Source organism: Hyperolius riggenbachi, chromosome 8, assembly GCF_040937935.1.
Source record: "Hyperolius riggenbachi isolate aHypRig1 chromosome 8, aHypRig1.pri, whole genome shotgun sequence".
NCBI lineage: Eukaryota > Metazoa > Chordata > Amphibia > Anura > Hyperoliidae > Hyperolius > Hyperolius riggenbachi.
Genome location: NC_090653.1, coordinates 226,634,821 through 226,778,999, shown reverse-complemented (window position 1 = coordinate 226,778,999; position 144,179 = coordinate 226,634,821).

Below are 144,179 nucleotides of genomic sequence, written 5' to 3'. Positions count from 1 at the left end.
TTCCAAGCCATGTTAGCAAACAGTGATGATGAATATCTGAACGGAGGTGAGGGAGATTGCGTGGTTATGGAGAAAGGCAGTACGCCTGAGGAGCCTTCTGGTCAGGCGTCTCTCTTACCTGCCATGCATCAACCTACTGAGCAAATTACAGCTGTGCATGTTAAACCTGAAGTTGATGAAGATACGATCTTGGAGGTGATTGTCGGGAGGGAATCTTCCAAGACAGAGGTGGATAATGTATGTAAAGATGATAAAGCTTCCCTAACAGTCAAAGATGGTGGCAAATACGTTAAAACTTTACCTGTGGGGGTGTTGCCGTTGTCAGGGGCTGTGCAGATACATGATGGTTTGGGAGGCGTTATACAAACCTCCCTGGATCCTGACCCTGAGCAGTCAGCATCTGGAGATGATGGTGTGAGCCAAGAGTCCAAAGGACTCATGCAGGTAGAAGGCATATTGCAAAAATGGTAAAATCCCCCATAGGCTTTCATTAGGCCCCTATTTCACTTTCCAAAATCTCAAATCTTTTCAAAGGGCAATGGCTCAGCAGTGGCAAATTTTCTAGCATTGTAGGAACTGTTAGGGGGATCATAACTGGTGAGTTTCGGGTCCCTAGGCCAAAGAGGTCATAGCCTAGGGCAGGGGTCTGCAACCTTTAAGACATAAAGAGCCACTTGGACCCGTTTCCGAAAAGAGAAAAAAACTGGGAGCCGCAAAGCCATATGCACAAATCGTTAGCAGATGTGACGCCCATATGCACAAATCGTTAGCAGATATGACCCCCATATGCACAAATCGTTAGCAGATATGACCCCCATATTCACAAATCGTTAGCAGATATGACCCCCATATACACAAATCGTTAGCAGATATGACCCCCATATGCACAAATCGTTAGCAGATATGACCCTCATATGCACAATCCTTCAGCAGATATGACCCCCATATGCACAAATCGTTAGCAGATATGACTCCCATATGTACAAATCGTTAGCAGATATGACCCCCATATGCACAAATCATTAGCAGATATGACTCCCATATGCACAAATCGTTAGCAGATATGACCCCCATATGCACAAATCGTTAGCAGATATGACCCCCATATGCACAAATCATTAGCAGATATGACCCCCATATGCACAAATCGTTAGCAGATATGACTCCCATATGCACAAATCGTTAGCAGATATGACCCCCATATGCACAAATCGTTAGCAGATATGACCCCCATATTCACAAATCGTTAGCAGATATGACCCCCATATGCACAAATCGTTAACAGATATGACCCCCATATGCACAATCCTTCAGCAGATATGACCCCCATATGCATAATCCTTCAGCAGATATGACCCCCATATGCACAAATCGTTAGCAGATATGACCCCCCATATGCACAAATCGTTAGCAGATATGACTCCCATATGCACAAATCCTTAGCAGATATGACCCCCATATGCACAAATCGTTAGCAGATATGACCCCCATATGCACAAATCGTTAGCAGATATGACCCCCATATGCACAAATCGTTAGCAGATATGACCCCCATATGCACAATCCTTCAGCAGATCTGACCACCATATGCACAATCCTTCAGCAGATCTGACCCCCATGTGCACAATCCTTCAGCAGATCTGAAAAAAAAACCCATTTACTCACCTAGTCAGAAGACCTCCTGTCACGATCTCCTCCTGTCCCGACCTCCGGTCCCGACCTTGTGGCGCGCAACTCCCACGATCCTCTTCCTACGTCACGTCCTGCCTGCAGGGCTACGGGAAAATGGCCGCCCGAAGCCCTGCACTGCACTGGTCCGGCGGCCTCTCTGATAGGCTGCCGGCCAGCGACAACAGCACACGTCACGCGCGCCGCAGCCACTGACACCGGAGCCGCCTAGGAGCCGCGGCGAAGATGAAAAAGAGCCGCATGCGGCTCCGGAGCCGCGGGTTGCCGACCCCTGGCCTAGGGTCACAAAAACCTGTTTATTTGGGCTATTTCAATGGTAGTGATGCTGATGTACATAAATCGCAGCCATGGCCGTTAGCAACGTCTGAATTTCACGAAATGTCTCATGCAGGTAGAAGACATATTGTTAGACTTGGATTCCAAAGATGGGGTCCCTACATTTCTGCAAACCAGAGTTACAGGGGTCCAAAATTGGTAAAATCCCCCATAGGCTTTCATTGCCTCCCTATTTCACTTTCCAAAATCTCACATCTTTTCAAAGGGCAATTGCTCAGCAGTGGCAAATTTTCTAGCATTGTAGGGACCCTTAGGGGGAACATGACTGGTGAGTTTCGGGCCCCTAGGCCAAAGAGGTCATAGCCTAGGGTCACAAAAACCTGTTTATTTGGGCTATTTCAATGGTAGTGATGCTGACGTACATAAATCGCAGCCATGGCCGTTAGCAACGTCTGAATTTCACGAAATGTCTTATGCAGGTAGAAGACATATTGTTAGACTTGGATTCCAAAGATGGGGTCCCTACATCTCTGCAAACCAGTTACAGGGGTCCAAAATTGGTAAAATCCCCCATAGGCTTTCATTGCCTCCCTATTTCACTTTCCAAAATCTCACATCTTTTCAAAGGGCAATTGCTCAGCAGTGGCAAATTTTCTAGCATTGTAGGGACCCTTAGGGGGAACATGACTGGTGAGTTTCGGGCCCCTAGGCCAAAGAGGTCATAGCCTAGGGTCACAAAAACCTGTTTATTTGGGCTATTTCAATGGTAGTGATGCTGACGTACATAAATCGCAGCCATGGCCGTTAGCAACGTCTGAATTTCACGAAATGTCTCATGCAGGTAGAAGACATATTGTTAGACTTGGATTCCAAAGATGGGGTCCCTACATCTCTGCAAACCAGCGTTACAGGGGTCCGAAATTGGCAAAATCCCCCATAGGCTTTCATTGCCTCCCTATTTCACTTTCCAAAATCTCACATCTTTTCAAAGGGCAATTGCTCAGCAGTGGCAAATTTTCTAGCATTGTAGGGACCCTTAGGGGGAACATGACTGGTGAGTTTCGGGCCCCTAGGCCAAAGAGGTCATAGCCTAGGGTCACAAAAACCTGTTTATTTGGGCTATTTCTGTGGTAGTGATGCTGACGTACATAAATCACAGCCATGGCCGTTAGCAACATCTGAATTTCACGAAATGTCTCATGCAGGTAGAAGACATATTGTTAGACTTGGATTCCAAAGATGGGGTCCCTACATCTCTGCAAACCAGAGTTACAGGGGTCCAAAATTGGCAAAATCCCCCATAGGCTTTTATTGCCTCCCAATTTCACTTTCCAAAATCTCACATCTTTTCAAAGGGCAATTGCTCAGCAGTGGCAAATTTTCTAGCATTGTAGGGACCCTTAGGGGGAACATGACTGGTGAGTTTCGGGCCCCTAGGCCAAAGAGGTCATAGCCTAGGGTCACAAAAACCTGTTTATTTGGGCTATTTCAATGGTAGTGATGCTGACGTACATAAATCACAGCCATGGCCGTTAGCAACATCTGAATTTCACGAAATGTCTCATGCAGGTAGAAGACATATTGTTAGACTTGGATTCCAAAGATGGGGTCCCTACATCTCTGCAAACCAGAGTTACAGGGGTCCAAAATTGGTAAAATGTTTTGGGAACTGTATCCTTAGCCAAAGGGAACTGTGATTTGCTTATGCAGAGTGATGGGAAGGGAAGGGAGGTGGAAGTAAAGCTTACTAGAGTCAAATGTGATACCGTGTTTGGCAATATTGAGATAATGCAAAATGAGAATGGTAGTGTGAATTTGTTAATTGAAGATGAAGTGATTGAAAATGTTTCTTTAAATGAAAATGTGGATGTGGAAAAAAAAGAAAGTTGTGTAGAAAATGACATAAAAAGTAAAGAGAATAAACAGGAGGAGAAAGGGGCAGATGGGCAGGCTGCTGTTGATACATCTGTGGGTGCTTCAGGAGAAGGAGTGGTTGGGACCACAGAAAGTATGGAGGAGGTTGCGTTAGCTCTTGGTGCACTTGCAGATGTAGATGAAGTGCTGGGTGACTTCTATTCTGAAACTAAAAGGTATATTGTAACTGAACTTAAGCTTCTCATTCTTGATGTCCCCCAGCACCACATTTGCGATATTCGAGGTCCATGACATCAATAATGTGAGAATGGCAGCCTTTTTATTTTTCCCATACAAATCAATGAAAGAAATCTGGTTGGTTTTGGCCCCACCCACTTTTCTGAATTTTAATCCCAGTCCCCTGGTGACCAACTGTACCAAGTTTGAGGACCCTGCTATTAACTGTCTAAAAGCGGCAGCAGTTTTACATTTTCCCATTTAAATGAATGGCTGAAATTTGTCTGTGGTAGACTCTGCACACTTTTTCTAAATTTTAAACCCAGTCACCCAGCGACCCAGTGGGCCAAGTTTGGGAACTCTGGCTTTTATACTGTGAGAATTACAGCTGTTTACATATTCTCATAGAAGTCAATAGGGAAAATCTGATTGGTTGTTTGTGGCTCCACCCACTTTTTGGGGTCCCCAAAATGTGACAGAATGTTTTAGCATCACCCCATGACTAAGTGACCCAAGTTTGGTGAGAGTAACTTCAAAGCTGTACGAGTGGCGAAAGTTTCAAGTTTTCCAACGAAAGTCTATGGGAAAAATAAGGTCTTCGGGGGTCCACCACAGGGGCACGGAGGGTGGGATTGCTTAAAAAAGCACAAGCAATCTATTCGGGTATGAGCCAAACAAGTGTGCAAAGTTTCATAATTGTACTCCTGAAACTCTGGGAGGAGTAGCGTATAGAAAATTGCTAAATGTTCATTGGCTGGTGGTAGCTCCGCCCACTTTGGGTGCCCCCCAAAATACTTATTTTAATTTGGGGTGACACCAACAATATGTGGTCCAAGTTTGGGGAGTGTAGCTTCAAAATTGTACGAGTAACAGCGATTTTAAATTTTTCCCTGTCAAAGTCAATACGGAAAAATGGGGGCTTCTGGGGTCTGCCGCAGGGGCGTGGAGGGTGGGATCGCTTAATAAAGCACAAGCAGCGTACTTCACTATAAGACGAATAAGTGTGGAAAGTGTGGCGCTTGAACCCCTAAAACTGTAGGAGGCGTAGCGTACAGAAAATGGGGGGCGCTAATAATAATAACTAGATGGTGTCGTTTCTGAAGAAACCACAGGATGTTGGCTATGTGTCTGATTGGCTGCATGTGGCTCCGCCCACCTTGCCAAATTTTAACCCCAGTCACCCAGTGACCCAGTGTGCCAAGTCTGGGAACTCTGGCTTTAATAATGTGAGAATTACAGCTGTTTACATTTTACCATTGAAGTCAATAGGGAAAATCTGATTGGCTGTTTTTGGCCCCGCCCACTTTCAAAATTTTAATCCCAGTCCCCCTGTGACCGACTGTGCCAAGTTTGAAGTCCCTGCCATTAACAGTAAAAGAATGACAGCAACTTATATATTGACATTGATTAGCAATAGGTAACATTTGATTGGCTGTTTTAAGCTCCGCCCATTTTTCTAAATTTTAACATTAACCACCATGTCATGGTCTGTGCCAAGTTTTGGACCTCTGGCTTTAAAACTGTGAGAGTGGCAGTATTTGAAAGCTTTACATTGAAGTGCATTGGTTAAATTTGATTGGATGCTAGTGGCTCCGCCCACTTTTTTTATTTTTTGACCGCAATCACCCAGTGAGTAACTGAGCCAAGTTTGGGACACCTGGCATTTAAACTGTGATAATAGCAGCAGTTTATTATTTTTCATTAAGGTCAATGGCTGAAATCTGATTGGCTGTTGTTACCCCGCCCCCTTTTTTTTACTAATTGCGAATCACAGTCACTCAGTCACTAACACTCCAAAGTTTATGAATGCTGGCATTTAACGTGTAAAAATGGCAGCAGTTTTATTGTTTTCTATTGAAAATCAATGAATGACATTTGATTGGTTGCTGGTGGCTCCACCCACTTTTTCAAAATTTGAAGTGTAAATCCCCAGGGACCACATTTGCGATATTCGAAGTCCCTGACATCAATATTGTGAGAATGGCAGCCTTTTTAATTTTTCCCATTTAAATCAATTAACGAAATCTGATTGGTCGGTTTTGGCTCTGCCCACTTTTATGAATTTTAATCCCAGTCCCCCAGTGACCAACTGTGCCAAGTGTCAGGACCCTACCATTAACCGTCTAAGAGCAGCAGCAATTTTTATTTTTCCCATTTAAACTAATGGCTGAAATTTGATTGGCTGTGGTAGACTCCATCCACTTTTAATACATTTTAAACCCAGTCACCCAGTGACCCACTATGCCAAGTCTGGGAACTCTGGCTTTAATACTTTGAGAATTACAGCTGTTTACATTTTCTCATTGCAGTCAATAGGGAAAATCTGATTGGTTGTTTGTGGCTCCACCCACTTTTTTGGGTCCCCAAAATGTGACAGAATGTTTCAGCTTCACTCCCTGACCAAGTGACCCAAGTTTGGTGAGTGTAACTTCAAAGCTGTACGAGTGGCAAAAGTTTCAAAATTTCCAATGAAAGTCTATGGGAAAAATGGGGTCTTTGGGGGTCCGCCACAGGGGCCCGGAGGGTGAAATTGCTTAAAAAAGCACAAGCAACCTATTCGGGTATGAGCCGAACAAGTGTGCAAAGTTTCAGAATTCTACTCCTTAAACTCTGGGAGGAGTAGCGTATAGAAATTTGCTAAATTTTCATTGGCCGCTGGTAGCTCCGCCTAATTTGGGGTGAGCCCCCAAAATACATCTTTTTATTTGGGGTGACACCAACCATATGTGGTCCGAGTTTGGGGAGTGTAGCTTCAAAATTGTACGAGTGGCAGTGATTTTAAATTTTTCCCTGTCAAAGTCAATACAAAAAAAGGGGTCTTCCGGGGTCCGCCGCAGGGGCCCGGAGGGTGCGATCGCTTAATAAAGCACAAGCAACGTACTTCGCTTGTTTGGCGCTTCTACCCCTAAAACTGTAGGAGGAGTAGCGTATAGAAAATGGGGGGGGCGCCTATAATAATAAGAAGAACTAGATGGTGTCGTTTCTGAAGAAACCACAGGATGTTGGCTATGTGTCTGATTGGCTGTATGTGGCTCCGCCCACCTTGTCAAATTTTAACCCCAGTGACCCAGTGTGCCAAGTCTGGGAACTCTGGCTTTAATACAGTGAGAATTACAGCTGTTTACATTTTCCCATTGAAGTCAATAGGGAAAATCTGATTGGCTATTTTTGGCCCCACCCACTTTTCAAATTTTAATCCCAGTCCCCCTGTGACTGACTGTGCCAAGTTTGAAGTCCCTGCCAGTAACAGTAAAAGAATGACAGCAACTTATATATTGACATTGAATAGCAATAGGTAACATTTGATTGGCTGTTTTAAGCTCCGCCCATTTTTCTAAATTTTAAAATTAACCACCATGTCATGGTCTGTGCCAAGTTTTGGACCTCTGGCTTTAAAACTGTGAGAGTGGCAGTATTTGAAAGTTTTACATTGAAGTGCATAGGTGAAATTTGATTGGATGTTAGTGGCTCCACCCACTTTTCCTGTTTTTGACCGCAGTCACCCAGTGAATAACTGAGCCAAGTTTGGGACACCTAGCATTTAAACTGTGATTTTAGCAGTGGTTTATCATTTTTCATTAAGGTCAATGGCTGAAATCTGATTGGCTGTTGTTGCCCCGCCCCCTTTTTTCCTACTTGTGAACCACAGTCACCCAGTGACTAACACTCCAAAGTTTGTGAATGCTGGCATTTAACGTGTAAAAATGGCAGCAGTTTTATATTTTTCCATTGAAAATCAATGAATGAAATTTGATTGGTTGCTGGTGGCTACGCCCACTTTTTCAGAACTTGAAGTGGAAACCCCCAGGGACCACATTTGCGATATTCGAGGTCCCTGACATCAATATTGTGAGAATGGCAGCCTTTTTAATTGTTCCCATTTAAATCAAGCAAAGAAATCTGATTGGTCGGTTCTGGCTCTGCCCACTTTTATGTATTTTGAGTGTTGACGTATAACATAAAATCTGATGGAAAGTGCCGGAAAGTCCTATCTGCTTCCACCGAGCCCCTCTTGTGATGTCATAATAGCCCCATGTTTACCTCTGTTGATGTCAGGGAAGTGATGTCATAATAGCCGTGTGTGTATATAAGCAGAGGTTGAGCATTGAGAGGCTCACTTTTGTCTCCACTTGCACAAGTGAAGACGATTGATTTTGCTCTCGAGCAATTTACTCATTAGTGAGATTCTCATTGGTGAACTATGTTGCGCTGCTGTAAAAGGCACCGCAAAATGAACCTCAGGCTTGAGGTTCAGCAGCCCTCTGTACAGCCAGCTGCCAATGCTGACCCAGAGCCACAACCACCAGCTAGGGGAAGAGCCCAGGCAGCTGTGCGTTCTATCAGGGCTTTCTTGGGCAGACTGTTCTACTGCTGTAGACCTGCCCCATCTACCGGGCGTTCTGCATTAGCACTGGAATATGTGGTATCGGATGATTCCGGTCATGTGGTGGAGGGAGTAGCTGGGTACCCAGCACCGGGATATCAGATATCGGTTATTTCACCTTATGTGGAGGAAGCAGAAGAGGCTGATGATTCTGGTCATGTGGTGGAGGAAGTAGCTGGGGAACCAGCGCCAGGATATCAGCTTTCTGATGTTTTGCCTTATGTGGATGTGGAGGAGAAGAAAGAAGCTGATGATTCCGGTCATGTGGTGGAGGAAGTAGCTGGGGAACCAGCGCCAGGGTATCAGCTTTCTGATGTTTCACCTCGTGTGGATGTGAAGGAGAAGGAAGAGGCTGATGATTCCGGTCATGTGGTGGAGGAAGTAGCTGGGAAACCAGCGCCGGGATATCAGTTATCGGATATCTCCCCCTTGGATGTTGACGAAGCAGAAGAAGCTGATGATTCCGGTCATGTGGAGGAGGAAGTAGCTGGGGAACCAGCGCCGGGATATCAGTTGTCGGATGTTTCACCTTTTGTGGATGTGGACTTAGGAGCTGATGATTCTGGTCATGTGGTGGAGGAAGTAGCTGGGGAACCAGCGCCGGGATATCAGCTTTCTGATGTTTCACCTCGTGTGGATGTGAAGGAGAAGGAAGAGGCTGATGATTCCGGTCATGTGGTGGAGGAAGTAGCTGGGAAACCAACGCCGGGATATCAGTTATCGGATATCTCCCCCTTGGATGTTGACGAAGCAGAAGAAGCTGATGATTCCGGTCATGTGGTGGAGGAAGTAGCTGGGGAACCAGCGCCGGGATATCAGTTGTCGGATGCTTCAGCTTTTGTTGATGTGGACTTAGGAGTTGATGATTCTGGTCATGTGGTGGAGGAAGTAGCTGGGGAACCAGCGCCAGGATATCAGCTTTCTGATGTTTCACCTCGTGTGGATGTGGAGGAGAAGGAAGAGGCTGATGATTCCGGTCATGTGGTGGAGGAAGTAGCTGGGGAACCAGCGCCGGGATATCAGTTATCGGATGTCTCCCTCTTGGATGTTGACGAAGCGGAAGAAGCTGATAATTCCGGTTATGTGGTGGAGGAAGTAGCTGGGGAACCAGCGCCGGGATATCAGTTGTCGGATGCTTCAGCTTTTGTTGATGTGGACTTAGGAGCTGATGATTCCGGTCATGTGGTGGAGGAAGTAGCTGGGGAACCAGCGCCGGGATATCAGCTTTCTGATGTTTCACCTCATGTGGATGTGAAGGAGAAGGAAGAGGCTGATGATTCCGGTCATGAGGTGGAGGAAGTAGCTGGGGAACCAGCGCCGGGATATCAGTTGTCGGATGCTTCAGCTTTTGTTGATGTGGACTTAGGAGCTGATGATTCTGGTCATGTGGTGGAGGAAGTAGCTGGGGAACCAGCGCCAGGATATCAGCTTTCTGATGTTTCACCTCGTGTGGATGTGAAGGAGAAGGAAGAAGCTGATGATTCCGGTCATGTGGTGGAGGAAGTAGCTGGGGAACCAGCGTCGGGATATCAGTTGTCGGATATCTCCCTCTTGGATGTTGACGAAGCAGAAGAAGCTGATGATTTCGGTCATGTGGTGGAGGAAGTAGCTGGGGAACCAGCGCCGGGATATCAGTTGTCGGATGTTTCACCTTTTGTGGATGTGGACTTAGGAGCTGATGATTCTGGTCATGTGGTGGAGGAAGTAGCTGGGGAACCAGCGCCAGGATATCAGCTTTCTGATGTTTCACCTCGTGTGGATGTGGAGGAGAAGGAAGAGGCTGATGATTCCGGTCATGTGGTGGAGGAAGTAGCTGGGGAACCAGCGCTGGGATATCAGTTATCGGATGTCTCCCCCTTGGATGTTGGCGAAGTGGAAGAAGCTGATGATTCCGGTCATGTGGTGGAGGAAGCAGCTGGGGAACCAGCGCCGGGATATCAGTTGTCGGATGCTTCAGCTTTTGTCGATGTGGACTTAGGAGCTGATGATTCCGGTCATGTGGAGGAGGAAGTAGCTGGGAAACCAGCGCCGGGATATCAGCTTTCTGATGTTTCACCTCGTGTGGCGAAGGAGGAAGAAGCTGGCCCGAGTGGAATCCAGACCATCAGGAAGCCACTGACTTTGGGCAGCTTCAACTTCCATAAACTTCTTGGAGAGGGGTCATTTGGCAAGGTTTACCTTGCTTCCCACCGAGCCAGAGACCAACAGCTGGCCATTAAAATGGTCAAGAAAAGGCCATTTATAAAGTATAATGACCCTGAGGAAATATTCATGGAGTGTCAGGTATTGAAGACCCTTGGGAAGGGTCCCTTTATCACTCAGCTCTACGGTACATTCCAGTCAAAGAATTACCTCTGCTTTGCCATGGAGTACCTGAGCGGGGGAGATCTGATGACACTTCTAGATGATGCTGACAAGCCATTTGACATTACGACCCTGAGACTGTTTGCTGCGCAGATGGTTATCGGCCTGGAGTACATCCACTCCAAGGGTGTCATCCACAGAGACATCAAGCCGGAAAACATCCTCCTGGACAGAGTCGGGAACATAAAGATTGCTGACTTCGGCCTGGCAGTGCAAGATGTCTTTGGGGATGACATGGTTGAAGGATGTAACGGGAGCTTGCACTATATGGCCCCGGAGGTGTTCCTAGAGATGGACTACGAACACTCAGTAGACTTCTTCTCTACGGGAATCATGCTTTTTTTGATGGCATGCCTCAAACACCCATTCATGGACAAGTGGGAGAAGGATGAGGCTGTCATCAAAAACTCCATTTATTACAATTATCCAGACTACCCGCCGGAGATGGACCCCACACTGAAAGACTTCCTGGAGAAGCTACTGTGTAAAAACCAGGAAGCGCGTAAAGATCAGATGAAAAACCTGAGGGAAGAGCCGTTCTTCATTTCCATAGACTGGAAGGCTGTGGAGTCCGGAGGGGTGCGGCCCGCATTCCGTGTGGAACCACCATAGGAAGAGCCGAGAGAGACCCCTACTCACTTGGACAACAACAACACTAGTACTATAATAGTTACATAGCTATAATAAAATGTGTAAAAATGACAGCAGTTTTATTGTTTTCTATTAAAAATCAATGAATGAAATTTGATTGGTTGCGGGTGGCTCCGCCCACTTTTTCTAAACTTGGAGTGGAAACCCCCAGCGACCACATTTGCGATATTCGAGGGCCCTGACATCAATATTGTGAGAATGGCAGCCTTGTTAATTTTTCCCATTTAAATCAATCAAAGAAATCTGATTGGTCGGTTTTGGCTCCGCCCACTTTTATGAATTTTAATCCCAGTCCCCCAGTGACCAACTGTGCCAAGTGTCAGGACCCTGCCACTAACCGTCTAAGAGCAGCAGCAATTTTTTTTATTTTTCCCTTTTAAACTAATGGCTGAAATTTGATTGGCTGTGGTAGACTCCGCCCACTTTTTATAAATTTTAAACCCAGTCACCCAGTGACCCACTGTGCCAAGTCTGGGAACTCTGGCTTTAATACTGTGAGAATTGCAGCGGTTTACATTTTCCCATTGAAGTCAATAGGGTAAATCTGATTGGTTGTGTGTGGCTCCGCCCACTTTTTTGGGTCCCCAAAATGTGACAGAATGTTTCAGCTTCACCCCATGACCAAGTGACCCAAGTTTGGTGAGGCGGTTGTCAGTCTGAACTGGATCACTGAGGGGAGAGCATTGACTGTTGGAGCTCTGCTCAAAGGACCTATCCGTGGTGTGCCTGTCCGACCATCAGTGCAGGAGGAGCGGAGATAGTCCGAACTTTAAGGCCCTGCTTAGGCCTTTCGTCGGCAGGAGCCTACCTTGCAGGCCGGCTGTCTCAGGATGGAGCAGGCGGCTCCAAAGCACCCTGATCCCACTGGCTTGGGAAGGGGAGGAACATTGACTGTGAAGGACACTGTAGCTTGGGTGCACGCAGTTGATGGATGCTGTTTCTTGATAAAAACTTTGAAGTTCCAGCTAAAGAATGCAATCTTTCGCTACGGAGTGAAATGGCAATCGAGCTTTCTGAATATGGACCCTGAACTGGTAAGCCTGAGACAGAGGATCCGTGAGCAGCAGGCTGTGCTTGAGGGCCTGAAAGCTTACGGGGGACCTATGAGTGAGGCCCTGGTGTGTCGTCAGAGGTTCCAAGCCATGTTAGCAAACAGTGATGATGAATATCTGAACGGAGGTGAGGGAGATTGCGTGGTTATGGAGAAAGGCAGTACGCCTGAGGAGCCTTCTGGTCAGGCGTCTCTCTTACCTGCCATGCATCAACCTACTGAGCAAATTACAGCTGTGCATGTTAAACCTGAAGTTGATGAAGATACGATCTTGGAGGTGATTGTCGGGAGGGAATCTTCCAAGACAGAGGTGGATAATGTATGTAAAGATGATAAAGCTTCCCTAACAGTCAAAGATGGTGGCAAATACGTTAAAACTTTACCTGTGGGGGTGTTGCCGTTGTCAGGGGCTGTGCAGATACATGATGGTTTGGGAGGCGTTATACAAACCTCCCTGGATCCTGACCCTGAGCAGTCAGCATCTGGAGATGATGGTGTGAGCCAAGAGTCCAAAGGACTCATGCAGGTAGAAGGCATATTGCAAAAATGGTAAAATCCCCCATAGGCTTTCATTAGGCCCCTATTTCACTTTCCAAAATCTCAAATCTTTTCAAAGGGCAATGGCTCAGCAGTGGCAAATTTTCTAGCATTGTAGGAACTGTTAGGGGGATCATAACTGGTGAGTTTCGGGTCCCTAGGCCAAAGAGGTCATAGCCTAGGGCAGGGGTCTGCAACCTTTAAGACATAAAGAGCCACTTGGACCCGTTTCCGAAAAGAGAAAAAAACTGGGAGCCGCAAAGCCATATGCACAAATCGTTAGCAGATGTGACGCCCATATGCACAAATCGTTAGCAGATATGACCCCCATATGCACAAATCGTTAGCAGATATGACCCCCATATTCACAAATCGTTAGCAGATATGACCCCCATATACACAAATCGTTAGCAGATATGACCCCCATATGCACAAATCGTTAGCAGATATGACCCTCATATGCACAATCCTTCAGCAGATATGACCCCCATATGCACAAATCGTTAGCAGATATGACTCCCATATGTACAAATCGTTAGCAGATATGACCCCCATATGCACAAATCATTAGCAGATATGACTCCCATATGCACAAATCGTTAGCAGATATGACCCCCATATGCACAAATCGTTAGCAGATATGACCCCCATATGCACAAATCATTAGCAGATATGACCCCCATATGCACAAATCGTTAGCAGATATGACTCCCATATGCACAAATCGTTAGCAGATATGACCCCCATATGCACAAATCGTTAGCAGATATGACCCCCATATTCACAAATCGTTAGCAGATATGACCCCCATATGCACAAATCGTTAACAGATATGACCCCCATATGCACAATCCTTCAGCAGATATGACCCCCATATGCATAATCCTTCAGCAGATATGACCCCCATATGCACAAATCGTTAGCAGATATGACCCCCCATATGCACAAATCGTTAGCAGATATGACTCCCATATGCACAAATCCTTAGCAGATATGACCCCCATATGCACAAATCGTTAGCAGATATGACCCCCATATGCACAAATCGTTAGCAGATATGACCCCCATATGCACAAATCGTTAGCAGATATGACCCCCATATGCACAATCCTTCAGCAGATCTGACCACCATATGCACAATCCTTCAGCAGATCTGACCACCATATGCACAATCCTTCAGCAGATCTGACCCCCATGTGCACAATCCTTCAGCAGATCTGAAAAAAAAACCCATTTACTCACCTAGTCAGAAGACCTCCTGTCACGATCTCCTCCTGTCCCGACCTCCGGTCCCGACCTTGTGGCGCGCAACTCCCACGATCCTCTTCCTACGTCACGTCCTGCCTGCAGGGCTACGGGAAAATGGCCGCCCGAAGCCCTGCACTGCACTGGTCCGGCGGCCTCTCTGATAGGCTGCCGGCCAGCGACAACAGCACACGTCACGCGCGCCGCAGCCACTGACACCGGAGCCGCCTAGGAGCCGCGGCGAAGATGAAAAAGAGCCGCATGCGGCTCCGGAGCCGCGGGTTGCCGACCCCTGGCCTAGGGTCACAAAAACCTGTTTATTTGGGCTATTTCAATGGTAGTGATGCTGATGTACATAAATCGCAGCCATGGCCGTTAGCAACGTCTGAATTTCACGAAATGTCTCATGCAGGTAGAAGACATATTGTTAGACTTGGATTCCAAAGATGGGGTCCCTACATTTCTGCAAACCAGAGTTACAGGGGTCCAAAATTGGTAAAATCCCCCATAGGCTTTCATTGCCTCCCTATTTCACTTTCCAAAATCTCACATCTTTTCAAAGGGCAATTGCTCAGCAGTGGCAAATTTTCTAGCATTGTAGGGACCCTTAGGGGGAACATGACTGGTGAGTTTCGGGCCCCTAGGCCAAAGAGGTCATAGCCTAGGGTCACAAAAACCTGTTTATTTGGGCTATTTCAATGGTAGTGATGCTGACGTACATAAATCGCAGCCATGGCCGTTAGCAACGTCTGAATTTCACGAAATGTCTTATGCAGGTAGAAGACATATTGTTAGACTTGGATTCCAAAGATGGGGTCCCTACATCTCTGCAAACCAGTTACAGGGGTCCAAAATTGGTAAAATCCCCCATAGGCTTTCATTGCCTCCCTATTTCACTTTCCAAAATCTCACATCTTTTCAAAGGGCAATTGCTCAGCAGTGGCAAATTTTCTAGCATTGTAGGGACCCTTAGGGGGAACATGACTGGTGAGTTTCGGGCCCCTAGGCCAAAGAGGTCATAGCCTAGGGTCACAAAAACCTGTTTATTTGGGCTATTTCAATGGTAGTGATGCTGACGTACATAAATCGCAGCCATGGCCGTTAGCAACGTCTGAATTTCACGAAATGTCCTATGCAGGTAGAAGACATATTGTTAGACTTGGATTCCAAAGATGGGGTCCCTACATCTCTGCAAACCAGTTACAGGGGTCCAAAATTGGTAAAATCCCCCATAGGCTTTCATTGCCTCCCTATTTCACTTTCCAAAATCTCACATCTTTTCAAAGGGCAATTGCTCAGCAGTGGCAAATTTTCTAGCATTGTAGGGACCCTTAGGGGGAACATGACTGGTGAGTTTTGGGCCCCTAGGCCAAAGAGGTCATAGCCTAGGGTCACAAAAACCTGTTTATTTGGGCTATTTCAATGGTAGTGATGCTGACGTACATAAATCGCAGCCATGGCCGTTAGCAACGTCTGAATTTCACGAAATGTCTCATGCAGGTAGAAGACATATTGTTAGACTTGGATTCCAAAGATGGGGTCCCTACATCTCTGCAAACCAGCGTTACAGGGGTCCGAAATTGGCAAAATCCCCCATAGGCTTTCATTGCCTCCCTATTTCACTTTCCAAAATCTCACATCTTTTCAAAGGGCAATTGCTCAGCAGTGGCAAATTTTCTAGCATTGTAGGGACCCTTAGGGGGAACATGACTGGTGAGTTTCGGGCCCCTAGGCCAAAGAGGTCATAGCCTAGGGTCACAAAAACCTGTTTATTTGGGCTATTTCTGTGGTAGTGATGCTGACGTACATAAATCACAGCCATGGCCGTTAGCAACATCTGAATTTCACGAAATGTCTCATGCAGGTAGAAGACATATTGTTAGACTTGGATTCCAAAGATGGGGTCCCTACATCTCTGCAAACCAGAGTTACAGGGGTCCAAAATTGGCAAAATCCCCCATAGGCTTTTATTGCCTCCCAATTTCACTTTCCAAAATCTCACATCTTTTCAAAGGGCAATTGCTCAGCAGTGGCAAATTTTCTAGCATTGTAGGGACCCTTAGGGGGAACATGACTGGTGAGTTTCGGGCCCTATCAATAATGTGAGAATGGCAGCCTTTTTATTTTTCCCATACAAATCAATGAAAGAAATCTGGTTGGTTTTGGCCCCACCCACTTTTCTGAATTTTAATCCCAGTCCCCTGGTGACCAACTGTACCAAGTTTGAGGACCCTGCTATTAACTGTCTAAAAGCGGCAGCAGTTTTACATTTTCCCATTTAAATGAATGGCTGAAATTTGTCTGTGGTAGACTCTGCACACTTTTTCTAAATTTTAAACCCAGTCACCCAGCGACCCAGTGGGCCAAGTTTGGGAACTCTGGCTTTTATACTGTGAGAATTACAGCTGTTTACATATTCTCATAGAAGTCAATAGGGAAAATCTGATTGGTTGTTTGTGGCTCCACCCACTTTTTGGGGTCCCCAAAATGTGACAGAATGTTTTAGCATCACCCCATGACTAAGTGACCCAAGTTTGGTGAGAGTAACTTCAAAGCTGTACGAGTGGCGAAAGTTTCAAGTTTTCCAACGAAAGTCTATGGGAAAAATAAGGTCTTCGGGGGTCCACCACAGGGGCACGGAGGGTGGGATTGCTTAAAAAAGCACAAGCAATCTATTCGGGTATGAGCCAAACAAGTGTGCAAAGTTTCATAATTGTACTCCTGAAACTCTGGGAGGAGTAGCGTATAGAAAATTGCTAAATGTTCATTGGCTGGTGGTAGCTCCGCCCACTTTGGGTGCCCCCCAAAATACTTATTTTAATTTGGGGTGACACCAACAATATGTGGTCCGAGTTTGGGGAGTGTAGCTTCAAAATTGTACGAGTAACAGCGATTTTAAATTTTTCCCTGTCAAAGTCAATACGAAAAATGGGGGCTTCTGGGGTCTGCCGCAGGGGCGTGGAGGGTGGGATCGCTTAATAAAGCACAAGCAGCGTACTTCACTATAAGACGAATAAGTGTGGAAAGTGTGGCGCTTGAACCCCTAAAACTGTAGGAGGCGTAGCGTACAGAAAATGGGGGGCGCTAATAATAATAACTAGATGGTGTCGTTTCTGAAGAAACCACAGGATGTTGGCTATGTGTCTGATTGGCTGCATGTGGCTCCGCCCACCTTGCCAAATTTTAACCCCAGTCACCCAGTGACCCAGTGTGCCAAGTCTGGGAACTCTGGCTTTAATAATGTGAGAATTACAGCTGTTTACATTTTACCATTGAAGTCAATAGGGAAAATCTGATTGGCTGTTTTTGGCCCCGCCCACTTTCAAAATTTTAATCCCAGTCCCCCTGTGACCGACTGTGCCAAGTTTGAAGTCCCTGCCATTAACAGTAAAAGAATGACAGCAACTTATATATTGACATTGATTAGCAATAGGTAACATTTGATTGGCTGTTTTAAGCTCCGCCCATTTTTGTAAATTTTAACATTAACCACCATGTCATGGTCTGTGCCAAGTTTTGGACCTCTGGCTTTAAAACTGTGAGAGTGGCAGTATTTGAAAGCTTTACATTGAAGTGCATTGGTTAAATTTGATTGGATGCTAGTGGCTCCGCCCACTTTTTTTATTTTTTGACCGCAATCACCCAGTGAGTAACTGAGCCAAGTTTGGGACACCTGGCATTTAAACTGTGATAATAGCAGCAGTTTATCATTTTTCATTAAGGTCAATGGCTGAAATCTGATTGGCTGTTGTTACCCCGCCCCCTTTTTTTTACTAATTGCGAATCACAGTCACTCAGTCACTAACACTCCAAAGTTTATGAATGCTGGCATTTAACGTGTAAAAATGGCAGCAGTTTTATTGTTTTCTATTGAAAATCAATGAATGACATTTGATTGGTTGCTGGTGGCTCCACCCACTTTTTCAAAATTTGAAGTGTAAATCCCCAGGGACCACATTTGCGATATTCGAAGTCCCTGACATCAATATTGTGAGAATGGCAGCCTTTTTAATTTTTCCCATTTAAATCAATTAACGAAATCTGATTGGTCGGTTTTGGCTCTGCCCACTTTTATGAATTTTAATCCCAGTCCCCCAGTGACCAACTGTGCCAAGTGTCAGGACCCTACCATTAACCGTCTAAGAGCAGCAGCAATTTTTATTTTTCCCATTTAAACTAATGGCTGAAATTTGATTGGCTGTGGTAGACTCCATCCACTTTTAATACATTTTAAACCCAGTCACCCAGTGACCCACTATGCCAAGTCTGGGAACTCTGGCTTTAATACTTTGAGAATTACAGCTGTTTACATTTTCTCATTGCAGTCAATAGGGAAAATCTGATTGGTTGTTTGTGGCTCCACCCACTTTTTTGGGTCCCCAAAATGTGACAGAATGTTTCAGCTTCACTCCCTGACCAAGTGACCCAAGTTTGGTGAGTGTAACTTCAAAGCTGTACGAGTGGCAAAAGTTTCAAAATTTCCAATGAAAGTCTATGGGAAAAATGGGGTCTTTGGGGGTCCGCCACAGGGGCCCGGAGGGTGAAATTGCTTAAAAAAGCACAAGCAACCTATTCGGGTATGAGCCGAACAAGTGTGCAAAGTTTCAGAATTCTACTCCTTAAACTCTGGGAGGAGTAGCGTATAGAAATTTGCTAAATTTTCATTGGCCGCTGGTAGCTCCGCCTAATTTGGGGTGAGCCCCCAAAATACATCTTTTTATTTGGGGTGACACCAACCATATGTGGTCCGAGTTTGGGGAGTGTAGCTTCAAAATTGTACGAGTGGCAGTGATTTTAAATTTTTCCCTGTCAAAGTCAATACGAAAAAAGGGGTCTTCCGGGGTCCGCCGCAGGGGCCCGGAGGGTGCGATCGCTTAATAAAGCACAAGCAACGTACTTCGCTTGTTTGGCGCTTCTACCCCTAAAACTGTAGGAGGAGTAGCGTATAGAAAATGGGGGGGGCGCCTATAATAATAAGAAGAACTAGATGGTGTCGTTTCTGAAGAAACCACAGGATGTTGGCTATGTGTCTGATTGGCTGTATGTGGCTCCGCCCACCTTGTCAAATTTTAACCCCAGTGACCCAGTGTGCCAAGTCTGGGAACTCTGGCTTTAATACAGTGAGAATTACAGCTGTTTACATTTTCCCATTGAAGTCAATAGGGAAAATCTGATTGGCTATTTTTGGCCCCACCCACTTTTCAAATTTTAATCCCAGTCCCCCTGTGACTGACTGTGCCAAGTTTGAAGTCCCTGCCAGTAACAGTAAAAGAATGACAGCAACTTATATATTGACATTGAATAGCAATAGGTAACATTTGATTGGCTGTTTTAAGCTCCGCCCATTTTTCTAAATTTTAAAATTAACCACCATGTCATGGTCTGTGCCAAGTTTTGGACCTCTGGCTTTAAAACTGTGAGAGTGGCAGTATTTGAAAGTTTTACATTGAAGTGCATAGGTGAAATTTGATTGGATGTTAGTGGCTCCACCCACTTTTCCTGTTTTTGACCGCAGTCACCCAGTGAATAACTGAGCCAAGTTTGGGACACCTAGCATTTAAACTGTGATTTTAGCAGTGGTTTATCATTTTTCATTAAGGTCAATGGCTGAAATCTGATTGGCTGTTGTTGCCCCGCCCCCTTTTTTCCTACTTGTGAACCACAGTCACCCAGTGACTAACACTCCAAAGTTTGTGAATGCTGGCATTTAACGTGTAAAAATGGCAGCAGTTTTATATTTTTCCATTGAAAATCAATGAATGAAATTTGATTGGTTGCTGGTGGCTACGCCCACTTTTTCAGAACTTGAAGTGGAAACCCCCAGGGACCACATTTGCGATATTCGAGGTCCCTGACATCAATATTGTGAGAATGGCAGCCTTTTTAATTGTTCCCATTTAAATCAAGCAAAGAAATCTGATTGGTCGGTTCTGGCTCTGCCCACTTTTATGTATTTTGAGTGTTGACGTATAACATAAAATCTGATGGAAAGTGCCGGAAAGTCCTATCTGCTTCCACCGAGCCCCTCTTGTGATGTCATAATAGCCCCATGTTTACCTCTGTTGATGTCAGGGAAGTGATGTCATAATAGCCGTGTGTGTATATAAGCAGAGGTTGAGCATTGAGAGGCTCACTTTTGTCTCCACTTGCACAAGTGAAGACGATTGATTTTGCTCTCGAGCAATTTACTCATTAGTGAGATTCTCATTGGTGAACTATGTTGCGCTGCTGTAAAAGGCACCGCAAAATGAACCTCAGGCTTGAGGTTCAGCAGCCCTCTGTACAGCCAGCTGCCAATGCTGACCCAGAGCCACAACCACCAGCTAGGGGAAGAGCCCAGGCAGCTGTGCGTTCTATCAGGGCTTTCTTGGGCAGACTGTTCTACTGCTGTAGACCTGCCCCATCTACCGGGCGTTCTGCATTAGCACTGGAATATGTGGTATCGGATGATTCCGGTCATGTGGTGGAGGGAGTAGCTGGGTACCCAGCACCGGGATATCAGATATCGGTTATTTCACCTTATGTGGAGGAAGCAGAAGAGGCTGATGATTCTGGTCATGTGGTGGAGGAAGTAGCTGGGGAACCAGCGCCAGGATATCAGCTTTCTGATGTTTTGCCTTATGTGGATGTGGAGGAGAAGAAAGAAGCTGATGATTCCGGTCATGTGGTGGAGGAAGTAGCTGGGGAACCAGCGCCGGGATATCAGTTATCGGATGTCTCCCCCTTGGATGTTGACGAAGCAGAAGAAGCTGATGATTCCGGTCATGTGGTGGAGGAAGTAGCTGGGGAACCAGCGCCGGGATATCAGTTGTCGGATGTTTCACCTTTTGTGGATGTGGACTTAGGAGCTGATGATTCTGGTCATGTGGTGGAGGAAGTAGCTGGGGAACCAGCGCCGGGATATCAGCTTTCTGATGTTTCACCTCGTGTGGATGTGAAGGAGAAGGAAGAGGCTGATGATTCCGGTCATGTGGTGGAGGAAGTAGCTGGGAAACCAACGCCGGGATATCAGTTATCGGATATCTCCCCCTTGGATGTTGACGAAGCAGAAGAAGCTGATGATTCCGGTCATGTGGTGGAGGAAGTAGCTGGGGAACCAGCGCCGGGATATCAGTTGTCGGATGCTTCAGCTTTTGTTGATGTGGACTTAGGAGTTGATGATTCTGGTCATGTGGTGGAGGAAGTAGCTGGGGAACCAGCGCCAGGATATCAGCTTTCTGATGTTTCACCTCGTGTGGATGTGGAGGAGAAGGAAGAGGCTGATGATTCCGGTCATGTGGTGGAGGAAGTAGCTGGGGAACCAGCGCCGGGATATCAGTTATCGGATGTCTCCCTCTTGGATGTTGACGAAGCGGAAGAAGCTGATAATTCCGGTTATGTGGTGGAGGAAGTAGCTGGGGAACCAGCGCCGGGATATCAGTTGTCGGATGCTTCAGCTTTTGTTGATGTGGACTTAGGAGCTGATGATTCCGGTCATGTGGTGGAGGAAGTAGCTGGGGAACCAGCGCCGGGATATCAGCTTTCTGATGTTTCACCTCATGTGGATGTGAAGGAGAAGGAAGAGGCTGATGATTCCGGTCATGAGGTGGAGGAAGTAGCTGGGGAACCAGCGCCGGGATATCAGTTGTCGGATGCTTCAGCTTTTGTTGATGTGGACTTAGGAGCTGATGATTCTGGTCATGTGGTGGAGGAAGTAGCTGGGGAACCAGCGCCAGGATATCAGCTTTCTGATGTTTCACCTCGTGTGGATGTGAAGGAGAAGGAAGAAGCTGATGATTCCGGTCATGTGGTGGAGGAAGTAGCTGGGGAACCAGCGTCGGGATATCAGTTGTCGGATATCTCCCTCTTGGATGTTGACGAAGCAGAAGAAGCTGATGATTTCGGTCATGTGGTGGAGGAAGTAGCTGGGGAACCAGCGCCGGGATATCAGTTGTCGGATGTTTCACCTTTTGTGGATGTGGACTTAGGAGCTGATGATTCTGGTCATGTGGTGGAGGAAGTAGCTGGGGAACCAGCGCCAGGATATCAGCTTTCTGATGTTTCACCTCGTGTGGATGTGGAGGAGAAGGAAGAGGCTGATGATTCCGGTCATGTGGTGGAGGAAGTAGCTGGGGAACCAGCGCTGGGATATCAGTTATCGGATGTCTCCCCCTTGGATGTTGGCGAAGTGGAAGAAGCTGATGATTCCGGTCATGTGGTGGAGGAAGCAGCTGGGGAACCAGCGCCGGGATATCAGTTGTCGGATGCTTCAGCTTTTGTCGATGTGGACTTAGGAGCTGATGATTCCGGTCATGTGGAGGAGGAAGTAGCTGGGAAACCAGCGCCGGGATATCAACTTTCTGATGTTTCACCTCGTGTGGCGAAGGAGGAAGAAGCTGGCCCGAGTGGAATCCAGACCATCAGGAAGCCACTGACTTTGGGCAGCTTCAACTTCCATAAACTTCTTGGAGAGGGGTCATTTGGCAAGGTTTACCTTGCTTCCCACCGAGCCAGAGACCAACAGCTGGCCATTAAAATGGTCAAGAAAAGGCCATTTATAAAGTATAATGACCCTGAGGAAATATTCATGGAGTGTCAGGTATTGAAGACCCTTGGGAAGGGTCCCTTTATCACTCAGCTCTACGGTACATTCCAGTCAAAGAATTACCTCTGCTTTGCCATGGAGTACCTGAGCGGGGGAGATCTGATGACACTTCTAGATGATGCTGACAAGCCATTTGACATTACGACCCTGAGACTGTTTGCTGCGCAGATGGTTATCGGCCTGGAGTACATCCACTCCAAGGGTGTCATCCACAGAGACATCAAGCCGGAAAACATCCTCCTGGACGGAGTCGGGAACATAAAGATTGCTGACTTCGGCCTGGCAGTGCAAGATGTCTTTGGGGATGACATGGTTGAAGGATGTAACGGGAGCTTGCACTATATGGCCCCGGAGGTGTTCCTAGAGATGGACTACGAACACTCAGTAGACTTCTTCTCTACGGGAATCATGCTTTTTTTGATGGCATGCCTCAAACACCCATTCATGGACAAGTGGGAGAAGGATGAGGCTGTCATCAAAAACTCCATTTATTACAATTATCCAGACTACCCGCCGGAGATGGACCCCACACTGAAAGACTTCCTGGAGAAGCTACTGTGTAAAAACCAGGAAGCGCGTAAAGATCAGATGAAAAACCTGAGGGAAGAGCCGTTCTTCATTTCCATAGACTGGAAGGCTGTGGAGTCCGGAGGGGTGCGGCCCGCATTCCGTGTGGAACCACCATAGGAAGAGCCGAGAGAGACCCCTACTCACTTGGACAACAACAACACTAGTACTATAATAGTTACATAGCTATAATAAAATGTGTAAAAATGACAGCAGTTTTATTGTTTTCTATTAAAAATCAATAAATTAAATTTGATTGGTTGCGGGTGGCTCCGCCCACTTTTTCTAAACTTGGAGTGGAAACCCCCAGCGACCACATTTGCGATATTCGAGGGCCCTGACATCAATATTGTGAGAATGGCAGCCTTGTTAATTTTTCCCATTTAAATCAATCAAAGAAACTGATTGGTCGGTTTTGGCTCCGCCCACTTTTATGAATTTTAATCCCAGTCCCCCAGTGACCAACTGTGCCAAGTGTCAGGACCCTGCCACTAACCGTCTAAGAGCAGCAGCAATTTTTTTTATTTTTCCCTTTTAAACTAATGGCTGAAATTTGATTGGCTGTGGTAGACTCCGCCCACTTTTTATAAATTTTAAACCCAGTCACCCAGTGACCCACTGTGCCAAGTCTGGGAACTCTGGCTTTAATACTGTGAGAATTGCAGCGGTTTACATTTTCCCATTGAAGTCAATAGGGTAAATCTGATTGGTTGTGTGTGGCTCCGCCCACTTTTTTGGGTCCCCAAAATGTGACAGAATGTTTCAGCTTCACCCCATGACCAAGTGACCCAAGTTTGGTGAGGCGGTTGTCAGTCTGAACTGGATCACTGAGGGGAGAGCATTGACTGTTGGAGCTCTGCTCAAAGGACCTATCCGTGGTGTGCCTGTCCGACCATCAGTGCAGGAGGAGCGGAGATAGTCCGAACTTTAAGGCCCTGCTTAGGCCTTTCGTCGGCAGGAGCCTACCTTGCAGGCCGGCTGTCTCAGGATGAAGCAGGCGGCTCCAAAGCACCCTGATCCCACTGGCTTGGGAAGGGGAGGAACATTGACTGTGAAGGACACTGTAGCTTGGGTGCACGCAGTTGATGGATGCTGTTTCTTGATAAAAACTTTGAAGTTCCAGCTAAAGAATGCAATCTTTCGCTACGGAGTGAAATGGCAATCGAGCTTTCTGAATATGGACCCTGAACTGGTAAGCCTGAGACAGAGGATCCGTGAGCAGCAGGCTGTGCTTGAGGGCCTGAAAGCTTACGGGGGACCTATGAGTGAGGCCCTGGTGTGTCGTCAGAGGTTCCAAGCCATGTTAGCAAACAGTGATGATGAATATCTGAACGGAGGTGAGGGAGATTGCGTGGTTATGGAGAAAGGCAGTATGCCTGAGGAGCCTTCTGGTCAGGCGTCTCTCTTACCTGCCATGCATCAACCTACTGAGCAAATTACAGCTGTGCATGTTAAACCTGAAGTTGATGAAGATACGATCTTGGAGGTGATTGTCGGGAGGGAATCTTCCAAGACAGAGGTGGATAATGTATGTAAAGATGATAAAGCTTCCCTAACAGTCAAAGATGGTGGCAAATACGTTAAAACTTTACCTGTGGGGGTGTTGCCGTTGTCAGGGGCTGTGCAGATACATGATGGTTTGGGAGGCGTTATACAAACCTCCCTGGATCCTGACCCTGAGCAGTCAGCATCTGGAGATGATGGTGTGAGCCAAGAGTCCAAAGGACTCATGCAGGTAGAAGGCATATTGCAAAAATGGTAAAATCCCCCATAGGCTTTCATTAGGCCCCTATTTCACTTTCCAAAATCTCAAATCTTTTCAAAGGGCAATGGCTCAGCAGTGGCAAATTTTCTAGCATTGTAGGAACTGTTAGGGGGATCATAACTGGTGAGTTTCGGGTCCCTAGGCCAAAGAGGTCATAGCCTAGGGTCACAAAAACCTGTTTATTTGGGCTATTTCAATGGTAGTGATGCTGATGTACATAAATCGCAGCCATGGCCGTTAGCAACGTCTGAATTTCACGAAATGTCTCATGCAGGTAGAAGACATATTGTTAGACTTGGATTCCAAAGATGGGGTCCCTACATTTCTGCAAACCAGAGTTACAGGGGTCCAAAATTGGTAAAATCCCCCATAGGCTTTCATTGCCTCCCTATTTCACTTTCCAAAATCTCACATCTTTTCAAAGGGCAATTGCTCAGCAGTGGCAAATTTTCTAGCATTGTAGGGACCCTTAGGGGGAACATGACTGGTGAGTTTCGGGCCCCTAGGCCAAAGAGGTCATAGCCTAGGGTCACAAAAACCTGTTTATTTGGGCTATTTCAATGGTAGTGATGCTGACGTACATAAATCGCAGCCATGGCCGTTAGCAACGTCTGAATTTCACGTAATGTCTCATGCAGGTAGAAGACATATTGTTAGACTTGGATTCCAAAGATGGGGTCCCTACATCTCTGCAAACCAGAGTTACAGGGGTCCAAAATTGGTAAAATCCCCCATAGGCTTTTATTGCCTCCCTATTTCACTTTCCAAAATCTCACATCTTTTCAAAGGGCAATTGCTCAGCAGTGGCAAATTTTCTAGCATTGTAGGGACCCTTAGGGGGAACATGACTGGTGAGTTTCGGGCCCCTAGGCCAAAGAGGTCATAGCCTAGGGTCACAAAAACCTGTTTATTTGGGCTATTTCAATGGTAGTGATGCTGACGTACATAAATCGCAGCCATGGCCGTTAGCAACGTCTGAATTTCACGAAATGTCTCATGCAGGTAGAAGACATATTGTTAGACTTGGATTCCAAAGATGGGGTCCCTACATCTCTGCAAACCAGCGTTACAGGGGTCCGAAATTGGCAAAATCCCCCATAGGCTTTCATTGCCTCCCTATTTCACTTTCCAAAATCTCACATCTTTTCAAAGGGCAATTGCTCAGCAGTGGCAAATTTTCTAGCATTGTAGGGACCCTTAGGGGGAACATGACTGGTGAGTTTTGGGCCCCTAGGCCAAAGAGGTCATAGCCTAGGGTCACAAAAACCTGTTTATTTGGGCTATTTCTATGGTAGTGATGCTGACGTACATAAATCACAGCCATGGCCGTTAGCAACGTCTGAATTTCACGAAATGTCTCATGCAGGTAGAAGACATATTGTTAGACTTGGATTCCAAAGATGGGGTCCCTACATCTCTGCAAACCAGAGTTACAGGGGTCCAAAATTGGCAAAATCCCCCATAGGCTTTTATTGCCTCCCTATTTCACTTTCCAAAATCTCACATCTTTTCAAAGGGCAATTGCTCAGCAGTGGCAAATTTTCTAGCATTGTAGGGACCCTTAGGGGGAACATGACTGGTGAGTTTCGGGCCCCTAGGCCAAAGAGGTCATAGCCTAGGGTCACAAAAACCTGTTTATTTGGGCTATTTCAATGGTAGTGATGCTGACGTACATAAATCACAGCCATGGCCGTTAGCAACATCTGAATTTCACGAAATGTCTCATGCAGGTAGAAGACATATTGTTAGACTTGGATTCCAAAGATGGGGTCCCTACATCTCTGCAAACCAGAGTTACAGGGGTCCAAAATTGGTAAAATGTTTTGGGAACTGTATCCTTAGCCAAAGGGAACTGTGATTTGCTTATGCAGAGTGATGGGAAGGGAAGGGAGGTGGAAGTAAAGCTTACTAGAGTCAAATGTGATACCGTGTTTGGCAATATTGAGATAATGCAAAATGAGAATGGTAGTGTGAATTTGTTAATTGAAGATGAAGTGATTGAAAATGTTTCTTTAAATGAAAATGTGGATGTGGAAAAAAAAAGGAAGTTGTGTAGAAAATGACATAAAAAGTAAAGAGAATAAACAGGAGGAGAAAGGGGCAGATGGGCAGGCTGCTGTTGATACATCTGTGGGTGCTTCAGGAGAAGGAGTGGTTGGGACCACAGAAAGTATGGAGGAGGTTGCGTTAGCTCTTGGTGCACTTGCAGATGTAGATGAAGTGCTGGGTGACTTCTATTCTGAAACTAAAAGGTATATTGTAACTGAACTTAAGCTTCTCATTCTTGATGTCCCCCAGCACCACATTTGCGATATTCGAGGTCCATGACATCAATAATGTGAGAATGGCAGCCTTTTTATTTTTCCCATACAAATCAATGAAAGAAATCTGGTTGGTTTTGGCCCCACCCACTTTTCTGAATTTTAATCCCAGTCCCCTGGTGACCAACTGTACCAAGTTTGAGGACCCTGCTATTAACTGTCTAAAAGCGGCAGCAGTTTTACATTTTCCCATTTAAATGAATGGCTGAAATTTGTCTGTGGTAGACTCTGCCCACTTTTTCTAAATTTTAAACCCAGTCACCCAGCGACCCAGTCGGCCAAGTTTGGGAACTCTGGCTTTTATACTGTGAGAATTACAGCTGTTTACATATTCTCATTGAAGTCAATAGGGAAAATCTGATTGGTTGTTTGTGGCTCCACCCACTTTTTGGGGTCCCCAAAATGTGACAGAATGTTTTAGCATCACCCCATGACTAAGTGACCCAAGTTTGGTGAGAGTAACTTCAAAGCTGTACGAGTGGCGAAAGTTTCAAGTTTTCCAACGAAAGTCTATGGGAAAAATAAGGTCTTCGGGGGTCCACCACAGGGGCACGGAGGGTGGGATTGCTTAAAAAAGCACAAGCAATCTATTCGGGTATGAGCCAAACAAGTGTGCAAAGTTTCATAATTGTACTCCTGAAACTCTGGGAGGAGTAGCGTATAGAAAATTGCTAAATGTTCATTGGCTGGTGGTAGCTCCGCCCACTTTGGGTGCCCCCCAAAATACTTATTTTAATTTGGGGTGACACCAACAATATGTGGTCCGAGTTTGGGGAGTGTAGCTTCAAAATTGTACGAGTAACAGCGATTTTAAATTTTTCCCTGTCAAAGTCAATACGAAAAATGGGGGCTTCTGGGGTCTGCCGCAGGGGCGCGGAGGGTGGGATCGCTTAATAAAGCACAAGCAGCGTACTTCACTATAAGACGAATAAGTGTGGAAAGTGTGGCGCTTGAACCCCTAAAACTGTAGGAGGCGTAGCGTACAGAAAATGGGGGGCGCTAATAATAATAACTAGATGGTGTCGTTTCTGAAGAAACCACAGGATGTTGGCTATGTGTCTGATTGGCTGCATGTGGCTCCGCCCACCTTGCCAAATTTTAACCCCAGTCACCCAGTGACCCAGTGTGCCAAGTCTGGGAACTCTGGCTTTAATAATGTGAGAATTACAGCTGTTTACATTTTACCATTGAAGTCAATAGGGAAAATCTGATTGGCTGTTTTTGGCCCCGCCCACTTTCAAAATTTTAATCCCAGTCCCCCTGTGACCGACTGTGCCAAGTTTGAAGTCCCTGCCATTAACAGTAAAAGAATGACAGCAACTTATATATTGACATTGATTAGCAATAGGTAACATTTGATTGGCTGTTTTAAGCTCCGCCCATTTTTCTAAATTTTAACATTAACCACCATGTCATGGTCTGTGCCAAGTTTTGGACCTCTGGCTTTAAAACTGTGAGAGTGGCAGTATTTGAAAGCTTTACATTGAAGTGCATTGGTTAAATTTGATTGGATGCTAGTGGCTCCGCCCACTTTTTTTTATTTTTTGACCGCAATCACCCAGTGAGTAACTGAGCCAAGTTTGGGACACCTGGCATTTAAACTGTGATAATAGCAGCAGTTTATCATTTTTCATTAAGGTCAATGGCTGAAATCTGATTGGCTGTTGTTACCCCGCCCCCTTTTTTTACTAATTGCGAATCACAGTCACTCAGTCACTAACACTCCAAAGTTTATGAATGCTGGCATTTAACGTGTAAAAATGGCAGCAGTTTTATTGTTTTCTATTGAAAATCAATGAATGACATTTGATTGGTTGCTGGTGGCTCCACCCACTTTTTCAAAATTTGAAGTGTAAATCCCCAGGGACCACATTTGCGATATTCGAAGTCCCTGACATCAATATTGTGAGAATGGCAGCCTTTTTAATTTTTCCCATTTAAATCAATTAACGAAATCTGATTGGTCGGTTTTGGCTCTGCCCACTTTTATGAATTTTAATCCCAGTCCCCCAGTGACCAACTGTGCCAAGTGTCAGGACCCTACCATTAACCGTCTAAGAGCAGCAGCAATTTTTATTTTTCCCATTTAAACTAATGGCTGAAATGTGATTGGCTGTGGTAGACTCCATCCACTTTTAATACATTTTAAACCCAGTCACCCAGTGACCCACTATGCCAAGTCTGGGAACTCTGGCTTTAATACTTTGAGAATTACAGCTGTTTACATTTTCTCATTGCAGTCAATAGGGAAAATCTGATTGGTTGTTTGTGGCTCCACCCACTTTTTTGGGTCCCCAAAATGTGACAGAATGTTTCAGCTTCACTCCCTGACCAAGTGACCCAAGTTTGGTGAGTGTAACTTCAAAGCTGTACGAGTGGCAAAAGTTTCAAAATTTCCAATGAAAGTCTATGGGAAAAATGGGGTCTTTGGGGGTCCGCCACAGGGGCCCGGAGGGTGAAATTGCTTAAAAAAGCACAAGCAACCTATTCGGGTATGAGCCGAACAAGTGTGCAAAGTTTCAGAATTCTACTCCTTAAACTCTGGGAGGAGTAGCGTATAGAAATTTGCTAAATTTTCATTGGCCGCTGGTAGCTCCGCCTAATTTGGGGTGAGCCCCCAAAATACATCTTTTTATTTGGGGTGACACCAACCATATGTGGTCCGAGTTTGGGGAGTGTAGCTTCAAAATTGTACGAGTGGCAGTGATTTTAAATTTTTCCCTGTCAAAGTCAATACGAAAAAAGGGGTCTTCCGGGGTCCGCCGCAGGGGCCCGGAGGGTGCGATCGCTTAATAAAGCACAAGCAACGTACTTCGCTTGTTTGGCGCTTCTACCCCTAAAACTGTAGGAGGAGTAGCGTATAGAAAATGGGGGGGGGGCGCCTATAATAATAAGAAGAACTAGATGGTGTCGTTTCTGAAGAAACCACAGGATGTTGGCTATGTGTCTGATTGGCTGTATGTGGTTCCGCCCACCTTGTCAAATTTTAACCCCAGTGACCCAGTGTGCCAAGTCTGGGAACTCTGGCTTTAATACAGTGAGAATTACAGCTGTTTACATTTTCCCATTGAAGTCAATAGGGAAAATCTGATTGGCTATTTTTGGCCCCACCCACTTTTCAAATTTTAATCCTAGTCCCCCTGTGACTGACTGTGCCAAGTTTGAAGTCCCTGCCAGTAACAGTAAAAGAATGACAGCAACTTATATATTGACATTGAATAGCAATAGGTAACATTTGATTGGCTGTTTTAAGCTCCGCCCATTTTTCTAAATTTTAAAATTAACCACCATGTCATGGTCTGTGCCAAGTTTTGGACCTCTGGCTTTAAAACTGTGAGAGTGGCAGTATTTGAAAGTTTTACATTGAAGTGCATAGGTGAAATTTGATTGGATGTTAGTGGCTCCACCCACTTTTCCTGTTTTTGACCGCAGTCACCCAGTGAATAACTGAGCCAAGTTTGGGACACCTAGCATTTAAACTGTGATTTTAGCAGTGGTTTATCATTTTTCATTAAGGTCAATGGCTGAAATCTGATTGGCTGTTGTTGCCCCGCCCCCTTTTTTCCTACTTGTGAACCACAGTCACCCAGTGACTAACACTCCAAAGTTTGTGAATGCTGGCATTTAACGTGTAAAAATGGCAGCAGTTTTATATTTTTCCATTGAAAATCAATGAATGAAATTTGATTGGTTGCTGGTGGCTACGCCCACTTTTTCAGAACTTGAAGTGGAAACCCCCAGGGACCACATTTGCGATATTCGAGGTCCCTGACATCAATATTGTGAGAATGGCAGCCTTTTTAATTGTTCCCATTTAAATCAAGCAAAGAAATCTGATTGGTCGGTTCTGGCTCTGCCCACTTTTATGTATTTTGAGTGTTGACGTATAACATAAAATCTGATGGAAAGTGCCGGAAAGTCCTATCTGCTTCCACCGAGCCCCTCTTGTGATGTCATAATAGCCCCATGTTTACCTCTGGTGATGTCAGGGAAGTGATGTCATAATAGCCGTGTGTGTGTATATAAGCAGAGGTTGAGCATTGAGAGGCTCACTTTTGTCTCCACTTGCACAAGTGAAGACGATTGATTTTGCTCTCGAGCAATTTACTCATTAGTGAGATTCTCATTGGTGAACTATGTTGCGCTGCTGTAAAAGGCACCGCAAAATGAACCTCAGGCTTGAGGTTCAGCAGCCCTCTGTACAGCCAGCTGCCAATGCTGACCCAGAGCCACAACCACCAGCTAGGGGAAGAGCCCAGGCAGCTGTGCGTTCTATCAGGGCTTTCTTGGGCAGACTGTTCTACTGCTGTAGACCTGCCCCATCTACCGGGCGTTCTGCATTAGCACTGGAATATGTGGTATCGGATGATTCCGGTCATGTGGTGGAGGGAGTAGCTGGGTACCCAGCACCGGGATATCAGATATCGGTTATTTCACCTTATGTGGAGGAAGCAGAAGAGGCTGATGATTCTGGTCATGTGGTGGAGGAAGTAGCTGGGGAACCAGCGCCAGGATATCAGCTTTCTGATGTTTTGCCTTATGTGGATGTGGAGGAGAAGAAAGAAGCTGATGATTCCGGTCATGTGGTGGAGGAAGTAGCTGGGGACCCAGCGCCGGGATATCAGTTATCGGATGTCTCCCCCTTGGATGTTGACGAAGCAGAAGAAGCTGATGATTCCGGTCATGTGGAGGAGGAAGTAGCTGGGGAACCAGCGCCGGGATATCAGTTGTCGGATGTTTCACCTTTTGTGGATGTGGACTTAGGAGCTGATGATTCTGGTCATGTGGTGGAGGAAGTAGCTGGGGAACCAGCGCCGGGATATCAGCTTTCTGATGTTTCACCTCGTGTGGATGTGAAGGAGAAGGAAGAGGCTGATGATTCCGGTCATGTGGTGGAGGAAGTAGCTGGGAAACCAACGCCGGGATATCAGTTATCGGATATCTCCCCCTTGGATGTTGACGAAGCAGAAGAAGCTGATGATTCCGGTCATGTGGTGGAGGAAGTAGCTGGGGAACCAGCGCCGGGATATCAGTTGTCGGATGCTTCAGCTTTTGTTGATGTGGACTTAGGAGTTGATGATTCTGGTCATGTGGTGGAGGAAGTAGCTGGGGAACCAGCGCCAGGATATCAGCTTTCTGATGTTTCACCTCGTGTGGATGTGGAGGAGAAGGAAGAGGCTGATGATTCCGGTCATGTGGTGGAGGAAGTAGCTGGGGAACCAGCGCCGGGATATCAGTTATCGGATGTCTCCCTCTTGGATGTTGACGAAGCGGAAGAAGCTGATGATTCCGGTTATGTGGTGGAGGAAGTAGCTGGGGAACCAGCGCCGGGATATCAGTTGTCGGATGCTTCAGCTTTTGTTGATGTGGACTTAGGAGCTGATGATTCCGGTCATGTGGTGGAGGAAGTAGCTGGGGAACCAGCGCCGGGATATCAGCTTTCTGATGTTTCACCTCATGTGGATGTGAAGGAGAAGGAAGAGGCTGATGATTCCGGTCATGAGGTGGAGGAAGTAGCTGGGGAACCAGCGCCGGGATATCAGTTGTCGGATGCTTCAGCTTTTGTTGATGTGGACTTAGGAGCTGATGATTCTGGTCATGTGGTGGAGGAAGTAGCTGGGGAACCAGCGCCAGGATATCAGCTTTCTGATGTTTCACCTCGTGTGGATGTGAAGGAGAAGGAAGAAGCTGATGATTCCGGTCATGTGGTGGAGGAAGTAGCTGGGGAACCAGCGTCGGGATATCAGTTGTCGGATATCTCCCTCTTGGATGTTGACGAAGCAGAAGAAGCTGATGATTTCGGTCATGTGGTGGAGGAAGTAGCTGGGGAACCAGCGCCGGGATATCAGTTGTCGGATGTTTCACCTTTTGTGGATGTGGACTTAGGAGCTGATGATTCTGGTCATGTGGTGGAGGAAGTAGCTGGGGAACCAGCGCCAGGATATCAGCTTTCTGATGTTTCACCTCGTGTGGATGTGGAGGAGAAGGAAGAGGCTGATGATTCCGGTCATGTGGTGGAGGAAGTAGCTGGGGAACCAGCGCTGGGATATCAGTTATCGGCTGTCTCCCCCTTGGATGTTGGCGAAGTGGAAGAAGCTGATGATTCCGGTCATGTGGTGGAGGAAGCAGCTGGGCAACCAGCGCCGGGATATCAGTTGTCGGATGCTTCAGCTTTTGTCGATGTGGACTTAGGAGCTGATGATTCCGGTCATGTGGAGGAGGAAGTAGCTGGGAAACCAGCGCCGGGATATCAGCTTTCTGATGTTTCACCTCGTGTGGCGAAGGAGGAAGAAGCTGGCCCGAGTGGAATCCAGACCATCAGGAAGCCACTGACTTTGGGCAGCTTCAACTTCCATAAACTTCTTGGAGAGGGGTCATTTGGCAAGGTTTACCTTGCTTCCCACCGAGCCAGAGACCAACAGCTGGCCATTAAAATGGTCAAGAAAAGGCCATTTATAAAGTATAATGACCCTGAGGAAATATTCATGGAGTGTCAGGTATTGAAGACCCTTGGGAAGGGTCCCTTTATCACTCAGCTCTACGGTACATTCCAGTCAAAGAATTACCTCTGCTTTGCCATGGAGTACCTGAGCGGGGGAGATCTGATGACACTTCTAGATGATGCTGACAAGCCATTTGACATTACGACCCTGAGACTGTTTGCTGCGCAGATGGTTATCGGCCTGGAGTACATCCACTCCAAGGGTGTCATCCACAGAGACATCAAGCCGGAAAACATCCTCCTGGACGGAGTCGGGAACATAAAGATTGCTGACTTCGGCCTGGCAGTGCAAGATGTCTTTGGGGATGACATGGTTGAAGGATGTAACGGGAGCTTGCACTATATGGCCCCGGAGGTGTTCCTAGAGATGGACTACGAACACTCAGTAGACTTCTTCTCTACGGGAATCATGCTTTTTTTGATGGCATGCCTCAAACACCCATTCATGGACAAGTGGGAGAAGGATGAGGCTGTCATCAAAAACTCCATTTATTACAATTATCCAGACTACCCGCCGGAGATGGACCCCACACTGAAAGACTTCCTGGAGAAGCTACTGTGTAAAAACCAGGAAGCGCGTAAAGATCAGATGAAAAACCTGAGGGAAGAGCCGTTCTTCATTTCCATAGACTGGAAGGCTGTGGAGTCCGGAGGGGTGCAGCCCCCATTCCGTGTGGAACCACCATAGGAAGAGCCGAGAGAGACCCCTACTCACTTGGACAACAACAACACTAGTACTATAATAGTTACATAGCTATAATAAAATGTGTAAAAATGACAGCAGTTTTATTGTTTTCTATTAAAAATCAATGAATGAAATTTGAATGGTTGCGGGTGGCTCCGCCCACTTTTTCTAAACTTGGAGTGGAAACCCCCAGCGACCACATTTGCGATATTCGAGGGCCCTGACATCAATATTGTGAGAATGGCAGCCTTGTTAATTTTTCCCATTTAAATCAATCAAAGAAATCTGATTGGTCGGTTTTGGCTCCGCCCACTTTTATGAATTTTAATCCCAGTCCCCCAGTGACCAACTGTGCCAAGTGTCAGGACCCTGCCACTAACCGTCTAAGAGCAGCAGCAATTTTTTTTATTTTTCCCTTTTAAACTAATGGCTGAAATTTGATTGGCTGTGGTAGACTCCGCCCACTTTTTATAAATTTTAAACCCAGTCACCCAGTGACCCACTGTGCCAAGTCTGGGAACTCTGGCTTTAATACTGTGAGAATTGCAGCGGTTTACATTTTCCCATTGAAGTCAATAGGGTAAATCTGATTGGTTGTGTGTGGCTCCGCCCACTTTTTTGGGTCCCCAAAATGTGACAGAATGTTTCAGCTTCACCCCATAACCAAGTGACCCAAGTTTGGTGAGGCGGTTGTCAGTCTGAACTGGATCACTGAGGGGAGAGCATTGACTGTTGGAGCTCTGCTCAAAGGACCTATCCGTGGTGTGCCTGTCCGACCATCAGTGCAGGAGGAGCGGAGATAGTCCGAACTTTAAGGCCCTGCTTAGGCCTTTCGTCGGCAGGAGCCTACCTTGCAGGCCGGCTGTCTCAGGATGGAGCAGGCGGCTCCAAAGCACCCTGATCCCACTGGCTTGGGAAGGGGAGGAACATTGACTGTGAAGGACACTGTAGCTTGGGTGCACGCAGTTGATGAATGCTGTTTCTTGATAAAAACTTTGAAGTTCCAGCTAAAGAATGCAATCTTTCGCTACAGAGTGAAATGGCAATCGAGCTTTCTGAATATGGACCCTGAACTGGTAAGCCTGAGACAGAGGATCCGTGAGCAGCAGGCTGTGCTTGAGGGCCTGAAAGCTTACGGGGGACCTATGAGTGAGGCCCTGGTGTGTCGTCAGAGGTTCCAAGCCATGTTAGCAAACAGTGATGATGAATATCTGAACGGAGGTGAGGGAGATTGCGTGGTTATGGAGAAAGGCAGTACGCCTGAGGAGCCTTCTGGTCAGGCGTCTCTCTTACCTGCCATGCATCAACCTACTGAGCAAATTACAGCTGTGCATGTTAAACCTGAAGTTGATGAAGATACGATCTTGGAGGTGATTGTCGGGAGGGAATCTTCCAAGACAGAGGTGGATAATGTATGTAAAGATGATAAAGCTTCTCTAACAGTCAAAGATGGTGGCAAATACGTTAAAACTTTACCTGTGGGGGTGTTGCCGTTGTCAGGGGCTGTGCAGATACATGATGGTTTGGGAGGCGTTATACAAACCTCCCTGGATCCTGACCCTGAGCAGTCAGCATCTGGAGATGATGGTGTGAGCCAAGAGTCCAAAGGACTCATGCAGGTAGAAGGCATATTGCAAAAATGGTAAAATCCCCCATAGGCTTTCATTAGGCCCCTATTTCACTTTCCAAAATCTCAAATCTTTTCAAAGGGCAATGGCTCAGCAGTGGCAAATTTTCTAGCATTGTAGGAACTGTTAGGGGGATCATAACTGGTGAGTTTCGGGTCCCTAGGCCAAAGAGGTCATAGCCTAGGGTCACAAAAACCTGTTTATTTGGGCTATTTCAATGGTAGTGATGCTGATGTACATAAATCGCAGCCATGGCCGTTAGCAACGTCTGAATTTCACGAAATGTCTCATGCAGGTAGAAGACATATTGTTAGACTTGGATTCCAAAGATGGGGTCCCTACATTTCTGCAAACCAGAGTTACAGGGGTCCAAAATTGGTAAAATCCCCTATAGGCTTTCATTGCCTCCCTATTTCACTTTCCAAAATCTCACATCTTTTCAAAGGGCAATTGCTCAGCAGTGGCAAATTTTCTAGCATTGTAGGGACCCTTAGGGGGAACATGACTGGTGAGTTTCGGGCCCCTAGGCCAAAGAGGTCATAGCCTAGGGTCACAAAAACCTGTTTATTTGGGCTATTTCAATGGTAGTGATGCTGACGTCCATAAATCGCAGCCATGGCCGTTAGCAACGTCTGAATTTCACGAAATGTCTCATGCAGGTAGAAGACATATTGTTAGACTTGGATTCCAAAGATGGGGTCCCTACATCTCTGCAAACCAGCGTTACAGGGGTCCGAAATTGGCAAAATCCCCCATAGGCTTTCATTGCCTCCCTATTTCACTTTCCAAAATCTCACATCTTTTCAAAGGGCAATTGCTCAGCAGTGGCAAATTTTCTAGCATTGTAGGGACCCTTAGGGGGAACATGACTGGTGAGTTTCGGGCCCCTAGGCCAAAGAGGTCATAGCCTAGGGTCACAAAAACCTGTTTATTTGGGCTATTTCTATGGTAGTGATGCTGACGTACATAAATCACAGCCATGGCCGTTAGCAACGTCTGAATTTCACGAAATGTCTCATGCAGGTAGAAGACATATTGTTAGACTTGGATTCCAAAGATGGGGTCCCTACATCTCTGCAAACCAGAGTTACAGGGGTCCAAAATTGGCAAAATCCCCCATAGGCTTTTATTGCCTCCCTATTTCACTTTCCAAAATCTCACATCTTTTCAAAGGGCAATTGCTCAGCAGTGGCAAATTTTCTAGCATTGTAGGGACCCTTAGGGGGAACATGACTGGTGAGTTTCGGGCCCCTAGGCCAAAGAGGTCATAGCCTAGGGTCACAAAAACCTGTTTATTTGGGCTATTTCAATGGTAGTGATGCTGACGTACATAAATCGCAGCCATGGCCGTTAGCAACGTCTGAATTTCACAAAATGTCTCATGCAGGTAGAAGACATATTGTTAGACTTGGATTCCAAAGATGGGGTCCCTACATCTCTGCAAACCAGCGTTACAGGGGTCCGAAATTGGCAAAATCCCCCATAGGCTTTCATTGCCTCCCTATTTCACTTTCCAAAATCTCACATCTTTTCAAAGGGCAATTGCTCAGCAGTGGCAAATTTTCTAGCATTGTAGGGACCCTTAGGGGGAACATGACTGGTGAGTTTCGGGCCCCTAGGCCAAAGAGGTCATAGCCTAGGGTCACAAAAACCTGTTTATTTGGGCTATTTCTATGGTAGTGATGCTGACGTACATAAATCACAGCCATGGCCGTTAGCAACGTCTGAATTTCACGAAATGTCTCATGCAGGTAGAAGACATATTGTTAGACTTGGATTCCAAAGATGGGGTCCCTACATCTCTGCAAACCAGAGTTACAGGGGTCCAAAATTGGCAAAATCCCCCATAGGCTTTTATTGCCTCCCTATTTCACTTTCCAAAATCTCACATCTTTTCAAAGGGCAATTGCTCAGCAGTGGCAAATTTTCTAGCATTGTAGGGACCCTTAGGGGGAACATGACTGGTGAGTTTCGGGCCCCTAGGCCAAAGAGGTCATAGCCTAGGGTCACAAAAACCTGTTTATTTGGGCTATTTCAATGGTAGTGATGCTGACGTACATAAATCACAGCCATGGCCGTTAGCAACATCTGAATTTCACGAAATGTCTCATGCAGGTAGAAGACATATTGTTAGACTTGGATTCCAAAGATGGGGTCCCTACATCTCTGCAAACCAGAGTTACAGGGGTCCAAAATTGGTAAAATGTTTTGGGAACTGTATCCTTAGCCAAAGGGAACTGTGATTTGCTTATGCAGAGTGATGGGAAGGGAAGGGAGGTGGAAGTAAAGCTTACTAGAGTCAAATGTGATACCGTGTTTGGCAATATTGAGATAATGCAAAATGAGAATGGTAGTGTGAATTTGTTAATTGAAGATGAAGTGATTGAAAATGTTTCTTTAAATGAAAATGTGGATGTGGAAAAAAAAGAAAGTTGTGTAGAAAATGACATAAAAAGTAAAGAGAATAAACAGGAGGAGAAAGGGGCAGATGGGCAGGCTGCTGTTGATACATCTGTGGGTGCTTCAGGAGAAGGAGTGGTTGGGACCACAGAAAGTATGGAGGAGGTTGCGTTAGCTCTTGGTGCACTTGCAGATGTAGATGAAGTGCTGGGTGACTTCTATTCTGAAACTAAAAGGTATATTGTAACTGAACTTAAGCTTCTCATTCTTGATGTCCCCCAGCACCACATTTGCGATATTCGAGGTCCATGACATCAATAATGTGAGAATGGCAGCCTTTTTATTTTTCCCATACAAATCAATGAAAGAAATCTGGTTGGTTTTGGCCCCACCCACTTTTCTGAATTTTAATCCCAGTCCCCTGGTGACCAACTGTACCAAGTTTGAGGACCCTGCTATTAACTGTCTAAAAGCGGCAGTAGTTTTACATTTTCCCATTTAAATGAATGGCTGAAATTTGTCTGTGGTAGACTCTGCCCACTTTTTCTAAATTTTAAACCCAGTCACCCAGCGACCCAGTGGGCCAAGTTTGGGAACTCTGGCTTTTATACTGTGAGAATTACAGCTGTTTACATATTCTCATTGAAGTCAATAGGGAAAATCTGATTGGTTGTTTGTGGCTCCACCCACTTTTTGGGGTCCCCAAAATGTGACAGAATGTTTTAGCATCACCCCATGACTAAGTGACCCAAGTTTGGTGAGAGTAACTTCAAAGCTGTACGAGTGGCGAAAGTTTCAAGTTTTCCAACGAAAGTCTATGGGAAAAATAAGGTCTTCGGGGGTCCACCACAGGGGCACGGAGGGTGGGATTGCTTAAAAAAGCACAAGCAATCTATTCGGGTATGAGCCAAACAAGTGTGCAAAGTTTCATAATTGTACTCCTGAAACTCTGGGAGGAGTAGCGTATAGAAAATTGCTAAATGTTCATTGGCTGGTGGTAGCTCCGCCCACTTTGGGTGCCCCCCAAAATACTTATTTTAATTTGGGGTGACACCAACAATATGTGGTCCGAGTTTGGGGAGTGTAGCTTCAAAATTGTACGAGTAACAGCGATTTTAAATTTTTCCCTGTCAAAGTCAATACGAAAAATGGGGGCTTCTGGGGTCTGCCGCAGGGGCGCGGAGGGTGGGATCGCTTAATAAAGCACAAGCAGCGTACTTCACTATAAGACGAATAAGTGTGGAAAGTGTGGCGCTTGAACCCCTAAAACTGTAGGAGGCGTAGCGTACAGAAAATGGGGGGCGCTAATAATAATAACTAGATGGTGTCGTTTCTGAAGAAACCACAGGATGTTGGCTATGTGTCTGATTGGCTGCATGTGGCTCCGCCCACCTTGCCAAATTTTAACCCCAGTCACCCAGTGACCCAGTGTGCCAAGTCTGGGAACTCTGGCTTTAATAATGTGAGAATTACAGCTGTTTACATTTTACCATTGAAGTCAATAGGGAAAATCTGATTGGCTGTTTTTGGCCCCGCCCACTTTCAAAATTTTAATCCCAGTCCCCCTGTGACCGACTGTGCCAAGTTTGAAGTCCCTGCCATTAACAGTAAAAGAATGACAGCAACTTATATATTGACATTGATTAGCAATAGGTAACATTTGATTGGCTGTTTTAAGCTCCGCCCATTTTTCTAAATTTTAACATTAACCACCATGTCATGGTCTGTGCCAAGTTTTGGACCTCTGGCTTTAAAACTGTGAGAGTGGCAGTATTTGAAAGCTTTACATTGAAGTGCATTGGTTAAATTTGATTGGATGCTAGTGGCTCCGCCCACTTTTTTTTATTTTTTGACCGCAATCACCCAGTGAGTAACTGAGCCAAGTTTGGGACACCTGGCATTTAAACTGTGATAATAGCAGCAGTTTATCATTTTTCATTAAGGTCAATGGCTGAAATCTGATTGGCTGTTGTTACCCCGCCCCCTTTTTTTACTAATTGCGAATCACAGTCACTCAGTCACTAACACTCCAAAGTTTATGAATGCTGGCATTTAACGTGTAAAAATGGCAGCAGTTTTATTGTTTTCTATTGAAAATCAATGAATGACATTTGATTGGTTGCTGGTGGCTCCACCCACTTTTTCAAAATTTGAAGTGTAAATCCCCAGGGACCACATTTGCGATATTCGAAGTCCCTGACATCAATATTGTGAGAATGGCAGCCTTTTTAATTTTTCCCATTTAAATCAATTAACGAAATCTGATTGGTCGGTTTTGGCTCTGCCCACTTTTATGAATTTTAATCCCAGTCCCCCAGTGACCAACTGTGCCAAGTGTCAGGACCCTACCATTAACCGTCTAAGAGCAGCAGCAATTTTTATTTTTCCCATTTAAACTAATGGCTGAAATTTGATTGGCTGTGGTAGACTCCATCCACTTTTAATACATTTTAAACCCAGTCACCCAGTGACCCACTATGCCAAGTCTGGGAACTCTGGCTTTAATACTTTGAGAATTACAGCTGTTTACATTTTCTCATTGCAGTCAATAGGGAAAATCTGATTGGTTGTTTGTGGCTCCACCCACTTTTTTGGGTCCCCAAAATGTGACAGAATGTTTCAGCTTCACTCCCTGACCAAGTGACCCAAGTTTGGTGAGTGTAACTTCAAAGCTGTACGAGTGGCAAAAGTTTCAAAATTTCCAATGAAAGTCTATGGGAAAAATGGGGTCTTTGGGGGTCCGCCACAGGGGCCCGGAGGGTGAAATTGCTTAAAAAAGCACAAGCAACCTATTCGGGTATGAGCCGAACAAGTGTGCAAAGTTTCAGAATTCTACTCCTTAAACTCTGGGAGGAGTAGCGTATAGAAATTTGCTAAATTTTCATTGGCCGCTGGTAGCTCCGCCTAATTTGGGGTGAGCCCCCAAAATACATCTTTTTATTTGGGGTGACACCAACCATATGTGGTCCGAGTTTGGGGAGTGTAGCTTCAAAATTGTACGAGTGGCAGTGATTTTAAATTTTTCCCTGTCAAAGTCAATACGAAAAAAGGGGTCTTCCGGGGTCCGCCGCAGGGGCCCGGAGGGTGCGATCGCTTAATAAAGCACAAGCAACGTACTTCGCTTGTTTGGCGCTTCTACCCCTAAAACTGTTACAGGAGTAGCGTATAGAAAATGGGGGGGGGGGCGCCTATAATAATAAGAAGAACTAGATGGTGTCGTTTCTGAAGAAACCACAGGATGTTGGCTATGTGTCTGATTGGCTGTATGTGGCTCCGCCCACCTTGTCAAATTTTAACCCCAGTGACCCAGTGTGCCAAGTCTGGGAACTCTGGCTTTAATACAGTGAGAATTACAGCTGTTTACATTTTCCCATTGAAGTCAATAGGGAAAATCTGATTGGCTATTTTTGGCCCCACCCACTTTTCAAATTTTAATCCCAGTCCCCCTGTGACTGACTGTGCCAAGTTTGAAGTCCCTGCCAGTAACAGTAAAAGAATGACAGCAACTTATATATTGACATTGAATAGCAATAGGTAACATTTGATTGGCTGTTTTAAGCTCTGCCCATTTTTCTAAATTTTAAAATTAACCACCATGTCATGGTCTGTGCCAAGTTTTGGACCTCTGGCTTTAAAACTGTGAGAGTGGCAGTATTTGAAAGTTTTACATTGAAGTGCATAGGTGAAATTTGATTGGATGTTAGTGGCTCCACCCACTTTTCCTGTTTTTGACCGCAGTCACCCAGTGAATAACTGAGCCAAGTTTGGGACACCTAGCATTTAAACTGTGATTTTAGCAGTGGTTTATCATTTTTCATTAAGGTCAATGGCTAAAATCTGATTGGCTGTTGTTGCCCCGCCCCCTTTTTTCCTACTTGTGAACCACAGTCACCCAGTGACTAACACTCCAAAGTTTGTGAATGCTGGCATTTAACGTGTAAAAATGGCAGCAGTTTTATATTTTTCCATTGAAAATCAATGAATGAAATTTGATTGGTTGCTGGTGGCTACGCCCACTTTTTCAGAACTTGAAGTGGAAACCCCCAGGGACCACATTTGCGATATTCGAGGTCCCTGACATCAATATTGTGAGAATGGCAGCCTTTTTAATTGTTCCCATTTAAATCAAGCAAAGAAATCTGATTGGTCGGTTCTGGCTCTGCCCACTTTTATGTATTTTGAGTGTTGACGTATAACATAAAATCTGATGGAAAGTGCCGGAAAGTCCTATCTGCTTCCACCGAGCCCCTCTTGTGATGTCATAATAGCCCCATGTTTACCTCTGTTGATGTCAGGGAAGTGATGTCATAATAGCCGTGTGTGTATATAAGCAGAGGTTGAGCATTGAGAGGCTCACTTTTGTCTCCACTTGCACAAGTGAAGACGATTGATTTTGCTCTCGAGCAATTTACTCATTAGTGAGATTCTCATTGGTGAACTATGTTGCGCTGCTGTAAAAGGCACCGCAAAATGAACCTCAGGCTTGAGGTTCAGCAGCCCTCTGTACAGCCAGCTGCCAATGCTGACCCAGAGCCACAACCACCAGCTAGGGGAAGAGCCCAGGCAGCTGTGCGTTCTATCAGGGCTTTCTTGGGCAGACTGTTCTACTGCTGTAGACCTGCCCCATCTACCGGGCGTTCTGCATTAGCACTGGAATATGTGGTATCGGATGATTCCGGTCATGTGGTGGAGGGAGTAGCTGGGTACCCAGCACCGGGATATCAGATATCGGTTATTTCACCTTATGTGGAGGAAGCAGAAGAGGCTGATGATTCTGGTCATGTGGTGGAGGAAGTAGCTGGGGAACCAGCGCCAGGATATCAGCTTTCTGATGTTTTGCCTTATGTGGATGTGGAGGAGAAGAAAGAAGCTGATGATTCCGGTCATGTGGTGGAGGAAGTAGCTGGGGAACCAGCGCCGGGATATCAGTTATCGGATGTCTCCCCCTTGGATGTTGACGAAGCAGAAGAAGCTGATGATTCCGGTCATGTGGAGGAGGTAGTAGCTGGGGAACCAGCGCCGGGATATCAGTTGTCGGATGTTTCACCTTTTGTGGATGTGGACTTAGGAGCTGATGATTCTGGTCATGTGGTGGAGGAAGTAGCTGGGGAACCAGCGCCAGGGTATCAGCTTTCTGATGTTTCACCTCGTGTGGATGTGAAGGAGAAGGAAGAGGCTGATGATTCCGGTCATGTGGTGGAGGAAGTAGCTGGGAAACCAGCGCCGGGATATCAGTTATCGGATATCTCCCCCTTGGATGTTGACGAAGCAGAAGAAGCTGATGATTCCGGTCATGTGGAGGAGGAAGTAGCTGGGGAACCAGCGCCGGGATATCAGTTGTCGGATGTTTCACCTTTTGTGGATGTGGACTTAGGAGCTGATGATTCTGGTCATGTGGTGGAGGAAGTAGCTGGGGAACCAGCGCCGGGATATCAGCTTTCTGATGTTTCACCTCGTGTGGATGTGAAGGAGAAGGAAGAGGCTGATGATTCCGGTCATGTGGTGGAGGAAGTAGCTGGGAAACCAACGCCGGGATATCAGTTATCGGATATCTCCCCCTTGGATGTTGACGAAGCAGAAGAAGCTGATGATTCCGGTCATGTGGTGGAGGAAGTAGCTGGGGAACCAGCGCCGGGATATCAGTTGTCGGATGCTTCAGCTTTTGTTGATGTGGACTTAGGAGTTGATGATTCTGGTCATGTGGTGGAGGAAGTAGCTGGGGAACCAGCGCCAGGATATCAGCTTTCTGATGTTTCACCTCATGTGGATGTGGAGGAGAAGGAAGAGGCTGATGATTCCGGTCATGTGGTGGAGGAAGTAGCTGGGGAACCAGCGCCGGGATATCAGTTATCGGATGTCTCCCTCTTGGATGTTGACGAAGCGGAAGAAGCTGATGATTCCGGTTATGTGGTGGAGGAAGTAGCTGGGGAACCAGCGCCGGGATATCAGTTGTCGGATGCTTCAGCTTTTGTTGATGTGGACTTAGGAGCTGATGATTCCGGTCATGTGGTGGAGGAAGTAGCTGGGGAACCAGCGCCGGGATATCAGCTTTCTGATGTTTCACCTCATGTGGATGTGAAGGAGAAGGAAGAGGCTGATGATTCCGGTCATGAGGTGGAGGAAGTAGCTGGGGAACCAGCGCCGGGATATCAGTTGTCGGATGCTTCAGCTTTTGTTGATGTGGACTTAGGAGCTGATGATTCTGGTCATGTGGTGGAGGAAGTAGCTGGGGAACCAGCGCCAGGATATCAGCTTTCTGATGTTTCACCTCGTGTGGATGTGAAGGAGAAGGAAGAAGCTGATGATTCCGGTCATGTGGTGGAGGAAGTAGCTGGGGAACCAGCGTCGGGATATCAGTTGTCGGATATCTCCCTCTTGGATGTTGACGAAGCAGAAGAAGCTGATGATTTCGGTCATGTGGTGGAGGAAGTAGCTGGGGAACCAGCGCCGGGATATCAGTTGTCGGATGTTTCACCTTTTGTGGATGTGGACTTAGGAGCTGATGATTCTGGTCATGTGGTGGAGGAAGTAGCTGGGGAACCAGCGCCAGGATATCAGCTTTCTGATGTTTCACCTCGTGTGGATGTGGAGGAGAAGGAAGAGGCTGATGATTCCGGTCATGTGGTGGAGGAAGTAGCTGGGGAACCAGCGCTGGGATATCAGTTATCGGCTGTCTCCCCCTTGGATGTTGGCGAAGTGGAAGAAGCTGATGATTCCGGTCATGTGGTGGAGGAAGCAGCTGGGGAACCAGCGCCGGGATATCAGTTGTCGGATGCTTCAGCTTTTGTCGATGTGGACTTAGGAGCTGATGATTCCGGTCATGTGGAGGAGGAAGTAGCTGGGAAACCAGCGCCGGGATATCAGCTTTCTGATGTTTCACCTCGTGTGGCAAAGGAGGAAGAAGCTGGCCCGAGTGGAATCCAGACCATCAGGAAGCCACTGACTTTGGGCAGCTTCAACTTCCATAAACTTCTTGGAGAGGGGTCATTTGGCAAGGTTTACCTTGCTTCCCACCGAGCCAGAGACCAACAGCTGGCCATTAAAATGGTCAAGAAAAGGCCATTTATAAAGTATAATGACCCTGAGGAAATATTCATGGAGTGTCAGGTATTGAAGACCCTTGGGAAGGGTCCCTTTATCACTCAGCTCTACGGTACATTCCAGTCAAAGAATTACCTCTGCTTTGCCATGGAGTACCTGAGCGGGGGAGATCTGATGACACTTCTAGATGATGCTGACAAGCCATTTGACATTACGACCCTGAGACTGTTTGCTGCGCAGATGGTTATCGGCCTGGAGTACATCCACTCCAAGGGTGTCATCCACAGAGACATCAAGCCGGAAAACATCCTCCTGGACGGAGTCGGGAACATAAAGATTGCTGACTTCGGCCTGGCAGTGCAAGATGTCTTTGGGGATGACATGGTTGAAGGATGTAACGGGAGCTTGCACTATATGGCCCCGGAGGTGTTCCTAGAGATGGACTACGAACACTCAGTAGACTTCTTCTCTACGGGAATCATGCTTTTTTTGATGGCATGCCTCAAACACCCATTCATGGACAAGTGGGAGAAGGATGAGGCTGTCATCAAAAACTCCATTTATTACAATTATCCAGACTACCCGCCGGAGATGGACCCCACACTGAAAGACTTCCTGGAGAAGCTACTGTGTAAAAACCAGGAAGCGCGTAAAGATCAGATGAAAAACCTGAGGGAAGAGCCGTTCTTCATTTCCATAGACTGGAAGGCTGTGGAGTCCGGAGGGGTGCGGCCCCCATTCCGTGTGGAACCACCATAGGAAGAGCCGAGAGAGACCCCTACTCACTTGGACAACAACAACACTAGTACTATAATAGTTACATAGCTATAATAAAATGTGTAAAAATGACAGCAGTTTTATTGTTTTCTATTAAAAATCAATGAATGAAATTTGATTGGTTGCGGGTGGCTCCGCCCACTTTTTCTAAACTTGGAGTGGAAACCCCCAGCGACCACATTTGCGATATTCGAGGGCCCTGACATCAATATTGTGAGAATGGCAGCCTTGTTAATTTTTCCCATTTAAATCAATCAAAGAAATCTGATTGGTCGGTTTTGGCTCCGCCCACTTTTATGAATTTTAATCCCAGTCCCCCAGTGACCAACTGTGCCAAGTGTCAGGACCCTGCCACTAACCGTCTAAGAGCAGCAGCAATTTTTTTTATTTTTCCCTTTTAAACTAATGGCTGAAATTTGATTGGCTGTGGTAGACTCCGCCCACTTTTTATAAATTTTAAACCCAGTCACCCAGTGATCCACTGTGCCAAGTCTGGGAACTCTGGCTTTAATACTGTGAGAATTGCAGCGGTTTACATTTTCCCATTGAAGTCAATAGGGTAAATCTGATTGGTTGTGTGTGGCTCCGCCCACTTTTTTGGGTCCCCAAAATGTGACAGAATGTTTCAGCTTCACCCCATGACCAAGTGACCCAAGTTTGGTGAGGCGGTTGTCAGTCTGAACTGGATCACTGAGGGGAGAGCATTGACTGTTGGAGCTCTGCTCAAAGGACCTATCCGTGGTGTGCCTGTCCGACCATCAGTGCAGGAGGAGCGGAGATAGTCCGAACTTTAAGGCCCTGCTTAGGCCTTTCGTCGGCAGGAGCCTACCTTGCAGGCCGGCTGTCTCAGGATGAAGCAGGCGGCTCCAAAGCACCCTGATCCCACTGGCTTGGGAAGGGGAGGAACATTGACTGTGAAGGACACTGTAGCTTGGGTGCACGCAGTTGATGAATGCTGTTTCTTGATAAAAACTTTGAAGTTCCAGCTAAAGAATGCAATCTTTCGCTACGGAGTGAAATGGCAATCGAGCTTTCTGAATATGGACCCTGAACTGGTAAGCCTGAGACAGAGGATCCGTGAGCAGCAGGCGGTGCTTGAGGGCCTGAAAGCTTACGGGGGACCTATGAGTGAGGCCCTGGTGTGTCGTCAGAGGTTCCAAGCCATGTTAGCAAACAGTGATGATGAATATCTGAACGGAGGTGAGGGAGATTGCGTGGTTATGGAGAAAGGCAGTACGCCTGAGGAGCCTTCTGGTCAGGCGTCTCTCTTACCTGCCATGCATCAACCTACTGAGCAAATTACAGCTGTGCATGTTAAACCTGAAGTTGATGAAGATACGATCTTGGAGGTGATTGTCGGGAGGGAATCTTCCAAGACAGAGGTGGATAATGTATGTAAAGATGATAAAGCTTCCCTAACAGTCAAAGATGGTGGCAAATACGTTAAAACTTTACCTGTGGGGGTGTTGCCGTTGTCAGGGGCTGTGCAGATACATGATGGTTTGGGAGGCGTTATACAAACCTCCCTGGATCCTGACCCTGAGCAGTCAGCATCTGGAGATGATGGTGTGAGCCAAGAGTCCAAAGGACTCATGCAGGTAGAAGGCATATTGCAAAAATGGTAAAATCCACCATAGGCTTTCATTAGGCCCCTATTTCACTTTCCAAAATCTCAAATCTTTTCAAAGGGCAATGGCTCAGCAGTGGCAAATTTTCTAGCATTGTAGGAACTGTTAGGGGGATCATAACTGGTGAGTTTCGGGTCCCTAGGCCAAAGAGGTCATAGCCTAGGGTCACAAAAACCTGTTTATGTGGGCTATTTCAATGGTAGTGATGCTGACGTACATAAATCGCAGCCATGGCCGTTAGCAACGTCTGAATTTCACGAAATGTCTCATGCAGGTAGAAGACATATTGTTAGACTTGGATTCCAAAGATGGGGTCCCTACATCTCTGCAAACCAGAGTTACAGGGGTCCAAAATTGGTAAAATCCCCCATAGGCTTTCATTGCCTCCCTATTTCACTTTCCAAAATCTCACATCTTTTCAAAGGGCAATTGCTCAGCAGTGGCAAATTTTCTAGCATTGTAGGGACCCTTAGGGGGAACATGACTGGTGAGTTTCAGGGCCCCTAGGCCAAAGAGGTCATAGCCTAGGGTCACAAAAACCTGTTTATTTGGGCTATTTCTATGGTAGTGATGCTGACGTACATAAATCACAGCCATGGCCGTTAGCAACATCTGAATTTCACGAAATGTCTCATCAGGTAGAAGACATATTGTTAGACTTGGATTCCAAAGATGGGGTCCCTACATCTCTGCAAACCAGAGTTACAGGGGTCCAAAATTGGCAAAATCCCCCATAGGCTTTTATTGCCTCCCTATTTCACTTTCCAAAATCTCACATCTTTTCAAAGGGCAATTGCTCAGCAGTGGCAAATTTTCTAGCATTGTAGGGACCCTTAGGGGGAACATGACTGTTGAGTTTCAGGCCCCTAGGCCAAAGAGGTCATAGCCTAGGGTCACAAAAACCTGTTTATTTGGGCTATTTCAATGGTAGTGATGCTGACGTACATAAATCGCAGCCATGGCCGTTAGCAACGTCTGAATTTCACGAAATGTCTCATGCAGGTAGAAGACATATTGTTAGACTTGGATTCCAAAGATGGGGTCCCTACATCTCTGCAAACCAGCGTTACAGGGGTCCGAAATTGGCAAATTCCCCCATAGGCTTTCATTGCCTCCCTATTTCACTTTCCAAAATCTCACATCTTTTCAAAGGGCAATTGCTCAGCAGTGGCAAATTTTCTAGCATTGTAGGGACCCTTAGGGGGAACATGACTGGTGAGTTTCGGGCCCCTAGGCCAAAGAGGTCATAGCCTAGGGTCACAAAAACCTGTTTATTTGGGCTATTTCTATGGTAGTGATGCTGACGTACATAAATCACAGCCATGGCCGTTAGCAACGTCTGAATTTCACGAAATGTCTCATGCAGGTAGAAGACATATTGTTAGACTTGGATTCCAAAGATGGGGTCCCTACATCTCTGCAAACCAGAGTTACAGGGGTCCAAAATTGGCAAAATCCCCCATAGGCTTTTATTGCCTCCCTATTTCACTTTCCAAAATCTCACATCTTTTCAAAGGGCAATTGCTCAGCAGTGGCAAATTTTCTAGCATTGTAGGGACCCTTAGGGGGAACATGACTGGTGAGTTTCGGGCCCCTAGGCCAAAGAGGTCATAGCCTAGGGTCACAAAAACCTGTTTATTTGGGCTATTTCAATGGTAGTGATGCTGACGTACATAAATCACAGCCATGGCCGTTAGCAACATCTGAATTTCACGAAATGTCTCATGCAGGTAGAAGACATATTGTTAGACTTGGATTCCAAAGATGGGGTCCCTACATCTCTGCAAACCAGAGTTACAGGGGTCCAAAATTGGTAAAATGTTTTGGGAACTGTATCCTTAGCCAAAGGGAACTGTGATTTGCTTATGCAGAGTGATGGGAAGGGAAGGGAGGTGGAAGTAAAGCTTACTAGAGTCAAATGTGATACCGTGTTTGGCAATATTGAGATAATGCAAAATGAGAATGGTAGTGTGAATTTGTTAATTGAAGATGAAGTGATTGAAAATGTTTCTTTAAATGAAAATGTGGATGTGGGAAAAAAAAGAAAGTTGTGTAGAAAATGACATAAAAAGTAAAGAGAATAAACAGGAGGAGAAAGGGGCAGATGGGCAGGCTGCTGTTGATACATCTGTGGGTGCTTCAGGAGAAGGAGTGGTTGGGACCACAGAAAGTATGGAGGAGGTTGCGTTAGCTCTTGGTGCACTTGCAGATGTAGATGAAGTGCTGGGTGACTTCTATTCTGAAACTAAAAGGTATATTGTAACTGAACTTAAGCTTCTCATTCTTGATGTCCCCCAGCACCACATTTGCGATATTCGAGGTCCATGACATCAATAATGTGAGAATGGCAGCCTTTTTATTTTTCCCATACAAATCAATGAAAGAAATCTGGTTGGTTTTGGCCCCACCCACTTTTCTGAATTTTAATCCCAGTCCCCTGGTGACCAACTGTGCCAAGTTTGAGGACCCTGCTATTAACTGTCTAAAAGCGGCAGCAGTTTTACATTTTCCCATTTAAATGAATGGCTGAAATTTGTCTGTGGTAGACTCTGCCCACTTTTTCTAAATTTTAAACCCAGTCACCCAGCGACCCAGTGGGCCAAGTTTGGGAACTCTGGCTTTTATACTGTGAGAATTACAGCTGTTTACATATTCTCATTGAAGTCAATAGGGAAAATCTGATTGGTTGTTTGTGGCTCCACCCACTTTTTGGGGTCCCCAAAATGTGACAGAATGTTTTAGCATCACCCCATGACTAAGTGACCCAAGTTTGGTGAGAGTAACTTCAAAGCTGTACGAGTGGCGAAAGTTTCAAGTTTTCCAACGAAAGTCTATGGAAAAAATAAGGTCTTCGGGGGTCCACCACAGGGGCACGGAGGGTGGGATTGCTTAAAAAAGCACAAGCAATCTATTCGGGTATGAGCCAAACAAGTGTGCAAAGTTTCATAATTGTACTCCTGAAACTCTGGGAGGAGTAGCGTATAGAAAATTGCTAAATGTTCATTGGCTGGTGGTAGCTCCGCCCACTTTGGGTGCCCCCCAAAATACTTATTTTAATTTGGGGTGACACCAACAATATGTGGTCCGAGTTTGGGGAGTGTAGCTTCAAAATTGTACGAGTAACAGCGATTTTAAATTTTTCCCTGTCAAAGTCAATACGAAAAATGGGGGCTTCTGGGGTCTGCCGCAGGGGCGCGGAGGGTGGGATCGCTTAATAAAGCACAAGCAGCGTACTTCACTATAAGACGAATAAGTGTGGAAAGTGTGGCGCTTGAACCCCTAAAACTGTAGGAGGCGTAGCGTACAGAAAATGGGGGGCGCTAATAATAATAACTAGATGGTGTCGTTTCTGAAGAAACCACAGGATGTTGGCTATGTGTCTGATTGGCTGCATGTGGCTCCGCCCACCTTGCCAAATTTTAACCCCAGTCACCCAGTGACCCAGTGTGCCAAGTCTGGGAACTCTGGCTTTAATAATGTGAGAATTACAGCTGTTTACATTTTACCATTGAAGTCAATAGGGAAAATCTGATTGGCTGTTTTTGGCCCCGCCCACTTTCAAAATTTTAATCCCAGTCCCCCTGTGACCGACTGTGCCAAGTTTGAAGTCCCTGCCATTAACAGTAAAAGAATGACAGCAACTTATATATTGACATTGATTAGCAATAGGTAACATTTGATTGGCTGTTTTAAGCTCCGCCCATTTTTCTAAATTTTAACATTAACCACCATGTCATGGTCTGTGCCAAGTTTTGGACCTCTGGCTTTAAAACTGTAAGAGTGGCAGTATTTGAAAGCTTTACATTGAAGTGCATTGGTTAAATTTGATTGGATGCTAGTGGCTCCGCCCACTTTTTTTTATTTTTTGACCGCAATCACCCAGTGAGTAACTGAGCCAAGTTTGGGACACCTGGCATTTAAACTGTGATAATAGCAGCAGTTTATCATTTTTCATTAAGGTCAATGGCTGAAATCTGATTGGCTGTTGTTACCCCGCCCCCTTTTTTTACTAATTGCGAATCACAGTCACTCAGTCACTAACACTCCAAAGTTTATGAATGCTGGCATTTAACGTGTAAAAATGGCAGCAGTTTTATTGTTTTCTATTGAAAATCAATGAATGACATTTGATTGGTTGCTGGTGGCTCCACCCACTTTTTCAAAATTTGAAGTGTAAATCCCCAGGGACCACATTTGCGATATTCGAAGTCCCTGACATCAATATTGTGAGAATGGCAGCCTTTTTAATTTTTCCCATTTAAATCAATTAACGAAATCTGATTGGTCGGTTTTGGCTCTGCCCACTTTTATGAATTTTAATCCCAGTCCCCCAGTGACCAACTGTGCCAAGTGTCAGGACCCTACCATTAACCGTCTAAGAGCAGCAGCAATTTTTATTTTTCCCATTTAAACTAATGGCTGAAATTTGATTGGCTGTGGTAGACTCCATCCACTTTTAATACATTTTAAACCCAGTCACCCAGTGACCCACTATGCCAAGTCTGGGAACTCTGGCTTTAATACTTTGAGAATTACAGCTGTTTACATTTTCTCATTGCAGTCAATAGGGAAAATCTGATTGGTTGTTTGTGGCTCCACCCACTTTTTTGGGTCCCCAAAATGTGACAGAATGTTTCAGCTTCACTCCCTGACCAAGTGACCCAAGTTTGGGGAGTGTAACTTCAAAGCTGTACGAGTGGCAAAAGTTTCAAAATTTCCAATGAAAGTCTATGGGAAAAATGGGGTCTTTGGGGGTCCGCCACAGGGGCCCGGAGGGTGAAATTGCTTAAAAAAGCACAAGCAACCTATTCGGGTATGAGCCGAACAAATGTGCAAAGTTTCAGAATTCTACTCCTGAAACTCTGGGAGGAGTAGCGTATAGAAATTTGCTAAATTTTCATTGGCCGCTGGTAGCTCCGCCTAATTTGGGGTGAGCCCCCAAAATACATCTTTTTATTTGGGGTGACACCAACCATATGTGGTCCGAGTTTGGGGAGTGTAGCTTCAAAATTGTACGAGTGGCAGTGATTTTAAATTTTTCCCTGTCAAAGTCAATACGAAAAAAGGGGTCTTCCGGGGTCCGCCGCAGGGGCCCGGAGGGTGCGATCGCTTAATAAAGCACAAGCAACGTACTTCGCTTGTTTGGCGCTTCTACCCCTAAAACTGTAGGAGGAGTAGCGTATAGAAAATGGGGGGGGGCGCCTATAATAATAAGAAGAACTAGATGGTGTCGTTTCTGAAGAAACCACAGGATGTTGGCTATGTGTCTGATTGGCTGTATGTGGCTCCGCCCACCTTGTCAAATTTTAACCCCAGTGACCCAGTGTGCCAAGTCTGGGAACTCTGGCTTTAATACAGTGAGAATTACAGCTGTTTACATTTTCCCATTGAAGTCAATAGGGAAAATCTGATTGGCTATTTTTGGCCCCACCCACTTTTCAAATTTTAATCCCAGTCCCCCTGTGACTGACTGTGCCAAGTTTGAAGTCCCTGCCAGTAACAGTAAAAGAATGACAGCAACTTATATATTGACATTGAATAGCAATAGGTAACATTTGATTGGCTGTTTTAAGCTCCGCCCATTTTTCTAAATTTTAAAATTAACCACCATGTCATGGTCTGTGCCAAGTTTTGGACCTCTGGCTTTAAAACTGTGAGAGTGGCAGTATTTGAAAGTTTTACATTGAAGTGCATAGGTGAAATTTGATTGGATGTTAGTGGCTCCACCCACTTTTCCTGTTTTTGACCGCAGTCACCCAGTGAATAACTGAGCCAAGTTTGGGACACCTAGCATTTAAACTGTGATTTTAGCAGTGGTTTATCATTTTTCATTAAGGTCAATGGCTGAAATCTGATTGGCTGTTGTTGCCCCGCCCCCTTTTTTCCTACTTGTGAACCACAGTCACCCAGTGACTAACACTCCAAAGTTTGTGAATGCTGGCATTTAACGTGTAAAAATGGCAGCAGTTTTATATTTTTCCATTGAAAATCAATGAATGAAATTTGATTGGTTGCTGGTGGCTACGCCCACTTTTTCAGAACTTGAAGTGGAAACCCCCAGGGACCACATTTGCGATATTCGAGGTCCCTGACATCAATATTGTGAGAATGGCAGCCTTTTTAATTGTTCCCATTTAAATCAAGCAAAGAAATCTGATTGGTCGGTTCTGGCTCTGCCCACTTTTATGTATTTTGAGTGTTGACGTATAACATAAAATCTGATGGAAAGTGCCGGAAAGTCCTATCTGCTTCCACCGAGCCCCTCTTGTGATGTCATAATAGCCCCATGTTTACCTCTGTTGATGTCAGGGAAGTGATGTCATAATAGCCGTGTGTGTATATAAGCAGAGGTTGAGCATTGAGAGGCTCACTTTTGTCTCCACTTGCACAAGTGAAGACGATTGATTTTGCTCTCGAGCAATTTACTCATTAGTGAGATTCTCATTGGTGAACTATGTTGCGCTGCTGTAAAAGGCACCGCAAAATGAACCTCAGGCTTGAGGTTCAGCAGCCCTCTGTACAGCCAGCTGCCAATGCTGACCCAGAGCCACAACCACCAGCTAGGGGAAGAGCCCAGGCAGCTGTGCGTTCTATCAGGGCTTTCTTGGGCAGACTGTTCTACTGCTGTAGACCTGCCCCATCTACCGGGCGTTCTGCATTAGCACTGGAATATGTGGTATCGGATGATTCCGGTCATGTGGTGGAGGGAGTAGCTGGGTACCCAGCACCGGGATATCAGATATCGGTTATTTCACCTTATGTGGAGGAAGCAGAAGAGGCTGATGATTCTGGTCATGTGGTGGAGGAAGTAGCTGGGGAACCAGCGCCAGGATATCAGCTTTCTGATGTTTTGCCTTATGTGGATGTGGAGGAGAAGAAAGAAGCTGATGATTCCGGTCATGTGGTGGAGGAAGTAGCTGGGGAACCAGCGCCAGGGTATCAGCTTTCTGATGTTTCACCTCGTGTGGATGTGAAGGAGAAGGAAGAGGCTGATGATTCCGGTCATGTGGTGGAGGAAGTAGCTGGGAAACCAGCGCCGGGATATCAGTTATCGGATATCTCCCCCTTGGATGTTGACGAAGCAGAAGAAGCTGATGATTCCGGTCATGTGGAGGAGGAAGTAGCTGGGGAACCAGCGCCGGGATATCAGTTGTCGGATGTTTCACCTTTTGTGGATGTGGACTTAGGAGCTGATGATTCTGGTCATGTGGTGGAGGAAGTAGCTGGGGAACCAGCCCCGGGATATCAGCTTTCTGATGTTTCACCTCGTGTGGATGTGAAGGAGAAGGAAGAGGCTGATGATTCCGGTCATGTGGTGGAGGAAGTAGCTGGGAAACCAACGCCGGGATATCAGTTATCGGATATCTCCCCCTTGGATGTTGACGAAGCAGAAGAAGCTGATGATTCCGGTCATGTGGTGGAGGAAGTAGCTGGGGAACCAGCGCCGGGATATCAGTTGTCGGATGCTTCAGCTTTTGTTGATGTGGACTTAGGAGTTGATGATTCTGGTCATGTGGTGGAGGAAGTAGCTGGGGAACCAGCGCCAGGATATCAGCTTTCTGATGTTTCACCTCGTGTGGATGTGGAGGAGAAGGAAGAGGCTGATGATTCCGGTCATGTGGTGGAGGAAGTAGCTGGGGAACCAGCGCCGGGATATCAGTTATCGGATGTCTCCCTCTTGGATGTTGACGAAGCGGAAGAAGCTGATAATTCCGGTTATGTGGTGGAGGAAGTAGCTGGGGAACCAGCGCCGGGATATCAGTTGTCGGATGCTTCAGCTTTTGTTGATGTGGACTTAGGAGCTGATGATTCCGGTCATGTGGTGGAGGAAGTAGCTGGGGAACCAGCGCCGGGATATCAGCTTTCTGATGTTTCACCTCATGTGGATGTGAAGGAGAAGGAAGAGGCTGATGATTCCGGTCATGAGGTGGAGGAAGTAGCTGGGGAACCAGCGCCGGGATATCAGTTGTCGGATGCTTCAGCTTTTGTTGATGTGGACTTAGGAGCTGATGATTCTGGTCATGTGGTGGAGGAAGTAGCTGGGGAACCAGCGCCAGGATATCAGCTTTCTGATGTTTCACCTCGTGTGGATGTGAAGGAGAAGGAAGAAGCTGATGATTCCGGTCATGTGGTGGAGGAAGTAGCTGGGGAACCAGCGTCGGGATATCAGTTGTCGGATATCTCCCTCTTGGATGTTGACGAAGCAGAAGAAGCTGATGATTTCGGTCATGTGGTGGAGGAAGTAGCTGGGGAACCAGCGCCGGGATATCAGTTGTCGGATGTTTCACCTTTTGTGGATGTGGACTTAGGAGCTGATGATTCTGGTCATGTGGTGGAGGAAGTAGCTGGGGAACCAGCGCCAGGATATCAGCTTTCTGATGTTTCACCTCGTGTGGATGTGGAGGAGAAGGAAGAGGCTGATGATTCCGGTCATGTGGTGGAGGAAGCAGCTGGGGAACCAGCGCCGGGATATCAGTTGTCGGATGCTTCAGCTTTTGTCGATGTGGACTTAGGAGCTGATGATTCCGGTCATGTGGAGGAGGAAGTAGCTGGGAAACCAGCGCCGGGATATCAGCTTTCTGATGTTTCACCTCGTGTGGCGAAGGAGGAAGAAGCTGGCCCGAGTGGAATCCAGACCATCAGGAAGCCACTGACTTTGGGCAGCTTCAACTTCCATAAACTTCTTGGAGAGGGGTCATTTGGCAAGGTTTACCTTGCTTCCCACCGAGCCAGAGACCAACAGCTGGCCATTAAAATGGTCAAGAAAAGGCCATTTATAAAGTATAATGACCCTGAGGAAATATTCATGGAGTGTCAGGTATTGAAGACCCTTGGGAAGGGTCCCTTTATCACTCAGCTCTACGGTACATTCCAGTCAAAGAATTACCTCTGCTTTGCCATGGAGTACCTGAGCGGGGGAGATCTGATGACACTTCTAGATGATGCTGACAAGCCATTTGACATTACGACCCTGAGACTGTTTGCTGCGCAGATGGTTATCGGCCTGGAGTACATCCACTCCAAGGGTGTCATCCACAGAGACATCAAGCCGGAAAACATCCTCCTGGACGGAGTCGGGAACATAAAGATTGCTGACTTCGGCCTGGCAGTGCAAGATGTCTTTGGGGATGACATGGTTGAAGGATGTAACGGGAGCTTGCACTATATGGCCCCGGAGGTGTTCCTAGAGATGGACTACGAACACTCAGTAGACTTCTTCTCTACGGGAATCATGCTTTTTTTGATGGCATGCCTCAAACACCCATTCATGGACAAGTGGGAGAAGGATGAGGCTGTCATCAAAAACTCCATTTATTACAATTATCCAGACTACCCGCCGGAGATGGACCCCACACTGAAAGACTTCCTGGAGAAGCTACTGTGTAAAAACCAGGAAGCGCGTAAAGATCAGATGAAAAACCTGAGGGAAGAGCCGTTCTTCATTTCCATAGACTGGAAGGCTGTGGAGTCCGGAGGGGTGCGGCCCCCATTCCGTGTGGAACCACCATAGGAAGAGCCGAGAGAGACCCCTACTCACTTGGACAACAACAACACTAGTACTATAATAGTTACATAGCTATAATAAAATGTGTAAAAATGACAGCAGTTTTATTGTTTTCTATTAAAAATCAATGAATGAAATTTGATTGGTTGCGGGTGGCTCCGCCCACTTTTTCTAAACTTGGAGTGGAAACCCCCAGCGACCACATTTGCGATATTCGAGGGCCCTGACATCAATATTGTGAGAATGGCAGCCTTGTTAATTTTTCCCATTTAAATCAATCAAAGAAATCTGATTGGTCGGTTTTGGCTCCGCCCACTTTTATGAATTTTAATCCCAGTCCCCCAGTGACCAACTGTGCCAAGTGTCAGGACCCTGCCACTAACCGTCTAAGAGCAGCAGCAATTTTTTTTATTTTTCCCTTTTAAACTAATGGCTGAAATTTGATTGGCTGTGGTAGACTCCGCCCACTTTTTATAAATTTTAAACCCAGTCACCCAGTGACCCACTGTGCCAAGTCTGGGAACTCTGGCTTTAATACTGTGAGAATTGCAGCGGTTTACATTTTCCAATTGAAGTCAATAGGGTAAATCTGATTGGTTGTGTGTGGCTCCGCCCACTTTTTTGGGTCCCCAAAATGTGACAGAATGTTTCAGCTTCACCCCATGACCAAGTGACCCAAGTTTGGTGAGGCGGTTGTCAGTCTGAACTGGATCACTGAGGGGAGAGCATTGACTGTTGGAGCTCTGCTCAAAGGACCTATCCGTGGTGTGCCTGTCCGACCATCAGTGCAGGAGGAGCGGAGATAGTCCGAACTTTAAGGCCCTGCTTAGGCCTTTCGTCGGCAGGAGCCTACCTTGCAGGCCGGCTGTCTCAGGATGGAGCAGGCGGCTCCAAAGCACCCTGATCCCACTGGCTTGGGAAGGGGAGGAACATTGACTGTGAAGGACACTGTAGCTTGGGTGCACGCAGTTGATGGATGCTGTTTCTTGATAAAAACTTTGAAGTTCCAGCTAAAGAATGCAATCTTTCGCTACGGAGTGAAATGGCAATCGAGCTTTCTGAATATGGACCCTGAACTGGTAAGCCTGAGACAGAGGATCCGTGAGCAGCAGGCTGTGCTTGAGGGCCTGAAAGCTTACGGGGGACCTATGAGTGAGGCCCTGGTGTGTCGTCAGAGGTTCCAAGCCATGTTAGCAAACAGTGATGATGAATATCTGAACGGAGGTGAGGGAGATTGCGTGGTTATGGAGAAAGGCAGTACGCCTGAGGAGCCTTCTGGTCAGGCGTCTCTCTTACCTGCCATGCATCAACCTACTGAGCAAATTACAGCTGTGCATGTTAAACCTGAAGTTGATGAAGATACGATCTTGGAGGTGATTGTCGGGAGGGAATCTTCCAAGACAGAGGTGGATAATGTATGTAAAGATGATAAAGCTTCCCTAACAGTCAAAGATGGTGGCAAATACGTTAAAACTTTACCTGTGGGGGTGTTGCCGTTGTCAGGGGCTGTGCAGATACATGATGGTTTGGGAGGCGTTATACAAACCTCCCTGGATCCTGACCCTGAGCAGTCAGCATCTGGAGATGATGGTGTGAGCCAAGAGTCCAAAGGACTCATGCAGGTAGAAGGCATATTGCAAAAATGGTAAAATCCCCCATAGGCTTTCATTAGGCCCCTATTTCACTTTCCAAAATCTCAAATCTTTTCAAAGGGCAATGGCTCAGCAGTGGCAAATTTTCTAGCATTGTAGGAGCTGTTAGGGGGATCATAACTGGTGAGTTTCGGGTCCCTAGGCCAAAGAGGTCATAGCCTAGGGCAGGGGTCTGCAACCTTTAAGACATAAAGAGCCACTTGGACCCGTTTCCGAAAAGAGAAAAAAACTGGGAGCCGCAAAGCCATATGCACAAATCGTTAGCAGATGTGACGCCCATATGCACAAATCGTTAGCAGATATGACCCCCATATGCACAAATCGTTAGCAGATATGACCCCCATATTCACAAATCGTTAGCAGATATGACCCCCATATACACAAATCGTTAGCAGATATGACCCCCATATGCACAAATCGTTAGCAGATATGACCCTCATATGCACAATCCTTCAGCAGATATGACCCCCATATGCACAAATCGTTAGCAGATATGACTCCCATATGTACAAATCGTTAGCAGATATGACCCCCATATGCACAAATCATTAGCAGATATGACTCCCATATGCACAAATCGTTAGCAGATATGACCCCCATATGCACAAATCGTTAGCAGATATGACCCCCATATGCACAAATCATTAGCAGATATGACCCCCATATGCACAAATCGTTAGCAGATATGACTCCCATATGCACAAATCGTTAGCAGATATGACCCCCATATGCACAAATCGTTAGCAGATATGACCCCCATATTCACAAATCGTTAGCAGATATGACCCCCCATATGCACAAATCGTTAGCAGATATGACTCCCATATGCACAAATCCTTAGCAGATATGACCCCCATATGCACAAATCGTTAACAGATATGACCCCCATATGCACAATCCTTCAGCAGATATGACCCCCATATGCATAATCCTTCAGCAGATATGACCCCCATATGCACAAATCGTTAGCAGATATGACCCCCCATATGCACAAATCGTTAGCAGATATGACTCCCATATGCACAAATCCTTAGCAGATATGACCCCCATATGCACAAATCGTTAGCAGATATGACCCCCATATGCACAAATCGTTAGCAGATATGACCCCCATATGCACAAATCGTTAGCAGATATGACCCCCATATGCACAATCCTTCAGCAGATCTGACCACCATATGCACAATCCTTCAGCAGATCTGACCCCCATGTGCACAATCCTTCAGCAGATCTGAAAAAAAAACCCATTTACTCACCTAGTCAGAAGACCTCCTGTCACGATCTCCTCCTGTCCCGACCTCCGGTCCCGACCTTGTGGCGCGCAACTCCCACGATCCTCTTCCTACGTCACGTCCTGCCTGCAGGGCTACGGGAAAATGGCCGCCCGAAGCCCTGCACTGCACTGGTCCGGCGGCCTCTCTGATAGGCTGCCGGCCAGCGACAACAGCACACGTCACGCGCGCCGCAGCCACTGACACCGGAGCCGCCTAGGAGCCGCGGCGAAGATGAAAAAGAGCCGCATGCGGCTCCGGAGCCGCGGGTTGCCGACCCCTGGCCTAGGGTCACAAAAACCTGTTTATTTGGGCTATTTCAATGGTAGTGATGCTGATGTACATAAATCGCAGCCATGGCCGTTAGCAACGTCTGAATTTCACGAAATGTCTCATGCAGGTAGAAGACATATTGTTAGACTTGGATTCCAAAGATGGGGTCCCTACATTTCTGCAAACCAGAGTTACAGGGGTCCAAAATTGGTAAAATCCCCCATAGGCTTTCATTGCCTCCCTATTTCACTTTCCAAAATCTCACATCTTTTCAAAGGGCAATTGCTCAGCAGTGGCAAATTTTCTAGCATTGTAGGGACCCTTAGGGGGAACATGACTGGTGAGTTTCGGGCCCCTAGGCCAAAGAGGTCATAGCCTAGGGTCACAAAAACCTGTTTATTTGGGCTATTTCAATGGTAGTGATGCTGACGTACATAAATCGCAGCCATGGCCGTTAGCAACGTCTGAATTTCACGAAATGTCTTATGCAGGTAGAAGACATATTGTTAGACTTGGATTCCAAAGATGGGGTCCCTACATCTCTGCAAACCAGTTACAGGGGTCCAAAATTGGTAAAATCCCCCATAGGCTTTCATTGCCTCCCTATTTCACTTTCCAAAATCTCACATCTTTTCAAAGGGCAATTGCTCAGCAGTGGCAAATTTTCTAGCATTGTAGGGACCCTTAGGGGGAACATGACTGGTGAGTTTCGGGCCCCTAGGCCAAAGAGGTCATAGCCTAGGGTCACAAAAACCTGTTTATTTGGGCTATTTCAATGGTAGTGATGCTGACGTACATAAATCGCAGCCATGGCCGTTAGCAACGTCTGAATTTCACGAAATGTCTCATGCAGGTAGAAGACATATTGTTAGACTTGGATTCCAAAGATGGGGTCCCTACATCTCTGCAAACCAGCGTTACAGGGGTCCGAAATTGGCAAAATCCCCCATAGGCTTTCATTGCCTCCCTATTTCACTTTCCAAAATCTCACATCTTTTCAAAGGGCAATTGCTCAGCAGTGGCAAATTTTCTAGCATTGTAGGGACCCTTAGGGGGAACATGACTGGTGAGTTTCGGGCCCCTAGGCCAAAGAGGTCATAGCCTAGGGTCACAAAAACCTGTTTATTTGGGCTATTTCTGTGGTAGTGATGCTGACGTACATAAATCACAGCCATGGCCGTTAGCAACATCTGAATTTCACGAAATGTCTCATGCAGGTAGAAGACATATTGTTAGACTTGGATTCCAAAGATGGGGTCCCTACATCTCTGCAAACCAGAGTTACAGGGGTCCAAAATTGGCAAAATCCCCCATAGGCTTTTATTGCCTCCCAATTTCACTTTCCAAAATCTCACATCTTTTCAAAGGGCAATTGCTCAGCAGTGGCAAATTTTCTAGCATTGTAGGGACCCTTAGGGGGAACATGACTGGTGAGTTTCGGGCCCCTAGGCCAAAGAGGTCATAGCCTAGGGTCACAAAAACCTGTTTATTTGGGCTATTTCAATGGTAGTGATGCTGACGTACATAAATCACAGCCATGGCCGTTAGCAACATCTGAATTTCACGAAATGTCTCATGCAGGTAGAAGACATATTGTTAGACTTGGATTCCAAAGATGGGGTCCCTACATCTCTGCAAACCAGAGTTACAGGGGTCCAAAATTGGTAAAATGTTTTGGGAACTGTATCCTTAGCCAAAGGGAACTGTGATTTGCTTATGCAGAGTGATGGGAAGGGAAGGGAGGTGGAAGTAAAGCTTACTAGAGTCAAATGTGATACCGTGTTTGGCAATATTGAGATAATGCAAAATGAGAATGGTAGTGTGAATTTGTTAATTGAAGATGAAGTGATTGAAAATGTTTCTTTAAATGAAAATGTGGATGTGGAAAAAAAAGAAAGTTGTGTAGAAAATGACATAAAAAGTAAAGAGAATAAACAGGAGGAGAAAGGGGCAGATGGGCAGGCTGCTGTTGATACATCTGTGGGTGCTTCAGGAGAAGGAGTGGTTGGGACCACAGAAAGTATGGAGGAGGTTGCGTTAGCTCTTGGTGCACTTGCAGATGTAGATGAAGTGCTGGGTGACTTCTATTCTGAAACTAAAAGGTATATTGTAACTGAACTTAAGCTTCTCATTCTTGATGTCCCCCAGCACCACATTTGCGATATTCGAGGTCCATGACATCAATAATGTGAGAATGGCAGCCTTTTTATTTTTCCCATACAAATCAATGAAAGAAATCTGGTTGGTTTTGGCCCCACCCACTTTTCTGAATTTTAATCCCAGTCCCCTGGTGACCAACTGTACCAAGTTTGAGGACCCTGCTATTAACTGTCTAAAAGCGGCAGCAGTTTTACATTTTCCCATTTAAATGAATGGCTGAAATTTGTCTGTGGTAGACTCTGCACACTTTTTCTAAATTTTAAACCCAGTCACCCAGCGACCCAGTGGGCCAAGTTTGGGAACTCTGGCTTTTATACTGTGAGAATTACAGCTGTTTACATATTCTCATAGAAGTCAATAGGGAAAATCTGATTGGTTGTTTGTGGCTCCACCCACTTTTTGGGGTCCCCAAAATGTGACAGAATGTTTTAGCATCACCCCATGACTAAGTGACCCAAGTTTGGTGAGAGTAACTTCAAAGCTGTACGAGTGGCGAAAGTTTCAAGTTTTCCAACGAAAGTCTATGGGAAAAATAAGGTCTTCGGGGGTCCACCACAGGGGCACGGAGGGTGGGATTGCTTAAAAAAGCACAAGCAATCTATTCGGGTATGAGCCAAACAAGTGTGCAAAGTTTCATAATTGTACTCCTGAAACTCTGGGAGGAGTAGCGTATAGAAAATTGCTAAATGTTCATTGGCTGGTGGTAGCTCCGCCCACTTTGGGTGCCCCCCAAAATACTTATTTTAATTTGGGGTGACACCAACAATATGTGGTCCGAGTTTGGGGAGTGTAGCTTCAAAATTGTACGAGTAACAGCGATTTTAAATTTTTCCCTGTCAAAGTCAATACGAAAAATGGGGGCTTCTGGGGTCTGCCGCAGGGGCGTGGAGGGTGGGATCGCTTAATAAAGCACAAGCAGCGTACTTCACTATAAGACGAATAAGTGTGGAAAGTGTGGCGCTTGAACCCCTAAAACTGTAGGAGGCGTAGCGTACAGAAAATGGGGGGGCGCTAATAATAATAACTAGATGGTGTCGTTTCTGAAGAAACCACAGGATGTTGGCTATGTGTCTGATTGGCTGCATGTGGCTCCGCCCACCTTGCCAAATTTTTGGCTTTAATAATGTGAGAATTACAGCTGTTTACATTTTACCATTGAAGTCAATAGGGAAAATCTGATTGGCTGTTTTTGGCCCCGCCCACTTTCAAAATTTTAATCCCAGTCCCCCTGTGACCGACTGTGCCAAGTTTGAAGTCCCTGCCATTAACAGTAAAAGAATGACAGCAACTTATATATTGACATTGATTAGCAATAGGTAACATTTGATTGGCTGTTTTAAGCTCCGCCCATTTTTCTAAATTTTAACATTAACCACCATGTCATGGTCTGTGCCAAGTTTTGGACCTCTGGCTTTAAAACTGTGAGAGTGGCAGTATTTGAAAGCTTTACATTGAAGTGCATTGGTTAAATTTGATTGGATGCTAGTGGCTCCGCCCACTTTTTTTATTTTTTGACCGCAATCACCCAGTGAGTAACTGAGCCAAGTTTGGGACACCTGGCATTTAAACTGTGATAATAGCAGCAGTTTATCATTTTTCATTAAGGTCAATGGCTGAAATCTGATTGGCTGTTGTTACCCCGCCCCCTTTTTTTTACTAATTGCGAATCACAGTCACTCAGTCACTAACACTCCAAAGTTTATGAATGCTGGCATTTAACGTGTAAAAATGGCAGCAGTTTTATTGTTTTCTATTGAAAATCAATGAATGACATTTGATTGGTTGCTGGTGGCTCCACCCACTTTTTCAAAATTTGAAGTGTAAATCCCCAGGGACCACATTTGCGATATTCGAAGTCCCTGACATCAATATTGTGAGAATGGCAGCCTTTTTAATTTTTCCCATTTAAATCAATTAACGAAATCTGATTGGTCGGTTTTGGCTCTGCCCACTTTTATGAATTTTAATCCCAGTCCCCCAGTGACCAACTGTGCCAAGTGTCAGGACCCTACCATTAACCGTCTAAGAGCAGCAGCAATTTTTATTTTTCCCATTTAAACTAATGGCTGAAATTTGATTGGCTGTGGTAGACTCCATCCACTTTTAATACATTTTAAACCCAGTCACCCAGTGACCCACTATGCCAAGTCTGGGAACTCTGGCTTTAATACTTTGAGAATTACAGCTGTTTACATTTTCTCATTGCAGTCAATAGGGAAAATCTGATTGGTTGTTTGTGGCTCCACCCACTTTTTTGGGTCCCCAAAATGTGACAGAATGTTTCAGCTTCACTCCCTGACCAAGTGACCCAAGTTTGGTGAGTGTAACTTCAAAGCTGTACGAGTGGCAAAAGTTTCAAAATTTCCAATGAAAGTCTATGGGAAAAATGGGGTCTTTGGGGGTCCGCCACAGGGGCCCGGAGGGTGAAATTGCTTAAAAAAGCACAAGCAACCTATTCGGGTATGAGCCGAACAAGTGTGCAAAGTTTCAGAATTCTACTCCTTAAACTCTGGGAGGAGTAGCGTATAGAAATTTGCTAAATTTTCATTGGCCGCTGGTAGCTCCGCCTAATTTGGGGTGAGCCCCCAAAATACATCTTTTTATTTGGGGTGACACCAACCATATGTGGTCCGAGTTTGGGGAGTGTAGCTTCAAAATTGTACGAGTGGCAGTGATTTTAAATTTTTCCCTGTCAAAGTCAATACGAAAAAAGGGGTCTTCCGGGGTCCGCCGCAGGGGCCCGGAGGGTGCGATCGCTTAATAAAGCACAAGCAACGTACTTCGCTTGTTTGGCGCTTCTACCCCTAAAACTGTAGGAGGAGTAGCGTATAGAAAATGGGGGGGGGGCGCCTATAATAATAAGAAGAACTAGATGGTGTCGTTTCTGAAGAAACCACAGGATGTTGGCTATGTGTCTGATTGGCTGTATGTGGCTCCGCCCACCTTGTCAAATTTTAACCCCAGTGACCCAGTGTGCCAAGTCTGGGAACTCTGGCTTTAATACAGTGAGAATTACAGCTGTTTACATTTTCCCATTGAAGTCAATAGGGAAAATCTGATTGGCTATTTTTGGCCCCACCCACTTTTCAAATTTTAATCCCAGTCCCCCTGTGACTGACTGTGCCAAGTTTGAAGTCCCTGCCAGTAACAGTAAAAGAATGACAGCAACTTATATATTGACATTGAATAGCAATAGGTAACATTTGATTGGCTGTTTTAAGCTCCGCCCATTTTTCTAAATTTTAAAATTAACCACCATGTCATGGTCTGTGCCAAGTTTTGGACCTCTGGCTTTAAAACTGTGAGAGTGGCAGTATTTGAAAGTTTTACATTGAAGTGCATAGGTGAAATTTGATTGGATGTTAGTGGCTCCACCCACTTTTCCTGTTTTTGACCGCAGTCACCCAGTGAATAACTGAGCCAAGTTTGGGACACCTAGCATTTAAACTGTGATTTTAGCAGTGGTTTATCATTTTTCATTAAGGTCAATGGCTGAAATCTGATTGGCTGTTGTTGCCCCGCCCCCTTTTTTCCTACTTGTGAACCACAGTCACCCAGTGACTAACACTCCAAAGTTTGTGAATGCTGGCATTTAACGTGTAAAAATGGCAGCAGTTTTATATTTTTCCATTGAAAATCAATGAATGAAATTTGATTGGTTGCTGGTGGCTACGCCCACTTTTTCAGAACTTGAAGTGGAAACCCCCAGGGACCACATTTGCGATATTCGAGGTCCCTGACATCAATATTGTGAGAATGGCAGCCTTTTTAATTGTTCCCATTTAAATCAAGCAAAGAAATCTGATTGGTCGGTTCTGGCTCTGCCCACTTTTATGTATTTTGAGTGTTGACGTATAACATAAAATCTGATGGAAAGTGCCGGAAAGTCCTATCTGCTTCCACCGAGCCCCTCTTGTGATGTCATAATAGCCCCATGTTTACCTCTGTTGATGTCAGGGAAGTGATGTCATAATAGCCGTGTGTGTATATAAGCAGAGGTTGAGCATTGAGAGGCTCACTTTTGTCTCCACTTGCACAAGTGAAGACGATTGATTTTGCTCTCGAGCAATTTACTCATTAGTGAGATTCTCATTGGTGAACTATGTTGCGCTGCTGTAAAAGGCACCGCAAAATGAACCTCAGGCTTGAGGTTCAGCAGCCCTCTGTACAGCCAGCTGCCAATGCTGACCCAGAGCCACAACCACCAGCTAGGGGAAGAGCCCAGGCAGCTGTGCGTTCTATCAGGGCTTTCTTGGGCAGACTGTTCTACTGCTGTAGACCTGCCCCATCTACCGGGCGTTCTGCATTAGCACTGGAATATGTGGTATCGGATGATTCCGGTCATGTGGTGGAGGGAGTAGCTGGGTACCCAGCACCGGGATATCAGATATCGGTTATTTCACCTTATGTGGAGGAAGCAGAAGAGGCTGATGATTCTGGTCATGTGGTGGAGGAAGTAGCTGGGGAACCAGCGCCAGGATATCAGCTTTCTGATGTTTTGCCTTATGTGGATGTGGAGGAGAAGAAAGAAGCTGATGATTCCGGTCATGTGGTGGAGGAAGTAGCTGGGGAACCAGCGCCAGGGTATCAGCTTTCTGATGTTTCACCTCGTGTGGATGTGAAGGAGAAGGAAGAGGCTGATGATTCCGGTCATGTGGTGGAGGAAGTAGCTGGGAAACCAGCGCCGGGATATCAGTTATCGGATATCTCCCCCTTGGATGTTGACGAAGCAGAAGAAGCTGATGATTCCGGTCATGTGGAGGAGGAAGTAGCTGGGGAACCAGCGCCGGGATATCAGTTGTCGGATGTTTCACCTTTTGTGGATGTGGACTTAGGAGCTGATGATTCTGGTCATGTGGTGGAGGAAGTAGCTGGGGAACCAGCCCCGGGATATCAGCTTTCTGATGTTTCACCTCGTGTGGATGTGAAGGAGAAGGAAGAGGCTGATGATTCCGGTCATGTGGTGGAGGAAGTAGCTGGGAAACAAACGCCGGGATATCAGTTATCGGATATCTCCCCCTTGGATGTTGACGAAGCAGAAGAAGCTGATGATTCCGGTCATGTGGTGGAGGAAGTAGCTGGGGAACCAGCGCCGGGATATCAGTTGTCGGATGCTTCAGCTTTTGTTGATGTGGACTTAGGAGTTGATGATTCTGGTCATGTGGTGGAGGAAGTAGCTGGGGAACCAGCGCCAGGATATCAGCTTTCTGATGTTTCACCTCGTGTGGATGTGGAGGAGAAGGAAGAGGCTGATGATTCCGGTCATGTGGTGGAGGAAGTAGCTGGGGAACCAGCGCCGGGATATCAGTTATCGGATGTCTCCCTCTTGGATGTTGACGAAGCGGAAGAAGCTGATAATTCCGGTTATGTGGTGGAGGAAGTAGCTGGGGAACCAGCGCCGGGATATCAGTTGTCGGATGCTTCAGCTTTTGTTGATGTGGACTTAGGAGCTGATGATTCCGGTCATGTGGTGGAGGAAGTAGCTGGGGAACCAGCGCCGGGATATCAGCTTTCTGATGTTTCACCTCATGTGGATGTGAAGGAGAAGGAAGAGGCTGATGATTCCGGTCATGAGGTGGAGGAAGTAGCTGGGGAACCAGCGCCGGGATATCAGTTGTCGGATGCTTCAGCTTTTGTTGATGTGGACTTAGGAGCTGATGATTCTGGTCATGTGGTGGAGGAAGTAGCTGGGGAACCAGCGCCAGGATATCAGCTTTCTGATGTTTCACCTCGTGTGGATGTGAAGGAGAAGGAAGAAGCTGATGATTCCGGTCATGTGGTGGAGGAAGTAGCTGGGGAACCAGCGTCGGGATATCAGTTGTCGGATATCTCCCTCTTGGATGTTGACGAAGCAGAAGAAGCTGATGATTTCGGTCATGTGGTGGAGGAAGTAGCTGGGGAACCAGCGCCGGGATATCAGTTGTCGGATGTTTCACCTTTTGTGGATGTGGACTTAGGAGCTGATGATTCTGGTCATGTGGTGGAGGAAGTAGCTGGGGAACCAGCGCCAGGATATCAGCTTTCTGATGTTTCACCTCGTGTGGATGTGGAGGAGAAGGAAGAGGCTGATGATTCCGGTCATGTGGTGGAGGAAGTAGCTGGGGAACCAGCGCTGGGATATCAGTTATCGGATGTCTCCCCCTTGGATGTTGGCGAAGTGGAAGAAGCTGATGATTCCGGTCATGTGGTGGAGGAAGCAGCTGGGGAACCAGCGCCGGGATATCAGTTGTCGGATGCTTCAGCTTTTGTCGATGTGGACTTAGGAGCTGATGATTCCGGTCATGTGGAGGAGGAAGTAGCTGGGAAACCAGCGCCGGGATATCAGCTTTCTGATGTTTCACCTCGTGTGGCGAAGGAGGAAGAAGCTGGCCCGAGTGGAATCCAGACCATCAGGAAGCCACTGACTTTGGGCAGCTTCAACTTCCATAAACTTCTTGGAGAGGGGTCATTTGGCAAGGTTTACCTTGCTTCCCACCAAGCCAGAGACCAACAGCTGGCCATTAAAATGGTCAAGAAAAGGCCATTTATAAAGTATAATGACCCTGAGGAAATATTCATGGAGTGTCAGGTATTGAAGACCCTTGGGAAGGGTCCCTTTATCACTCAGCTCTACGGTACATTCCAGTCAAAGAATTACCTCTGCTTTGCCATGGAGTACCTGAGCGGGGGAGATCTGATGACACTTCTAGATGATGCTGACAAGCCATTTGACATTACGACCCTGAGACTGTTTGCTGCGCAGATGGTTATCGGCCTGGAGTACATCCACTCCAAGGGTGTCATCCACAGAGACATCAAGCCGGAAAACATCCTCCTGGACGGAGTCGGGAACATAAAGATTGCTGACTTCGGCCTGGCAGTGCAAGATGTCTTTGGGGATGACATGGTTGAAGGATGTAACGGGAGCTTGCACTATATGGCCCCGGAGGTGTTCCTAGAGATGGACTACGAACACTCAGTAGACTTCTTCTCTACGGGAATCATGCTTTTTTTGATGGCATGCCTCAAACACCCATTCATGGACAAGTGGGAGAAGGATGAGGCTGTCATCAAAAACTCCATTTATTACAATTATCCAGACTACCCGCCGGAGATGGACCCCACACTGAAAGACTTCCTGGAGAAGCTACTGTGTAAAAACCAGGAAGCGCGTAAAGATCAGATGAAAAACCTGAGGGAAGAGCCGTTCTTCATTTCCATAGACTGGAAGGCTGTGGAGTCCGGAGGGGTGCGGCCCGCATTCCGTGTGGAACCACCATAGGAAGAGCCGAGAGAGACCCCTACTCACTTGGACAACAACAACACTAGTACTATAATAGTTACATAGCTATAATAAAATGTGTAAAAATGACAGCAGTTTTATTGTTTTCTATTAAAAATCAATGAATGAAATTTGATTGGTTGCGGGTGGCTCCGCCCACTTTTTCTAAACTTGGAGTGGAAACCCCCAGCGACCACATTTGCGATATTCGAGGGCCCTGACATCAATATTGTGAGAATGGCAGCCTTGTTAATTTTTCCCATTTAAATCAATCAAAGAAATCTGATTGGTCGGTTTTGGCTCCGCCCACTTTTATGAATTTTAATCCCAGTCCCCCAGTGACCAACTGTGCCAAGTGTCAGGACCCTGCCACTAACCGTCTAAGAGCAGCAGCAATTTTTTTTATTTTTCCCTTTTAAACTAATGGCTGAAATTTGATTGGCTGTGGTAGACTCCGCCCACTTTTTATAAATTTTAAACCCAGTCACCCAGTGACCCACTGTGCCAAGTCTGGGAACTCTGGCTTTAATACTGTGAGAATTGCAGCGGTTTACATTTTCCCATTGAAGTCAATAGGGTAAATCTGATTGGTTGTGTGTGGCTCCGCCCACTTTTTTGGGTCCCCAAAATGTGACAGAATGTTTCAGCTTCACCCCATGACCAAGTGACCCAAGTTTGGTGAGGCGGTTGTCAGTCTGAACTGGATCACTGAGGGGAGAGCATTGACTGTTGGAGCTCTGCTCAAAGGACCTATCCGTGGTGTGCCTGTCCGACCATCAGTGCAGGAGGAGCGGAGATAGTCCGAACTTTAAGGCCCTGCTTAGGCCTTTCGTCGGCAGGAGCCTACCTTGCAGGCCGGCTGTCTCAGGATGGAGCAGGCGGCTCCAAAGCACCCTGATCCCACTGGCTTGGGAAGGGGAGGAACATTGACTGTGAAGGACACTGTAGCTTGGGTGCACGCAGTTGATGGATGCTGTTTCTTGATAAAAACTTTGAAGTTCCAGCTAAAGAATGCAATCTTTCGCTACGGAGTGAAATGGCAATCGAGCTTTCTGAATATGGACCCTGAACTGGTAAGCCTGAGACAGAGGATCCGTGAGCAGCAGGCTGTGCTTGAGGGCCTGAAAGCTTACGGGGGACCTATGAGTGAGGCCCTGGTGTGTCGTCAGAGGTTCCAAGCCATGTTAGCAAACAGTGATGATGAATATCTGAACGGAGGTGAGGGAGATTGCGTGGTTATGGAGAAAGGCAGTACGCCTGAGGAGCCTTCTGGTCAGGCGTCTCTCTTACCTGCCATGCATCAACCTACTGAGCAAATTACAGCTGTGCATGTTAAACCTGAAGTTGATGAAGATACGATCTTGGAGGTGATTGTCGGGAGGGAATCTTCCAAGACAGAGGTGGATAATGTATGTAAAGATGATAAAGCTTCCCTAACAGTCAAAGATGGTGGCAAATACGTTAAAACTTTACCTGTGGGGGTGTTGCCGTTGTCAGGGGCTGTGCAGATACATGATGGTTTGGGAGGCGTTATACAAACCTCCCTGGATCCTGACCCTGAGCAGTCAGCATCTGGAGATGATGGTGTGAGCCAAGAGTCCAAAGGACTCATGCAGGTAGAAGGCATATTGCAAAAATGGTAAAATCCCCCATAGGCTTTCATTAGGCCCCTATTTCACTTTCCAAAATCTCAAATCTTTTCAAAGGGCAATGGCTCAGCAGTGGCAAATTTTCTAGCATTGTAGGAACTGTTAGGGGGATCATAACTGGTGAGTTTCGGGTCCCTAGGCCAAAGAGGTCATAGCCTAGGGCAGGGGTCTGCAACCTTTAAGACATAAAGAGCCACTTGGACCCGTTTCCGAAAAGAGAAAAAAACTGGGAGCCGCAAAGCCATATGCACAAATCGTTAGCAGATGTGACGCCCATATGCACAAATCGTTAGCAGATATGACCCCCATATGCACAAATCGTTAGCAGATATGACCCCCATATTCACAAATCGTTAGCAGATATGACCCCCATATACACAAATCGTTAGCAGATATGACCCCCATATGCACAAATCGTTAGCAGATATGACCCTCATATGCACAATCCTTCAGCAGATATGACCCCCATATGCACAAATCGTTAGCAGATATGACTCCCATATGTACAAATCGTTAGCAGATATGACCCCCATATGCACAAATCATTAGCAGATATGACTCCCATATGCACAAATCGTTAGCAGATATGACCCCCATATGCACAAATCGTTAGCAGATATGACCCCCATATGCACAAATCATTAGCAGATATGACCCCCATATGCACAAATCGTTAGCAGATATGACTCCCATATGCACAAATCGTTAGCAGATATGACCCCCATATGCACAAATCGTTAGCAGATATGACCCCCATATTCACAAATCGTTAGCAGATATGACCCCCATATGCACAAATCGTTAACAGATATGACCCCCATATGCACAATCCTTCAGCAGATATGACCCCCATATGCATAATCCTTCAGCAGATATGACCCCCATATGCACAAATCGTTAGCAGATATGACCCCCCATATGCACAAATCGTTAGCAGATATGACTCCCATATGCACAAATCCTTAGCAGATATGACCCCCATATGCACAAATCGTTAGCAGATATGACCCCCATATGCACAAATCGTTAGCAGATATGACCCCCATATGCACAAATCGTTAGCAGATATGACCCCCATATGCACAATCCTTCAGCAGATCTGACCACCATATGCACAATCCTTCAGCAGATCTGACCCCCATGTGCACAATCCTTCAGCAGATCTGAAAAAAAAACCCATTTACTCACCTAGTCAGAAGACCTCCTGTCACGATCTCCTCCTGTCCCGACCTCCGGTCCCGACCTTGTGGCGCGCAACTCCCACGATCCTCTTCCTACGTCACGTCCTGCCTGCAGGGCTACGGGAAAATGGCCGCCCGAAGCCCTGCACTGCACTGGTCCGGCGGCCTCTCTGATAGGCTGCCGGCCAGCGACAACAGCACACGTCACGCGCGCCGCAGCCACTGACACCGGAGCCGCCTAGGAGCCGCGGCGAAGATGAAAAAGAGCCGCATGCGGCTCCGGAGCCGCGGGTTGCCGACCCCTGGCCTAGGGTCACAAAAACCTGTTTATTTGGGCTATTTCAATGGTAGTGATGCTGATGTACATAAATCGCAGCCATGGCCGTTAGCAACGTCTGAATTTCACGAAATGTCTCATGCAGGTAGAAGACATATTGTTAGACTTGGATTCCAAAGATGGGGTCCCTACATTTCTGCAAACCAGAGTTACAGGGGTCCAAAATTGGTAAAATCCCCCATAGGCTTTCATTGCCTCCCTATTTCACTTTCCAAAATCTCACATCTTTTCAAAGGGCAATTGCTCAGCAGTGGCAAATTTTCTAGCATTGTAGGGACCCTTAGGGGGAACATGACTGGTGAGTTTCGGGCCCCTAGGCCAAAGAGGTCATAGCCTAGGGTCACAAAAACCTGTTTATTTGGGCTATTTCAATGGTAGTGATGCTGACGTACATAAATCGCAGCCATGGCCGTTAGCAACGTCTGAATTTCACGAAATGTCTTATGCAGGTAGAAGACATATTGTTAGACTTGGATTCCAAAGATGGGGTCCCTACATCTCTGCAAACCAGTTACAGGGGTCCAAAATTGGTAAAATCCCCCATAGGCTTTCATTGCCTCCCTATTTCACTTTCCAAAATCTCACATCTTTTCAAAGGGCAATTGCTCAGCAGTGGCAAATTTTCTAGCATTGTAGGGACCCTTAGGGGGAACATGACTGGTGAGTTTCGGGCCCCTAGGCCAAAGAGGTCATAGCCTAGGGTCACAAAAACCTGTTTATTTGGGCTATTTCAATGGTAGTGATGCTGACGTACATAAATCGCAGCCATGGCCGTTAGCAACGTCTGAATTTCACGAAATGTCTCATGCAGGTAGAAGACATATTGTTAGACTTGGATTCCAAAGATGGGGTCCCTACATCTCTGCAAACCAGCGTTACAGGGGTCCGAAATTGGCAAAATCCCCCATAGGCTTTCATTGCCTCCCTATTTCACTTTCCAAAATCTCACATCTTTTCAAAGGGCAATTGCTCAGCAGTGGCAAATTTTCTAGCATTGTAGGGACCCTTAGGGGGAACATGACTGGTGAGTTTCGGGCCCCTAGGCCAAAGAGGTCATAGCCTAGGGTCACAAAAACCTGTTTATTTGGGCTATTTCTGTGGTAGTGATGCTGACGTACATAAATCACAGCCATGGCCGTTAGCAACATCTGAATTTCACGAAATGTCTCATGCAGGTAGAAGACATATTGTTAGACTTGGATTCCAAAGATGGGGTCCCTACATCTCTGCAAACCAGAGTTACAGGGGTCCAAAATTGGCAAAATCCCCCATAGGCTTTTATTGCCTCCCAATTTCACTTTCCAAAATCTCACATCTTTTCAAAGGGCAATTGCTCAGCAGTGGCAAATTTTCTAGCATTGTAGGGACCCTTAGGGGGAACATGACTGGTGAGTTTCGGGCCCCTAGGCCAAAGAGGTCATAGCCTAGGGTCACAAAAACCTGTTTATTTGGGCTATTTCAATGGTAGTGATGCTGACGTACATAAATCACAGCCATGGCCGTTAGCAACATCTGAATTTCACGAAATGTCTCATGCAGGTAGAAGACATATTGTTAGACTTGGATTCCAAAGATGGGGTCCCTACATCTCTGCAAACCAGAGTTACAGGGGTCCAAAATTGGTAAAATGTTTTGGGAACTGTATCCTTAGCCAAAGGGAACTGTGATTTGCTTATGCAGAGTGATGGGAAGGGAAGGGAGGTGGAAGTAAAGCTTACTAGAGTCAAATGTGATACCGTGTTTGGCAATATTGAGATAATGCAAAATGAGAATGGTAGTGTGAATTTGTTAATTGAAGATGAAGTGATTGAAAATGTTTCTTTAAATGAAAATGTGGATGTGGAAAAAAAAGAAAGTTGTGTAGAAAATGACATAAAAAGTAAAGAGAATAAACAGGAGGAGAAAGGGGCAGATGGGCAGGCTGCTGTTGATACATCTGTGGGTGCTTCAGGAGAAGGAGTGGTTGGGACCACAGAAAGTATGGAGGAGGTTGCGTTAGCTCTTGGTGCACTTGCAGATGTAGATGAAGTGCTGGGTGACTTCTATTCTGAAACTAAAAGGTATATTGTAACTGAACTTAAGCTTCTCATTCTTGATGTCCCCCAGCACCACATTTGCGATATTCGAGGTCCATGACATCAATAATGTGAGAATGGCAGCCTTTTTATTTTTCCCATACAAATCAATGAAAGAAATCTGGTTGGTTTTGGCCCCACCCACTTTTCTGAATTTTAATCCCAGTCCCCTGGTGACCAACTGTACCAAGTTTGAGGACCCTGCTATTAACTGTCTAAAAGCGGCAGCAGTTTTACATTTTCCCATTTAAATGAATGGCTGAAATTTGTCTGTGGTAGACTCTGCACACTTTTTCTAAATTTTAAACCCAGTCACCCAGCGACCCAGTGGGCCAAGTTTGGGAACTCTGGCTTTTATACTGTGAGAATTACAGCTGTTTACATATTCTCATAGAAGTCAATAGGGAAAATCTGATTGGTTGTTTGTGGCTCCACCCACTTTTTGGGGTCCCCAAAATGTGACAGAATGTTTTAGCATCACCCCATGACTAAGTGACCCAAGTTTGGTGAGAGTAACTTCAAAGCTGTACGAGTGGCGAAAGTTTCAAGTTTTCCAACGAAAGTCTATGGGAAAAATAAGGTCTTCGGGGGTCCACCACAGGGGCACGGAGGGTGGGATTGCTTAAAAAAGCACAAGCAATCTATTCGGGTATGAGCCAAACAAGTGTGCAAAGTTTCATAATTGTACTCCTGAAACTCTGGGAGGAGTAGCGTATAGAAAATTGCTAAATGTTCATTGGCTGGTGGTAGCTCCGCCCACTTTGGGTGCCCCCCAAAATACTTATTTTAATTTGGGGTGACACCAACAATATGTGGTCCGAGTTTGGGGAGTGTAGCTTCAAAATTGTACGAGTAACAGCGATTTTAAATTTTTCCCTGTCAAAGTCAATACGAAAAATGGGGGCTTCTGGGGTCTGCCGCAGGGGCGTGGAGGGTGGGATCGCTTAATAAAGCACAAGCAGCGTACTTCACTATAAGACGAATAAGTGTGGAAAGTGTGGCGCTTGAACCCCTAAAACTGTAGGAGGCGTAGCGTACAGAAAATGGGGGGCGCTAATAATAATAACTAGATGGTGTCGTTTCTGAAGAAACCACAGGATGTTGGCTATGTGTCTGATTGGCTGCATGTGGCTCCGCCCACCTTGCCAAATTTTAACCCCAGTCACCCAGTGACCCAGTGTGCCAAGTCTGGGAACTCTGGCTTTAATAATGTGAGAATTACAGCTGTTTACATTTTACCATTGAAGTCAATAGGGAAAATCTGATTGGCTGTTTTTGGCCCCGCCCACTTTCAAAATTTTAATCCCAGTCCCCCTGTGACCGACTGTGCCAAGTTTGAAGTCCCTGCCATTAACAGTAAAAGAATGACAGCAACTTATATATTGACATTGATTAGCAATAGGTAACATTTGATTGGCTGTTTTAAGCTCCGCCCATTTTTCTAAATTTTAACATTAACCACCATGTCATGGTCTGTGCCAAGTTTTGGACCTCTGGCTTTAAAACTGTGAGAGTGGCAGTATTTGAAAGCTTTACATTGAAGTGCATTGGTTAAATTTGATTGGATGCTAGTGGCTCCGCCCACTTTTTTTATTTTTTGACCGCAATCACCCAGTGAGTAACTGAGCCAAGTTTGGGACACCTGGCATTTAAACTGTGATAATAGCAGCAGTTTATCATTTTTCATTAAGGTCAATGGCTGAAATCTGATTGGCTGTTGTTACCCCGCCCCCTTTTTTTTACTAATTGCGAATCACAGTCACTCAGTCACTAACACTCCAAAGTTTATGAATGCTGGCATTTAACGTGTAAAAATGGCAGCAGTTTTATTGTTTTCTATTGAAAATCAATGAATGACATTTGATTGGTTGCTGGTGGCTCCACCCACTTTTTCAAAATTTGAAGTGTAAATCCCCAGGGACCACATTTGCGATATTCGAAGTCCCTGACATCAATATTGTGAGAATGGCAGCCTTTTTAATTTTTCCCATTTAAATCAATTAACGAAATCTGATTGGTCGGTTTTGGCTCTGCCCACTTTTATGAATTTTAATCCCAGTCCCCCAGTGACCAACTGTGCCAAGTGTCAGGACCCTACCATTAACCGTCTAAGAGCAGCAGCAATTTTTATTTTTCCCATTTAAACTAATGGCTGAAATTTGATTGGCTGTGGTAGACTCCATCCACTTTTAATACATTTTAAACCCAGTCACCCAGTGACCCACTATGCCAAGTCTGGGAACTCTGGCTTTAATACTTTGAGAATTACAGCTGTTTACATTTTCTCATTGCAGTCAATAGGGAAAATCTGATTGGTTGTTTGTGGCTCCACCCACTTTTTTGGGTCCCCAAAATGTGACAGAATGTTTCAGCTTCACTCCCTGACCAAGTGACCCAAGTTTGGTGAGTGTAACTTCAAAGCTGTACGAGTGGCAAAAGTTTCAAAATTTCCAATGAAAGTCTATGGGAAAAATGGGGTCTTTGGGGGTCCGCCACAGGGGCCCGGAGGGTGAAATTGCTTAAAAAAGCACAAGCAACCTATTCGGGTATGAGCCGAACAAGTGTGCAAAGTTTCAGAATTCTACTCCTTAAACTCTGGGAGGAGTAGCGTATAGAAATTTGCTAAATTTTCATTGGCCGCTGGTAGCTCCGCCTAATTTGGGGTGAGCCCCCAAAATACATCTTTTTATTTGGGGTGACACCAACCATATGTGGTCCGAGTTTGGGGAGTGTAGCTTCAAAATTGTACGAGTGGCAGTGATTTTAAATTTTTCCCTGTCAAAGTCAATACGAAAAAAGGGGTCTTCCGGGGTCCGCCGCAGGGGCCCGGAGGGTGCGATCGCTTAATAAAGCACAAGCAACGTACTTCGCTTGTTTGGCGCTTCTACCCCTAAAACTGTAGGAGGAGTAGCGTATAGAAAATGGGGGGGGCGCCTATAATAATAAGAAGAACTAGATGGTGTCGTTTCTGAAGAAACCACAGGATGTTGGCTATGTGTCTGATTGGCTGTATGTGGCTCCGCCCACCTTGTCAAATTTTAACCCCAGTGACCCAGTGTGCCAAGTCTGGGAACTCTGGCTTTAATACAGTGAGAATTACAGCTGTTTACATTTTCCCATTGAAGTCAATAGGGAAAATCTGATTGGCTATTTTTGGCCCCACCCACTTTTCAAATTTTAATCCCAGTCCCCCTGTGACTGACTGTGCCAAGTTTGAAGTCCCTGCCAGTAACAGTAAAAGAATGACAGCAACTTATATATTGACATTGAATAGCAATAGGTAACATTTGATTGGCTGTTTTAAGCTCCGCCCATTTTTCTAAATTTTAAAATTAACCACCATGTCATGGTCTGTGCCAAGTTTTGGACCTCTGGCTTTAAAACTGTGAGAGTGGCAGTATTTGAAAGTTTTACATTGAAGTGCATAGGTGAAATTTGATTGGATGTTAGTGGCTCCACCCACTTTTCCTGTTTTTGACCGCAGTCACCCAGTGAATAACTGAGCCAAGTTTGGGACACCTAGCATTTAAACTGTGATTTTAGCAGTGGTTTATCATTTTTCATTAAGGTCAATGGCTGAAATCTGATTGGCTGTTGTTGCCCCGCCCCCTTTTTTCCTACTTGTGAACCACAGTCACCCAGTGACTAACACTCCAAAGTTTGTGAATGCTGGCATTTAACGTGTAAAAATGGCAGCAGTTTTATATTTTTCCATTGAAAATCAATGAATGAAATTTGATTGGTTGCTGGTGGCTACGCCCACTTTTTCAGAACTTGAAGTGGAAACCCCCAGGGACCACATTTGCGATATTCGAGGTCCCTGACATCAATATTGTGAGAATGGCAGCCTTTTTAATTGTTCCCATTTAAATCAAGCAAAGAAATCTGATTGGTCGGTTCTGGCTCTGCCCACTTTTATGTATTTTGAGTGTTGACGTATAACATAAAATCTGATGGAAAGTGCCGGAAAGTCCTATCTGCTTCCACTGAGCCCCTCTTGTGATGTCATAATAGCCCCATGTTTACCTCTGGTGATGTCAGGGAAGTGATGTCATAATAGCCGTGTGTGTATATAAGCAGAGGTTGAGCATTGAGAGGCTCACTTTTGTCTCCACTTGCACAAGTGAAGACGATTGATTTTGCTCTCGAGCAATTTACTCATTAGTGAGATTCTCATTGGTGAACTATGTTGCGCTGCTGTAAAAGGCACCGCAAAATGAACCTCAGGCTTGAGGTTCAGCAGCCCTCTGTACAGCCAGCTGCCAATGCTGACCCAGAGCCACAACCACCAGCTAGGGGAAGAGCCCAGGCAGCTGTGCGTTCTATCAGGGCTTTCTTGGGCAGACTGTTCTACTGCTGTAGACCTGCCCCATCTACCGGGCGTTCTGCATTAGCACTGGAATATGTGGTATCGGATGATTCCGGTCATGTGGTGGAGGGAGTAGCTGGGTACCCAGCACCGGGATATCAGATATCGGTTATTTCACCTTATGTGGAGGAAGCAGAAGAGGCTGATGATTCTGGTCATGTGGTGGAGGAAGTAGCTGGGGAACCAGCGCCAGGATATCAGCTTTCTGATGTTTTGCCTTATGTGGATGTGGAGGAGAAGAAAGAAGCTGATGATTCCGGTCATGTGGTGGAGGAAGTAGCTGGGGAACCAGCGCCGGGATATCAGTTATCGGATGTCTCCCCCTTGGATGTTGACGAAGCAGAAGAAGCTGATGATTCCGGTCATGTGGAGGAGGTAGTAGCTGGGGAACCAGCGCCGGGATATCAGTTGTCGGATGTTTCACCTTTTGTGGATGTGGACTTAGGAGCTGATGATTCTGGTCATGTGGTGGAGGAAGTAGCTGGGGAACCAGCGCCAGGGTATCAGCTTTCTGATGTTTCACCTCGTGTGGATGTGAAGGAGAAGGAAGAGGCTGATGATTCCGGTTATGTGGTGGAGGAAGTAGCTGGGAAACCAGCGCCGGGATATCAGTTATCGGATATCTCCCCCTTGGATGTTGACGAAGCAGAAGAAGCTGATGATTCCGGTCATGTGGAGGAGGAAGTAGCTGGGGAACCAGCGCCGGGATATCAGTTGTCGGATGTTTCACCTTTTGTGGATGTGGACTTAGGAGCTGATGATTCTGGTCATGTGGTGGAGGAAGTAGCTGGGGAACCAGCGCCTGGATATCAGCTTTCTGATGTTTCACCTCGTGTGGATGTGAAGGAGAAGGAAGAGGCTGATGATTCCGGTCATGTGGTGGAGGAAGTAGCTGGGAAACCAACGCCGGGATATCAGTTATCGGATATCTCCCCCTTGGATGTTGACGAAGCAGAAGAAGCTGATGATTCCGGTCATGTGGTGGAGGAAGTAGCTGGGGAACCAGCGCCGGGATATCAGTTGTCGGATGCTTCAGCTTTTGTTGATGTGGACTTAGGAGTTGATGATTCTGGTCATGTGGTGGAGGAAGTAGCTGGGGAACCAGCGCCAGGATATCAGCTTTCTGATGTTTCACCTCGTGTGGATGTGGAGGAGAAGGAAGAGGCTGATGATTCCGGTCATGTGGTGGAGGAAGTAGCTGGGGAACCAGCGCCGGGATATCAGTTATCGGATGTCTCCCTCTTGGATGTTGACGAAGCGGAAGAAGCTGATGATTCCGGTTATGTGGTGGAGGAAGTAGCTGGGGAACCAGCGCCGGGATATCAGTTGTCGGATGCTTCAGCTTTTGTTGATGTGGACTTAGGAGCTGATGATTCCGGTCATGTGGTGGAGGAAGTAGCTGGGGAACCAGCGCCGGGATATCAGCTTTCTGATGTTTCACCTCATGTGGATGTGAAGGAGAAGGAAGAGGCTGATGATTCCGGTCATGAGGTGGAGGAAGTAGCTGGGGAACCAGCGCCGGGATATCAGTTGTCGGATGCTTCAGCTTTTGTTGATGTGGACTTAGGAGCTGATGATTCTGGTCATGTGGTGGAGGAAGTAGCTGGGGAACCAGCGCCAGGATATCAGCTTTCTGATGTTTCACCTCGTGTGGATGTGAAGGAGAAGGAAGAAGCTGATGATTCCGGTCATGTGGTGGAGGAAGTAGCTGGGGAACCAGCGTCGGGATATCAGTTGTCGGATATCTCCCTCTTGGATGTTGACGAAGCAGAAGAAGCTGATGATTTCGGTCATGTGGTGGAGGAAGTAGCTGGGGAACCAGCGCCGGGATATCAGTTGTCGGATGTTTCACCTTTTGTGGATGTGGACTTAGGAGCTGATGATTCTGGTCATGTGGTGGAGGAAGTAGCTGGGGAACCAGCGCCAGGATATCAGCTTTCTGATGTTTCACCTCGTGTGGATGTGGAGGAGAAGGAAGAGGCTGATGATTCCGGTCATGTGGTGGAGGAAGTAGCTGGGAAACCAGCGCTGGGATATCAGTTATCGGATGTCTCCCCCTTGGATGATGGCGAAGTGGAAGAAGCTGATGATTCCGGTCATGTGGTGGAGGAAGCAGCTGGGGAACCAGCGCCGGGATATCAGTTGTCGGATGCTTCAGCTTTTGTCGATGTGGACTTAGGAGCTGATGATTCCGGTCATGTGGAGGAGGAAGTAGCTGGGAAACCAGCGCCGGGATATCAGCTTTCTGATGTTTCACCTCGTGTGGCGAAGGAGGAAGAAGCTGGCCCGAGTGGAATCCAGACCATCAGGAAGCCACTGACTTTGGGCAGCTTCAACTTCCATAAACTTCTTGGAGAGGGGTCATTTGGCAAGGTTTACCTTGCTTCCCACCGAGCCAGAGACCAACAGCTGGCCATTAAAATGGTCAAGAAAAGGCCATTTATAAAGTATAATGACCCTGAGGAAATATTCATGGAGTGTCAGGTATTGAAGACCCTTGGGAAGGGTCCCTTTATCACTCAGCTCTACGGTACATTCCAGTCAAAGAATTACCTCTGCTTTGCCATGGAGTACCTGAGCGGGGGAGATCTGATGACACTTCTAGATGATGCTGACAAGCCATTTGACATTACGACCCTGAGACTGTTTGCTGCGCAGATGGTTATCGGCCTGGAGTACATCCACTCCAAGGGTGTCATCCACAGAGACATCAAGCCGGAAAACATCCTCCTGGACGGAGTCGGGAACATAAAGATTGCTGACTTCGGCCTGGCAGTGCAAGATGTCTTTGGGGATGACATGGTTGAAGGATGTAACGGGAGCTTGCACTATATGGCCCCGGAGGTGTTCCTAGAGATGGACTACGAACACTCAGTAGACTTCTTCTCTACGGGAATCATGCTTTTTTTGATGGCATGCCTCAAACACCCATTCATGGACAAGTGGGAGAAGGATGAGGCTGTCATTAAAAACTCCATTTATTACAATTATCCAGACTACCCGCCGGAGATGGACCCCACACTGAAAGACTTCCTGGAGAAGCTACTGTGTAAAAACCAGGAAGCGCGTAAAGATCAGATGAAAAACCTGAGGGAAGAGCCGTTCTTCATTTCCATAGACTGGAAGGCTGTGGAGTCCGGAGGGGTGCGGCCCCCATTCCGTGTGGAACCACCATAGGAAGAGCCGAGAGAGACCCCTACTCACTTGGACAACAACAACACTAGTACTATAATAGTTACATAGCTATAATAAAATGTGTAAAAATGACAGCAGTTTTATTGTTTTCTATTAAAAATCAATGAATGAAATTTGATTGGTTGCGGGTGGCTCCGCCCACTTTTTCTAAACTTGGAGTGGAAACCCCCAGCGACCACATTTGCGATATTCGAGGGCCCTGACATCAATATTGTGAGAATGGCAGCCTTGTTAATTTTTCCCATTTAAATCAATCAAAGAAATCTGATTGGTCGGTTTTGGCTCCGCCCACTTTTATTAATTTTAATCCCAGTCCCCCAGTGACCAACTGTGCCAAGTGTCAGGACCCTGCCACTAACCGTCTAAGAGCAGCAGCAATTTTTTTATTTTTCCCTTTTAAACTAATGGCTGAAATTTGATTGGCTGTGGTAGACTCCGCCCACTTTTTATAAATTTTAAACCCAGTCACCCAGTGACCCACTGTGCCAAGTCTGGGAACTCTGGCTTTAATACTGTGAGAATTGCAGCGGTTTACATTTTCCCATTGAAGTCAATAGGGTAAATCTGATTGGTTGTGTGTGGCTCCGCCCACTTTTTTGGGTCCCCAAAATGTGACAGAATGTTTCAGCTTCACCCCATAACCAATTGACCCAAGTTTGGTGAGGCGGTTGTCAGTCTGAACTGGATCACTGCGGGGGGAGCATTGACTGTTGGAGCTCTGCTCAAAGGACCTATCCGTGGTGTGCCTGTCCGACCATCAGTGCAGGAGGAGCGGAGATAGTCCGAACTTTAAGGCCCTGCTTAGGCCTTTCGTCGGCAGGAGCCTACCTTGCAGGCCGGCTGTCTCAGGATGGAGCAGGCGGCTCCAAAGCACCCTGATCCCACTGGCTTGGGAAGGGGAGGAACATTGACTGTGAAGGACACTGTAGCTTGGGTGCACGCAGTTGATGAATGCTGTTTCTTGATAAAAACTTTGAAGTTCCAGCTAAAGAATGCAATCTTTCGCTACGGAGTGAAATGGCAATCGAGCTTTCTGAATATGGACCCTGAACTGGTAAGCCTGAGACAGAGGATCCGTGAGCAGCAGGCTGTGCTTGAGGGCCTGAAAGCTTACGGGGGACCTATGAGTGAGGCCCTGGTGTGTCGTCAGAGGTTCCAAGCCATGTTAGCAAACAGTGATGATGAATATCTGAACGGAGGTGAGGGAGATTGCGTGGTTATGGAGAAAGGCAGTACGCCTGAGGAGCCTTCTGGTCAGGCGTCTCTCTTACCTGCCATGCATCAACCTACTGAGCAAATTACAGCTGTGCATGTTAAACCTGAAGTTGATGAAGATACGATCTTGGAGGTGATTGTCGGGAGGGAATCTTCCAAGACAGAGGTGGATAATGTATGTAAAGATGATAAAGCTTCCCTAACAGTCAAAGATGGTGGCAAATACGTTAAAACTTTACCTGTGGGGGTGTTGCCGTTGTCAGGGGCTGTGCAGATACATGATGGTTTGGGAGGCGTTATACAAACCTCCCTGGATCCTGACCCTGAGCAGTCAGCATCTGGAGATGATGGTGTGAGCCAAGAGTCCAAAGGACTCATGCAGGTAGAAGGCATATTGCAAAAATGGTAAAATCCCCCATAGGCTTTCATTAGGCCCCTATTTCACTTTCCAAAATCTCAAATCTTTTCAAAGGGCAATGGCTCAGCAGTGGCAAATTTTCTAGCATTGTAGGAACTGTTAGGGGGATCATAACTGGTGAGTTTCGGGTCCCTAGGCCAAAGAGGTCATAGCCTAGGGTCACAAAAACCTGTTTATTTGGGCTATTTCAATGGTAGTGATGCTGATGTACATAAATCGCAGCCATGGCCGTTAGCAACGTCTGAATTTCACGAAATGTCTCATGCAGGTAGAAGACATATTGTTAGACTTGGATTCCAAAGATGGGGTCCCTACATTTCTGCAAACCAGAGTTACAGGGGTCCAAAATTGGTAAAATCCCCCATAGGCTTTCATTGCCTCCCTATTTCACTTTCCAAAATCTCACATCTTTTCAAAGGGCAATTGCTCAGCAGTGGCAAATTTTCTAGCATTGTAGGGACCCTTAGGGGGAACATGACTGGTGAGTTTCGGGCCCCTAGGCCAAAGAGGTCATAGCCTAGGGTCACAAAAACCTGTTTATTTGGGCTATTTCAATGGTAGTGATGCTGACGTACATAAATCGCAGCCATGGCCGTTAGCAACGTCTGAATTTCACGAAATGTCTCATGCAGGTAGAAGACATATTGTTAGACTTGGATTCCAAAGATGGGGTCCCTACATCTCTGCAAACCAGAGTTACAGGGGTCCAAAATTGGTAAAATCCCCCATAGGCTTTCATTGCCTCCCTATTTCACTTTCCAAAATCTCACATCTTTTCAAAGGGCAATTGCTCAGCAGTGGCAAATTTTCTAGCATTGTAGGGACCCTTAGGGGGAACATGACTGGTGAGTTTCGGGCCCCTAGGCCAAAGAGGTCATAGCCTAGGGTCACAAAAACCTGTTTATTTGGGCTATTTCAATGGTAGTGATGCTGACGTACATAAATCGCAGCCATGGCCGTTAGCAACGTCTGAATTTCACGAAATGTCTCATGCAGGTAGAAGACATATTGTTAGACTTGGATTCCAAAGATGGGGTCCCTACATCTCTGCAAACCAGCGTTACAGGGGTCCGAAATTGGCAAAATCCCCCATAGGCTTTCATTGCCTCCCTATTTCACTTTCCAAAATCTCACATCTTTTCAAAGGGCAATTGCTCAGCAGTGGCAAATTTTCTAGCATTGTAGGGACCCTTAGGGGGAACATGACTGGTGAGTTTCGGGCCCCTAGGCCAAAGAGGTCATAGCCTAGGGTCACAAAAACCTGTTTATTTGGGCTATTTCTATGGTAGTGATGCTGACGTACATAAATCACAGCCATGGCCGTTAGCAACGTCTGAATTTCACGAAATGTCTCATGCAGGTAGAAGACATATTGTTAGACTTGGATTCCAAAGATGGGGTCCCTACATCTCTGCAAACCAGAGTTACAGGGGTCCAAAATTGGCAAAATCCCCCATAGGCTTTTATTGCCTCCCTATTTCACTTTCCAAAATCTCACATCTTTTCAAAGGGCAATTGCTCAGCAGTGGCAAATTTTCTAGCATTGTAGGGACCCTTAGGGGGAACATGACTGGTGAGTTTCGGGCCCCTAGGCCAAAGAGGTCATAGCCTAGGGTCACAAAAACCTGTTTATTTGGGCTATTTCAATGGTAGTGATGCTGACGTACATAAATCACAGCCATGGCCGTTAGCAACATCTGAATTTCACGAAATGTCTCATGCAGGTAGAAGACATATTGTTAGACTTGGATTCCAAAGATGGGGTCCCTACATCTCTGCAAACCAGAGTTACAGGGGTCCAAAATTGGTAAAATGTTTTGGGAACTGTATCCTTAGCCAAAGGGAACTGTGATTTGCTTATGCAGAGTGATGGGAAGGGAAGGGAGGTGGAAGTAAAGCTTACTAGAGTCAAATGTGATACCGTGTTTGGCAATATTGAGATAATGCAAAATGAGAATGGTAGTGTGAATTTGTTAATTAAGGATGAAGTGACTGAAAATGTTTCTTTAAATGAAAATGTGGATGTGGAAAAAAAAGAAAGTTGTGTAGAAAATGACATAAAAAGTAAAGAGAATAAACAGGAGGAGAAAGGGGCAGATGGGCAGGCTGCTGTTGATACATCTGTGGGTGCTTCAGGAGAAGGAGTGGTTGGGACCACAGAAAGTATGGAGGAGGTTGCGTTAGCTCTTGGTGCACTTGCAGATGTAGATGAAGTGCTGGGTGACTTCTATTCTGAAACTAAAAGGTATATTGTAACTGAACTTAAGCTTCTCATTCTTGATGTCCCCCAGCACCACATTTGCAATATTCGAGGTCCATGACATCAATAATGTGAGAATGGCAGCCTTTTTATTTTTCCCATACAAATCAATGAAAGAAATCTGGTTGGTTTTGGCCCCACCCACTTTTCTGAGTTTTAATCCCAGTCCCCTGGTGACCAACTGTACCAAGTTTGAGGACCCTGCTATTAACTGTCTAAAAGCGGCAGCAGTTTTACAATTTCCCATTTAAATGAATGGCTGAAATTTGTCTGTGGTAGACTCTGCCCACTTTTTCTAAATTTTAAACCCAGTCACCCAGCGACCCAGTGGGCCAAGTTTGGGAACTCTGGCTTTTATACTGTGAGAATTACTGCTGTTTACATATTCTCATTGAAGTCAATAGGGAAAATCTGATTGGTTGTTTGTGGCACCACCCACTTTTTGGGGTCCCCAAAATGTGACAGAATGTTTTAGCATCACCCCATGACTAAGTGACCCAAGTTTGGTGAGAGTAACTTCAAAGCTGTACGAGTGGCGAAAGTTTCAAGTTTTCCAACGAAAGTCTATGGAAAAAATAAGGTCTTCGGGGGTCCACCACAGGGGCACGGAGGGTGGGATTGCTTAAAAAAGCACAAGCAATCTATTCGGGTATGAGCCAAACAAGTGTGCAAAGTTTCATAATTGTACTCCTGAAACTCTGGGAGGAGTAGCGTATAGAAAATTGCTAAATGTTCATTGGCTGGTGGTAGCTCCGCCCACTTTGGGTGCCCCCAAAATACTTATTTTAATTTGGGGTGACACCAACAATATGTGGTCCGAGTTTGGGGAGTGTAGCTTCAAAATTGTACGAGTAACAGCGATTTTAAATTTTTCCCTGTCAAAGTCAATACGAAAAATGGGGGCTTCTGGGGTCTGCCGCAGGGGCGCGGAGGGTGGGATCGCTTAATAAAGCACAAGCAGCGTACTTCACTATAAGACGAATAAGTGTGGAAAGTGTGGCGCTTGAACCCCTAAAACTGTAGGAGGCGTAGCGTACAGAAAATGGGGGGCGCTAATAATAATAACTAGATGGTGTCGTTTCTGAAGAAACCACAGGATGTTGGCTATGTGTCTGATTGGCTGCATGTGGCTCCGCCCACCTTGCCAAATTTTAACCCCAGTCACCCAGTGACCCAGTGTGCCAAGTCTGGGAACTCTGGCTTTAATAATGTGAGAATTACAGCTGTTTACATTTTACCATTGAAGTCAATAGGGAAAATCTGATTGGCTGTTTTTGGCCCCGCCCACTTTCAAAATTTTAATCCCAGTCCCCCTGTGACCGACTGTGCCAAGTTTGAAGTCCCTGCCATTAACAGTAAAAGAATGACAGCAACTTATATATTGACATTGATTAGCAATAGGTAACATTTGATTGGCTGTTTTAAGCTCCGCCCATTTTTCTAAATTTTAACATTAACCACCATGTCATGGTCTGTGCCAAGTTTTGGACCTCTGGCTTTAAAACTGTGAGAGTGGCAGTATTTGAAAGCTTTACATTGAAGTGCATTGGTTAAATTTGATTGGATGCTAGTGGCTCCGCCCACTTTTTTTATTTTTTGACCGCAATCACCCAGTGAGTAACTGAGCCAAGTTTGGGACACCTGGCATTTAAACTGTGATAATAGCAGCAGTTTATCATTTTTCATTAAGGTCAATGGCTGAAATCTGATTGGCTGTTGTTACCCCGCCCCCTTTTTTTACTAATTGCGAATCACAGTCACTCAGTCACTAACATTCCAAAGTGTATGAATGCTGGCATTTAACGTGTAAAAATGGCAGCAGTTTTATTGTTTTCTATTGAAAATCAATGAATGACATTTGATTGGTTGCTGGTGGCTCCACCCACTTTTTCAAAATTTGAAGTGTAAATCCCCAGGGACCACATTTGCGATATTCGAAGTCCCTGACATCAATATTGTGAGAATGGCAGCCTTTTTAATTTTTCCCATTTAAATCAATTAACGAAATCTGATTGGTCGGTTTTGGCTCTGCCCACTTTTATGAATTTTAATCCCAGTCCCCCAGTGACCAACTGTGCCAAGTGTCAGGACCCTACCATTAACCGTCTAAGAGCAGCAGCAATTTTTATTTTTCCCATTTAAACTAATGGCTGAAATTTGATTGGCTGTGGTAGACTCCATCCACTTTTAATACATTTTAAACCCAGTCACCCAGTGACCCACTATGCCAAGTCTGGGAACTCTGGCTTTAATACTTTGAGAATTACAGCTGTTTACATTTTCTCATTGCACTCAATAGGGAAAATCTGATTGGTTGTTTGTGGCTCCACCCACTTTTTTGGGTCCCCAAAATGTGACAGAATGTTTCAGCTTCACTCCCTGACCAAGTGACCCAAGTTTGGTGAGTGTAACTTCAAAGCTGTACGAGTGGCAAAAGTTTCAAAATTTCCAATGAAAGTCTATGGGAAAAATGGGGTCTTTGGGGGTCCGCCACAGGGGCCCGGAGGGTGAAATTGCTTAAAAAAGCACAAGCAACCTATTCGGGTATGAGCCGAACAAGTGTGCAAAGTTTCAGAATTCTACTCCTTAAACTCTGGGAGGAGTAGCGTATAGAAATTTGCTAAATTTTCATTGGCCGCTGGTAGCTCCGCCTAATTTGGGGTGAGCCCCCAAAATACATCTTTTTATTTGGGGTGACACCAACCATATGTGGTCCGAGTTTGGGGAGTGTAGCTTCAAAATTGTACGAGTGGCAGTGATTTTAAATTTTTCCCTGTCAAAGTCAATACGAAAAAAGGGGTCTTCCAGGGTCCGCCGCAGGGGCCCGGAGGGTGCGATCGCTTAATAAAGCACAAGCAACGTACTTCGCTTGTTTGGCGCTTCTACCCCTAAAACTGTAGGAGGAGTAGCGTATAGAAAATGGGGGGGGGGGGGGGCGCCTATAATAATAAGAAGAACTAGATGGTGTTGTTTCTGAAGAAACCACAGGATGTTGGCTATGTGTCTGATTGGCTGTATGTGGCTCCGCCCACCTTGTCAAATTTTAACCCCAGTGACCCAGTGTGCCAAGTCTGGGAACTCTGGCTTTAATACAGTGAGAATTACAGCTGTTTACATTTTCCCATTGAAGTCAATAGGGAAAATCTGATTGGCTATTTTTGGCCCCACCCACTTTTCAAATTTTAATCCCAGTCCCCCTGTGACTGACTGTGCCAAGTTTGAAGTCCCTGCCAGTAACAGTAAAAGAATGACAGCAACTTATATATTGACATTGAATAGCAATAGGTAACATTTGATTGGCTGTTTTAAGCTCCGCCCATTTTTCTAAATTTTAAAATTAACCACCATGTCATGGTCTGTGCCAAGTTTTGGACCTCTGGCTTTAAAACTGTGAGAGTGGCAGTATTTGAAAGTTTTACATTGAAGTGCATAGGTGAAATTTGATTGGATGTTAGTGGCTCCACCCACTTTTCCTGTTTTTGACCGCAGTCACCCAGTGAATAACTGAGCCAAGTTTGGGACACCTAGCATTTAAACTGTGATTTTAGCAGTGGTTTATCATTTTTCATTAAGGTCAATGGCTGAAATCTGATTGGCTGTTGTTGCCCCGCCCCCTTTTTTCCTACTTGTGAACCACAGTCACCCAGTGACTAACACTCCAAAGTTTGTGAATGCTGGCATTTAACGTGTAAAAATGGCAGCAGTTTTATATTTTTCCATTGAAAATCAATGAATGAAATTTGATTGGTTGCTGGTGGCTACGCCCACTTTTTCAGAACTTGAAGTGGAAACCCCCAGGGACCACATTTGCGATATTCGAGGTCCCTGACATCAATATTGTGAGAATGGCAGCCTTTTTAATTGTTCCCATTTAAATCAAGCAAAGAAATCTGATTGGTCGGTTCTGGCTCTGCCCACTTTTATGTATTTTGAGTGTTGACGTATAACATAAAATCTGATGGAAAGTGCCGGAAAGTCCTATCTGCTTCCACCGAGCCCCTCTTGTGATGTCATAATAGCCCCATGTTTACCTCTGGTGATGTCAGGGAAGTGATGTCATAATAGCCGTGTGTGTGTATATAAGCAGAGGTTGAGCATTGAGAGGCTCACTTTTGTCTCCACTTGCACAAGTGAAGACGATTGATTTTGCTCTCGAGCAATTTACTCATTAGTGAGATTCTCATTGGTGAACTATGTTGCGCTGCTGTAAAAGGCACCGCAAAATGAACCTCAGGCTTGAGGTTCAGCAGCCCTCTGTACAGCCAGCTGCCAATGCTGACCCAGAGCCACAACCACCAGCTAGGGGAAGAGCCCAGGCAGCTGTGCGTTCTATCAGGGCTTTCTTGGGCAGACTGTTCTACTGCTGTAGACCTGCCCCATCTACCGGGCGTTCTGCATTAGCACTGGAATATGTGGTATCGGATGATTCCGGTCATGTGGTGGAGGGAGTAGCTGGGTACCCAGCACCGGGATATCAGATATCGGTTATTTCACCTTATGTGGAGGAAGCAGAAGAGGCTGATGATTCTGGTCATGTGGTGGAGGAAGTAGCTGGGGAACCAGCGCCAGGATATCAGCTTTCTGATGTTTTGCCTTATGTGGATGTGGAGGAGAAGAAAGAAGCTGATGATTCCGGTCATGTGGTGGAGGAAGTAGCTGGGGAACCAGCGCCGGGATATCAGTTATCGGATGTCTCCCCCTTGGATGTTGACGAAGCAGAAGAAGCTGATGATTCCGGTCATGTGGAGGAGGTAGTAGCTGGGGAACCAGCGCCGGGATATCAGTTGTCGGATGTTTCACCTTTTGTGGATGTGGACTTAGGAGCTGATGATTCTGGTCATGTGGTGGAGGAAGTAGCTGGGGAACCAGCGCCAGGGTATCAGCTTTCTGATGTTTCACCTCGTGTGGATGTGAAGGAGAAGGAAGAGGCTGATGATTCCGGTCATGTGGTGGAGGAAGTAGCTGGGAAACCAGTGCCGGGATATCAGTTATCGGATATCTCCCCCTTGGATGTTGACGAAGCAGAAGAAGCTGATGATTCCGGTCATGTGGAGGAGGAAGTAGCTGGGGAACCAGCGCCGGGATATCAGTTGTCGGATGTTTCACCTTTTGTGGATGTGGACTTAGGAGCTGATGATTCTGGTCATGTGGTGGAGGAAGTAGCTGGGGAACCAGCGCCGGGATATCAGCTTTCTGATGTTTCACCTCGTGTGGATGTGAAGGAGAAGGAAGAGGCTGATGATTCCGGTCATGTGGTGGAGGAAGTAGCTGGGAAACCAACGCCGGGATATCAGTTATCGGATATCTCCCCCTTGGATGTTGACGAAGCAGAAGAAGCTGATGATTCCGGTCATGTGGTGGAGGAAGTAGCTGGGGAACCAGCGCCGGGATATCAGTTGTCGGATGCTTCAGCTTTTGTTGATGTGGACTTAGGAGTTGATGATTCTGGTCATGTGGTGGAGGAAGTAGCTGGGGAACCAGCGCCAGGATATCAGCTTTCTGATGTTTCACCTCGTGTGGATGTGGAGGAGAAGGAAGAGGCTGATGATTCCGGTCATGTGGTGGAGGAAGTAGCTGGGGAACCAGCGCCGGGATATCAGTTATCGGATGTCTCCCTCTTGGATGTTGACGAAGCGGAAGAAGCTGATGATTCCGGTTATGTGGTGGAGGAAGTAGCTGGGGAACCAGCGCCGGGATATCAGTTGTCGGATGCTTCAGCTTTTGTTGATGTGGACTTAGGAGCTGATGATTCCGGTCATGTGGTGGAGGAAGTAGCTGGGGAACCAGCGCCGGGATATCAGCTTTCTGATGTTTCACCTCATGTGAATGTGAAGGAGAAGGAAGAGGCTGATGATTCCGGTCATGAGGTGGAGGAAGTAGCTGGGGAACCAGCGCCGGGATATCAGTTGTCGGATGCTTCAGCTTTTGTTGATGTGGACTTAGGAGCTGATGATTCTGGTCATGTGGTGGAGGAAGTAGCTGGGGAACCAGCGCCAGGATATCAGCTTTCTGATGTTTCACCTCGTGTGGATGTGAAGGAGAAGGAAGAAGCTGATGATTCCGGTCATGTGGTGGAGGAAGTAGCTGGGGAACCAGCGTCGGGATATCAGTTGTCGGATATCTCCCTCTTGGATGTTGACGAAGCAGAAGAAGCTGATGATTTCGGTCATGTGGTGGAGGAAGTAGCTGGGGAACCAGCGCCGGGATATCAGTTGTCGGATGTTTCACCTTTTGTGGATGTGGACTTAGGAGCTGATGATTCTGGTCATGTGGTGGAGGAAGTAGCTGGGGAACCAGCGCCAGGATATCAGCTTTCTGATGTTTCACCTCGTGTGGATGTGGAGGAGAAGGAAGAGGCTGATGATTCCGGTCATGTGGTGGAGGAAGTAGCTGGGAAACCAGCGCTGGGATATCAGTTATCGGATGTCTCCCCCTTGGATGTTGGCGAAGTGGAAGAAGCTGATGATTCCGGTCATGTGGTGGAGGAAGCAGCTGGGGAACCAGCGCCGGGATATCAGTTGTCGGATGCTTCAGCTTTTGTCGATGTGGACTTAGGAGCTGATGATTCCGGTCATGTGGAGGAGGAAGTAGCTGGGAAACCAGCGCCGGGATATCAGCTTTCTGATGTTTCACCTCGTGTGGCGAAGGAGGAAGAAGCTGGCCCGAGTGGAATCCAGACCATCAGGAAGCCACTGACTTTGGGCAGCTTCAACTTCCATAAACTTCTTGGAGAGGGGTCATTTGGCAAGGTTTACCTTGCTTCCCACCGAGCCAGAGACCAACAGCTGGCCATTAAAATGGTCAAGAAAAGGCCATTTATAAAGTATAATGACCCTGAGGAAATATTCATGGAGTGTCAGGTATTGAAGACCCTTGGGAAGGGTCCCTTTATCACTCAGCTCTACGGTACATTCCAGTCAAAGAATTACCTCTGCTTTGCCATGGAGTACCTGAGCGGGGGAGATCTGATGACACTTCTAGATGATGCTGACAAGCCATTTGACATTACGACCCTGAGACTGTTTGCTGCGCAGATGGTTATCGGCCTGGAGTACATCCACTCCAAGGGTGTCATCCACAGAGACATCAAGCCGGAAAACATCCTCCTGGACGGAGTCGGGAACATAAAGATTGCTGACTTCGGCCTGGCAGTGCAAGATGTCTTTGGGGATGACATGGTTGAAGGATGTAACGGGAGCTTGCACTATATGGCCCCGGAGGTGTTCCTAGAGATGGACTACGAACACTCAGTAGACTTCTTCTCTACGGGAATCATGCTTTTTTTGATGGCATGCCTCAAACACCCATTCATGGACAAGTGGGAGAAGGATGAGGCTGTCATCAAAAACTCCATTTATTACAATTATCCAGACTACCCGCCGGAGATGGACCCCACACTGAAAGACTTCCTGGAGAAGCTACTGTGTAAAAACCAGGAAGCGCGTAAAGATCAGATGAAAAACCTGAGGGAAGAGCCGTTCTTCATTTCCATAGACTGGAAGGCTGTGGAGTCCGGAGGGGTGCGGCCCCCATTCCGTGTGGAACCACCATAGGAAGAGCCGAGAGAGACCCCTACTCACTTGGACATCAACAACACTAGTACTATAATAGTTACATAGCTATAATAAAATGTGTAAAAATGACAGCAGTTTTATTGTTTTCTATTAAAAATCAATGAATGAAATTTGATTGGTTGCGGGTGGCTCCGCCCACTTTTTCTAAACTTGGAGTGGAAACCCCCAGCGACCACATTTGCGATATTCGAGGGCCCTGACATCAATATTGTGAGAATGGCAGCCTTGTTAATTTTTCCCATTTAAATCAATCAAAGAAATCTGATTGGTCGGTTTTGGCTCCGCCCACTTTTATGAATTTTAATCCCAGTCCCCCAGTGACCAACTGTGCCAAGTGTCAGGACCCTGCCACTAACCGTCTAAGAGCAGCAGCAATTTTTTTTATTTTTCCCTTTTAAACTAATGGCTGAAATTTGATTGGCTGTGGTAGACTCCGCCCACTTTTTATAAATTTTAAACCCAGTCACCCAGTGACCCACTGTGCCAAGTCTGGGAACTCTGGCTTTAATACTGTGAGAATTGCAGCGGTTTACATTTTCCCATTGAAGTCAATAGGGTAAATCTGATTGGTTGTGTGTGGCTCCGCCCACTTTTTTGGGTCCCCAAAATGTGACAGAATGTTTCAGCTTCACCCCATAACCAAGTGACCCAAGTTTGGTGAGGCGGTTGTCAGTCTGAACTGGATCACTGAGGGGAGAGCATTGACTGTTGGAGCTCTGCTCAAAGGACCTATCCGTGGTGTGCCTGTCCGACCATCAGTGCAGGAGGAGCGGAGATAGTCCGAACTTTAAGGCCCTGCTTAGGCCTTTCGTCGGCAGGAGCCTACCTTGCAGGCCGGCTGTCTCAGGATGGAGCAGGCGGCTCCAAAGCACCCTGATCCCACTGGCTTGGGAAGGGGAGGAACATTGACTGTGAAGGACACTGTAGCTTGGGTGCACGCAGTTGATGAATGCTGTTTCTTGATAAAAACTTTGAAGTTCCAGCTAAAGAATGCAATCTTTCGCTACGGAGTGAAATGGCAATCGAGCTTTCTGAATATGGACCCTGAACTGGTAAGCCTGAGACAGAGGATCCGTGAGCAGCAGGCTGTGCTTGAGGGCCTGAAAGCTTACGGGGGACCTATGAGTGAGGCCCTGGTGTGTCGTCAGAGGTTCCAAGCCATGTTAGCAAACAGTGATGATGAATATGTGAACGGAGGTGAGGGAGATTGCGTGGTTATGGAGAAAGGCAGTACGCCTGAGGAGCCTTCTGGTCAGGCGTCTCTCTTACCTGCCATGCATCAACCTACTGAGCAAATTACAGCTGTGCATGTTAAACCTGAAGTTGATGAAGATACGATCTTGGAGGTGATTGTCGGGAGGGAATCTTCCAAGACAGAGGTGGATAATGTATGTAAAGATGATAAAGCTTCCCTAACAGTCAAAGATGGTGGCAAATACGTTAAAACTTTACCTGTGGGGGTGTTGCCGTTGTCAGGGGCTGTGCAGATACATGATGGTTTGGGAGGCGTTATACAAACCTCCCTGGATCCTGACCCTGAGCAGTCAGCATCTGGAGATGATGGTGTGAGCCAAGAGTCCAAAGGACTCATGCAGGTAGAAGGCATATTGCAAAAATGGTAAAATCCCCCATAGGCTTTCATTAGGCCCCTATTTCACTTTCCAAAATCTCAAATCTTTTCAAAGGGCAATGGCTCAGCAGTGGCAAATTTTCTAGCATTGTAGGAACTGTTAGGGGGATCATAACTGGTGAGTTTCGGGTCCCTAGGCCAAAGAGGTCATAGCCTAGGGTCACAAAAACCTGTTTATTTGGGCTATTTCAATGGTAGTGATGCTGATGTACATAAATCGCAGCCATGGCCGTTAGCAACGTCTGAATTTCACGAAATGTCTCATGCAGGTAGAAGACATATTGTTAGACTTGGATTCCAAAGATGGGGTCCCTACATTTCTGCAAACCAGAGTTACAGGGGTCCAAAATTGGTAAAATCCCCCATAGGCTTTCATTGCCTCCCTATTTCACTTTCCAAAATCTCACATCTTTTCAAAGGGCAATTGCTCAGCAGTGGCAAATTTTCTAGCATTGTAGGGACCCTTAGGGGGAACATGACTGGTGAGTTTCGGGCCCCTAGGCCAAAGAGGTCATAGCCTAGGGTCACAAAAACCTGTTTATTTGGGCTATTTCAATGGTAGTGATGCTGACGTACATAAATCGCAGCCATGGCCGTTAGCAACGTCTGAATTTCACGAAATGTCTCATGCAGGTAGAAGACATATTGTTAGACTTGGATTCCAAAGATGGGGTCCCTACATCTCTGCAAACCAGAGTTACAGGGGTCCAAAATTGGTAAAATCCCCCATAGGCTTTCATTGCCTCCCTATTTCACTTTCCAAAATCTCACATCTTTTCAAAGGGCAATTGCTCAGCAGTGGCAAATTTTCTAGCATTGTAGGGACCCTTAGGGGGAACATGACTGGTGAGTTTCGGGCCCCTAGGCCAAAGAGGTCATAGCCTAGGGTCACAAAAACCTGTTTATTTGGGCTATTTCAATGGTAGTGATGCTGACGTACATAAATCGCAGCCATGGCCGTTAGCAACGTCTGAATTTCACGAAATGTCTCATGCAGGTAGAAGACATATTGTTAGACTTGGATTCCAAAGATGGGGTCCCTACATCTCTGCAAACCAGCGTTACAGGGGTCCGAAATTGGCAAAATCCCCCATAGGCTTTCATTGCCTCCCTATTTCACTTTCCAAAATCTCACATCTTTTCAAAGGGCAATTGCTCAGCAGTGGCAAATTTTCTAGCATTGTAGGGACCCTTAGGGGGAACATGGCTGGTGAGTTTCGGGCCCCTAGGCCAAAGAGGTCATAGCCTAGGGTCACAAAAACCTGTTTATTTGGGCTATTTCTATGGTAGTGATGCTGACGTACATAAATCACAGCCATGGCCGTTAGCAACGTCTGAATTTCACGAAATGTCTCATGCAGGTAGAAGACATATTGTTAGACTTGGATTCCAAAGATGGGGTCCCTACATCTCTGCAAACCAGAGTTACAGGGGTCCAAAATTGGCAAAATCCCCCATAGGCTTTTATTGCCTCCCTATTTCACTTTCCAAAATCTCACATCTTTTCAAAGGGCAATTGCTCAGCAGTGGCAAATTTTCTAGCATTGTAGGGACCCTTAGGGGGAACATGACTGGTGAGTTTCGGGCCCCTAGGCCAAAGAGGTCATAGCCTAGGGTCACAAAAACCTGTTTATTTGGGCTATTTCAATGGTAGTGATGCTGACGTACATAAATCACAGCCATGGCCGTTAGCAACATCTGAATTTCACGAAATGTCTCATGCAGGTAGAAGACATATTGTTAGACTTGGATTCCAAAGATGGGGTCCCTACATCTCTGCAAACCAGAGTTACAGGGGTCCAAAATTGGTAAAATGTTTTGGGAACTGTATCCTTAGCCAAAGGGAACTGTGATTTGCTTATGCAGAGTGATGGGAAGGGAAGGGAGGTGGAAGTAAAGCTTACTAGAGTCAAATGTGATACCGTGTTTGGCAATATTGAGATAATGCAAAATGAGAATGGTAGTGTGAATTTGTTAATTGAAGATGAAGTGATTGAAAATGTTTCTTTAAATGAAAATGTGGATGTGGAAAAAAAAGAAAGTTGTGTAGAAAATGACATAAAAAGTAAAGAGAATAAACAGGAGGAGAAAGGGGCAGATGGGCAGGCTGCTGTTGATACATCTGTGGGTGCTTCAGGAGAAGGAGTGGTTGGGACCACAGAAAGTATGGAGGAGGTTGCGTTAGCTCTTGGTGCACTTGCAGATGTAGATGAAGTGCTGGGTGACTTCTATTCTAAAACTAAAAGGTATATTGTAACTGAACTTAAGCTTCTCATTCTTGATGTCCCCCAGCACCACATTTGCGATATTCGAGGTCCATGACATCAATAATGTGAGAATGGCAGCCTTTTTATTTTTCCCATACAAATCAATGAAAGAAATCTGGTTGGTTTTGGCCCCACCCACTTTTCTGAATTTTAATCCCAGTCCCCTGGTGACCAACTGTACCAAGTTTGAGGACCCTGCTATTAACTGTCTAAAAGCGGCAGCAGTTTTACAATTTCCCATTTAAATGAATGGCTGAAATTTGTCTGTGGTAGACTCTGCCCACTTTTTCTAAATTTTAAACCCAGTCACCCAGCGACCCAGTGGGCCAAGTTTGGGAACTCTGGCTTTTATACTGTGAGAATTACAGCTGTTTACATATTCTCATTGAAGTCAATAGGGAAAATCTGATTGGTTGTTTGTGGCTCCACCCACTTTTTGGGGTCCCCAAATGTGACAGAATGTTTTAGCATCACCCCATGACTAAGTGACCCAAGTTTGGTGAGAGTAACTTCAAAGCTGTACGAGTGGCGAAAGTTTCAAGTTTTCCAACGAAAGTCTATGGGAAAAATAAGGTCTTCGGGGGTCCACCACAGGGGCACGGAGGGTGGGATTGCTTAAAAAAGCACAAGCAATCTATTCGGGTATGAGCCAAACAAGTGTGCAAAGTTTCATAATTGTACTCCTGAAACTCTGGGAGGAGTAGCGTATAGAAAATTGCTAAATGTTCATTGGCTGGTGGTAGCTCCGCCCACTTTGGGTGCCCCCCAAAATACTTATTTTAATTTGGGGTGACACCAACAATATGTGGTCCGAGTTTGGGGAGTGTAGCTTCAAAATTGTACGAGTAACAGCGATTTTAAATTTTTCCCTGTCAAAGTCAATACGAAAAATGGGGGCTTCTGGGGTCTGCCGCAGGGGCGCGGAGGGTGGGATCGCTTAATAAAGCACAAGCAGCGTACTTCACTATAAGACGAATAAGTGTGGAAAGTGTGGCGCTTGAACCCCTAAAACTGTAGGAGGCGTAGCGTACAGAAAATGGGGGGCGCTAATAATAATAACTAGATGGTGTCGTTTCTGAAGAAACCACAGGATGTTGGCTATGTGTCTGATTGGCTGCATGTGGCTCCGCCCACCTTGCCAAATTTTAACCCCAGTCACCCAGTGACCCAGTGTGCCAAGTCTGGGAACTCTGGCTTTAATAATGTGAGAATTACAGCTGTTTACATTTTACCATTGAAGTCAATAGGGAAAATCTGATTGGCTGTTTTTGGCCCCGCCCACTTTCAAAATTTTAATCCCAGTCCCCCTGTGACCGACTGTGCCAAGTTTGAAGTCCCTGCCATTAACAGTAAAAGAATGACAGCAACTTATATATTGACATTGATTAGCAATAGGTAACATTTGATTGGCTGTTTTAAGCTCCGCCCATTTTTCTAAATTTTAACATTAACCACCATGTCATGGTCTGTGCCAAGTTCTGGACCTCTGGCTTTAAAACTGTGAGAGTGGCAGTATTTGAAAGCTTTACATTGAAGTGCATTGGTTAAATTTGATTGGATGCTAGTGGCTCCGCCCACTTTTTTTTATTTTTTTACCGCAATCACCCAGTGAGTAACTGAGCCAAGTTTGGGACACCTGGCATTTAAACTGTGATAATAGCAGCAGTTTATCATTTTTCATTAAGGTCAATGGCTGAAATCTGATTGGCTGTTGTTACCCCGCCCCCTTTTTTTACTAATTGTGAATCACAGTCACTCAGTCACTAACACTCCAAAGTTTATGAATGCTGGCATTTAACGTGTAAAAATGGCAGCAGTTTTATTGTTTTCTATTGAAAATCAATGAATGACATTTGATTGGTTGCTGGTGGCTCCACCCACTTTTTCAAAATTTGAAGTGTAAATCCCCAGGGACCACATTTGCGATATTCGAAGTCCCTGACATCAATATTGTGAGAATGGCAGCCTTTTTAATTTTTCCCATTTAAATCAATTAACGAAATCTGATTGGTCGGTTTTGGCTCTGCCCACTTTTATGAATTTTAATCCCAGTCCCCCAGTGACCAACTGTGCCAAGTGTCAGGACCCTACCATTAACCGTCTAAGAGCAGCAGCAATTTTTATTTTTCCCATTTAAACTAATGGCTGAAATTTGATTGGCTGTGGTAGACTCCATCCACTTTTAATACATTTTAAACCCAGTCACCCAGTGACCCACTATGCCAAGTCTGGGAACTCTGGCTTTAATACTTTGAGAATTACAGCTGTTTACATTTTCTCATTGCAGTCAATAGGGAAAATCTGATTGGTTGTTTGTGGCTCCACCCACTTTTTTGGGTCCCCAAAATGTGACAGAATGTTTCAGCTTCACTCCCTGACCAAGTGACCCAAGTTTGGTGAGTGTAACTTCAAAGCTGTACGAGTGGCAAAAGTTTCAAAATTTCCAATGAAAGTCTATGGGAAAAATGGGGTCTTTGGGGGTCCGCCACAGGGGCCCGGAGGGTGAAATTGCTTAAAAAAGCACAAGCAACCTATTCGGGTATGAGCCGAACAAGTGTGCAAAGTTTCAGAATTCTACTCCTTAAACTCTGGGAGGAGTAGCGTATAGAAATTTGCTAAATTTTTATTGGCCGCTGGTAGCTCCGCCTAATTTGGGGTGAGCCCCCAAAATACATCTTTTTATTTGGGGTGACACCAACCATATGTGGTCCGAGTTTGGGGAGTGTAGCTTCAAAATTGTACGAGTGGCAGTGATTTTAAATTTTTCCCTGTCAAAGTCAATACGAAAAAAGGGGTCTTCCGGGGTCCGCCGCAGGGGCCCGGAGGGTGCGATCGCTTAATAAAGCACAAGCAACGTACTTCGCTTGTTTGGCGCTTCTACCCCTAAAACTGTAGGAGGAGTAGCGTATAGAAAATGGGGGGCGCCTATAATAATAAGAAGAACTAGATGGTGTCGTTTCTGAAGAAACCACAGGATGTTGGCTATGTGTCTGATTGGCTGTATGTGGCTCCGCCCACCTTGTCAAATTTTAACCCCAGTGACCCAGTGTGCCAAGTCTGGGAACTCTGGCTTTAATACAGTGAGAATTACAGCTGTTTACATTTTCCCATTGAAGTCAATAGGGAAAATCTGATTGGCTATTTTTGGCCCCACCCACTTTTCAAATTTTAATCCCAGTCCCCCTGTGACTGACTGTGCCAAGTTTGAAGTCCCTGCCAGTAACAGTAAAAGAATGACAGCAACTTATATATTGACATTGAATAGCAATAGGTAACATTTGATTGGCTGTTTTAAGCTCCGCCCATTTTTCTAAATTTTAAAATTAACCACCATGTCATGGTCTGTGCCAAGTTTTGGACCTCTGGCTTTAAAACTGTGAGAGTGGCAGTATTTGAAAGTTTTACATTCAAGTGCATAGGTGAAATTTGATTGGATGTTAGTGGCTCCACCCACTTTTCCTGTTTTTGACCGCAGTCACCCAGTGAATAACTGAGCCAAGTTTGGGACACCTAGCATTTAAACTGTGATTTTAGCAGTGGTTTATCATTTTTCATTAAGGTCAATGGCTGAAATCTGATTGGCTGTTGTTGCCCCGCCCCCTTTTTTCCTACTTGTGAACCACAGTCACCCAGTGACTAACACTCCAAAGTTTGTGAATGCTGGCATTTAACGTGTAAAAATGGCAGCAGTTTTATATTTTTCCATTGAAAATCAATGAATGAAATTTGATTGGTTGCTGGTGGCTACGCCCACTTTTTCAGAACTTGAAGTGGAAACCCCCAGGGACCACATTTGCGATATTCGAGGTCCCTGACATCAATATTGTGAGAATGGCAGCCTTTTTAATTGTTCCCATTTAAATCAAGCAAAGAAATCTGATTGGTCGGTTCTGGCTCTGCCCACTTTTATGTATTTTGAGTGTTGACGTATAACATAAAATCTGATGGAAAGTGCCGGAAAGTCCTATCTGCTTCCACCGAGCCCCTCTTGTGATGTCAGAATAGCCCCATGTTTACCTCTGGTGATGTCAGGGAAGTGATGTCATAATAGCCGTGTGTGTATATAAGCAGAGGTTGAGCATTGAGAGGCTCACTTTTGTCTCCACTTGCACAAGTGAAGACGATTGATTTTGCTCTCGAGCAATTTACTCATTAGTGAGATTCTCATTGGTGAACTATGTTGCGCTGCTGTAAAAGGCACCGCAAAATGAACCTCAGGCTTGAGGTTCAGCAGCCCTCTGTACAGCCAGCTGCCAATGCTGACCCAGAGCCACAACCACCAGATAGGGGAAGAGCCCAGGCAGCTGTGCGTTCTATCAGGGCTTTCTTGGGCAGACTGTTCTACTGCTGTAGACCTGCCCCATCTACCGGGCGTTCTGCATTAGCACTGGAATATGTGGTATCTGATGATTCCGGTCATGTGGTGGAGGGAGTAGCTGGGTACCCAGCACCGGGATATCAGATATCGGTTATTTCACCTTATGTGGAGGAAGCAGAAGAGGCTGATGATTCTGGTCATGTTGTGGAGGAAGTAGCTGGGGAACCAGCGCCAGGATATCAGCTTTCTGAATTTTTGCCTTATGTGGATGTGGAGGAGAAGAAAGAAGCTGATGATTCCGGTCATGTGGTGGAGGAAGTAGCTGGGGAACCAGCGCCGGGATATCAGTTATCGGATGTCTCCCCCTTGGATGTTGACGAAGCAGAAGAAGCTGATGATTCCGGTCATGTGGAGGAGGTAGTAGCTGGGGAACCAGCGCCGGGATATCAGTTGTCGGATGTTTCACCTTTTGTGGATGTGGACTTAGGAGCTGATGATTCTGGTCATGTGGTGGAGGAAGTAGCTGGGGAACCAGCGCCAGGGTATCAGCTTTCTGATGTTTCACCTCGTGTGGATGTGAAGGAGAAGGAAGAGGCTGATGATTCCGGTCATGTGGTGGAGGAAGTAGCTGGGAAACCAGCGCCGGGATATCAGTTATCGGATATCTCCCCCTTGGATGTTGACGAAGCAGAAGAAGCTGATGATTCCGGTCATGTGGAGGAGGAAGTAGCTGGGGAACCAGCGCCGGGATATCAGTTGTCGGATGTTTCACCTTTTGTGGATGTGGACTTAGGAGCTGATGATTCTGGTCATGTGGTGGAGGAAGTAGCTGGGGAACCAGCGCCGGGATATCAGCTTTCTGATGTTTCACCTCGTGTGGATGTGAAGGAGAAGGAAGAGGCTGATGATTCCGGTCATGTGGTGGAGGAAGTAGCTGGGAAACCAACGCCGGGATATCAGTTATCGGATATCTCCCCCTTGGATGTTGACGAAGCAGAAGAAGCTGATGATTCCGGTCATGTGGTGGAGGAAGTAGCTGGGGAACCAGCGCCGGGATATCAGTTGTCGGATGCTTCAGCTTTTGTTGATGTGGACTTAGGAGTTGATGATTCTGGTCATGTGGTGGAGGAAGTAGCTGGGGAACCAGCGCCAGGATATCAGCTTTCTGATGTTTCACCTCGTGTGGATGTGGAGGAGAAGGAAGAGGCTGATGATTCCGGTCATGTGGTGGAGGAAGTAGCTGGGGAACCAGCGCCGGGATATCAGTTATCGGATGTCTCCCTCTTGGATGTTGACGAAGCGGAAGAAGCTGATGATTCCGGTTATGTGGTGGAGGAAGTAGCTGGGGAACCAGCGCCGGGATATCAGTTGTCGGATGCTTCAGCTTTTGTTGATGTGGACTTAGGAGCTGATGATTCCGGTCATGTGGTGGAGGAAGTAGCTGGGGAACCAGCGCCGGGATATCAGCTTTCTGATGTTTCACCTCATGTGGATGTGAAGGAGAAGGAAGAGGCTGATGATTCCGGTCATGAGGTGGAGGAAGTAGCTGGGGAACCAGCGCCGGGATATCAGTTGTCGGATGCTTCAGCTTTTGTTGATGTGGACTTAGGAGCTGATGATTCTGGTCATGTGGTGGAGGAAGTAGCTGGGGAACCAGCGCCAGGATATCAGCTTTCTGATGTTTCACCTCGTGTGGATGTGAAGGAGAAGGAAGAAGCTGATGATTCCGGTCATGTGGTGGAGGAAGTAGCTGGGGAACCAGCGTCGGGATATCAGTTGTCGGATATCTCCCTCTTGGATGTTGACGAAGCAGAAGAAGCTGATGATTTCGGTCATGTGGTGGAGGAAGTAGCTGGGGAACCAGCGCCGGGATATCAGTTGTCGGATGTTTCACCTTTTGTGGATGTGGACTTAGGAGCTGATGATTCTGGTCATGTGGTGGAGGAAGTAGCTGGGGAACCAGCGCCAGGATATCAGCTTTCTGATGTTTCACCTCGTGTGGATGTGGAGGAGAAGGAAGAGGCTGATGATTCCGGTCATGTGGTGGAGGAAGTAGCTGGGGAACCAGCGCTGGGATATCAGTTATCGGATGTCTCCCCCTTGGATGTTGGCGAAGTGGAAGAAGCTGATGATTCCGGTCATGTGGTGGAGGAAGCAGCTGGGGAACCAGCGCCGGGATATCAGTTGTCGGATGCTTCAGCTTTTGTCGATGTGGACTTAGGAGCTTATGATTCCGGTCATGTGGAGGAGGAAGTAGCTGGGAAACCAGCGCCGGGATATCAGCTTTCTGATGTTTCACCTCGTGTGGCGAAGGAGGAAGAAGCTGGCCCGAGTGGAATCCAGACCATCAGGAAGCCACTGACTTTGGGCAGCTTCAACTTCCATAAACTTCTTGGAGAGGGGTCATTTGGCAAGGTTTACCTTGCTTCCCACCGAGCCAGAGACCAACAGCTGGCCATTAAAATGGTCAAGAAAAGGCCATTTATAAAGTATAATGACCCTGAGGAAATATTCATGGAGTGTCAGGTATTGAAGACCCTTGGGAAGGGTCCCTTTATCACTCAGCTCTACGGTACATTCCAGTCAAAGAATTACCTCTGCTTTGCCATGGAGTACCTGAGCGGGGGAGATCTGATGACACTTCTAGATGATGCTGACAAGCCATTTGACATTACGACCCTGAGACTGTTTGCTGCGCAGATGGTTATCGGCCTGGAGTACATCCACTCCAAGGGTGTCATCCACAGAGACATCAAGCCGGAAAACATCCTCCTGGACGGAGTCGGGAACATAAAGATTGCTGACTTCGGCCTGGCAGTGCAAGATGTCTTTGGGGATGACATGGTTGAAGGATGTAACGGGAGCTTGCACTATATGGCCCCGGAGGTGTTCCTAGAGATGGACTACAAACACTCAGTAGACTTCTTCTCTACGGGAATCATGCTTTTTTTGATGGCATGCCTCAAACACCCATTCATGGACAAGTGGGAGAAGGATGAGGCTGTCATCAAAAACTCCATTTATTACAATTATCCAGACTACCCGCCGGAGATGGACCCCACACTGAAAGACTTCCTGGAGAAGCTACTGTGTAAAAACCAGGAAGCGCGTAAAGATCAGATGAAAAACCTGAGGGAAGAGCCGTTCTTCATTTCCATAGACTGGAAGGCTGTGGAGTCCGGAGGGGTGCGGCCCCCATTCCGTGTGGAACCACCATAGGAAGAGCCGAGAGAGACCCCTACTCACTTGGACATCAACAACACTAGTACTATAATAGTTACATAGCTATAATAAAATGTGTAAAAATGACAGCAGTTTTATTGTTTTCTATTAAAAATCAATGAATGAAATTTGATTGGTTGCGGGTGGCTCCGCCCACTTTTTCTAAACTTGGAGTGGAAACCCCCAGCGACCACATTTGCGATATTCGAGGGCCCTGACATCAATATTGTGAGAATGGCAGCCTTGTTAATTTTTCCCATTTAAATCAATCAAAGAAATCTGATTGGTCGGTTTTGGCTCCGCCCACTTTTATGAATTTTAATCCCAGTCCCCCAGTGACCAACTGTGCCAAGTGTCAGGACCCTGCCACTAACCGTCTAAGAGCAGCAGCAATTTTTTTTATTTTTCCCTTTTAAACTAATGGCTGAAATTTGATTGGCTGTGGTAGACTCCGCCCACTTTTTATAAATTTTAAACCCAGTCACCCAGTGACCCACTGTGCCAAGTCTGGGAACTCTGGCTTTAATACTGTGAGAATTGCAGCGGTTTACATTTTCCCATTGAAGTCAATAGGGTAAATCTGATTGGTTGTGTGTGGCTCCGCCCACTTTTTTGGGTCCCCAAAATGTGACAGAATGTTTCAGCTTCACCCCATAACCAAGTGACCCAAGTTTGGTGAGGCGGTTGTCAGTCTGAACTGGATCACTGAGGGGAGAGCATTGACTGTTGGAGCTCTGCTCAAAGGACCTATCCGTGGTGTGCCTGTCCGACCATCAGTGCAGGAGGAGCGGAGATAGTCCGAACTTTAAGGCCCTGCTTAGGCCTTTCGTCGGCAGGAGCCTACCTTGCAGGCCGGCTGTCTCAGGATGGAGCAGGCGGCTCCAAAGCACCCTGATCCCACTGGCTTGGGAAGGGGAGGAACATTGACTGTGAAGGACACTGTAGCTTGGGTGCACGCAGTTGATGAATGCTGTTTCTTGATAAAAACTTTGAAGTTCCAGCTAAAGAATGCAATCTTTCGCTACGGAGTGAAATGGCAATCGAGCTTTCTGAATATGGACCCTGAACTGGTAAGCCTGAGACAGAGGATCCGTGAGCAGCAGGCTGTGCTTGAGGGCCTGAAAGCTTACGGGGGACCTATGAGTGAGGCCCTGGTGTGTCGTCAGAGGTTCCAAGCCATGTTAGCAAACAGTGATGATGAATATGTGAACGGAGGTGAGGGAGATTGCGTGGTTATGGAGAAAGGCAGTACGCCTGAGGAGCCTTCTGGTCAGGCGTCTCTCTTACCTGCCATGCATCAACCTACTGAGCAAATTACAGCTGTGCATGTTAAACCTGAAGTTGATGAAGATACGATCTTGGAGGTGATTGTCGGGAGGGAATCTTCCAAGACAGAGGTGGATAATGTATGTAAAGATGATAAAGCTTCCCTAACAGTCAAAGATGGTGGCAAATACGTTAAAACTTTACCTGTGGGGGTGTTGCCGTTGTCAGGGGCTGTGCAGATACATGATGGTTTGGGAGGCGTTATACAAACCTCCCTGGATCCTGACCCTGAGCAGTCAGCATCTGGAGATGATGGTGTGAGCCAAGAGTCCAAAGGACTCATGCAGGTAGAAGGCATATTGCAAAAATGGTAAAATCCCCCATAGGCTTTCATTAGGCCCCTATTTCACTTTCCAAAATCTCAAATCTTTTCAAAGGGCAATGGCTCAGCAGTGGCAAATTTTCTAGCATTGTAGGAACTGTTAGGGGGATCATAACTGGTGAGTTTCGGGTCCCTAGGCCAAAGAGGTCATAGCCTAGGGTCACAAAAACCTGTTTATTTGGGCTATTTCAATGGTAGTGATGCTGATGTACATAAATCGCAGCCATGGCCGTTAGCAACGTCTGAATTTCACGAAATGTCTCATGCAGGTAGAAGACATATTGTTAGACTTGGATTCCAAAGATGGGGTCCCTACATTTCTGCAAACCAGAGTTACAGGGGTCCAAAATTGGTAAAATCCCCCATAGGCTTTCATTGCCTCCCTATTTCACTTTCCAAAATCTCACATCTTTTCAAAGGGCAATTGCTCAGCAGTGGCAAATTTTCTAGCATTGTAGGGACCCTTAGGGGGAACATGACTGGTGAGTTTCGGGCCCCTAGGCCAAAGAGGTCATAGCCTAGGGTCACAAAAACCTGTTTATTTGGGCTATTTCAATGGTAGTGATGCTGACGTACATAAATCGCAGCCATGGCCGTTAGCAACGTCTGAATTTCACGAAATGTCTCATGCAGGTAGAAGACATATTGTTAGACTTGGATTCCAAAGATAGGGTCCCTACATCTCTGCAAACCAGAGTTACAGGGGTCCAAAATTGGTAAAATCCCCCATAGGCTTTCATTGCCTCCCTATTTCACTTTCCAAAATCTCACATCTTTTCAAAGGGCAATTGCTCAGCAGTGGCAAATTTTCTAGCATTGTAGGGACCCTTAGGGGGAACATGACTGGTGAGTTTCGGGCCCCTAGGCCAAAGAGGTCATAGCCTAGGGTCACAAAAACCTGTTTATTTGGGCTATTTCAATGGTAGTGATGCTGACGTACATAAATCGCAGCCATGGCCGTTAGCAACGTCTGAATTTCACGAAATGTCTCATGCAGGTAGAAGACATATTGTTAGACTTGGATTCCAAAGATGGGGTCCCTACATCTCTGCAAACCAGCGTTACAGGGGTCCGAAATTGGCAAAATCCCCCATAGGCTTTCATTGCCTCCCTATTTCACTTTCCAAAATCTCACATCTTTTCAAAGGGCAATTGCTCAGCAGTGGCAAATTTTCTAGCATTGTAGGGACCCTTAGGGGGAACATGACTGGTGAGTTTCGGGCCCCTAGGCCAAAGAGGTCATAGCCTAGGGTCACAAAAACCTGTTTATTTGGGCTATTTCTATGGTAGTGATGCTGACGTACATAAATCACAGCCATGGCCGTTAGCAACGTCTGAATTTCACGAAATGTCTCATGCAGGTAGAAGACATATTGTTAGACTTGGATTCCAAAGATGGGGTCCCTACATCTCTGCAAACCAGAGTTACAGGGGTCCAAAATTGGCAAAATCCCCCATAGGCTTTTATTGCCTCCCTATTTCACTTTCCAAAATCTCACATCTTTTCAAAGGGCAATTGCTCAGCAGTGGCAAATTTTCTAGCATTGTAGGGACCCTTAGGGGGAACATGACTGGTGAGTTTCGGGCCCCTAGGCCAAAGAGGTCATAGCCTAGGGTCACAAAAACCTGTTTATTTGGGCTATTTCAATGGTAGTGATGCTGACGTACATAAATCACAGCCATGGCCGTTAGCAACATCTGAATTTCACGAAATGTCTCATGCAGGTAGAAGACATATTGTTAGACTTGGATTCCAAAGATGGGGTCCCTACATCTCTGCAAACCAGAGTTACAGGGGTCCAAAATTGGTAAAATGTTTTGGGAACTGTATCCTTAGCCAAAGGGAATTGTGATTTGCTTATGCAGAGTGATGGGAAGGGAAGGGAGGTGGAAGTAAAGCTTACTAGAGTCAAATGTGATACCGTGTTTGGCAATATTGAGATAATGCAAAATGAGAATGGTAGTGTGAATTTGTTAATTGAAGATGAAGTGATTGAAAATGTTTCTTTAAATGAAAATGTGGATGTGGAAAAAAAAGAAAGTTGTGTAGAAAATGACATAAAAAGTAAAGAGAATAAACAGGAGGAGAAAGGGGCAGATGGGCAGGCTGCTGTTGATACATCTGTGGGTGCTTCAGGAGAAGGAGTGGTTGGGACCACAGAAAGTATGGAGGAGGTTGCGTTAGCTCTTGGTGCACTTGCAGATGTAGATGAAGTGCTGGGTGACTTCTATTCTGAAACTAAAAGGTATATTGTAACTGAACTTAAGCTTCTCATTCTTGATGTCCCCCAGCACCACATTTGCGATATTCGAGGTCCATGACATCAATAATGTGAGAATGGCAGCCTTTTTATTTTTCCCATACAAATCAATGAAAGAAATCTGGTTGGTTTTGGCCCCACCCACTTTTCTGAATTTTAATCCCAGTCCCCTGGTGACCAACTGTACCAAGTTTGAGGACCCTGCTATTAACTGTCTAAAAGCGGCAGCAGTTTTACAATTTCCCATTTAAATGAATGGCTGAAATTTGTCTGTGGTAGACTCTGCCCACTTTTTCTAAATTTTAAACCCAGTCACCCAGCGACCCAGTGGGCCAAGTTTGGGAACTCTGGCTTTTATACTGTGAGAATTACAGCTGTTTACATATTCTCATTGAAGTCAATAGGGAAAATCTGATTGGTTGTTTGTGGCTCCACCCACTTTTTGGGGTCCCCAAAATGTGACAGAATGTTTTAGCATCACCCCATGACTAAGTGACCCAAGTTTGGTGAGAGTAACTTCAAAGCTGTACGAGTGGCGAAAGTTTCAAGTTTTCCAACGAAAGTCTATGGGAAAAATAAGGTCTTCGGGGGTCCACCACAGGGGCACGGAGGGTGGGATTGCTTAAAAAAGCACAAGCAATCTATTCGGGTATGAGCCAAACAAGTGTGCAAAGTTTCATAATTGTACTCCTGAAACTCTGGGAGGAGTAGCGTATAGAAAATTGCTAAATGTTCATTGGCTGGTGGTAGCTCCGCCCACTTTGGGTGCCCCCCAAAATACTTATTTTAATTTGGGGTGACACCAACAATATGTGGTCCGAGTTTGGGGAGTGTAGCTTCAAAATTGTACGAGTAACAGCGATTTTAAATTTTTCCCTGTCAAAGTCAATACGAAAAATGGGGGCTTCTGGGGTCTGCCGCAGGGGCGCGGAGGGTGGGATCGCTTAATAAAGCACAAGCAGCGTACTTCACTATAAGACGAATAAGTGTGGAAAGTGTGGCGCTTGAACCCCTAAAACTGTAGGAGGCGTAGCGTACAGAAAATGGGGGGCGCTAATAATAATAACTAGATGGTGTCGTTTCTGAAGAAACCACAGGATGTTGGCTATGTGTCTGATTGGCTGCATGTGGCTCCGCCCACCTTGCCAAATTTTAACCCCAGTCACCCAGTGACCCAGTGTGCCAAGTCTGGGAACTCTGGCTTTAATAATGTGAGAATTACAGCTGTTTACATTTTACCATTGAAGTCAATAGGGAAAATCTGATTGGCTGTTTTTGGCCCCGCCCACTTTCAAAATTTTAATCCCAGTCCCCCTGTGACCGACTGTGCCAAGTTTGAAGTCCCTGCCATTAACAGTAAAAGAATGACAGCAACTTATATATTGACATTGATTAGCAATAGGTAACATTTGATTGGCTGTTTTAAGCTCCGCCCATTTTTCTAAATTTTAACATTAACCACCATGTCATGGTCTGTGCCAAGTTTTGGACCTCTGGCTTTAAAACTGTGAGAGTGGCAGTATTTGAAAGCTTTACATTGAAGTGCATTGGTTAAATTTGATTGGATGCTAGTGGCTCCGCCCACTTTTTTTTATTTTTTTACCGCAATCACCCAGTGAGTAACTGAGCCAAGTTTGGGACACCTGGCATTTAAACTGTGATAATAGCAGCAGTTTATCATTTTTCATTAAGGTCAATGGCTGAAATCTGATTGGCTGTTGTTACCCCGCCCCCTTTTTTTACTAATTGCGAATCACAGTCACTCAGTCACTAACACTCCAAAGTTTATGAATGCTGGCATTTAACGTGTAAAAATGGCAGCAGTTTTATTGTTTTCTATTGAAAATCAATGAATGACATTTGATTGGTTGCTGGTGGCTCCACCCACTTTTTCAAAATTTGAAGTGTAAATCCCCAGGGACCACATTTGCGATATTCGAAGTCCCTGACATCAATATTGTGAGAATGGCAGCCTTTTTAATTTTTCCCATTTAAATCAATTAACGAAATCTGATTGGTCGGTTTTGGCTCTGCCCACTTTTATGAATTTTAATCCCAGTCCCCCAGTGACCAACTGTGCCAAGTGTCAGGACCCTACCATTAACCGTCTAAGAGCAGCAGCAATTTTTATTTTTCCCATTTAAACTAATGGCTGAAATTTGATTGGCTGTGGTAGACTCCATCCACTTTTAATACATTTTAAACCCAGTCACCCAGTGACCCACTATGCCAAGTCTGGGAACTCTGGCTTTAATACTTTGAGAATTACAGCTGTTTACATTTTCTCATTGCAGTCAATAGGGAAAATCTGATTGGTTGTTTGTGGCTCCACCCACTTTTTTGGGTCCCCAAAATGTGACAGAATGTTTCAGCTTCACTCCCTGACCAAGTGACCCAAGTTTGGTGAGTGTAACTTCAAAGCTGTACGAGTGGCAAAAGTTTCAAAATTTCCAATGAAAGTCTATGGGAAAAATGGGGTCTTTGGGGGTCCGCCACAGGGGCCCGGAGGGTGAAATTGCTTAAAAAAGCACAAGCAACCTATTCGGGTATGAGCCGAACAAGTGTGCAAAGTTTCAGAATTCTACTCCTTAAACTCTGGGAGGAGTAGCGTATAGAAATTTGCTAAATTTTTATTGGCCGCTGGTAGCTCCGCCTAATTTGGGGTGAGCCCCCAAAATACATCTTTTTATTTGGGGTGACACCAACCATATGTGGTCCGAGTTTGGGGAGTGTAGCTTCAAAATTGTACGAGTGGCAGTGATTTTAAATTTTTCCCTGTCAAAGTCAATACGAAAAAAGGGGTCTTCCGGGGTCCGCCGCAGGGGCCCGGAGGGTGCGATCGCTTAATAAAGCACAAGCAACGTACTTCGCTTGTTTGGCGCTTCTACCCCTAAAACTGTAGGAGGAGTAGCGTATAGAAAATGGGGGGCGCCTATAATAATAAGAAGAACTAGATGGTGTCGTTTCTGAAGAAACCACAGGATGTTGGCTATGTGTCTGATTGGCTGTATGTGGCTCCGCCCACCTTGTCAAATTTTAACCCCAGTGACCCAGTGTGCCAAGTCTGGGAACTCTGGCTTTAATACAGTGAGAATTACAGCTGTTTACATTTTCCCATTGAAGTCAATAGGGAAAATCTGATTGGCTATTTTTGGCCCCACCCACTTTTCAAATTTTAATCCCAGTCCCCCTGTGACTGACTGTGCCAAGTTTGAAGTCCCTGCCAGTAACAGTAAAAGAATGACAGCAACTTATATATTGACATTGAATAGCAATAGGTAACATTTGATTGGCTGTTTTAAGCTCCGCCCATTTTTCTAAATTTTAAAATTAACCACCATGTCATGGTCTGTGCCAAGTTTTGGACCTCTGGCTTTAAAACTGTGAGAGTGGCAGTATTTGAAAGTTTTACATTGAAGTGCATAGGTGAAATTTGATTGGATGTTAGTGGCTCCACCCACTTTTCCTGTTTTTGACCGCAGTCACCCAGTGAATAACTGAGCCAAGTTTGGGACACCTAGCATTTAAACTGTGATTTTAGCAGTGGTTTATCATTTTTCATTAAGGTCAATGGCTGAAATCTGATTGGCTGTTGTTGCCCCGCCCCCTTTTTTCCTACTTGTGAACCACAGTCACCCAGTGACTAACACTCCAAAGTTTGTGAATGCTGGCATTTAACGTGTAAAAATGGCAGCAGTTTTATATTTTTCCATTGAAAATCAATGAATGAAATTTGATTGGTTGCTGGTGGCTACGCCCACTTTTTCAGAACTTGAAGTGGAAACCCCCAGGGACCACATTTGCGATATTCGAGGTCCCTGACATCAATATTGTGAGAATGGCAGCCTTTTTAATTGTTCCCATTTAAATCAAGCAAAGAAATCTGATTGGTCGGTTCTGGCTCTGCCCACTTTTATGTATTTTGAGTGTTGACGTATAACATAAAATCTGATGGAAAGTGCCGGAAAGTCCTATCTGCTTCCACCGAGCCCCTCTTGTGATGTCAGAATAGCCCCATGTTTACCTCTGGTGATGTCAGGGAAGTGATGTCATAATAGCCGTGTGTGTATATAAGCAGAGGTTGAGCATTGAGAGGCTCACTTTTGTCTCCACTTGCACAAGTGAAGACGATTGATTTTGCTCTCGAGCAATTTACTCATTAGTGAGATTCTCATTGGTGAACTATGTTGCGCTGCTGTAAAAGGCACCGCAAAATGAACCTCAGGCTTGAGGTTCAGCAGCCCTCTGTACAGCCAGCTGCCAATGCTGACCCAGAGCCACAACCACCAGCTAGGGGAAGAGCCCAGGCAGCTGTGCGTTCTATCAGGGCTTTCTTGGGCAGACTGTTCTACTGCTGTAGACCTGCCCCATCTACCGGGCGTTCTGCATTAGCACTGGAATATGTGGTATCTGATGATTCCGGTCATGTGGTGGAGGGAGTAGCTGGGTACCCAGCACCGGGATATCAGATATCGGTTATTTCACCTTATGTGGAGGAAGCAGAAGAGGCTGATGATTCTGGTCATGTTGTGGAGGAAGTAGCTGGGGAACCAGCGCCAGGATATCAGCTTTCTGATGTTTTGCCTTATGTGGATGTGGAGGAGAAGAAAGAAGCTGATGATTCCGGTCATGTGGTGGAGGAAGTAGCTGGGGAACCAGCGCCGGGATATCAGTTATCGGATGTCTCCCCCTTGGATGTTGACGAAGCAGAAGAAGCTGATGATTCCGGTCATGTGGAGGAGGTAGTAGCTGGGGAACCAGCGCCGGGATATCAGTTGTCGGATGTTTCACCTTTTGTGGATGTGGACTTAGGAGCTGATGATTCTGGTCATGTGGTGGAGGAAGTAGCTGGGGAACCAGCGCCAGGGTATCAGCTTTCTGATGTTTCACCTCGTGTGGATGTGAAGGAGAAGGAAGAGGCTGATGATTCCGGTCATGTGGTGGAGGAAGTAGCTGGGAAACCAGCGCCGGGATATCAGTTATCGGATATCTCCCCCTTGGATGTTGACGAAGCAGAAGAAGCTGATGATTCCGGTCATGTGGAGGAGGAAGTAGCTGGGGAACCAGCGCCGGGATATCAGTTGTCGGATGTTTCACCTTTTGTGGATGTGGACTTAGGAGCTGATGATTCTGGTCATGTGGTGGAGGAAGTAGCTGGGGAACCAGCGCCGGGATATCAGCTTTCTGATGTTTCACCTCGTGTGGATGTGAAGGAGAAGGAAGAGGCTGATGATTCCGGTCATGTGGTGGAGGAAGTAGCTGGGAAACCAACGCCGGGATATCAGTTATCGGATATCTCCCCCTTGGATGTTGACGAAGCAGAAGAAGCTGATGATTCCGGTCATGTGGTGGAGGAAGTAGCTGGGGAACCAGCGCCGGGATATCAGTTGTCGGATGCTTCAGCTTTTGTTGATGTGGACTTAGGAGTTGATGATTCTGGTCATGTGGTGGAGGAAGTAGCTGGGGAACCAGCGCCAGGATATCAGCTTTCTGATGTTTCACCTCGTGTGGATGTGGAGGAGAAGGAAGAGGCTGATGATTCCGGTCATGTGGTGGAGGAAGTAGCTGGGGAACCAGCGCCGGGATATCAGTTATCGGATGTCTCCCTCTTGGATGTTGACGAAGCAGAAGAAGCTGATGATTCCGGTTATGTGGTGGAGGAAGTAGCTGGGGAACCAGCGCCGGGATATCAGTTGTCGGATGCTTCAGCTTTTGTTGATGTGGACTTAGGAGCTGATGATTCCGGTCATGTGGTGGAGGAAGTAGCTGGGGAACCAGCGCCGGGATATCAGCTTTCTGATGTTTCACCTCATGTGGATGTGAAGGAGAAGGAAGAGGCTGATGATTCCGGTCATGAGGTGGAGGAAGTAGCTGGGGAACCAGCGCCGGGATATCAGTTGTCGGATGCTTCAGCTTTTGTTGATGTGGACTTAGGAGCTGATGATTCTGGTCATGTGGTGGAGGAAGTAGCTGGGGAACCAGCGCCAGGATATCAGCTTTCTGATGTTTCACCTCGTGTGGATGTGAAGGAGAAGGAAGAAGCTGATGATTCCGGTCATGTGGTGGAGGAAGTAGCTGGGGAACCAGCGTCGGGATATCAGTTGTCGGATATCTCCCTCTTGGATGTTGACGAAGCAGAAGAAGCTGATGATTTCGGTCATGTGGTGGAGGAAGTAGCTGGGGAACCAGCGCCGGGATATCAGTTGTCGGATGTTTCACCTTTTGTGGATGTGGACTTAGGAGCTGATGATTCCGGTCATGTGGAGGAGGAAGTAGCTGGGAAACCAGCGCCGGGATATCAGCTTTCTGATGTTTCACCTCGTGTGGCGAAGGAGGAAGAAGCTGGCCCGAGTGGAATCCAGACCATCAGGAAGCCACTGACTTTGGGCAGCTTCAACTTCCATAAACTTCTTGGAGAGGGGTCATTTGGCAAGGTTTACCTTGCTTCCCACCGAGCCAGAGACCAACAGCTGGCCATTAAAATGGTCAAGAAAAGGCCATTTATAAAGTATAATGACCCTGAGGAAATATTCATGGAGTGTCAGGTATTGAAGACCCTTGGGAAGGGTCCCTTTATCACTCAGCTCTACGGTACATTCCAGTCAAAGAATTACCTCTGCTTTGCCATGGAGTACCTGAGCGGGGGAGATCTGATGACACTTCTAGATGATGCTGACAAGCCATTTGACATTACGACCCTGAGACTGTTTGCTGCGCAGATGGTTATCGGCCTGGAGTACATCCACTCCAAGGGTGTCATCCACAGAGACATCAAGCCGGAAAACATCCTCCTGGACGGAGTCGGGAACATAAAGATTGCTGACTTCGGCCTGGCAGTGCGAGATGTCTTTGGGGATGACATGGTTGAAGGATGTAACGGGAGCTTGCACTATATGGCCCCGGAGGTGTTCCTAGAGATGGACTACGAACACTCAGTAGACTTCTTCTCTACGGGAATCATGCTTTTTTTGATGGCATGCCTCAAACACCCATTCATGGACAAGTGGGAGAAGGATGAGGCTGTCATCAAAAACTCCATTTATTACAATTATCCAGACTACCCGCCGGAGATGGACCCCACACTGAAAGACTTCCTGGAGAAGCTACTGTGTAAAAACCAGGAAGCGCGTAAAGATCAGATGAAAAACCTGAGGGAAGAGCCGTTCTTCATTTCCATAGACTGGAAGGCTGTGGAGTCCGGAGGGGTGCGGCCCCCATTCCGTGTGGAACCACCATAGGAAGAGCTGAGAGAGACCCCTACTCACTTGGACAACAACAACACTAGTACTATAATAGTTACATAGCTATAATAAAATGTGTAAAAATGACAGCAGTTTTATTGTTTTCTATTAAAAATCAATGAATGAAATTTGATTGGTTGCGGGTGGCTCCGCCCACTTTTTCTAAACTTGGAGTGGAAACCCCCAGCGACCACATTTGCGATATTCGAGGGCCCTGACATCAATATTGTGAGAATGGCAGCCTTGTTAATTTTTCCCATTTAAATCAATCAAAGAAATCTGATTGGTCGGTTTTGGCTCCGCCCACTTTTATGAATTTTAATCCCAGTCCCCCAGTGACCAACTGTGCCAAGTGTCAGGACCCTGCCACTAACCGTCTAAGAGCAGCAGCAATTTTTTTTATTTTTCCCTTTTAAACTAATGGCTGAAATTTGATTGGCTGTGGTAGACTCCGCCCACTTTTTATAAATTTTAAACCCAGTCACCCAGTGACCCACTGTGCCAAGTCTGGGAACTCTGGCTTTAATACTGTGAGAATTGCAGCGGTTTACATTTTCCTATTGAAGTCAATAGGGTAAATCTGATTGGTTGTGTGTGGCTCCGCCCACTTTTTTGGGTCCCCAAAATGTGACAGAATGTTTCAGCTTCACCCCATAACCAAGTGACCCAAGTTTGGTGAGGCGGTTGTCAGTCTGAACTGGATCACTGAGGGGAGAGCATTGACTGTTGGAGCTCTGCTCAAAGGACCTATCCGTGGTGTGCCTGTCCGACCATCAGTGCAGGAGGAGCGGAGATAGTCCGAACTTTAAGGCCCTGCTTAGGCCTTTCGTCGGCAGGAGCCTACCTTGCAGGCCGGCTGTCTCAGGATGGAGCAGGCGGCTCCAAAGCACCCTGATCCCACTGGCTTGGGAAGGGGAGGAACATTGACTGTGAAGGACACTGTAGCTTGGGTGCACGCAGTTGATGAATGCTGTTTCTTGATAAAAACTTTGAAGTTCCAGCTAAAGAATGCAATCTTTCGCTACGGAGTGAAATGGCAATCGAGCTTTCTGAATATGGACCCTGAACTGGTAAGCCTGAGACAGAGGATCCGTGAGCAGCAGGCTGTGCTTGAGGGCCTGAAAGCTTACGGGGGACCTATGAGTGAGGCCCTGGTGTGTCGTCAGAGGTTCCAAGCCATGTTAGCAAACAGTGATGATGAATATGTGAACGGAGGTGAGGGAGATTGCGTGGTTATGGAGAAAGGCAGTACGCCTGAGGAGCCTTCTGGTCAGGCGTCTCTCTTACCTGCCATGCATCAACCTACTGAGCAAATTACAGCTGTGCATGTTAAACCTGAAGTTGATGAAGATACGATCTTGGAGGTGATTGTCGGGAGGGAATCTTCCAAGACAGAGGTGGATAATGTATGTAAAGATGATAAAGCTTCCCTAACAGTCAAAGATGGTGGCAAATACGTTAAAACTTTACCTGTGGGGGTGTTGCCGTTGTCAGGGGCTGTGCAGATACATGATGGTTTGGGAGGCGTTATACAAACCTCCCTGGATCCTGACCCTGAGCAGTCAGCATCTGGAGATGATGGTGTGAGCCAAGAGTCCAAAGGACTCATGCAGGTAGAAGGCATATTGCAAAAATGGTAAAATCTCCCATAGGCTTTCATTAGGCCCCTATTTCACTTTCCAAAATCTCAAATCTTTTCAAAGGGCAATGGCTCAGCGGTGGCAAATTTTCTAGCATTGTAGGAACTGTTAGGGGGATCATAACTGGTGAGTTTCGGGTCCCTAGGCCAAAGAGGTCATAGCCTAGGGTCACAAAAACCTGTTTATGTGGGCTATTTCAATGGTAGTGATGCTGACGTACATAAATCGCAGCCATGGCCGTTAGCAACGTCTGAATTTCACGAAATGTCTCATGCAGGTAGAAGACATATTGTTAGCTCAATCACAAGAAAATGTATGCGTGCTCTACGCCAAGCTTAACCCTTTCAAGTCTAGCTGTGCAAATCTGGCTAAAATGGCTTATCATGAGACATGCTCATGCAGAAATGCATCTGCTTTCGCATGCCAAACTTTGCAGGGTCAAAAACCAATACCGCGAAGCGGTTGCCCTGCGGGAATTAGTTCATGCTATACAGCACTATCCAGGAGCGCCTCGGGGAGGCTTCCCATTGCCCCCATACAACCGGGGGGGGCTGTGGGGCCCCAGGCTCTCTCACTGCCTAGGGACCACAGCAACACCCCGGAGGTGGAGGCTGGGTAGCGCAGACGACCCCCCCAAGCGTGGCCGGCGCCGGGGGGGGGCCATCCGCACCCATCTCCCAAAAATTTAAAAACAGGCACTTACCTGAACGTCCATTGCGTTCTGCTGCTGCGCATCGACTCGGGGCACTGCATGGGAAAGGAGTGACGCATGGGTCACCCCGAGCTGTGGGGCTCAGGGCTGGCTCACACACATCACTCCAGAAGGGGGGGGGAGGACAGGCACAGACAGCCCACTTATAGAGCAAGCCATCCACCACCTGCCTCCAAAGGACAGAATGCAAATATGCTCAATCACAAGAAAATGTATGCGTGCTCTACGCCAAGCTTAACCCTTTCAAGTCTAGCTGTGCAAATCTGGCTAAAATGGCTTATCATGAGACATGCTCATGCAGAAATGCATCTGCTTTCGCATGCCAAACTTTGCAGGGTCAAAAACCAATACCGCGAAGCGGTTGCCCTGCGGGAATTAGTTCATGCTATACAGCACTATCCAGGAGCGCCTCGGGGAGGCTTCCCATTGCCCCCATACAACCGGGGGGGGCTGTGGGGCCCCAGGCTCTCTCACTGCCTAGGGACCACAGCAACACCCCGGAGGTGGAGGCTGGGTAGCGCAGACGACCCCCCCAAGCGTGGCCGGCGCCGGGGGGGGGCCATCCGCACCCATCTCCCAAAAATTTAAAAACAGGCACTTACCTGAACGTCCATTGCGTTCTGCTGCTGCGCATCGACTCGGGGCACTGCATGGGAAAGGAGTGACGCATGGGTCACCCCGAGCTGTGGGGCTCAGGGCTGGCTCACACACATCACTCCAGAAGGGGGGGGGAGGACAGGCACAGACAGCCCACTTATAGAGCAAGCCATCCACCACCTGCCTCCAAAGGACAGAATGCAAATATGCTCAATCACAAGAAAATGTATGCGTGCTCTACGCCAAGCTTAACCCTTTCAAGTCTAGCTGTGCAAATCTGGCTAAAATGGCTTATCATGAGACATGCTCATGCAGAAATGCATCTGCTTTCGCATGCCAAACTTTGCAGGGTCAAAAACCAATACCGCGAAGCGGTTGCCCTGCGGGAATTAGTTCATGCTATACAGCACTATCCAGGAGCGCCTCGGGGAGGCTTCCCATTGCCCCCATACAACCGGGGGGGGCTGTGGGGCCCCAGGCTCTCTCACTGCCTAGGGACCACAGCAACACCCCGGAGGTGGAGGCTGGGTAGCGCAGACGACCCCCCCAAGCGTGGCCGGCGCCGGGGGGGGGCCATCCGCACCCATCTCCCAAAAATTTAAAAACAGGCACTTACCTGAACGTCCATTGCGTTCTGCTGCTGCGCATCGACTCGGGGCACTGCATGGGAAAGGAGTGACGCATGGGTCACCCCGAGCTGTGGGGCTCAGGGCTGGCTCACACACATCACTCCAGAAGGGGGGGGGAGGACAGGCACAGACAGCCCACTTATAGAGCAAGCCATCCACCACCTGCCTCCAAAGGACAGAATGCAAATATGCTCAATCACAAGAAAATGTATGCGTGCTCTACGCCAAGCTTAACCCTTTCAAGTCTAGCTGTGCAAATCTGGCTAAAATGGCTTATCATGAGACATGCTCATGCAGAAATGCATCTGCTTTCGCATGCCAAACTTTGCAGGGTCAAAAACCAATACCGCGAAGCGGTTGCCCTGCGGGAATTAGTTCATGCTATACAGCACTATCCAGGAGCGCCTCGGGGAGGCTTCCCATTGCCCCCATACAACCGGGGGGGGCTGTGGGGCCCCAGGCTCTCTCACTGCCTAGGGACCACAGCAACACCCCGGAGGTGGAGGCTGGGTAGCGCAGACGACCCCCCCAAGCGTGGCCGGCGCCGGGGGGGGGCCATCCGCACCCATCTCCCAAAAATTTAAAAACAGGCACTTACCTGAACGTCCATTGCGTTCTGCTGCTGCGCATCGACTCGGGGCACTGCATGGGAAAGGAGTGACGCATGGGTCACCCCGAGCTGTGGGGCTCAGGGCTGGCTCACACACATCACTCCAGAAGGGGGGGGGAGGACAGGCACAGACAGCCCACTTATAGAGCAAGCCATCCACCACCTGCCTCCAAAGGACAGAATGCAAATATGCTCAATCACAAGAAAATGTATGCGTGCTCTACGCCAAGCTTAACCCTTTCAAGTCTAGCTGTGCAAATCTGGCTAAAATGGCTTATCATGAGACATGCTCATGCAGAAATGCATCTGCTTTCGCATGCCAAACTTTGCAGGGTCAAAAACCAATACCGCGAAGCGGTTGCCCTGCGGGAATTAGTTCATGCTATACAGCACTATCCAGGAGCGCCTCGGGGAGGCTTCCCATTGCCCCCATACAACCGGGGGGGGCTGTGGGGCCCCAGGCTCTCTCACTGCCTAGGGACCACAGCAACACCCCGGAGGTGGAGGCTGGGTAGCGCAGACGACCCCCCCAAGCGTGGCCGGCGCCGGGGGGGGGCCATCCGCACCCATCTCCCAAAAATTTAAAAACAGGCACTTACCTGAACGTCCATTGCGTTCTGCTGCTGCGCATCGACTCGGGGCACTGCATGGGAAAGGAGTGACGCATGGGTCACCCCGAGCTGTGGGGCTCAGGGCTGGCTCACACACATCACTCCAGAAGGGGGGGGGAGGACAGGCACAGACAGCCCACTTATAGAGCAAGCCATCCACCACCTGCCTCCAAAGGACAGAATGCAAATATGCTCAATCACAAGAAAATGTATGCGTGCTCTACGCCAAGCTTAACCCTTTCAAGTCTAGCTGTGCAAATCTGGCTAAAATGGCTTATCATGAGACATGCTCATGCAGAAATGCATCTGCTTTCGCATGCCAAACTTTGCAGGGTCAAAAACCAATACCGCGAAGCGGTTGCCCTGCGGGAATTAGTTCATGCTATACAGCACTATCCAGGAGCGCCTCGGGGAGGCTTCCCATTGCCCCCATACAACCGGGGGGGGCTGTGGGGCCCCAGGCTCTCTCACTGCCTAGGGACCACAGCAACACCCCGGAGGTGGAGGCTGGGTAGCGCAGACGACCCCCCCAAGCGTGGCCGGCGCCGGGGGGGGGCCATCCGCACCCATCTCCCAAAAATTTAAAAACAGGCACTTACCTGAACGTCCATTGCGTTCTGCTGCTGCGCATCGACTCGGGGCACTGCATGGGAAAGGAGTGACGCATGGGTCACCCCGAGCTGTGGGGCTCAGGGCTGGCTCACACACATCACTCCAGAAGGGGGGGGGAGGACAGGCACAGACAGCCCACTTATAGAGCAAGCCATCCACCACCTGCCTCCAAAGGACAGAATGCAAATATGCTCAATCACAAGAAAATGTATGCGTGCTCTACGCCAAGCTTAACCCTTTCAAGTCTAGCTGTGCAAATCTGGCTAAAATGGCTTATCATGAGACATGCTCATGCAGAAATGCATCTGCTTTCGCATGCCAAACTTTGCAGGGTCAAAAACCAATACCGCGAAGCGGTTGCCCTGCGGGAATTAGTTCATGCTATACAGCACTATCCAGGAGCGCCTCGGGGAGGCTTCCCATTGCCCCCATACAACCGGGGGGGGGCTGTGGGGCCCCAGGCTCTCTCACTGCCTAGGGACCACAGCAACACCCCGGAGGTGGAGGCTGGGTAGCGCAGACGACCCCCCCAAGCGTGGCCGGCGCCGGGGGGGGGGCCATCCGCACCCATCTCCCAAAAATTTAAAAACAGGCACTTACCTGAACGTCCATTGCGTTCTGCTGCTGCGCATCGACTCGGGGCACTGCATGGGAAAGGAGTGACGCATGGGTCACCCCGAGCTGTGGGGCTCAGGGCTGGCTCACACACATCACTCCAGAAGGGGGGGGGAGGACAGGCACAGACAGCCCACTTATAGAGCAAGCCATCCACCACCTGCCTCCAAAGGACAGAATGCAAATATGCTCAATCACAAGAAAATGTATGCGTGCTCTACGCCAAGCTTAACCCTTTCAAGTCTAGCTGTGCAAATCTGGCTAAAATGGCTTATCATGAGACATGCTCATGCAGAAATGCATCTGCTTTCGCATGCCAAACTTTGCAGGGTCAAAAACCAATACCGCGAAGCGGTTGCCCTGCGGGAATTAGTTCATGCTATACAGCACTATCCAGGAGCGCCTCGGGGAGGCTTCCCATTGCCCCCATACAACCGGGGGGGGCTGTGGGGCCCCAGGCTCTCTCACTGCCTAGGGACCACAGCAACACCCCGGAGGTGGAGGCTGGGTAGCGCAGACGACCCCCCCAAGCGTGGCCGGCGCCGGGGGGGGGCCATCCGCACCCATCTCCCAAAAATTTAAAAACAGGCACTTACCTGAACGTCCATTGCGTTCTGCTGCTGCGCATCGACTCGGGGCACTGCATGGGAAAGGAGTGACGCATGGGTCACCCCGAGCTGTGGGGCTCAGGGCTGGCTCACAGGTTATGCGCATACAGCAGAACGCAATGGACGTTGAGGTAAGTGCCTGTTTTTAATCTTGGGAGGTGTGTGCGGGCGGCTCTTCCCGGCGCTGGCCACGCTGGGGAGATCGCCTGCACCCCCCAGCCTCCGCCTCCGGGGTGCCGCTGTGTGGGTTCCAGGCGGTGAGAGTGCCTGGGACCCCCGCGGCCCCCCGGTTGTATGGGGGCAATGGGAAGCCTCCTCGTGGCGCCCCTGGATAGTGCTGTATAGCATGAACTAATTCCCGCAGGGCGATTGTTTTGCGGTTTTTGGTTTTGACCCTGCATATTTAGGCATGCGAAAGCAAATGCTTATTTGCATGAGCAATGTCTCGTGATTAGCCAATAGGCCAAATTTGCAAAGCCAGATTTGTCAGGTTCACTTGGTTGATGCACACATGTTCTTTCTCTGATTGTAGTTAGCATTGCATTTCTTTTTTCTGAGGGCAGGTAGTGAGTGGCTTGTTTTAGGAGGTGAGAGCCCTGGAGCAGGCTATTTGCACCTGTCCGCCCCTTATGTGTCGCGCCCAGGTTATGCGCATACAGCAGAACGCAATGGACGTTGAGGTAAGTGCCTGTTTTTAATCTTGGGAGGTGTGTGCGGGCGGCTCTTCCCGGCGCTGGCCACGCTGGGGAGATCGCCTGCACCCCCCAGCCTCCGCCTCCGGGGTGCCGCTGTGTGGGTTCCAGGCGGTGAGAGTGCCTGGGACCCCCGCGGCCCCCCGGTTGTATGGGGGCAATGGGAAGCCTCCTCGTGGCGCCCCTGGATAGTGCTGTATAGCATGAACTAATTCCCGCAGGGCGATTGTTTTGCGGTTTTTGGTTTTGACCCTGCATATTTAGGCATGCGAAAGCAAATGCTTATTTGCATGAGCAATGTCTCGTGATTAGCCAATAGGCCAAATTTGCAAAGCCAGATTTGTCAGGTTCACTTGGTTGATGCACACATGTTCTTTCTCTGATTGTAGTTAGCATTGCATTTCTTTTTTCTGAGGGCAGGTAGTGAGTGGCTTGTTTTAGGAGGTGAGAGCCCTGGAGCAGGCTATTTGCACCTGTCCGCCCCTTATGTGTCGCGCCCAGGTTATGCGCATACAGCAGAACGCAATGGACGTTGAGGTAAGTGCCTGTTTTTAATCTTGGGAGGTGTGTGCGGGCGGCTCTTCCCGGCGCTGGCCACGCTGGGGAGATCGCCTGCACCCCCCAGCCTCCGCCTCCGGGGTGCCGCTGTGTGGGTTCCAGGCGGTGAGAGTGCCTGGGACCCCCGCGGCCCCCCGGTTGTATGGGGGCAATGGGAAGCCTCCTCGTGGCGCCCCTGGATAGTGCTGTATAGCATGAACTAATTCCCGCAGGGCGATTGTTTTGCGGTTTTTGGTTTTGACCCTGCATATTTAGGCATGCGAAAGCAAATGCTTATTTGCATGAGCAATGTCTCGTGATTAGCCAATAGGCCAAATTTGCAAAGCCAGATTTGTCAGGTTCACTTGGTTGATGCACACATGTTCTTTCTCTGATTGTAGTTAGACATATTGTTAGACTTGGATTCTAAAGATGGGGTCCCTACATTTCTGCAAACCAGAGTTACAGGGGTCCAAAATTGGTAAAATCCCCCATAGGCTTTCATTGCCTCCCTATTTCACTTTCCAAAATCTCACATCTTTTCAAAGGGCAATTGCTCATCAGTGGCAAATTTTCTAGCATTGTAGGGACCCTTAGGGGGAACATGACTGGTGAGTTTCGGGCCCCTAGGCCAAAGAGGTCATAGCCTAGGGTCACAAAAACCTGTTTATTTGGGCTATTTCAATGGTAGTGATGCTGACGTACATAAATCGCAGCCATGGCCGTTAGCAACGTCTGAATTTCACGAAATGTCTCATGCAGGTAGAAGACATATTGTTAGACTTGGATTCCAAAGATGGGGTCCCTACATCTCTGCAAACCAGAGTTACAGGGGTCCAAAATTGGTAAAATCCCCCATAGGCTTTCATTGCCTCCCTATTTCACTTTCCAAAATCTCACATCTTTTCAAAGGGCAATTGCTCAGCAGTGGCAAATTTTCTAGCATTGTAGGGACCCTTAGGGGGAACATGACTGGTGAGTTTCGGGCCCCTAGGCCAAAGAGGTCATAGCCTAGGGTCACAAAAACCTGTTTATTTGGGCTATTTCAATGGTAGTGATGCTGACGTACATAAATCGCAGCCATGGCCGTTAGCAACGTCTGAATTTCACGAAATGTCTCATGCAGGTAGAAGACATATTGTTAGACTTGGATTCCAAAGATGGGGTCCCTACATCTCTGCAAACCAGCGTTACAGGGGTCCGAAATTGGCAAAATCCCCCATAGGCTTTCATTGCCTCCCTATTTCACTTTCCAAAATCTCACATCTTTTCAAAGGGCAATTGCTCAGCAGTGGCAAATTTTATAGCATTGTAGGGACCCTTAGGGGGAACATGACTGGTGAGTTTCGAGCCCCTAGGCCAAAGAGGTCATAGCCTAGGGTCACAAAAACCTGTTTATTTGGGCTATTTCTATGGTAGTGATGCTGACGTACATAAATCACAGCCATGGCCGTTAGCAACGTCTGAATTTCACGAAATGTCTCATGCAGGTAGAAGACATATTGTTAGACTTGGATTCCAAAGATGGGGTCCCTACATCTCTGCAAACCAGAGTTACAGGGGTCCAAAATTGGCAAAATCCCCCATAGGCTTTTATTGCCTCCCTATTTCACTTTCCAAAATCTCACATCTTTTCAAAGGGCAATTGCTCAGCAGTGGCAAATTTTCTAGCATTGTAGGGACCCTTAGGGGGAACATGACTGGTGAGTTTCGGGCCCCTAGGCCAAAGAGGTCATAGCCTAGGGTCACAAAAACCTGTTTATTTGGGCTATTTCAATGGTAGTGATGCTGACGTACATAAATCACAGCCATGGCCGTTAGCAACATCTGAATTTCACGAAATGTCTCATGCAGGTAGAAGACATATTGTTAGACTTGGATTCCAAAGATGGGGTCCCTACATCTCTGCAAACCAGAGTTACAGGGGTCCAAAATTGGTAAAATGTTTTGGGAACTGTATCCTTAGCCAAAGGGAACTGTGATTTGCTTATGCAGAGTGATGGGAAGGGAAGGGAGGTGGAAGTAAAGCTTACTAGAGTCAAATGTGATACCGTGTTTGGCAATATTGAGATAATGCAAAATGAGAATGGTAGTGTGAATTTGTTAATTGAAGATGAAGTGATTGAAAATGTTTCTTTAAATGAAAATGTGGATGTGGAAAAAAAAGAAAGTTGTGTAGAAAATGACATAAAAAGTAAAGAGAATAAACAGGAGGAGAAAGGGGCAGATGGGCAGGCTGCTGTTGATACATCTGTGGGTGCTTCAGGAGAAGGAGTGGTTGGGACCACAGAAAGTATGGAGGAAGTTGCGTTAGCTCTTGGTGCACTTGCAGATGTAGATGAAGTGCTGGGTGACTTCTATTCTGAAACTAAAAGGTATATTGTAACTGAACTTAAGCTTCTCATTCTTGATGTCCCCCAGCACCACATTTGCGATATTCGAGGTCCATGACATCAATAATGTGAGAATGGCAGCCTTTTTATTTTTCCCATACAAATCAATGAAAGAAATCTGGTTGGTTTTGGCCCCACCCACTTTTCTGAATTTTAATCCCAGTCCCCTGGTGACCAACTGTACCAAGTTTGAGGACCCTGCTATTAACTGTCTAAAAGCGGCAGCAGTTTTACATTTTCCCATTTAAATGAATGGCTGAAATTTGTCTGTGGTAGACTCTGCCCACTTTTTCTAAATTTTAAACCCAGTCACCCAGCGACCCAGTGGGCCAAGTTTGGGAACTCTGGCTTTTATACTGTGAGAATTACAGCTGTTTACATATTCTCATTGAAGTCAATAGGGAAAATCTGATTGGTTGTTTGTGGCTCCACCCACTTTTTGGGGTCCCCAAAATGTGACAGAATGTTTTAGCATCACCCCATGACTAAGTGACCCAAGTTTGGTGAGAGTAACTTCAAAGCTGTACGAGTGGCGAAAGTTTCAAGTTTTCCAACGAAAGTCTATGGGAAAAATAAGGTCTTCGGGGGTCCACCACAGGGGCACGGAGGGTGGGATTGCTTAAAAAAGCACAAGCAATCTATTCGGGTATGAGCCAAACAAGTGTGCAAAGTTTCATAATTGTACTCCTGAAACTCTGGGAGGAGTAGCGTATAGAAAATTGCTAAATGTTCATTGGCTGGTGGTAGCTCCGCCCACTTTGGGTGCCCCCCAAAATACTTATTTTAATTTGGGGTGACACCAACAATATGTGGTCCGAGTTTGGGGAGTGTAGCTTCAAAATTGTACGAGTAACAGCGATTTTAAATTTTTCCCTGTCAAAGTCAATACGAAAAATGGGGGCTTCTGGGGTCTGCCGCAGGGGCGCGGAGGGTGGGATCGCTTAATAAAGCACAAGCAGCGTACTTCACTATAAGACGAATAAGTGTGGAAAGTGTGGCGCTTGAACCCCTAAAACTGTAGGAGGCGTAGCGTACAGAAAATGGGGGGCGCTAATAATAATAACTAGATGGTGTCGTTTCTGAAGAAACCACAGGATGTTGGCTATGTGTCTGATTGGCTGCATGTGGCTCCGCCCACCTTGCCAAATTTTAACCCCAGTCACCCAGTGACCCAGTGTGCCAAGTCTGGGAACTCTGGCTTTAATAATGTGAGAATTACAGCTGTTTACATTTTACCATTGAAGTCAATAGGGAAAATCTGATTGGCTGTTTTTGGCCCCGCCCACTTTCAAAATTTTAATCCCAGTCCCCCTGTGACCGACTGTGCCAAGTTTGAAGTCCCTGCCATTAACAGTAAAAGAATGACAGCAACTTATATATTGACATTGATTAGCAATAGGTAACATTTGATTGGCTGTTTTAAGCTCCGCCCATTTTTCTAAATTTTAACATTAACCACCATGTCATGGTCTGTGCCAAGTTTTGGACCTCTGGCTTTAAAACTGTGAGAGTGGCAGTATTTGAAAGCTTTACATTGAAGTGCATTGGTTAAATTTGATTGGATGCTAGTGGCTCCGCCCACTTTTTTTTATTTTTTGACCGCAATCACCCAGTGAGTAACTGAGCCAAGTTTGGGACACCTGGCATTTAAACTGTGATAATAGCAGCAGTTTATCATTTTTCATTAAGGTCAATGGCTGAAATCTGATTGGCTGTTGTTACCCCGCCCCCTTTTTTTACTAATTGCGAATCACAGTCACTCAGTCACTAACACTCCAAAGTTTATGAATGCTGGCATTTAACGTGTAAAAATGGCAGCAGTTTTATTGTTTTCTATTGAAAATCAATGAATGACATTTGATTGGTTGCTGGTGGCTCCACCCACTTTTTCAAAATTTGAAGTGTAAATCCCCAGGGACCACATTTGCGATATTCGAAGTCCCTGACATCAATATTGTGAGAATGGCAGCCTTTTTAATTTTTCCCATTTAAATCAATTAACGAAATCTGATTGGTCGGTTTTGGCTCTGCCCACTTTTATGAATTTTAATCCCAGTCCCCCAGTGACCAACTGTGCCAAGTGTCAGGACCCTACCATTAACCGTCTAAGAGCAGCAGCAATTTTTATTTTTCCCATTTAAACTAATGGCTGAAATTTGATTGGCTGTGGTAGACTCCATCCACTTTTAATACATTTTAAACCCAGTCACCCAGTGACCCACTATGCCAAGTCTGGGAACTCTGGCTTTAATACTTTGAGAATTACAGCTGTTTACATTTTCTCATTGCAGTCAATAGGGAAAATCTGATTGGTTGTTTGTGGCTCCACCCACTTTTTTGGGTCCCCAAAATGTGACAGAATGTTTCAGCTTCACTCCCTGACCAAGTGACCCAAGTTTGGTGAGTGTAACTTCAAAGCTGTACGAGTGGCAAAAGTTTCAAAATTTCCAATGAAAGTCTATGGGAAAAATGGGGTCTTTGGGGGTCCGCCACAGGGGCCCGGAGGGTGAAATTGCTTAAAAAAGCACAAGCAACCTATTCGGGTATGAACCGAACAAGTGTGCAAAGTTTCAGAATTCTACTCCTTAAACTCTGGGAGGAGTAGCGTATAGAAATTTGCTAAATTTTCATTGGCCGCTGGTAGCTCCGCCTAATTTGGGGTGAGCCCCCAAAATACATCTTTTTATTTGGGGTGACACCAACCATATGTGGTCCGAGTTTGGGGAGTGTAGCTTCAAAATTGTACGAGTGGCAGTGATTTTAAATTTTTCCCTGTCAAAGTCAATACGAAAAAAGGGGTCTTCCGGGGTCCGCCGCAGGGGCCCGGAGGGTGCGATCGCTTAATAAAGCACAAGCAACGTACTTCGCTTGTTTGGCGCTTCTACCCCTAAAACTGTAGGAGGAGTAGCGTATAGACAATGGGGGGGGGGCGCCTATAATAATAAGAAGAACTAGATGGTGTCGTTTCTGAAGAAACCACAGGATGTTGGCTATGTGTCTGATTGGCTGTATGTGGCTCCGCCCACCTTGTCAAATTTTAACCCCAGTGACCCAGTGTGCCAAGTCTGGGAACTCTGGCTTTAATACAGTGAGAATTACAGCTGTTTACATTTTCCCATTGAAGTCAATAGGGAAAATCTGATTGGCTATTTTTGGCCCCACCCACTTTTCAAATTTTAATCCCAGTCCCCCTGTGACTGACTGTGCCAAGTTTGAAGTCCCTGCCAGTAACAGTAAAAGAATGACAGCAACTTATATATTGACATTGAATAGCAATAGGTAACATTTGATTGGCTGTTTTAAGCTCCGCCCATTTTTCTAAATTTTAAAATTAACCACCATGTCATGGTCTGTGCCAAGTTTTGGACCTCTGGCTTTAAAACTGTGAGAGTGGCAGTATTTGAAAGTTTTACATTAAAGTGCATAGGTGAAATTTGATTGGATGTTAGTGGCTCCACCCACTTTTCCTGTTTTTGACCGCAGTCACCCAGTGAATAACTGAGCCAAGTTTGGGACACCTAGCATTTAAACTGTGATTTTAGCAGTGGTTTATCATTTTTCATTAAGGTCAATGGCTGAAATCTGATTGGCTGTTGTTGCCCCGCCCCCTTTTTTCCTACTTGTGAACCACAGTCACCCAGTGACTAACACTCCAAAGTTTGTGAATGCTGGCATTTAACGTGTAAAAATGGCAGCAGTTTTATATTTTTCCATTGAAAATCAATGAATGAAATTTGATTGGTTGCTGGTGGCTACGCCCACTTTTTCAGAACTTGAAGTGGAAACCCCCAGGGACCACATTTGCGATATTCGAGGTCCCTGACATCAATATTGTGAGAATGGCAGCCTTTTTAACTGTTCCCATTTAAATCAAGCAAAGAAATCTGATTGGTCGGTTCTGGCTCTGCCCACTTTTATGTATTTTGAGTGTTGACGTATAACATAAAATCTGATGGAAAGTGCCGGAAAGTCCTATCTGCTTCCACCGAGCCCCTCTTGTGATGTCATAATAGCCCCATGTTTACCTCTGGTGATGTCAGGGAAGTGATGTCATAATAGCCGTGTGTGTATATAAGCAGAGGTTGAGCATTGAGAGGCTCACTTTTGTCTCCACTTGCAGCATTGAGAGGCTCACTTTTGTCTCCACTTGCACAAGTGAAGACGATTGATTTTGCTCTCGAGCAATTTACTCATTAGTGAGATTCTCATTGGTGAACTATGTTGCGCTGCTGTAAAAGGCACCGCAAAATGAACCTCAGGCTTGAGGTTCAGCAGCCCTCTGTACAGCCAGCTGCCAATGCTGACCCAGAGCCACAACCACCAGCTAGGGGAAGAGCCCAGGCAGCTGTGCGTTCTATCAGGGCTTTCTTGGGCAGACTGTTCTACTGCTGTAGACCTGCCCCATCTACCGGGCGTTCTGCATTAGCACTGGAATATGTGGTATCGGATGATTCCGGTCATGTGGTGGAGGGAGTAGCTGGGTACCCAGCACCGGGATATCAGATATCGGTTATTTCACCTTATGTGGAGGAAGCAGAAGAGGCTGATGATTCTGGTCATGTGGTGGAGGAAGTAGCTGGGGAACCAGCGCCAGGATATCAGCTTTCTGATGTTTTGCCTTATGTGGATGTGGAGGAGAAGAAAGAAGCTGATGATTCCGGTCATGTGGTGGAGGAAGTAGCTGGGGAACCAGCGCCGGGATATCAGTTATCGGATGTCTCCCCCTTGGATGTTGACGAAGCAGAAGAAGCTGATGATTCCGGTCATGTGGAGGAGGTAGTAGCTGGGGAACCAGCGCCGGGATATCAGTTGTCGGATGTTTCACCTTTTGTGGATGTGGACTTAGGAGCTGATGATTCTGGTCATGTGGTGGAGGAAGTAGCTGGGGAACCAGCGCCAGGGTATCAGCTTTCTGATGTTTCACCTCGTGTGGATGTGAAGGAGAAGGAAGAGGCTGATGGTTCCGGTCATGTGGTGGAGGAAGTAGCTGGGAAACCAGCGCCGGGATATCAGTTATCGGATATCTCCCCCTTGGATGTTGACGAAGCAGAAGAAGCTGATGATTCCGGTCATGTGGAGGAGGAAGTAGCTGGGGAACCAGCGCCGGGATATCAGTTGTCGGATGTTTCACCTTTTGTGGATGTGGACTTAGGAGCTGATGATTCTGGTCATGTGGTGGAGGAAGTAGCTGGGGAACCAGCGCCGGGATATCAGCTTTCTGATGTTTCACCTCGTGTGGATGTGAAGGAGAAGGAAGAGGCTGATGATTCCGGTCATGTGGTGGAGGAAGTAGCTGGGAAACCAACGCCGGGATATCAGTTATCGGATATCTCCCCCTTGGATGTTGACGAAGCAGAAGAAGCTGATGATTCCGGTCATGTGGTGGAGGAAGTAGCTGGGGAACCAGCGCCGGGATATCAGTTGTCGGATGCTTCAGCTTTTGTTGATGTGGACTTAGGAGTTGATGATTCTGGTCATGTGGTGGAGGAAGTAGCTGGGGAACCAGCGCCAGGATATCAGCTTTCTGATGTTTCACCTCGTGTGGATGTGGAGGAGAAGGAAGAGGCTGATGATTCCGGTCATGTGGTGGAGGAAGTAGCTGGGGAACCAGCGCCGGGATATCAGTTATCGGATGTCTCCCTCTTGGATGTTGACGAAGCGGAAGAAGCTGATGATTCCGGTTATGTGGTGGAGGAAGTAGCTGGGGAACCAGCGCCGGGATATCAGTTGTCGGATGCTTCAGCTTTTGTTGATGTGGACTTAGGAGCTGATGATTCCGGTCATGTGGTGGAGGAAGTAGCTGGGGAACCAGCGCCGGGATATCAGCTTTCTGATGTTTCACCTCATGTGGATGTGAAGGAGAAGGAAGAGGCTGATGATTCCGGTCATGAGGTGGAGGAAGTAGCTGGGGAACCAGCGCCGGGATATCAGTTGTCGGATGCTTCAGCTTTTGTTGATGTGGACTTAGGAGCTGATGATTCTGGTCATGTGGTGGAGGAAGTAGCTGGGGAACCAGCGCCAGGATATCAGCTTTCTGATGTTTCACCTCGTGTGGATGTGAAGGAGAAGGAAGAAGCTGATGATTCCGGTCATGTGGTGGAGGAAGTAGCTGGGGAACCAGCGTCGGGATATCAGTTGTCGGATATCTCCCTCTTGGATGTTGACGAAGCAGAAGAAGCTGATGATTTCGGTCATGTGGTGGAGGAAGTAGCTGGGGAACCAGCGCCGGGATATCAGTTGTCGGATGTTTCACCTTTTGTGGATGTGGACTTAGGAGCTGATGATTCTGGTCATGTGGTGGAGGAAGTAGCTGGGGAACCAGCGCCAGGATATCAGCTTTCTGATGTTTCACCTCATGTGGATGTGGAGGAGAAGGAAGAGGCTGATGATTCCGGTCATGTGGTGGAGGAAGTAGCTGGGGAACCAGCGCTGGGATATCAGTTATCGGATGTCTCCCCCTTGGATGTTGGCGAAGTGGAAGAAGCTGATGATTCCGGTCATGTGGTGGAGGAAGCAGCTGGGGAACCAGCGCCGGGATATCAGTTGTCGGATGCTTCAGCTTTTGTCGATGTGGACTTAGGAGCTGATGATTCCGGTCATGTGGAGGAGGAAGTAGCTGGGAAACCAGCGCCGGGATATCAGCTTTCTGATGTTTCACCTCGTGTGGCGAAGGAGGAAGAAGCTGGCCCGAGTGGAATCCAGACCATCAGGAAGCCACTGACTTTGGGCAGCTTCAACTTCCATAAACTTCTTGGAGAGGGGTCATTTGGCAAGGTTTACCTTGCTTCCCACCGAGCCAGAGACCAACAGCTGGCCATTAAAATGGTCAAGAAAAGGCCATTTATAAAGTATAATGACCCTGAGGAAATATTCATGAAGTGTCAGGTATTGAAGACCCTTGGGAAGGGTCCCTTTATCACTCAGCTCTACGGTACATTCCAGTCAAAGAATTACCTCTGCTTTGCCATGGAGTACCTGAGCGGGGGAGATCTGATGACACTTCTAGATGATGCTGACAAGCCATTTGACATTACGACCCTGAGACTGTTTGCTGCGCAGATGGTTATCGGCCTGGAGTACATCCACTCCAAGGGTGTCATCCACAGAGACATCAAGCCGGAAAACATCCTCCTGGATGGAGTCGGGAACATAAAGATTGCTGACTTCGGCCTGGCAGTGCAAGATGTCTTTGGGGATGACATGGTTGAAGGATGTAACGGGAGCTTGCACTATATGGCCCCGGAGGTGTTCCTAGAGATGGACTACGAACACTCAGTAGACTTCTTCTCTACGGGAATCATGCTTTTTTTGATGGCATGCCTCAAACACCCATTCATGGACAAGTGGGAGAAGGATGAGGCTGTCATCAAAAACTCCATTTATTACAATTATCCAGACTACCCGCCGGAGATGGACCCCACACTGAAAGACTTCCTGGAGAAGCTACTGTGTAAAAACCAGGAAGCGCGTAAAGATCAGATGAAAAACCTGAGGGAAGAGCCGTTCTTCATTTCCATAGACTGGAAGGCTGTGGAGTCCGGAGGGGTGCGGCCCCCATTCCGTGTGGAACCACCATAGGAAGAGCCGAGAGAGACCCCTACTCACTTGGACAACAACAACACTAGTACTATAATAGTTACATAGCTATAATAAAATGTGTAAAAATGACAGCAGTTTTATTGTTTTCTATAAAAAATCAATGAATGAAATTTGATTGGTTGCGGGTGGCTCCGCCCACTTTTTCTAAACTTGGAGTGGAAACCCCCAGCGACCACATTTGCGATATTCGAGAGCCCTGACATCAATATTGTGAGAATGGCAGCCTTGTATATTTTTACCATTTAAATCAATCAAAGAAATCTGATTGGTCGGTTTTGGCTCCGCCCACTTTTATGAATTTTAATCCCAGTCCCCCAGTGACCAACTGTGCCAAGTGTCAGGACCCTGCCACTAACCGTCTAAGAGCAGCAGCAATTTTTTTTATTTTTCCCTTTTAAACTAATGGCTGAAATTTGATTGGCTGTGGTAGACTCCGCCCACTTTTTATAAATTTTAAACCCAGTCACCCAGTGACCCACTGTGCCAAGTCTGGGAACTCTGGCTTTAATACTGTGAGAATTGCAGCGGTTTACATTTTCCCATTGAAGTCAATAGGGTAAATCTGATTGGTTGTGTGTGGCTCCGCCCACTTTTTTGGGTCCCCAAAATGTGACAGAATGTTTCAGCTTCACCCCATAACCAAGTGACCCAAGTTTGGTGAGGCGGTTGCTAGTCTGAACTGGATCACTGAGGGGAGAGCATTGACTGTTGGAGCTCTGCTCAAAGGACCTATCCGTGGTGTGCCTGTCCGACCATCAGTGCAGGAGGAGCGGAGATAGTCCGAACTTTAAGGCCCTGCTTAGGCCTTTCGTCGGCAGGAGCCTACCTTGCAGGCCGGCTGTCTCAGGATGGAGCAGGCGGCTCCAAAGCACCCTGATCCCACTGGCTTGGGAAGGGGAGGAACATTGACTGTGAAGGACACTGTAGCTTGGGTGCACGCAGTTGATGAATGCTGTTTCTTGATAAAAACTTTGAAGTTCCAGCTAAAGAATGCAATCTTTCGCTACGGAGTGAAATGGCAATCGAGCTTTCTGAATATGGACCCTGAACTGGTAAGCCTGAGACAGAGGATCCGTGAGCAGCAGGCTGTGCTTGAGGGCCTGAAAGCTTACGGGGGACCTATGAGTGAGGCCCTGGTGTGTCGTCAGAGGTTCCAAGCCATGTTAGCAAACAGTGATGATGAATATCTGAACGGAGGTGAGGGAGATTGCGTGGTTATGGAGAAAGGCAGTACGCCTGAGGAGCCTTCTGGTCAGGCGTCTCTCTTACCTGCCATGCATCAACCTACTGAGCAAATTACAGCTGTGCATGTTAAACCTGAAGTTGATGAAGATACGATCTTGGAGGTGATTGTCGGGAGGGAATCTTCCAAGACAGAGGTGGATAATGTATGTAAAGATGATAAAGCTTCCCTAACAGTCAAAGATGGTGGCAAATACGTTAAAACTTTACCTGTGGGGGTGTTGCCGTTGTCAGGGGCTGTGCAGATACATGATGGTTTGGGAGGCATTATACAAACCTCCCTGGATCCTGACCCTGAGCAGTCAGCATCTGGAGATGATGGTGTGAGCCAAGAGTCCAAAGGACTCATGCAGGTAGAAGGCATATTGCAAAAATGGTAAAATCCCCCATAGGCTTTCATAAGGCCCCTATTTCACTTTCCAAAATCTCAAATCTTTTCAAAGGGCAATGGCTCAGCAGTGGCAAATTTTCTAGCATTGTAGGAACTGTTAGGGGGATCATAACTGGTGAGTTTTGGGTCCCTAGGCCAAAGAGGTCATAGCCTAGGGTCACAAAAACCTGTTTATTTGGGCTATTTCAATGGTAGTGATGCTGACGTACATAAATCGCAGCCATGGCCGTTAGCAACGTCTGAATTTCACGAAATGTCTCATGCAGGTAGAAGACATATTGTTAGACTTGGATTCCAAAGATGGGGTCCCTACATTTCTGCAAACCAGAGTTACAGGGGTCCAAAATTGGTAAAATCCCCCATAGGGTTTCATTGCCTCCCTATTTCACTTTCCAAAATCTCACATCTTTTCAAAGGGCAATTGCTCAGCAGTGGCAAATTTTCTAGCATTGTAGGGACCCTTAGGGGGAACATGGCTGGTGAGTTTCGGGCCCCTAGGCCAAAGAGGTCATAGCCTAGGGTCACAAAAACCTGTTTATTTGGGCTATTTCAATGGTAGTGATGCTGACGTACATAAATCGCAGCCATGGCCGTTAGCAACGTCTGAATTTCACGAAATGTCTCATGCAGGTAGAAGACATATTGTTAGACTTGGATTCCAAAGATGGGGTCCCTACATCTCTGCAAACCAGCGTTACAGGGGTCCGAAATTGGCAAAATCCCCCATAGGCTTTCATTGCCTCCCTATTTCACTTTCCAAAATCTCACATCTTTTCAAAGGGCAATTGCTCAGCAGTGGCAAATTTTCTAGCATTGTAGGGACCCTTAGGGGGAACATGACTGGTGAGTTTCGGGCCCCTAGGCCAAAGAGGTCATAGCCTAGGGTCACAAAAACCTGTTTATTTGGGCTATTTCTATGGTAGTGATGCTGACGTACATAAATCACAGCCATGGCCGTTAGCAACGTCTGAATTTCACGAAATGTCTCATGCAGGTAGAAGACATATTGTTAGACTTGGATTCCAAAGATGGGGTCCCTACATCTCTGCAAACCAGAGTTACAGGGGTCCAAAATTGGCAAAATCCCCCATAGGCTTTTATTGCCTCCCTATTTCACTTTCCAAAATCTCACATCTTTTCAAAGGGCAATTGCTCAGCAGTGGCAAATTTTCTTGCATTGTAGGGACCCTTAGGGGGGACATGACTGGTGAGTTTCGGGCCCCTAGGCCAAAGAGGTCATAGCCTAGGGTCACAAAAACCTGTTTATTTGGGCTATTTCAATGGTAGTGATGCTGACGTACATAAATCACAGCCATGGCCGTTAGCAACATCTGAATTTCACGAAATGTCTCATGCAGGTAGCAGACATATTGTTAGACTTGGATTCCAAAGATGGGGTCCCTACATCTCTGCAAACCAGAGTTACAGGGGTCCAAAATTGGTAAAATGTTTTGGGAACTGTATCCTTAGCCAAAGGGAACTGTGATTTGCTTATGCAGAGTGATGGGAAGGGAAGGGAGGTGGAAGTAAAGCTTACTAGAGTCAAATGTAATACCGTGTTTGGCAATATTGAGATAATGCAAAATGAGAATGGTAGTGTGAATTTGTTAATTGAAGATGAAGTGATTGAAAATGTTTCTTTAAATGAAAATGTGGATGTGGAAAAAAAAGAAAGTTGTGTAGAAAATGACATAAAAAGTAAAGAGAATAAACAGGAGGAGAAAGGGGCAGATGGGCAGGCTGCTGTTGATACATCTGTGGGTGCTTCAGGAGAAGGAGTGGTTGGGACCACAGAAAGTATGGAGGAGGTTGCGTTAGCTCTTGGTGCACTTGCAGATGTAGATGAAGTGCTGGGTGACTTCTATTCTGAAACTAAAAGGTATATTGTAACTGAACTTAAGCTTCTCATTCTTGATGTCCCCCAGCACCACATTTGCGATATTCGAGGTCCATGACATCAATAATGTGAGAATGGCAGCCTTTTTATTTTTCCCATACAAATCAATGAAAGAAATCTGGTTGGTTTTGGCCCCACCCACTTTTCTGAATTTTAATCCCAGTCCCCTGGTGACCAACTGTACCAAGTTTGAGGACCCTGCTATTAACTGTCTAAAAGCGGCAGCAGTTTTACATTTTCCCATTTAAATGAATGGCTGAAATTTGTCTGTGGTAGACTCTGCCCACTTTTTCTAAATTTTAAACCCAGTCACCCAGCGACCCAGTGGGCCAAGTTTGGGAACTCTGGCTTTTATACTGTGAGAATTACAGCTGTTTACATATTCTCATTGAAGTCAATAGGGAAAATCTGATTGGTTGTTTGTGGCTCCACCCACTTTTTGGGGTCCCCAAAATGTGACAGAATGTTTTAGCATCACCCCATGACTAAGTGACCCAAGTTTGGTGAGAGTAACTTCAAAGCTGTACGAGTGGCGAAAGTTTCAAGTTTTCCAACGAAAGTCTATGGGAAAAATAAGGTCTTCGGGGGTCCACCACAGGGGCACAGAGGGTGGGATTGCTTAAAAAAGCACAAGCAATCTATTCGGGTATGAGCCAAACAAATGTGCAAAGTTTCATAATTGTACTCCTGAAACTCTGGGAGGAGTAGCGTATAGAAAATTGCTAAATGTTCATTGGCTGGTGGTAGCTCCGCCCACTTTGGGTGCCCCCCAAAATACTTATTTTAATTTGGGGTGACACCAACAATATGTGGTCCGAGTTTGGGGAGTGTAGCTTCAAAATTGTACGAGTAACAGCGATTTTAAATTTTTCCCTGTCAAAGTCAATACGAAAAATGGGGGCTTCTGGGGTCTGCCGCAGGGGCGCGGAGGGTGGGATCGCTTAATAAAGCACAAGCAGCGTACTTCACTATAAGACGAATAAGTGTGGAAAGTGTGGCGCTTGAACCCCTAAAACTGTAGGAGGCGTAGCGTACAGAAAATGGGGGGCGCTAATAATAATAACTAGATGGTGTCGTTTCTGAAGAAACCACAGGATGTTGGCTATGTGTCTGATTGGCTGCATGTGGCTCCGCCCACCTTGCCAAATTTTAACCCCAGTCACCCAGTGACCCAGTGTGCCAAGTCTGGGAACTCTGGCTTTAATAATGTGAGAATTACAGCTGTTTACATTTTACCATTGAAGTCAATAGGGAAAATCTGATTGGCTGTTTTTGGCCCCGCCCACTTTCAAAATTTTAATCCCAGTCCCCCTGTGACCGACTGTGCCAAGTTTGAAGTCCCTGCCATTAACAGTAAAAGAATGACAGCAACTTATATATTGACATTGATTAGCAATAGGTAACATTTGATTGGCTGTTTTAAGCTCCGCCCATTTTTCTAAATTTTAACATTAACCACCATGTCATGGTCTGTGCCAAGTTTTGGACCTCTGGCTTTAAAACTGTGAGAGTGGCAGTATTTGAAAGCTTTACATTGAAGTGCATTGGTTAAATTTGATTGGATGCTAGTGGCTCCGCCCACTTTTTTTTATTTTTTGACCGCAATCACCCAGTGAGTAACTGAGCCAAGTTTGGGACACCTGGCATTTAAACTGTGATAATAGCAGCAGTTTATCATTTTTCATTAAGGTCAATGGCTGAAATCTGATTGGCTGTTGTTACCCCGCCCCCTTTTTTTACTAATTGCGAATCACAGTCACTCAGTCACTAACACTCCAAAGTTTATGAATGCTGGCATTTAACGTGTAAAAATGGCAGCAGTTTTATTGTTTTCTATTGAAAATCAATGAATGACATTTGATTGGTTGCTGGTGGCTCCACCCACTTTTTCAAAATTTGAAGTGTAAATCCCCAGGGACCACATTTGCGATATTCGAAGTCCCTGACATCAATATTGTGAGAATGGCAGCCTTTTTAATTTTTCCCATTTAAATCAATTAACGAAATCTGATTGGTCGGTTTTGGCTCTGCCCACTTTTATGAATTTTAATCCCAGTCCCCCAGTGACCAACTGTGCCAAGTGTCAGGACCCTACCATTAACCGTCTAAGAGCAGCAGCAATTTTTATTTTTCCCATTTAAACTAATGGCTGAAATTTGATTGGCTGTGGTAGACTCCATCCACTTTTAATACATTTTAAACCCAGTCACCCAGTGACCCACTATGCCAAGTCTGGGAACTCTGGCTTTAATACTTTGAGAATTACAGCTGTTTACATTTTCTCATTGCAGTCAATAGGGAAAATCTGATTGGTTGTTTGTGGCTCCACCCACTTTTTTGGGTCCCCAAAATGTGACAGAATGTTTCAGCTTCACTCCCTGACCAAGTGACCCAAGTTTGGTGAGTGTAACTTCAAAGCTGTACGAGTGGCAAAAGTTTCAAAATTTCCAATGAAAGTCTATGGGAAAAATGGGGTCTTTGGGGGTCCGCCACAGGGGCCCGGAGGGTGAAATTGCTTAAAAAAGCACAAGCAACCTATTCGGGTATGAGCCGAACAAGTGTGCAAAGTTTCAGAATTCTACTCCTTAAACTCTGGGAGGAGTAGCGTATAGAAATTTGCTAAATTTTCATTGGCCGCTGGTAGCTCCGCCTAATTTGGGGTGAGCCCCCAAAATACATCTTTTTATTTGGGGTGACACCAACCATATGTGGTCCGAGTTTGGGGAGTGTAGCTTCAAAATTGTACGAGTGGCAGTGATTTTAAATTTTTCCCTGTCAAAGTCAATACGAAAAAAGGGGTCTTCCGGGGTCCGCCGCAGGGGCCCGGAGGGTGCGATCGCTTAATAAAGCACAAGCAACGTACTTCGCTTGTTTGGCGCTTCTACCCCTAAAACTGTAGGAGGAGTAGCGTATAGAAAATGGGGGGGGGGGGGCGCCTATAATAATAAGAAGAACTAGATGGTGTCGTTTCTGAAGAAACCACAGGATGTTGGCTATGTGTCTGATTGGCTGTATGTGGCTCCGCCCACCTTGTCAAATTTTAACCCCAGTGACCCAGTGTGCCAAGTCTGGGAACTCTGGCTTTAATACAGTGAGAATTACAGCTGTTTACATTTTCCCATTGAAGTCAATAGGGAAAATCTGATTGGCTATTTTTGGCCCCACCCACTTTTCAAATTTTAATCCCAGTCCCCCTGTGACTGACTGTGCCAAGTTTGAAGTCCCTGCCAGTAACAGTAAAAGAATGACAGCAACTTATATATTGACATTGAATAGCAATAGGTAACATTTGATTGGCTGTTTTAAGCTCCGCCCATTTTTCTAAATTTTAAAATTAACCACCATGTCATGGTCTGTGCCAAGTTTTGGACCTCTGGCTTTAAAACTGTGAGAGTGGCAGTATTTGAAAGTTTTACATTGAAGTGCATAGGTGAAATTTGATTGGATGTTAGTGGCTCCACCCACTTTTCCTGTTTTTGACCGCAGTCACCCAGTGAATAACTGAGCCAAGTTTGGGACACCTAGCATTTAAACTGTGATTTTAGCAGTGGTTTATCATTTTTCATTAAGGTCAATGGCTGAAATCTGATTGGCTGTTGTTGCCCCGCCCCCTTTTTTCCTACTTGTGAACCACAGTCACCCAGTGACTAACACTCCAAAGTTTGTGAATGCTGGCATTTAACGTGTAAAAATGGCAGCAGTTTTATATTTTTCCATTGAAAATCAATGAATGAAATTTGATTGGTTGCTGGTGGCTACGCCCACTTTTTCAGAACTTGAAGTGGAAACCCCCAGGGACCACATTTGCGATATTCGAGGTCCCTGACATCAATATTGTGAGAATGGCAGCCTTTTTAGTTGTTCCCATTTAAATCAAGCAAAGAAATCTGATTGGTCGGTTCTGGCTCTGCCCACTTTTATGTATTTTGAGTGTTGACGTATAACATAAAATCTGATGGAAAGTGCCGGAAAGTCCTATCTGCTTCCACCGAGCCCCTCCTGTGATGTCATAATAGCCCCATGTTTACCTCTGGTGATGTCAGGGAAGTGATGTCATAATAGCCGTGTGTGTATATAAGCAGAGGTTGAGCATTGAGAGGCTCACTTTTGTCTCCACTTGCACAAGTGAAGACGATTGATTTTGCTCTCGAGCAATTTACTCATTAGTGAGATTCTCATTGGTGAACTATGTTGCGCTGCTGTAAAAGGCACCGCAAAATGAACCTCAGGCTTGAGGTTCAGCAGCCCTCTGTACAGCCAGCTGCCAATGCTGACCCAGAGCCACAACCACCAGCTAGGGGAAGAGCCCAGGCAGCTGTACGTTCTATCAGGGCTTTCTTGGGCAGACTGTTCTACTGCTGTAGACCTGCCCCATCTACCGGGCGTTCTGCATTAGCACTGGAATATGTGGTATCGGATGATTCCGGTCATGTGGTGGAGGGAGTAGCTGGGTACCCAGCACCGGGATATCAGATATCGGTTATTTCACCTTATGTGGAGGAAGCAGAAGAGGCTGATGATTCTGGTCATGTGGTGGAGGAAGTAGCTGGGGAACCAGCGCCAGGATATCAGCTTTCTGATGTTTTGCCTTATGTGGATGTGGAGGAGAAGAAAGAAGCTGATGATTCCGGTCATGTGGTGGAGGAAGTAGCTGGGGAACCAGCGCCGGGATATCAGTTATCGGATGTCTCCCCCTTGGATGTTGACGAAGCAGAAGAAGCTGATGATTCCGGTCATGTGGAGGAGGTAGTAGCTGGGGAACCAGCGCCGGGATATCAGTTGTCGGATGTTTCACCTTTTGTGGATGTGGACTTAGGAGCTGATGATTCTGGTCATGTGGTGGAGGAAGTAGCTGGGGAACCAGCGCCAGGGTATCAGCTTTCTGATGTTTCACCTCGTGTGGATGTGAAGGAGAAGGAAGAGGCTGATGATTCCGGTCATGTGGTGGAGGAAGTAGCTGGGAAACCAGCGCCGGGATATCAGTTATCGGATATCTCCCCCTTGGATGTTGACGAAGCAGAAGAAGCTGATGATTCCGGTCATGTGGAGGAGGAAGTAGCTGGGGAACCAGCGCCGGGATATCAGTTGTCGGATGTTTCACCTTTTGTGGATGTGGACTTAGGAGCTGATGATTCTGGTCATGTGGTGGAGGAAGTAGCTGGGAAACCAGCGCCGGGATATCAGCTTTCTGATGTTTCACCTCGTGTGGATGTGAAGGAGAAGGAAGAGGCTGATGATTCCGGTCATGTGGTGGAGGAAGTAGCTGGGAAACCAACGCCGGGATATCAGTTATCGGATATCTCCCCCTTGGATGTTGACGAAGCAGAAGAAGCTGATGATTCCGGTCATGTGGTGGAGGAAGTAGCTGGGGAACCAGCGCCGGGATATCAGTTGTCGGATGCTTCAGCTTTTGTTGATGTGGACTTAGGAGTTGATGATTCTGGTCATGTGGTGGAGGAAGTAGCTGGGGAACCAGCGCCAGGATATCAGCTTTCTGATGTTTCACCTCGTGTGGATGTGGAGGAGAAGGAAGAGGCTGATGATTCCGGTCATGTGGTGGAGGAAGTAGCTGGGGAACCAGCGCCGGGATATCAGTTATCGGATGTCTCCCTCTTGGATGTTGACG